The following is a 144179-nucleotide window of genomic DNA, read 5'->3' on the forward strand; positions in this document are numbered from 1 at the left end:
TAACATCCCAGCGAACTTAAGTTTTAAGTCTAATCTCTTTTTTTATCATTTGTTTCACAAAACTGTTGAAAGATGAGATTATTTTTGGCATGGGTTTGTATTTTATTTACAATTTTATTTAATTAGATTCAAATAGAAATGAAATTGCAGGCTTAACTTTTTTGTGTATTATAACTTACTAGGTGAATAGTGTGAATAGGTCTGTTCTTTATTCTATATTACTATGAAGTCATTGTTGCGTTCAACCACTGATGGTTTCCTATATGTGGTCATTTATAATCTACATAACTAGACAATTTTAAAATAATATTTCATCACTAACAGATCAGATGTATAACATATGTTTTAAAAAAAATTTTTTTGTTTTAATCAATTTTCAAACAGTATCATAAGACTTTTAAAAAAGCTATACTATGCATTTTTCTAAGAGGCTACCAAAACATATCCAGCTTTGCCATTTTATGTTTTTAATGTTGTTTTAATAGTAGATCTTTATAATTGTTCATGAATATTCTTTTAAAAATTATATTTTATATTGCTATATGTTCGTGAAGCCGACTTGGTTTCATAACCTCATCTGAAAATGCCGTCATTCAAAGTAGAACATACTTTTTATGTAGTGGCAATTCACTAAAACTCTTAGTACGGCTGATATGCCGATAGCGTCCCCATCGGAGACCACTGGTGACTGATCTGGAGGCTGGGGCAGATTCATTAATGGTTTGTTGGTTTTAATGTGCATAGGCTATTTAATTTAAAGCTATTTTAATAATTCTATGGAATTGTAAGCTAATGTCCTGAATGTGAAATACTAGAATCTAGAATTCTAGATCTACTACTAGACTAGTCACTAGACCTATATTTGCCCAATTTTTAAAGCTACAATGTACCTAGTCAGTTAAATTTAGCCTTTTTTTTTAGGTCGATAAATAAAATACTAATACTTAGACTCTTAGTACTTACTTGTACTACTTGTAGCTTTTTCACAAGAAACAGACACAAGACTATCAACTATAATTGAGACAGACGTCAATTCAACCTACACAACTATAGTCTCCAACATCTTACAAGCAGCAAAAAAATACATCCCTCGAGGCCAAGTTAAGAAATACAAACCTTTATGGACACCTGAATTAGATAAATTAGTAAAAGAAAGAAACAATGGCCAGGAAGACTATAGAAAAAAATCCTACTAGAGAGAACAAGACAACGTACAACAAATTGACAGGGCTTATAAGATACAAAATTAAAACAGAAAAAAAGAAAAAGTGGACCACAACATGCGAACAACTAGATCTAAACAAGGATGGTCGAAAGGCGTGGACCCTTCTGCACCGGCTAGCAGGAAAGAAACAAATAACAAACCCCCAACCTATAAAAGGCACTGACAACATAATAACAGAAAACCTTAAAAAGGCTGAAACCTTCAATAAATATTTTGCCAGCATTAACAAGTTAAAGCCAAGAAAACAACTGGACCAGGCCTTCAGTAATATCTTAAAGAAAGAAGAAAAAGCTCCAACAGTCAACTGTCAGATCTTTGACACTCCCTTCACTCTACATGAGCTCAATACTGCCCTAAAAAGCCTCAAGTCAAGAAAATCCCCTGGACCCGATAAAATAACAAATGAAATGATTCAGGGACTAGGACCACAGGCCCAAAACTGTATACTTAACTTTATCAACCATACATGGAAAACTAGAGACATACCACAGGAATGGAGAACTGCAAACATAATACCCATTTTAAAGAAAAAATAAACCACCTGGAGACCCAAAAAGTTATAGACCAATATCTCTAACATCCAACATTGGCAAAATGGCAGAAAAAATGATCAATAACCGACTTTATTGGTGGCTAGAAAGTACTTGCTCACTCCACAATGCACAAGCTGGCTTCAGGAAAGCAAGTAGAGCAGAAGACCACCTCTTTCGTTTTATCCAGGAAACAGTAGAAGGGTTTCATGAAAACAAGCACACTACAGCAGTATTTATAGATTTGCAGCAAGCCTATGATAGAGTGTGGAGAAAAGGTCTATTTTTGAAGATGAAAAAAATGGGCATCCATGGAAAAATGTACAGCTGGATCAGGGCATTCTTAAAAAACAGAACCATCCAAACCTGATTCGAAGGTGCCATCTCTAGTAAAAAAAGTTTGGAAGAAGGACTACCACAAGGTTCAGCCCTTAGCTGCACTCTCTTTCTAATCTTCATGAATGACCTCCCGGACCTCATTTCGGCCAATAAGGCACTTTATGCAGACAACCTTTTAATTTGGACTACAGAGAAATATCCAGTGCTGACTAGATCCAAACTAAATAGAGCCCTCACAACTATCTCCACATATTCAAAATTATGGAAAATGGAAATAAACAAAGAAAAGTCAGTTTATTCAATCTTTAGCCACAGCAACAAAACAGCAAAAAGAAACTACATCCTAAAAATAGACTCTCAGCCAATAAATAAAGAAGAAAATCCAACATATCTTGGTGTAAAACTAGACCAAAGACTGTCTCTAAAACACTTTATGGCAGATTTAAAAGAAAAGGCATCACAAAGATTAAACATAATAAAACACCTAGCAGGAACATCCTGGGGAGCTGAAAAGAAAACCTTAAGACAGTTATACACTGGATATGTCAGATCTGTAATGGATAACTGTCTCTCCATACAAGTAGCTGCCAACAAAACCTATCAATCATCATTAGATACAATCCAAAACCAAGCCTTGCGGTTAATTAGTGGAGGTATGAGAACTACTCCCACAGCAGCCTGTGAAATAGACTCCAATATTGAACCTCTTAAGTTAAGGCGCAACAGAGCAGCATTAGAAGCTATTGAGAGATACAGAAGGTTGGAGGACGATCATCCAAATAAATTACTAACACAGAGAAATAGGAAAAACAACCAGAAAAAGCAAAGGACTCTGATCCAACTTACTGACGAACTAGCCCTAAAACACCACCTACCCAATAACAGAGAAAAAATTACCAGGTTTTCAAACATTACACCCGGACTAAACTACAAACAACCAACCATCAAAACACATTTACTAAATAACACCTTAACAAAAGAATCAAATCCACTGGAGCTCAAAGTAGGCACGCTTGAAACAATCGAAAGCTATCAAAAAACAGCTATCCATATTTATACAGACGGATCGGCTTTCAAAGCTACCATCAATGCTGGTCTTGGTGCCTTCCTGGTCTTCCCTAAAATTAACACTTTGAGAAAAGCGCACCCTGTGGTGATTACTGCTCAAACTTCCAAGCCGAAATTGAGGCAATTACCATAGCACTGTGGAAAACAAATTATATGAAGGAGTGCAACCACCATCAGATATTGTTGTCTTTACAGACTCCCAATCTACTCTGCAAGCACTTAACAGCAGCACCTCAAACAGCCCAAGAGAGTTGACAACACTCATTGTGATAATCCACCAGATGATATCAAAATTAAATATCAATATTACACTACAGTGGATCCCTGGACACATTAGCATCATGGGAAATGAAAAGGCAGATAAGCTATCAAAGGCAGGTTCAACTATGGAACAACCAGATAAACCTTTTAACTACCTCACCCTAAGGTCAATGTTAGTCAACAATCACAAAGAGGAGTGGCTCAACCAATGGGCATCAGGAAACACAAGCAGAGCCATGTACAGAGAAATGACTACGCCTAACAAACTGGACAGTATTAACTTCCTCCCCCAAAGAACAATCTACAATCTTCCAACTAAGAACAGGACACACACCACTATTAAATTACCACCTGAACAAAATAAACTCCACACAACTACCCCTTTGCAGACATTGTGCCCACCCCTTTGAAACCGTAAACCATATCCTCCTTGAATGCCCCTCCCTAATCCACCTTAGGCAGACTCTACTTCCACTACAGCCCAACATAACCAACACCCTGTACGGCAGTGCTGAACAGCTGAAGAAAACAGCACACTTTTTTTCCTTGGCACAGTCTGCAAAAGAGCTCACAGCTCAGCAGCAATAAAGCTGGCTAGAAGAAGAAGAAGTACTACTTGTAGTAATACTAAAACTAAAAGAATTTAATAAATAGATCTAGATTCTAGATTCAAAATTTCAATCTAGATAATAAGATATACTTTGTGAGGTTGGAGTTAGATTCATATAATATATAAATATATACTCATACGGCATAGTCATACTCATGATACTCAGGATACTGGTAGTGGTAACTGGTTCTACTTTTCTAGATTAGATCTATATAATATATATATATATATATAAATATTGATACCAAATATAGACTCTCTCTAGTTCTATTAGTAGATCTAGTAATTCTAGTAGTTAGTATAGTAGTAGTAGTAGACCTATCTATCATAATCTATGGCCATAAAAAAAATAGCCTATATACTAGTAAATACTACTATTAGTAGCAATTACTTATTACTAGGACTAGAGACAGAGACACTAGACTTAGCTGAGACTAGACTAGATCTAATCAAATCTAATCTAGATCTATATAAAAGTATAGATCTAGATATAATAATAATAGTATAGTAACAGTATAGTTACTAGATCTAGGTAACTAGTAGATCTAGTATACTATAAGTATAGATTATAATAATTAAAGTCATTATAATTAATACTAATAGATCATGACATCATCATGTAGTCAATAATAAATATAGATAAAAATTAATTAAGTCTAGATGTAGTACTAGTACATACCATTAGATAACAAGTCTAGGAATAAGCTGACACATTGAAAGGTACTCCACTTTGTTGGCATCAGCAAGATCTAGATATTCTAGGTCTAATTAGTAATAATTAGTCTAGATGTCTAGTTCAGTAGTTGAAATCTTCGCGCATCAGCGCGAGAAAAGAAAAAGTTAAATATCGTGGTAAGATTAATCCATTTCCGGCATGGATGCACTGATCTATATAGTTCTATATGATTAAAACAACTTTTTGTTTTTGGTTTTGTTCTTTTTGTTTTTGTTAGTTTGTTGTTGTTGTTGTTGTTGTTTTTTTTGTATTAATTTTTTTTTATAAATTTTTATAAAAATTTTTAAAACTTTTTTTTTGCTTTCGCGGGAGGAATGCGTATTTCCTTTTCAGATGTTAAACCGTACTCGCGTGTCCATTTGCGTACAAAAATACGCAAGATACTTGTAGGCATCTCAGTGAAGATATAATTTTTTTTTTCAATTTTGTATACCAAAAATTAGGTGATGCTTTCATTATCTGCTGGTGTGTGAGCATTTTAAATTACACAGACTAAGATTTATAAAAAAAAAATTAAAATCTAATTCTTAATCAGTAAAAAACAAAATACAAAAGAAAACTTCGGTGTATTCATAAAGTTGTTTCTGCCTTTTTTCAGAAGCTAAATCCTACTATAGAATTTTATAGGGCCTATTGATATTTTAATATATAACTATTAAATTTTTGACATCATTATTCTCATATTGTGTGTTGCTATGTCTCGCCTAGATTGTAATTTGGTTCTAGATGACAATTTCACTTTTTGTGAATCGTGTGAAATTGGGAGGGGAGGGGGGAGATTCATTACTAGTAGAAGAGGAAAAGAAACTAATTATTCAAACAATGTAAACTTATCGCGAATACCGAATAATTGTAAACAGCTGTATATGGGACGGGAGGCGAAGGAGGTGGAACTACACATTAATTCGGTGACGGGTGCAGATTTAGCCAAGCTATGGTAGGCCATTTAAAACAGAAAACTATGCCAAAAAGAAGAACTAGAATCTATTCAAGTTCTAAGATGATACAGGGTGAGTAGGGGAAGGGGGAGGGGTAGACCTACAGAATAAATATGTAAGGCTTTCAAACTTTCAACTTTCAACGGAAAAGTCAGGAAATACACGATATAACAAAAGTATGATCTGTGAAGTAGTCATGTAATTAATGTAGTGATGTAATGGAATTAGCAATGTAATGGAAGTAGTCATGTAATGAATGTAGTGATGTAATGAAAATGATGATGTAATGGATGTAGTTTTACAATAATATTAGTTATGTAATGGAAGTAGTTATGTAATGGAGGTAGTGATGTAATAGGAGTAGTGATGTCAGTGACGTAATTATGTAATGGGAGTACTTATGTAATGGAAGTACTTATGTAATGGGAGTACTTATGTAATGGAAGTACTTATGTAATGGAAGTAGTTATGTAATGGAGGTAGTGATGTAATAGGAGTAGTGATGTCAGTGACGTAATTATGTAATGGGAGTACTAATGTAATGGAAGTACTTATGTAATGGAAGTACTTATGTGATGGAAGTACTTATGTAATGGAAGTACTTATGTAATGGAAGTACTTATGTAATGGAAGTACTTATGTAATGGAAGTACTTATGTAATGGAAGTATTGTTGTAATGCAAGTATTTAGAAAATGATGTTCGTTAAATAATGAGAATGAGGATAAAATTAAAAAGTCGTCTACTGAGAGTTTAGGCACCTGTTGTGCTCCTACACTTTTTCAAAAGCTTTTTTAAAAAAATACTTAGTACAAATAATAATGTTTATATCTAAAAGCATGCCATTTTTTACATGAAAGAAATAGAGAACTAGCAAATTTTTTGCCATTTTCCTTCTTTAAAAAAATAAATATACAAATATTCGTAAAAAAAATAAAATATTTTTGAGTTTATGGAGGGTAAGGCCCTGGGTTGACGCACTGCTGTAAATATGGAGCTGCATTTTTATATTACGAACACGCTACAAGCGGACACTTCTTAACCACGTCAGAATTGCCAACCGTAAGATTTAAAGTAGGCCTATAGTCGTACTAATCCGAACAAAAAATATGAAAGAAATGTTAACAACTTAAAGTTTCTGACCCGTCGAAATTGATATGTTTGAATCTCTATTGTGGGGGTCCCTTTTGCTCTTGCGGAGTCCCCGGGTCAGTAGCCCCGCCTGCCATCTCTGAAATCCGCCAATGTGCATTGGAGAGCTTATATCCTTGCCACTTCCGGTCATAACAACTTTACAGAATCGGTAGGAGGAGTTCGTTAGTCTTGTCTGGCTAGGTAAAAGAAAATTGAACCTTTGCGGCTATATCCAAACATGGGAAAGGATTTGTGAGTCAACCCTAAAAAAAAAAATAGGAGCTGATTACCCTTAGGCAGCATGCAGCATACAGTTCAACATTCTGGCAGAATGCGCGACGCCCCTTATCCCATATTGTATCGGCACTTGATGTTATTAGACACGTCAGCTACGTGGAGAGGGGGGGCTGATATGTGGGCGACATCGCTCCGAGTATAGCCAATGCCCAGGCTTTCATTTTATTATTTCTGACAGATGATCCACAGTCACTTTGCGACTGAAGGAGGCTATAATGTTTAGAGTACTGTATTAATATGTTATTGGGAAAAAAAAGATACAAGAAAAAAAAACAGCAAGAAAATGAATGATAGGGGCCTATCAAATCATTTGTATAATATTTTTTAGTTGAAAGCAGGTCTCTAAGCTTATTGACTTGGCGAGCTACACAAAATGTTAGAATCTCAAGGCGCGGGCCGCACAAAATTCCGTACACAATCTGAAATAATGAGGTTATTATGTAGAGCCTCCCCTTTATCACTCAGCGTATAAGACAATGTATTATGTAGGCCTATACAAGTAGGATAGTATATGTATGCATTTGAGATTTTTAAATATAGTACTCTGTTTTCTTATATTAATCAGACTGTCTTTTTAGTGATTATTCTAAAATAAAACACATTAAAATTGAAGTTAGCCTACATATATTTTTAAACAGTAGTTTGATTTTTTCTTTTTTTTTTCGGGGGGCGTGGGGGGGGGGGGGGAGTCAGGCGTGACCTCCGTGACTGTCGAAGGCGCCTGGTCGGGAGTCAGCTGACCCGTGACGACTATTAATGGGTCGCAAAATTTGGTTATTAGGAGAATTGCGTTTTAAGACGTTTGACGAATAATTGCCTATATTGCATATTGCTGTATATTGTCTGTCCACTTGCTACGGTTGCAGAAGGGAAAATACAGTATGTATTAGACCAGTGATGCCCAAAGTACGGCCCGCGGGCCAGAACCGGCCCGCGACGTAGTTTCATCCGGCCCGCCGAAACGTCGGCACAAAAGTAGAAAATCAAATCCTCACCCCTTCAAAACTGTTAGGGCCTCCACTTTTTCTCTGAAGGATTGGTACCATGAGCTTTAACGATTGTGCGTTTATGAATTTATGAAATGGGAATCTACCGAGAAAAGTGAATGGATCTTTTTTTGTGGAACATGATAATTAGCCAGCATATTTGTTTTGTAAAGAAAGTCTGGCTGTTTCAAAAACAAGAACATATACAGCGGCATTATAAAACAAATATGAAGGCCTTTTTGGTTTGAGCCGCGTATAAAAGATTGGTCAAACTACGCCTAGAGATTGGAGGGTCGATGGGAATATTAACCAAAAAGAGACAAGAAAATAAGTTGGTGGTAAAGGTAGCTACAATGTCGCTCACATTTTAAGTAGAGAAATGATCCCATTTTTAGACGCTTAAAAAATGATGACTTTAAATATCCCATTAATTAATACTAGATCCAATATTTTCAAATAGTTTTTGGAGAATTTGGATTTCATTATTTTACCTTTTATTGATGTGGCCCGCGACACGCGTGTCGAAAGTTAAAATGGCCCGCAGGTCGAATTCGGTTGAGCATCACTGTATTAGACCATAGCCAGTGGCAGTCTGTCATGGAAAAATAAATGTATGAAGTCATTATGAACATTAGTCCGTCTATCTCTGTCAGTTTTTCCTATGTTCGTGTGTAAAAAAAAAAGAGGTAATCGCGGAATAGAAGGAAATAAAACTTGGGTGTAACTGTGTATGGAAATTAATGGGAAAATAATGGTAATAATTGTTTCGATAACTTGAATACCGCATATGAAATATTATATGCAAGGTTAAGACATTCTTGTTTTGTTCCCAGACCATGGAGCCTATCATCTATAACTCTAAAAATTTGATTGACCGAGCATTGTCTGGGAGAGATGCCATTCTTGTGAAGTTCAACAAGTGTGCAGAGAAAGATGGCCAGACTTATTTGTCAGAAGCAAAGAATGTGTTTGAGAAAATGCAGGTTGGACATTTGAAATACCTTGTTTACTTTCCGTATATGTGCATTGTTTATTGTGTTTATTTTTGTTGTTGATTAATATATGGATGTGTTTTTATACTTGGGAACTTTTACTTTACTTGGTTCGCCCATTTTCTAGTGTAATTGTTATGATTCTGAATGCAAACAAATGAATGCTTTCCCCCCAACAGAATCCAATGCTCCTAGATCCTAAAGCAGATCGGGAAGAAGTCCGGCAATATTTGAATGACCTCTTAGAGCAAATGGAATCTGTGCAACAAAAGTCTAAGGCATTAAAAGATCGTCAAAAGGAGTTGAAGGTTCGTCTGAAGTTCTTTAAATGAGTGCAAAGTAGGTCATTTGTAAAGTAGTTCATGATGGTCGTAACAAGAGATGCGTGGATATCAGATTTCTAGTGTGCACCCTCCCCTCAAGAACTAGGTCATGACACCATTGCACAATCAAATGCGTCTTTTGGGGATGGCAACATCCAATGTTCCTTTTTTTTGTTTGTTTTGTCAATTTCGCTCTTCATTTTTTAAAATTTCCATCCCGCCTCTTTGCTTGCACGCAAAAACTTAACAATCGTCTGCTAAAACTTCATTGATCGTGATGGCCAACATTTTTTTTTCTCTCCATTACTATATAATTTGTTTGTCCAGTAATTCGTTGTTCGTTTGCAGTCCATCAGTCTCTTCATTTATTTAATTAACCCACATAGCTAAAAAGATCATTTACGGTTTAGGTGGAGGTGATTAAACTGGACTATCTACATGAAGTCCAAACCGAACTTAAAATGAGAGATGTGATGTGGACATGTATCGATCAATGGGACAACATCGTACAAAGATGGACAGAGGTCAGAAAATTAAATATTTGTAGAAGATAAATACTCGTTTCGATGTTCACAAGTTTTGTTTTATTACAAAGATAGACCAACCTGTATGGTATGGCAGCAACCAGGGTTAGGCCTATAACTCGGATCTATAGTGATGACTTTCCGAAGCGCTAATCATACGACTATTAGTCAGCTATCCCAACCAGGCAGTTAATTAATGCTGCTCTAAATTTGAAAAACGATTATATTATTATTATTATAGCTTTTATAAAGTGCTACTTATGCTTATAGCATGCTTATATACGCTATGGTCCAATCCCATTTGTGGACCAGTGGGGAGAGGGGGCATCTGTAGATGGTTTTCCGTGCTGTCGTTAGGCGCTCAGTAAACACAACTCTGCTCGAGTCAAGTGTCGAACCTCGAGCCCCCCCCCCCCCCCCCCCATAAATTAAAACAACAATTAATAAATAGTTTTTCATATTATCGGGTGAACTGCAGTGATGCATAACAGCCACTAGACACTCCAACTAAAGGATAATATTTTTTTTTAAGGAAATGTTTTGTTTTTTTAAGAATAAGAGATTGACCCTTTACAAAACAATTACATCAATTATATATATATAACTATATATATATATAGTTCGTCCATCGTGGTTCGATGATAACCACTTTTGTCTTCCAGGGGGCTGAGGGCTTTGCACTGGGGTTTTGTGCCTCCTCATGTGGCTTGTGAGACCTATGTGAGCCTGGAATGTTCGGTTGTACACTGGGCAGGTTATTCCAGCTGGAGCTAGTGTCATTGGCCTTGCTTTTCTTCTCTGGCGTTTTTCTTCTGCCAGCGTTGTTCTGTTTTCCTCAGCAACCTGTGCGTCAGTTTTCATAGCGCGACGCCTTGATGCTCTGTCATGTGCCTCTATCTCCCATGTGGCTGGGTCTATGCTGAACGCCTTCAGAGAAGCTTTGAGGGTGTCCCTGTTCTTGGGAGCGCTTTCCTTCCCTTAATTGGCCATACAGTAGTCGTTTAGGAATGTGGCGGTCTTCCATTCTGCAGACGTGTCCTGACCATCCCAGCTGGGACTGCATCAGGATTGTGTGGATGCTTTGGTGAGCCGCTCTTCGAAGGACTTCAGTCAGTATCTGGCATCTTGTCTTTCCATTTGACATTCAGTATTTTTCGATAATGAAATCGACCTGCGCATTGCCAAGGCCAGACGGTCTAAAAATGTCTGGAACAGACGATGTATCACAACAAAGACAAGCTAGGGAGCTAGGGATCTATGGAGCTATCATCCTCACTACATTGCTTTATGCCTCAGAAACGTGGACAGTGTACAGAAAACATGCTAATAAGAAACTGAACCACTTCTACATGACATGTCTAAGAAAAATACTGATATGTCTAAGAGCAATTAGATATTCATTATCAGTTCACAGCTAACTTCACATGTGCATCCACTTTCACCTATCCATTGGTCTACTGGGGCACCACACAAGATCTGTCAACCTTCTTTCTCCATTTTTCTTTGTCATTTGTCTTTGATAGAATTTCATTCTGATGTTCTTTCTGAAAATATTGAAACCTGCCTTTTTACCTGCCTGGGTGGACCACTTCGGGTGTCGATTTTGTGTTTCCACACAAACTGTCTTTGTAACCTTGTTTTAAAAAGTTGCCATGATAATGTTCTCTCATTCAGTATTTGATCATTTTAATAGATGTAGCTCTAGCGACTAGCCGCGCTAGGTCTAGAACAAAAACAAAACCTTTACTTATGTGATACTCGATTTTATTTTTAATGTTGTAATAAATAATATTTGGCCTGCATCACAATCCGGCCATATTTATTCTTCCTTGAAGTCTAATCTATATATATCTAGATCTATATATAGAATCTGTCACAGATCGTAATACAAACAAGCATGGCGTCTGCTACACATGTTCAACATTTGTGCAGTTCTAGCTACGTTATCATTGAATGTGAGTGGCGATAGCAATATTTATAAAAACAACACCGAAAGTCTTAGTAAAAAAATTACACCCTCACAAGACTAGATCGATCATTACCATCATCTAGAGTACTAGCTACATCTACTACTAGATATAGATATAGATCTAGACTCTAGATCTAGATCTAACTACTAGACTAGACTAAGACTCCCGACTCCTAGAAGTCCTAGACTCTACTGTCTAAGTGACGTCTACTTCTACTCTCTAGACTAGAGTAGAGTAGTCTTAGGTCTAGGTCTAGAATACTCTAGAATCTAGATATAGTCAATCTAGACCTAGAGGACTAGTCTAATGATCTAATCAGACTAAATTGACTAATCTAATCTGATCTTGTCTAGTGTTAGACACCTTATTTATATAGGTTAGTTATTTAGCGACGCACCATAGATGACGCATATTGAACGGGACTAGTGACGTTTGGGATATGTTGGGTTAGAGACCGAAAAATCGGTTAGCGATAGAACATTCCAGGGTAACGACGTGTTTAGTGACAGAGACTTCTACTGTGGCCTTTTATCAGAATAAATCTATGTGAACTTGTTCATCAGAGTTGACTACATCTCTTCACTTGTTAAAATAGATGTTGTATAGTCCTTGTTTGGATTGTCGTTCAACTGCACGTAATACACCCGAACAATTACACCCAAACGATTGCAGAGTAATTGGTTGACTTCAAGACAGCTTGAACTAGCAACATCACACTAGTCAGTCTAGTGACTCTATTCTAGAGTCTAGATCTACATCTAGTCTCTAGTCTAGCCAGTCGATTGGCCAATTCCCTGCTTAGGCTAGACCTAGGCTGGCTAGACCTAGAGATCTATTACACTATGACTATGACTATTATATTACCATTATTGTATTATACTAGAATCTAGTTATCTAGTATTGCCTATTTGGTAATTAGATCTACTATTTTAGTATTTATTAATTATTAGTCTAGATTACAGAAATACATTTCAATGAATTTCGTTGTTACTGACTCAACACTGATTGTAACATTTTGATGCAGTCAATCTAATGACTAATCATATGATCTATAATAACCTAGAATAGAACTTTAGATGTAGTACAACTAGTACTATATCTACTACAAGACAATCTAACTAATAAACTAGCCCTTTCATGGCTCCTGGCCTATCAAACTTATACAGTTTTATACAGCCCTATCATAACTCCAGGCACATCTAATACAGCCCTATCATGGCTCGCATTACGGCCAATCTAACTGTATTAGTGTTATTTAATTAATACAGCTCTATTTTCACTCCAGGCCTGTTTAACTAATACAGCACTTTTCATGGGCTTATTTATATAATAATTTGACTCCAGGCCTATCTACCTAATACAACACTATTTCAGCTACACGCCTACTCCAGGTTTATCTGCTGGTCATATTTAAATCTCAAATAAGTTAAATATGGGAGAGCAATGGAATGGAGTAGCACAGTTATTTCTCTCTCTCTCTATATATATATATATATCTTCCCTATAACATGCACATACGCCTACACAATAAACTGACTTTTGACCAGACTTTAGAAAACATTTTAAGTTCATTGATAACATGTGGAGCAGCTGTTCAACTATTCAAAGTCACAAGGATAGATATTAACGAGTGGCAGATGCATTTTCTTTTTGGTTCTAATAAGAAGGTCGCTGCAGTGTCTTTCATTTATCAGATGTCTTTGTAAAGATAATTCTGTTTCAAATGAAAATTAGGAAAGCTGTGTAAAAACAAAACCATTGTATTGTTAAATAAAAAGATTTACTGCTACATATAGGAAACCCTTAATGTGAAAAGGGTAATCTATAAAATGAATGTCTGCATATGACTGTTAAGAATCTAAGCACTTCACTGTTAGGTGCACTGTCCCAATGTTTCCCTTGTTTATTTAAATAATAATAATAATTGTAAGCCCTAATATTTTTTACATTAAGTTTTTAAGTTTTATATATTTCTAGGTTTAGCACCAAGTCATTGCTTGCATTTATTGAAATCATTATATTAGACATGCATATTGCAAATATTGCTGTAGTTTATAAGATTTTTAACACAAAAAAAAAACAAGATTAAATAAAAAAATATATATATATTTGCAATAAAACAATAAAAAAACTTTTAGAATTGTGTATTAATTATTCCTTTGGTTGTGTGTGCTACCAGGTTCCATTCATGAACTTGGAACCAGAGGAGGTGACCTCCACCACTATGAAATACCTGAAGACGGTTCAGATGCTAGAGAAAGGTCTACCACCCAATGATGTGGTCAGCATGTTGAAGAAGAAAGTTGAAGTTATGAAACAGAGAGTAGGTGTTTGTTTTCTGTTTATTAGAGGCGTAATTCCTCAATTAGGTCTGCTTCATTTAGATTTTTTAATTAACACATAAAATATTTTTGTCATGATACATTTAGATTTGAAGTTTTTAGCTCTGTTACACTAGGTTTCGGGTATACTTTTGGATGTTTCCTTTGTTGTTACCACAATAAAAATTGTTTTAGAGTGTGTCTCAGTAGCATTTCAGTAGGAAGTTAGGTTATTGTTGACAGCTTGAGATTTTCAATGGTTTCATTGTCATAGCATGTTATTGGGTTTGGTAGGCCTTGGTGGCACCCATCTCTTCTCCCAAAACCAATTATTTCTTGAGGCTTTCTCCAGACAATTGAAAGTATTACATGACTAATCCACTCATCCCTTGTTTAAGGTTGATGCTGCTTTTGATCTTCCCTTGGTATTTGATTTTCCTTTAGCCTGCCATATCTGGGGGGCATTCTTCTACTAGAAAAAAATTTCAGTAATGCCATATGAAGTTCGTAAATAGTTCAGAATACTTACACAATTCGGGAAAAGAGAGGTGCAGGAGGAAGCGTCTTAATATCTATTGCAGACATAATTAAATAATTACATTCTACCCATACCCATGTGTCAATCTAGTCATGTAGATCAATACCCATGTGTCAATCTAGTCATGTAGACCAATACCCATGTGTCAATCTAGTCATGTAGACCAATACCCATGTGTCAATCTAGTCATGTAGACCAATACCCATGTGTCAATCTAGTCATGTAGACCAATACCCATGTGTCAATCTAGTCATGTAGACCAATACCCATGTGTCAATCTAGTCATGTAGACCAATACCCATGTGTCAATCTAGTCATGTAGACCAATACCCATGTGTCAATCTAGTCATGTAGACCAATGCCCATGTGTCAATCTAGTCATGTAGACCAATACCCATGTGTCAATCTAGTCATGTAGACCAATGCCCATGTGTCAATCTAGTCATGTAGACCAATACCCATGTGTCAATCTAGTCATGTAGACCAAATCTGACCAATACCCATGTGTCAATCTAGTCATGTAGACCAATACCCATGTGTCAATCTAGTCATGTAGACCAATACCCATGTGTCAATCTAGTCATGTAGACCAATGCCCATGTGTCAATCTAGTCATGTAGACCAATACCCATGTGTCAATCTAGTCATGTAGACCTACATTTAGGAAGTTGTAGGACACATTCAAGCAGTCTTATAAATTTCACACATATTTGAGTTATTTAATTGGTCTATTAAAATTAAACATTGAAAATATAAAGTAAACAGTTGACTAAATGTGAATAGTTTAATATTAAGAAAGGGCGGAAGTTGATAGAACATATAGAATCAGAGAGTGATTGCAGGCTAGTGTAAGGTACAAAACAATAAAGTTCAATGAAATTTAAATGCAAATTTCTTTTTGATAAGACTTCCAAAATTTGAACAGCACAATTAAAATTTAAAGTTTTTTTTTCTTCTCATTACAAAAGTGGTGTGTTAACTAGACTGTTGGTAAATTGTACAATTCTTGAATTCATTTTATTCTTACTCTTGACAAATGGTCGAGCAAAAACTTTTGTTATTGCATGTACTCACAGCATCAGGTAGTAACTGACATGAGAAACCCACATCTTAAAAAACTTTTGTTATTGCATGTACTCACAGCTTCAGGTAGTAACTGACATGAGAAACCCACATCTTATAAAAGTTTTTGTTATTGCATGTACTCACAGCTTCAGGTAATAACTGACATGAGAAACCCACATCTTAAAAAAAGGCACTGGGACTTGATCCAGGAAGCATTGAATTATAAATTTATCAAAGATGAGCCTCTAACACTTGGCCTGTTGATTGAGATTGATGCATTTGACAAGTCTGAAGAAATGATGGAGATAGCTGGCATGGCGTCCTCACAGGCAGCTCTGGAAGCCATTCTAAAAAAAGTAATTTAACACTAGTATTATAGATCTACCATTGTTTTGCATTTTTTTAGACAATTCATTATTAAGATGAAAATTATCTTAGATTTGTAAGAGTTTTACATTTAGTCCAAATTCTAATCATGATTGTTGACTACTTCATAATTCTTATAGTAGGCTAATGAATGCATCATGATACTATTTTTAAAGCACCTTTGACAACCTTATTTTAACCACCCTTATTGACTTTTTTAAAAACCAACTTTGGTGACTTCATACACACCTTTTGGAGACCTTACTTTAACAAACACACTCTATTTTAAAGTTAGTGACTATGGTATTGATTAGTGTCACATCATTGTTTTATAGCTATTGTGACATGCACTAGTCAGGAATCACTAATTAAATATGATTTATAGTGTTTATTATTTTTCACGTCTGAAACAAGGGTCCACAGTTGAATGGTGGGTAATAAGTCTCGTTCTGAGAGTTGACCACATGGTCAGAAATCATTAGACGCCATGGACTAGGAAAGAAGATAGATGTTATAAGTATTCGAGGAATTCTATTGGACTACATTATCAGTTTATGTGAAGTATTACATGTGATTTCTTGATGGCTGAAATTGCCAGTATATTATGAACTGTTGTTTTATTTTAATAAATGTATATCTGTTAAGTCGACTTGAATCAGTGAATTTTAATACATGTTGTGTTGTGCTAATGTAAGTAGATATACCTGACGACATGTAGAATAATACATTGAAAAAGATAAATTTACAATTAGTAATTCATTGTTTTGGTAAACTCCACTTAAAACAATAGGAAACTTATGTCTCAATATCTTGCTCAGGTGGTGGATGCCTGGAAGCATGTGGAGTTCCCTGTACTGCCTTACAAATATCAGAAAGATGTCTATATAATTGGGAGCACCGATGAGATTCAACAACTGTTAGATGATAGTAACATTAACATCCAGACCATTCAGTCATCAAGACATGTAGGTCCCATTAAAACCAAAGTGGAAGAATGGGCAGCTAGTCTCAGTTTATTTAATAAGACTTTGCTAAGTAGTTAGAAGTTAATTCGTAATGAAGTATTAAAAGTTTAGAAAGTCTTACAGTTTGTTGTTTCTCCCAAGGGTTCCTCCATCAAATGTTAAATATATATTTTATTAAGTTTCCTGACCATGTTTGTTGCCTCTGTATATTTTTGGTTTTCCAGTTGATATTCAGAGGCCATGGTGACTGATTGGTAAAACACTTGGCTTCTAAATCAAGAGGTCTCTGGTTCATATCTTGGTGAAGACTGAGACTTTGAATTTGATTTGTGTATGAAGCTCCAGAGTCCACCCAACTCTAACTCATTCGTTGAGAAATGTAAAGACAGCTGTTTGTTGTGCTGGTGACATGACACCCTCATTAAGTACTGAACAGAGAAACTGATGAACTTTATATCATCTGCTCTATAGATTGCAAGATCTGAAAGATCAATGTGTACACTTCCGTTAATCTAACTCAATGTTTTCCAAACTTTTTCATAAATGGACACTTTTACATTCTGAGTATTTAGAGGAACACTTTGCTTATTTTTTAAGAGAGGTTAGAGTTAGGCCTACTAGTTAATTATTCCAGTAGTTCATGGACCACCTATTCAGACCTCGTAGAACACAGTTGGGAAACACTGATATAACTCTTCAATCCCGTCCTTTTTTTTTTGAATTGCTTTCCAACTATGTTATTGTTATTTTTATACCTTCTTACATACAATTTATATCCTGTTTATTTTCTTTAAAATATTAAGGTCCTATTTTTTTTCAATTGCTTTTCGTCTATTTCAACACCTCTTATCTCCATTAGATGGGCAGCCCAGCACTCGCAAATTTACCGCCCAGGCTTTCCCCCAGCTATGGAGAGGTCACTCCATCTCTGACAGTAATGTCTTTGAAAAATCAAGGATTGGCCTCTTTAGTCACACAAGAAGTTGCAAATGGAAAAGATCATTTCTCGAGACGTAAAATGCCACAGACCTCCATTACAGTTTAAATCCATTTATCTGACTTTTATTCTATCAAACTTTTTGCTACCCCATTTTATCCTAATTCATTATACTACTATCCTAGATCCTTGTTCCATGGATTGCAGTTTCTTTCCCCTGTCTTTAATTGTGCCATCTCATTATGAAATAGATTTATTTTCCAGGAATCATGGATCAACTGTCAGAGGACATGGCTATATTTAGAATCAATTTTTAGTGCCCCTGATATTCAGAGGCAGCTTCCAGTGGAGGCCAAACTGTTTGTTGAAGTTGACAGATCTTACAAGGAAATTATGAGGAGAGTAAAGAAAACTCCTCTAGCTATACGTAATGGAACACAGCCAGGTTTGTTTTCAGTTCAATTTTTACTTCTTAGCCCTACACAATAAATATTTATTTCATTGATATAATCAAAGCTATGGTAATATTTACATTGTATATATATATATTACTGATTATGATTATGGCTCTTAATCTTCAAGTTCATTAGTGTAGTGCAACCATTTAAATTGTAGAGCAAGTATCAAAATGTAGGAACAGGGTTTGAGAAATCTGTTGTCTGATTCTATTGAAGGTGTCAAAATGTCATTACATTTATTTTTTTTTTTTCTATTTCAGTAACTTTAGGAAGTATTTGAACAAAACATAAACAAATATTTAAATGAAACATTTCTGCATTAAAAGTAATGAAATCTTTACAGGTCTCTGGGAAACATTTGAATATAACAATGAATTATTGGATACAATTCTGAAATGTCTTGAAGCCTACCTGGAAACAAAGCGTGTTACATTTCCAAGGCAAGATTTAAGCTTAGCTATAGACAGAAATTATTGTTAAGCTTTAGGTTAGATTACATGCACTAATAGAATCAATGACTTGGTTAATGCTCTAATTAACATAACCTAACACTACATGAATGATTAAGTTAACACATAGGTACATACAACTGTACACTAAAATCTTTATTTAAAGAAATGTCTCTTCTTTATGTCAAGAAATTTTCTTCAAAAAACAATTACTTAGCTTAAGATTTATTTTAGAGTATTCACAAGCAATTTAAATTTTGAATCTTTTTTACCAAATAGAATGCTTCCTTTGTTTTATAATTTAAATAATTTTTTGGTCCAATTTTCTCATTTAAACAAAATTTAGAAAATGCAGAATATTAAAAAAACAACACCTTTGGGAGCTTTGAGTTACCTATAGATGTAATAGCTAAGAAAGTGAGCTAGTGTTTTTTTTAGAAGAGATTAGATTGTATTTTTGTCCATATAATATTTGTAGACGGCATAAATTTCTGTCTCTTCTAAGGTTCTACTTTCTCTCCAATGATGAACTACTTGAGATACTTGCACAGACTCGAAACCCATTGGCTGTGCAACCACATTTACGTAAATGTTTTGATGCTATACACAGACTAGAGTTTGCTGTGGTTGAGGGACTTCCACCTGGTATATTTATAGTAGCTTAATAGTGTCTTCATATTTTCCAACTTGAAAAAGCTTGAAAAAAATACAAGTAAGTTATTAAATTTATTTTTTAATTGCAGAGGAGGAGATTCAATTTACAAATGACATATTAAGCATGATATCACCAGAAGGAGAGAAAATTGGATTGGGCAAAGTGAGTAGCTTCTTTTTTTTTTTGTTTAGGATTTTATGGCTTAGGAATTACACATACTTTTTATTAAAACATAGATCTGTTACAGAAACTGATTAGCTTTATATTTAATAATGTGGCCAAAGACAGGTGCAGAAGACAAAAAGAAAACTTAAATAAACCCAGGCTTTGTCTGCATTAGATTTGGCAAAATATGCAGGTCAATATTGTGTTTGCAAAGTCATGAGAAAAACTGTGTTCACCCTGAATCTTCAGAATCAAAGACATTGCCATTAAATACATTTTATTATGGACTCTGTAAAGAACTACTTAACAAAAAATTGAGAGTTATGTTTTGTCATTGTAAAATGTAATGTGATTGTGACCTTAAACATTATATTTTCTTTCCACTAAATGCAACTATAAGCCTACTAATATTGGTATTAGGGACAATAACAATGAGAATAAATTGAGGTTGTGGCTTCAAAATCAAACTTTGTCAATGACTCAACAAAGCAGAGTCTAACGAAAAGAAGAAATGTTTACCCCAAATTATGGAAATAGTCTACATCAGTGATGCCCAAACTACGGCCCGCGGGCCAGATCCGGCCCGCGACGTGGTTCCATCTGGCCCGCCTAAACATCGGCACAAAAGGAAGAAAATTTTTTTAAATGTTGAAAAATGTATATTCCCAACGTTAGGAATTTTTTCTTTGATGAATTTCATTCCAATCCATGTTATTCTAATTTTCATATTATTATTTTTTTTTTAATGAACACGACTTATATTTGTTTCGGTGACAAGTGTTGACAGTTGCTTTAGGTTTTTGGATCATTCCGCTGCTGCCTTGAGCTAGACGTGTTCTTAATATCTTGTGTGTAACACAGGGGCATCAATTCTGCATCAGTTTTGGTAACATTCTTTTTATATCAAAGAGAATGGTAGTACCATTGAATATTTGTTGATTAATGAAATGCTAGAGACGTAAAAACGAAAAATAGATTCTGAATGTAGAAACTTCTGGGAAATGTGGACACATCTTAGCTTTTGTGGAACATGATAATAAATAAGCCAATATAATTTGTACAGAAAATGAGGCTGTTTATTTTTTAAATATAGCAAAGTCATTTTTAAAGCAAATATATGAAAGCACTGTTGGTTTGAGCCGCAAAGAAAAAGATCGCTAAGTTATGCCTAGCTAAGTGAGTTGAGCAATTGACGAGAAAAAAAAAGAGAACAAAATGAGTTCATCGTAAGGGCAAGCTACAGACTTGCTCAAATTATGAGAAATGTGCTTTCTAGCCGTGATGAAAGAATTTATCCTTTGGGAAAAAATCTGTTAAAGCAAAACGAGTGGACAATATGAGTTCAACATTTCCATTCAAAACTCAATGACATAGCAGCAGATTTTGAAATTTGTTCTATTGCCACTGAGGATGGCTCCGACAGATCTGTAACTGGAACTGATTGACTTACAAAGCCAGACATCCAAAACTGAGAAATTTAGAGCGATGCAAACAATTGATTTCTTGGCCGTGTTGTATGAAGAAACTTTTCGAATTTCCAAAATGACGTGTTAAGGACGATCACAATGTTTACAAGCACTTCATTGAGTCTTTCATCATCATTGGCCTCCTTCAGTCGTAGAACGACTATGGTTCATCTCAGAGCACACTTACTCGTGTGGCTGTGGAGCCCTATTTTGGAGAGAGCTATGTCTTCCCAAATGTCAGTATTGATGTTCACTGATTAGACCTATCTAATTACATTTGTACGTAGGCCAACTAGTGCTACGGGTTTCTATTAAAACTATTTAAAATGGTTTATTCTCTATTTCATTTTTTATCTATTCGATGATGTGGCCCGCGACACGAGTTTCGGAAATTAAAATGGCCCGCCGGCCGAAAAAGGTTGGACATCACTGGTCTACATTATGGAACAAATCTTTTTTTTTTTACCTACAATTCATTTTTTTTTTATAGGGCTTGAAGGCAAGAGGTAATGTCGAAGATTGGCTTGGAAAAGTGGAAGAAGCCATGTTTGCCAGCATACGACGATTGTGCAAAAAGTCAATCAAAGACTATGAGACAATGTCATTTCTTTCTTGGATTATGTCTTATGCTTCACAAGTAAGTAAATAACTTTTGTATGTCATTTTATTTGGTGTTAGCTTGAGAAAAGTATTAGAATTTCTCCATTCAATTAGTTTGAATGCAGAAATGATGGGTACTATTACTATTCTTTTGAAAACAATTTTTTTTATTATGTCTATATAATAGAATGCCCTTTTTTTAATCTATGCTATAAAATAAGATATTTTTTAGGTTTCACAGCTTTGTCTAGTTTATCAAGAGAAGTTAAACATTTTTTAACTTGACAGTTAGTTACACTACCATTAAAGACACCTTTGTTCTGTCTCTGCCATGCTGCAGGAATTTAAGTTTAGGCTTTAACTAATAATCTTCATTTTGGAAAAAATGTCTGATACATTTAAAACAAATCAAAAGCAGTTGGACAAAATTGGTGTGATGTTTGGCTGAGAGGCCAAAACCACTGAGCTATGGCTTGGTCACCAATCAATGGGGACTCAAGTTTGAATCTGGACTTAAGCAGAGCTATGTTTGCTGAGTGCATAAAAGCAGGAGGAAACTTGTTTCTATGCCCCCCCTCTCCACCTGTCCACAAAAGAGATTGGACCATAGTACATTGAGCATGCAATAAACATGAAAGCAATAACAAAAAGTATTGATTCTCAGAAAAATCTTTGACATAAAGGACAAATTATAAACTAGGAGGGCTAATTATAAATTAATAGGACACTAGATGTTGGTACATTAAATAATAGAGTACAAAGACACATAATTAACTATTTGGACAAATAATCGACTGTTAGAACAAATTTAATTTGTGAAATTATAAACAAGTAGAAGAATATAGGTACTAGCAATTCAAATTATAGAAAAGCAGAATAAATGTTTCATTATTTGGACAAGCTATTAGGTGACTGGGCTAAGTTATAAGTTATTAGGACAAGCTATTAGGTGACTGGGCTAAGTTATAAGTTATTAGGACAAGCTATTAGATGACTGGGCTAAGTTATAAGTTATTAGGACGAGCTATTAGGTGACTGTGCTAAGTTATAAGTTATTAGGACAAGCTATTAGGCGACTGGGCTAAGTTATAAGACTGTCAAGAAAAGAACAAACAAAGACAAGTAAGATAATTAATCTCATATTGACCTCAGACTTTTGTATATAACAGAGCTAACCCATTTTAGTATTGCTCTTAATTGAATATCAAATTTGTATTTAGGTTGTTCTAACTATATGTCAAATGATGTGGACCCGTGATGTCACAGCTATTCTTAGAGACTCTCGAACAGTTATCAGGGGAATAATGACTTTGAACAAAGAAGCTTTACAGTAAAAAATTTTTATTTGATTTTATATTTCACAAAACTTATCTTTTCTACCATTATGTATCAGCACTTAAAATGTATCAGTAATTTCAAAGTGACTTTCTATCAATCTATCAACAGGAGTTAAATCTTCTAGCTTGGGCAGTGAGAGGAGAACTTCCTAAACTGGCACGAGCTACACTCTGCGCTCTTATTACAATCAATGTTCATGCACGGGACATAATTTCAGAAATGGTGAAAAAACAGGTCAGACATTTTAGACAGTAAACTTTTTAATCTTCCTAATATAATTAAATTCCATTTGATGGCTTAATCACATTGTTTGACATCATTCATAAATGCATATTGCTTCATTCAACAAAGACCAAGAACTATTCTTAAAAGATGACTGGTGAAATGTGCATTAATGGGCTGCTTCACATGCAGCCCTGAGATTACCAAAAGCTTTAAAATCTTGTTAAAAATAGTATGCCTGTGAATAAATCAAAGCTTTACAAATTTAATCAGTCAAATGGAATTTTGAAATGGTAATCCATTGTAAAAATGACAAAATCATGAATGTCCCAAATGTGGTTAATTATAATAATAATAATAATAATCTTTATTATCCGTATGGAAATTTGTCTTACAATTTGTGCATTACACCAAACAAAAAACATTATAACTATAAGAAACCAAAATGTACATTCACACCAGACTCACTCAAAATTTACATGTGACAAAGTTTATACCAGATTGTTCTTATTTAATGATTTGATTGCCAGCACTCAAGACTTAATAGTAAAAAAAAACAACATCATTTAAATAAATACAAGATCTTCTTTTTAAAAAGATAGAAAAGAAAAATCACAAGTTACAGTTTCATTCTTTCTCTTTTACAAACTGTGTTTTGGGGACAAAAAATTGTTTTTAAAAAGAAAGAATAGTTTTGGTTATGGTGTAACTATAGGACTCATTTTAGTCATTTTAGGTCCATGTCATTATCATTTGAATGTAAATAAAAAATCTTTCTGGGTTCAGTATAATGCTAGGAACAAAAAACAAAAATATTTTTCTCTCTGTATGTGAATAGAAACATTGCTTGTGCATTGGAAACATTTACAACCTACAGGAGATATATCTTATAAATATGTCTAGTTGTAAGTTGTAGCTGCTGGCAGTTTTAAAATCTCTTTAGCCAAGTTTTTTTGGTGTGGCATTTCTTTTGATCTACTAAGTCTTTGCGAATTCAGTCTTCGTCTTATTCCATTTCAATCTCATTGGGATTCTTTCATTTGTTTGTTAAATGAAGAAACAACAAAACTTGTGTTAACAGGTATCAGAACTTTTAAGTTTTGAATGGCAAAAACAACTCAGATATTATTGGAATATGGAAGTGGACAACTGTGTTGTCTGCATGTCAATAGCTGTCTACACCTATGGCTATGAGTACCTTGGAGCCTGTCCTAGATTAGTGATTACACCTCTGACTGTAAGTTTATTGATATGGCTTTATTCGGGAAGTGGGGCTATCTACGAAGATCTGATTTATGAACATGCACTGTTTACATTAGATTTTTACCAAATATTTAAATTTTTACTACCTTTACTATTTTAACTGTGAATAGACCTTGATTTTAATGATATGACTGTATAGAATCTGGCCCTTGTTGTTCAGAGAGAGAGAGTAGTCCTTAAGGGACTGCAGGCACGACATGGCCTAAATTGTGCCGATGTACCTCAAATCAAAAATCAAATCAAATCGTTGGACTATTTATATTTTTCCAAGTGACAGGCATATTTGTTTGATCAATTGATAGGATAAAACATTTGAATTAATGTCAGGATAAAACATTTGAATAATATGACATGACCTGACTAATTTTCAGAACATGCCTAGCTGACTATTTTAGGATTCAAGTGGATATTTCTATTGAATTAAAAAGATAAAATAATTGAATAACTAAGTTGACATATCCATTTCATCAATGATTATTAACTGGGCAAACACGTTTAACAAATTTACTGAACACAACAGAATTAATTGCTAATAAATTCTTTAGTTTGAAATAAACTTAATAGCAATGCTTTTAGTTTTAAAAAATACAGCTACCACTTTTGTGTAGATCCCTACTTTTGAATTGTCAATTCTCAGTACTAGCCTGAAGATTTGATGATGAACATATTAGTAGCTTATTCGTTAGTAATCTAGTAGAATGGGAGCTCAAAGTCTGTAAGTGATGCCAGATGTTACTTTTTGACAAATAGTCAATCAAAGCACAATCATAGAGACATTGACAAAATTCTTTCTTCCTCCTAGAAGGATAAGTTTCATCTTTCTGGTTTATGCATTAAAACAGCAACCATCTTTATCTTTAGTTTTCTATACATGCCACATTGCTCATTCATAGGACAGATGCTATCTCTGCCTTATGGGAGCCCTACAACTTGATCTAGGTGGAGCATCTGCAGGTCCAGCTGGTACTGGAAAGACTGAAACAACTAAAGATTTGGCTAAAGCTTTGGCTATATGGTGTGTAGTGTTTAATTGTTCAGACAGCTTGGATTATAAGGTGATTAGGACCTTAAATATAATTATGTTTCTTTTATAAAGACTTTATTTGAATTAGTGAAAATTGAATATTTAGTTCAAATTGTTCATTGACTTAAAAGAGACACCATGGCTGAGGGGCAGACAAACCATAGCTAAATGGTATAGAGAGGCTTACTTTCATTGAAAAAAACCATGGCTAATGGCTTACATATAGACATGTTGTGACTGATGAGACTGGGTGACATAAACACTACAGAACTGAATGACATAAGACTCCACAAGGCTCAGTGACTTAGATAATTATATTAACACAATATATTTTAAGATTCTATACCAGAAATAAATTAATCCTCTCTTGATTTATATTTTTTTTTTTTTTTTTTTTTTTTTTGTGTGTTTCTATTGGCGATGCTCTAGTGTTCTAAACTTCATGTAATCCATAATATGCTATTGGAAGGGAAGACTGCTTCCATTTTCATTAGACTAGGCTCACAAGTCTGATAAAACTAAAACTCACCCCAAAAAGATGCAAGTCTACAATACATGCATTCTGAGTACAAAACATGGTCAATGTATGTGAAACAAGCCCCCACCTCTGCCAAGTGGATGTGATCAAAAGGAAAAAAAAAAACAACCTTTGTGGTGATCAATATTTTTAAATAGAAAATAGTTGCTTTACTATCTTGATGATAAATGTGTGATCATCATTTACAAATGAAGCTTTCAGAATGCATCGAATCATATGAATAGAAGAGCATATAAATGCTTGGGAAGACATGGACATAGATCTAGACTTCACCATGTGTAGAGAAGTGGTAGAGAGACACTCTATAAACAGCCATGTAGCAGCAATGATCTTGCAATTATCTCAGCTGACCAAACAAGCTAAATGGAAAAGACTGGAACTACCAGAATGAATGGGAAAATGCCTATCAAAAATAGGGCTCTATAGCCCCAACAAGGAAGGCTCTATGTGATAGCCATAGTCATCTTAGGACAGAGATCTATCAGTGATGATAATAATTATTCTATGGTTTGACTCCTTCAGCTATATTAATGTTAATTACATTTTTATTGAGCAATTATTAGATGTTAAAATTTTATGTTATTTTAACATAACTGATAGTTTCAATTTCCATTGTATTCTTCCAGATGATGGGAGAATTCTTCTCTGGACTAGCACAGTCAGGGGCCTGGTGCTGTTTTGATGAGTTCAACCGAATCAATATTGAAGTTTTATCTGTTATTGCTCAACAACTTATTACTATCAGAAATGCCAAAGTAGCTAAGGTAGGATTCAAAAGTAGCTAAGGCAGGATTCAAAAGTAACATAGGCATGAAGCTAAAGCAGCAAATATGAAGCATGTCTTACCACCAATGAAAGTGTCGATTAAAAAGTGTAGCCTGAAAATAAATAAAATAATGACTAATCAAGATAAAGTGACTTTTATCAAAATGTAATTACTTTAATATGGTTATCATAATATAGGATAAACTGTTATAAAAACAAAAATAATTATTTGCAAAAGAATCTAATGAGAAAATAATATTTTCATATTGAACATTGTGCATGAAAGTAAATACTTGAATTCTAGGTTTCTGAATGAAGATTTCTTGTGTTTTTATTAGGTCTAACGACCCAGATGAAAGTTTACGTTTATTAGATTATACTTCGGCATGAAACTCAAGACATACATGTTTTTTTGTTGTTTGTTTTTGGCGTAAAACTCAAGGACTACATGTTTTGTTTGTTCTTCCTTATAAATATTTTTATGAAATAAAGTCAGACTTATTTCACATTTTGGGATGTTATAAATGTAAAAAAAACAAATTTATCTTGGATTGTACTAAATCTTGCTCTTCCTTTTTGACCATTGCACAAATCTATCCTTTTCAGTGAGACTCTTCTCAGCCCTTTAATCTTTCTCTATTTTTTTTATCCTTAAAGTAATGTTCTTTTGCTTGACTTTGACATGACTATATATTATTGGTTTAGAATAGGGGTGCACCGGATAGTCCCTCCGGCTCCGGCTTCTGCCGAATATCCGGCATATTTTACTATCCGGTGCTATTCGGCTCCGGTCGGATATTACTACCGGATAGTAAACCGGATAGTAAAAAATACACCTATTTAATTTGCTAACAAAGGATATTACACTGTCAATAAATATTAACGTTAAAGAATTTTTCTAACGTGTTAACTTGAATATTACTCCTGCAGTGAAGTGTCTTGATTTGATAACAATATTCTTAATAATTTGTGACAGTCAATTAACTCCTTGTTATTATTTTTTTTTTTTACTTAAGATGCGTACTTAGCCACTGTGTAAAAATGTTTGTAAAATGTTTTACATGTTTCGGATGTTCCTTCAGAGTTGAAGATAGTTTACTTCCTAGTCCAAACCTCCCGCAGGACGACGGGAGATGGGAGCGGGCAGGGTTTGAACCCTCGACGGTCGCTAAATCCGAACGACAGTCCAGCGCACAAACCGCAAGACCAGGCAGCCATCCTGTATCAGGTTAGGACGACTTTTACACACCTGACATTCATAGGCCTACTATCGTTCCCTATTGTAACAGTTACTGAAACCACGAATAAAATAATTAATAAGCATTAATTAAGAAAGATGTTTCAAACATACGATCTTTGCATTTAATGTTTCTTACGTACGTTCTTTGCACAATAAAATAAAACAAAGAAAGAAAGCTAATTTCATTATTTAATTCTTTTGACTTAATAAATAACGGAAAACCTTACAGTAAATTTTTAAATCGCATAAAATAAATTGAATAATAGTACCGCAGTTAGATCTAGCAAACAAAGAAACAATATGCTGGAGCGTAAAAAAAACAAACCCTTGACCTCTAACTAGTGGACGGGTATAATTTATCTACATGCTTGACTGACCATGCCAATGTGTTATCTTTTTTGACTGACACCCAACTCTATTGCGTGCGTATGCTCAAGGAAAAAACAATGCTTGATGGTTAACACAAACAACTATACACACTACTCTAGGACTACATGTGTAGACTCACTAGGTATATCTGACCAGGTTGTTTCTCTGAAATGCATGAACACATACATCCGACCACTATACAAGGCAGATTGCACTTTACTTATGAGAGATTTACATTAGTAATTAGTTAAATATATACTAACATTATTTACATTGACCTTCCTACACACATCCTTTACAGTTGGTGGTATCGTACATACACACAGACACACTCATGCTATACATATTTTTAGAAATACTGTTAAGCTTGAATAAATCAATCAGTAACAGAGTTTAAAACAATAAAGTATATAAAAGGCAAAAAAAAAAATAAAACCAACCAATATAGGTATGTTATTTAACAGTTTTGTAAAATGTTCAGCAACACAAGCTATTAACAAGACACTTAGGTATCCGGCCCCGGCCGAATATCAAATTTTACTTTCCGGTCATATCCGGCCCCGGCCGGATATCAAAAAGTACTATCCGGTGCACCCCTAGTTTAGAATAAGTTATTAGATTTGTCAAATGAGGTTAGTTAAAAATAGCTAAGTTGTAGTAGAGCTGATGGCTGTAAACATAGTGAGCTAAATCTGGATATAACTGAAGTTTGATCTTTCTATCTAAGTTATGACTGTCACTAAATGGTTCATCTCCTTGGTTCTGGATGCACTGATATATATTGCTGGTGGCTAATTCTTAATGCTTATCCTAATTAAGTGCTACTAGTTCTATAGTGCAGTTGCAGGTCACAGTTGAGACTGTGAAGCCATGAAAAATTTTGTACTCCTCATTAATCTTTGGACTCAAAGAAAAGCCTTACTATTATTATAGTGCAGTTGTATTAAAAAGTGATAGTTCAAATGGTGTCATTATAAGTGTCCACAGACATCAATTAGTTTTATAGACATATTTTAAAGCTAGGATTATCTTTAGTCATAATAAGAGTAATATATTTGTCACACAGACATCTTATAATGCAAGCACAAATCAGGATCAACAAAAGAATACTAACATATTAGTTTAGGCTGTAGAAAATGTTAATAACTTTACTCATGTTGGTTTATTTATTATGCTTCTGATGCATATTTTTCTTGTAGTAATATTAAGACTGCTCGTGAGAGAGTAGCTAATGGACTTTCCAAACTGTTTTCAACCAATAATTTGGTTGACAATATGAAGAAAGAACTTGTTGCTTTAGAGCCTGAACTTAAACAGAAGTCTGCTGACACTGCTGCCTTGATGGAAAGACTTAAAATAGATCAAGAGAAAGCTAATGTTGTAAGTTGACATTTGGACAATAGGACGTTTCTATTTATAACATAATGCATTATTTTTGTGCATTCATCATTCTTAACTATTTAATTTTTGAAGTTGGGACAAGTAATGTTGTATGAGTTCAAGTTTCATTGAATGATGGAATTAAATAAATGATCATCAGGGGTATGATAGTATTGGTAATTATTAAGAAAGTATAGGATGATTGCTGTCAAATTCTTATTTAGCTTTAGAAAAAAAAATATATGTATATATGTTCAAAGAGAGACAGAAATGAACTTTATATTATCACTATATTTCAAATAGGATTACAAAACTTGAATAAAGAACTCAGAATGTTCATAAAGTTTACTTTAAAGAAACAATCATGTCAAAATATACCTTTACCTTATCCCTTAGTCTGTTGGACAGTTGGGGCACCAAGCAAGATTTGTCGACCGTCTTTCTCCATTCCTCCCTTTTTTTGCCTTGATTAGAACCTCTCTCAATGGCAGGCCTGTCCATTCTTTAATGTTGTCCTCCCATCGCTTTTTCTGTCTGCCTCTTCTTCTTTACCCTGGCACTGTTCCCTGAAGGAAGGTCTTTGCGAGCCCTGTAGATCTTGTAATGTGGCCAAAGGTTTTCGTTTTTTCACAATAGTTAGCAGGTCGTCATGGGCTCCGATCGCTACAGTAACCCTGTCTCTGATTTCTTGGTTTGTGATGCGGTCTTTGAATGTGATGCCTAGGATCCTTCTGGAGCATCTCAATTCCATTGCTAGGATCAAAATATAATTTGTACTTTAAACTTACTGATTTTTAGTAGTAATATAGTATTTTTAAATGTGGTGGCTAAGAAAATAAAATTGTACATAGGTTATCGTTTACTAATTGTACTTTTTAATGATACATTTTAAGATTTGATGAACTAAGGGCTGTTTTTGGCAATTAGTATTTAAAAAAAGAAAGGACAAGCTATGGCTGAATAGTCCCTAACACAACAAAATGCAAATGTACCTGATTCAATTAATAGATATAAAAGGGGTGACACTATTATGTAGATAAATTATAGTTGAGGTCTGAAGCCCTATGACTTTGTTTGGGACTATTTATTGTTTGATTTGTAGGAAATAAGAAGAAAACAAATCTCTGCTTTTTTGTATATTATATTGAAATTCAAGGGCTATTAAAATTACTGTTCTTGTTTCAAATACCTGAAAAGTCAGCACCTCTAGACCATGAAAACATCACCTTGACTTATCCCTTAGCCTGTTCAACTGTTGGGACACTACACATGATCTGTAGACCATTTTCCTTTGTCTTTTGCCTTAAGTAGAAACTCTTCCAGTGACGGGCTTGTCCACTCTTTGATGTTGTCTTCCATTCACTTTCTTTGCCTTTTCTTCTTTTTCCTGGTATTGTTCCCTGAACAATTGCAGTGTAATAAAATTCACTGATAATAACAATTAAAAGTTGAGTAATTATTAAAGTTAATATCTGATGTAGAAACCAGTCAACATTTAAGAACATAAGACCTCCATCAGTATTTCAATGCACTAATGAGATTCTAGGCTGCTTTTGATCTATCTATTACTTTGTTCTGATTAGGCTCAGAAATTGCTGCTGTGTATTGTTTCAAACCTCTAATCAATATGAAATATTTAATATGTATGGGTAACATTTTCTTTCAATTTATCAATCAGGTTCAGAAACAGGTGGCTATCGATGAAGCCAAAGGGAAAACAACTGCTGAAGAAACTCAGGCTATAGCAGATGATGCTCAGCGAGACTTGAACGAGGCGCTACCTGCGTTGGAAGTTGCAGAGAAAGTAAAACATTTTTTATAAATTACAGACACTCTTTCTAAACAGAAGAGAGTTATAGATTAAGCATATACATTTGTTAATCTAGTCATGTAAGTTAATAACAGACTTAAATTCACCTAAGTCTTGATTGTCCTGGATGATTCAGGCAACATGTTCCTTGCTGCAATAGCAATAGGGAAGAAACACTTGTACCAATTGTCCTACCAGATGGAATAAGAAATGTTACTTGTTACTTTATCTTTGTGTCTTTTGGAGTATTTCATTAGGTTGTGCTTTTGTATTTTTAAGTTATGGTTGAGTGTTTTATGTATTATTATTCCATCCCATCCCAGTGGCGCTACAGCTCTGGCCTACTTCAACACATCCTTCCATTCAGATCTCTCCTGGGCCTTTCGTCTCCACGCTCTAACCCCAAATTGTTGCAAATCTGCTTCCACATCATCAATCCATCGCATTCGGGGTCTGCCTTAGGGTCGCCTGCCTTTTGTTTTTTGCCTGTATACAATTTTCGCTCCTCTGTTATCTGACATTCTTTCAAGGTGACCTGCCCAACGTAGTCTTTTCTTTTTATTTTGGTCACTATTGGTGGGTCTTCATACAATTGATATATCTCATGGTTAGTGCGTGTCATCCACCCTGTTTCATCCTGTATGGCACCATAGATTTTCCTAAGAATTTTTGTTCCCAAGTATTAAGTAAATGTTCAGATTTCTTAGTCTGTGTCCAGGTCTCACTTCCATGCATTGCTGCTGGTCTTATTATGGTTTTGTATATTATTTTCTTGGTTTTCCTTGAACTATGTATTATTATTACTTGACTTTTGTATCTTCTGTCTTTCACAAAGTGTCATTACATGACAAGGTAGTTGTTCCTTCTCTGTCATTGAACAAGGATCTCATTTTCTTTTAACTCAAAGACTGCTATGGAAGATTATCTTCATTTTGAAAAACAAGCCGCACACATGGCATGAAAAGGTTGGGTATCTTGAGAGTTGCCCACTTTGATAAAAAAAAATTTTTGTAAGAATGTTCTTTACTGATGACCATAATCTCCTTGTCTTCAATCTCATAAAGCTGCCATACACGACTTCATGCCATGAGGTGCAATAATAAATAGCATTTCACAGTCATGAATGTCAATTTCATTATCTTTGTGTCTTTCTGAGTATTTTATTAGATTTAGTTTTTGTATTTGAAGATTCTGGTTCAATGTTTTATGTATAATTGCTACCTTACTTTTGAATCTTCTATCCTGAAGGCTTTCTAAATTTAGTGATTTTACTAAAGGTGTTACTCTAGTCAAATGTGAATATTCATTTGTTATGAATCTCACTGATCTATTTTGTGTCTGTTCCAGTTTCTTAATGTTTTCTTGAGTTGAGGGGTCCCAAACAGAGGATGCATATTCTATTATTGGCCTAACAAACATTTTAGTTATGCTTAATGCTTTGTTTGATTTTTTGTTAGTTTAATCAATATGGGGATTCCATGGCAGTTTTTCATTTATCATAGCGTCCTGAGACATGACGTTAAACTGCGCTCCTCTTTCCTTATCACTTTTGGAGCTCAAAAGTGCCCTACTTCTTTACTATCATTGTGTCTGCCTCCTCTTTTCCTAAGTCTGCCTTCATTGATCATCACACTGTCTCCTTAACTTTAAATTCTCACTACGTCCTAGACCAGTCCGTTTGCCGTGGACTGCGACGGGTAAGGGGGGATAAAGAGATCCTGGTGTTTGAGTGGTGGCTATCTGAGGATAAACCACAACAACACAATACTTTGGCTCCAAGTTCCCCTAGACCTGAGACCCAGATGGCCCGCTCTGGGTCAACCGGCTGGTCATGCCGAGCTACCAGCATAGGTCGTCGACCTATGCTGGAGGGCGGTGGCTGGAGGGTCAATCAGGGAGCTGCTGTATCGGACACATGTCCGATGTAGCAGCTGACTGAGTATAGCACCTGTGTAGCCCTGGCGGGCTCATTCTGGACATCCGAATGGCCCGTCCCCTTGTTGGACTCGATGGCGGGTGGGGAGCACAGGTGCCGAATAAACCAAAATATATATGGACAAAAAAACACACACAAAACTACTTGCCCCAGACCTATGTCTGGGCAAGAAACGCCGAATCGACGATAAAAAAGAGGAGGTCCCAAAAAGCTGTGCCACCTGGCCATCATTTCTGGTGGTTAGATGCACAGAGGAGGGAAAAAGCCTGACCAAGTTGAGCCCTTTTATTATCTATAAGGGACTCAAGTCAGTAGTGGGAGAGCCCAAGAGTGTGTCTAAGCTACACAAAACAATGGAACTCCTTGTAGAAGTAGACAGCAAGACACACTCTGATGGGCTTTTAAGATGCAGAAGACTCTGTGATCTCCAAGTGGAAGTCATGCCACACAAGAGTCTGAACACCAGCAGAGGTGTAATCAGCTCTAGGGACCTACTGGAATGTTCCGAGAAGGAAATAGTGGAGGGCATTGAAGGAGTCACCCATGCCCGGCGCATTACCAGGCGCAGGGAGGGTGAGGAGGTCAAAACCGCCACTATTATCCTCACATTCGGAACTAGGACACCGCCAGAGTATGTGAAGGCAGGATACCTACGAGTTCCAGTGAGGCCCTACATACCTAACCCCATGAGGTGCTTCAAGTGCCAGGGTTATGGACACGGCGCGGCAGTCTGCAAGAGGAACACTGTGTGTGCCAGATGTGCTGGAGAGGGTCATGAGGACAAGGGCTGCACAGCTCAGTTCAAATGCCCAAACTGTCAAGCTGGCCACTCAGCCTACTCCAAGGACTGCCCTGTGTGGAAACAGGAGGTTGCTGTGCAGGAGTACAAGGCAAGAAACGGATGTACCTTTAGCCAGGCGAAATCGGCTGTACTGGCCCTACCCAAGGGCCAATTCGGCTTGACAAAGACCTACGCCCAGGCTGTTGCTAAGAAAGGAAGATCCATAGCCACACAGACTGACACATTGACCCCACCACCCCCTCCTCCTCCCCCAACTCAGAAGAAAACACCGCCAAAGAACACACCTCTGAAGAAACAAGAAAGCCCTGTTGTCATGCTAAAGAACAGGTTCTCTGTGCTCGCTGATGAGAGCATGGAGACTGAGCAGCATGTCAAAACCAATACTCCGGGAGAACCCGGAGACATCATGTCTGACACAGGTTCTCCTCAGAGAACCCAGCCAGACACCCCAACCTCTACCGAGTTAGAGGTTGACCAACTCCCTAAGGGGAGAAATCAAAGCGGAGAGGATGCCCGAGGTGAGAGAGGAGGAAATAACTTCCGCTCTAACCAGAGGGATCTCCCCTCTCCAGAGAGAAAGACTTCCCCCAAAAGGGGGTTGTCCTCCTCTCCATCCAAACCCAAGAATAAAAATACCAAGGTCACTGGAATAAAGGGAAACCCCTCCGGGGGCCTCCCAAGGCCAAATAGCTCCAAGTAGGTCATCTAGAATAAGCCATGGATTCCAGAATTGTACAGTGGAATTGTAGAGGCCTCAAGGCCAATTACGAGGAAATGCAGCTACTGATGGACTCTGAGACTCCTGTAGCTGTCTGCTTACAGGAAACATTTCTGAAAGATTGCATCAGCTTCCGAAGCTACCGTGCTTACACCAAGAATGTTGAGGATGCAGAGAGAGCATCAGGTGGAGTCTGTATCCTTGTGAAGGATAGCATCCCCCATGAGAGGGTAGAACTACAGACCACACTACAGGCCGTAGCAGCTAGGATAACCCTTCACAAGGTTATCACTTGCTGCAGCCTGTATCTACCACCAGGCGCTCCATTAAACCGAACAGACATGGAGGACCTATTGAAACAACTCCCCCGGCCTTATTTAATCCTTGGGGATTTCAATGCCCATAACACCATGTGGGGATCCAACAATACCGACACAAGAGGTCGTATGCTGGAGGATATCTTCCTCCAACATGATTTATGCATACTTAATGATGCATCACCGACCTACTTGCACCCAGGAACTGGATCATTCACATGCATTGACCTCACCGTATGCGTCCCCGGACTTCTGGACGATTTTAAATGGTCAGTTAGCAATGATCTACGGGGAAGTGATCACTTCCCAATCATCATTACTAACAATCTCCCTTCATTGGGACAACGTCAGCGGTGGAAACTGAATAAGGCCGATTGGGAACAATTCCAAAAAAGATGCTCTGAGGATATCACAGAAAATATCCTCCATGAACAGAACCCAGCTGATACCTTTGCTAGCAAGCTACTAAGTATAGCCAGGAAAGTTGTACCCCTAACCTCTGCAAATCCAAAACGGCCTAGCAAACCATGGTTTGATACAGCTTGCAAAAGTGCTATTAGTGATAGGAAAAAACGACTGGCTGCATTTATAAAGAATCCTTCCCAGGAAAACCTAAAACTATTCAGGATAGCTAGAGCAAAGGCTAGACAAACCATACGGTCAGCCAAAAGGAATTCCTGGAGAAGTTTTGTCGGCAGTCTGGATGCCAAAACTTCTGCTAGAGCGGTTTGGAAGGCAGTAAGGCGAATTAAAGGGAAAGAATCAAATGCAATAGGGCATTTGAAAAACCAAGGACGAACTGTCACGTCCCCCAGAGAAATAGCTGACTGCCTTGCATCCTCAATAGCAGAAAAATCATCCACTGCACACTACACGCCAGAGTTCCAAAAAGTCAAAACCAGGGAGGAAAGACACCCCATTGATTTCAGGTCAGAGAACAATGAAGACTACAACAAACCGTTCTCGCTTGAGGAACTGAGGGAATCGCTGGACAAGTCACATGACACAGCGCCTGGAGAAGACGAAATCCATTACCAGTTCCTCAAGCACCTTCCCGAACCCTCATTGGCAGTCCTACTAGGGGTCTATAACTGTGTGTGGCAAACAGGCGCTTTCCCAAACAGCTGGAGGAAAGCCACAGTTATACCGATACCTAAACCGGGAAGAGACGGCTCTGACCCAGCTAACTATTGACCAATAGCACTAACAAGCTGCATCTGCAAAACCATGGAAAGAATGATTAACAGTAGGCTGGTCTGGTACCTGGAAAGGAATAAAGTGATCTCAAACTACCAGTGCGGATTCCGGCAGGGGCGAACAACAACTGACCACCTGGTAAGGCTGGAAGCTTATATTAGAAATGCATTACTCAGAAGAACATCTAGTAGCTGTATTCTTCGATATAGAAAAGGCCTATGACACAACCTGGAAACATGGCATTCTACGTGACCTGGCGCTTATGGGGCTTAAGGGACACCTCCCCCGCTTTGTGGAGGAATTCCTGAAAGATCGAAAATTCCAGGTCCGAGTGGGCAACTCCGCTTCTGACACTCATGACCAGGAAATGGGTGTACCCCAGGGCAGCATTCTGTCAGTCACCCTGTTCAACATTAAAATAAATAGCATCATAAATGCGCTGTCCCCTGGCATAGAGTGCTCTTTGTATGTCGATGACTTTGTCATTCTTACTTATGGGAAAAACATGAACACCTTAGAAAGGAAATTACAGTTATGTTTAAACAAAATTCAGGGTTGGGCAAACTATAATGGTTTCAAATTCTCAGACTCCAAAACAGTTAGTATGCATTTTTGTAATCTAAGGGGACTCCACCCAGACCCTGAACTATTTATACACAAAAAGAAGATCCCTGTCGTGAAAACTACAAAATTTTTAGGCCTCACCTTAGATTCCAAATTTAATTTTCTCCCCCACATTAAGGAACTTAGGAAGAAATGCCAAAAGTCATTAAACATACTAAGAGTACTCAGCCATACGGACTGGGGAGCTGACAGAGATACCTTGCTGCTGCTCTATCGGAGTCTAATTCGATCCAAGCTAGACTACGGATCCATAATATATGGAGCAGCAAGGAAGTCGTACCTAAAAATACTGGAACCAATACAAAATGCTGCCCTGCGTCTCTGTCTCGGCGCGTTTCGTACATCACCTATCCCAAGTCTCCATGTGGAGGCTGGAGAACTCCCCATGGATATAAGAATGAAAAAGCTTGCAATGCAGTATATAGTCAAGCTAAAATCCAACCCCACGAACCCTGCTTTTGACTCCATATTTAACCCCACAGAGGTAGAATTATACAATCGAAGGCCTAACGTCATACAGCCGTTGGGCCTTCGAATGAGAGAACCCATCCAAAATTTAACCCCACCCATTGACCAAATCTCTAAAATAGAAACCCCTCAGAATCCTCCTTGGCTAATGAATAAACCCAAATTAAATTTATCCCTCCTTAATTTCAAAAAAGAAAATACAGACCCAAGCATACTACAAGTCCACTTTAGGAAACTGCAGGAGAGCTACGGAGATTGTGGCACCATCTACACAGACGGATCCAAAATGGAGGGAAAGGTCGCGTGTGCCTGCTCCTTTCGGAACAAAACAATCTCCCGTAGACTCCCCGATGGCTGCTCCATCTTTACGGCCGAATTGCACGCAATATTGCTTGCACTTATGGCCGTAAAAGCATCAGAAAGGAGTAAATTTATAATCTGCTCCGACTCCAAATCTGCATTGCAAGCTTTGGGGCGGATGAAGACTGACATCCCATTGGTACATAAGAGCCTGAAGCTGTTGGACCTAATAACAGCCGACCGTAGGGATGTCACCTTCATCTGGGTCCCCTCCCATGTTGGCATTGAGGGAAACGAAGCAGCAGACAGAGAAGCAAAGAGAGCCCTAAATCATGCGGTGTCAGGAACCCAAATTCCCTACTCGGACCTGAGACAAAGTATTGCCTATCGAGAGTGGCAGAACCGATGGGAGGCTGAGACTCACAGTAAACTCAGGCAGATTGTGGCGGATGTCAGGTGGCGGCCCACATCTAAGGGTCTGACAAGGCGTGGTAGCACAACCATGTCCAGACTTAGGATTGGCCACACCTACATCACGCACTCTTTTGTACTGAAGAGAGAGGAGCCCCCACTTTGCGAGTACTGTGACTCTCGCCTCACCGTGGAACATATCCTCGTTGATTGCCCCAGATACCAGGATGTCAGGGCGAAATATTTTAGAGCCACTAATCTAAAAACACTATTTAATAATGTCGACCCTGGGAAGGTACTGGGCTTTATTCGGGAAGTGGGGCTATCTACGAAGATCTGATTTCTGAATTTGTGAACATGCACTATTTACATTAGATTTTTACCAAATATTTAAATTTTTACTACCTTTACTATTTTAACTGTGAATAGACCTTGATTTTAATTATATGACTGTATAGAATCTGGCCCTTGTTGTTTAGAGAGAGAGTAGTCCTTAAGGGACTGCAGGCACGACATGGCCTAAATTGTGCCGATGTGCCAATCAACAAATCATTTATCATAAAACCTAAGTATTTTGCGTTTTTAGTCTGTGTTACTGGTTAACCATGAATAAGATAAGTGGAATTTATTTGTTTTAGTTTTTATAATAAGGCTCAAAAGTAAAGTAGCAATCATACATAAAACACTGAACCATAATCTTCAAATACAAAAACAAAATTTAATAAAATACTCTGAAAGACACAAAGATAAAGGCACATTCCTCGTCCCATATGCTAGGACAAATTTGTACAAACACTCCTTCTTCCCTAGTGCTATTAGAGCATGGAATGGGTTGCCTGAGCTAGCCAGGAAAACCAGTGACTTGGCAGAATTTAAGTCATTGGTTAATATGCATGACTAAATGCATGATGCGTAGGACGTAATCATCTTCTTTTTTGAAGTAATGTCTGTATTATATAAGATTAAGATTAATAAGAATGACTATGATCTGTTATGACTCTGTGCTTTCAGGCTTTGTTATCACTAGACAAAAATGACATTGCTGAGATACGAGTATTTACCAAACCTCCAGAACTTGTTCAGACAGTTCTAGAAGCTGTTGCCATTCTCTTAGGCAACAAGTAAGTGGAATAAACAAACGAAACATTAATGTTTTATACTTGGTGAACGTCTAATGACCGTGACCTTCAGTAATTCATTGCACTAAAATGTTGATTGCTTATGCAATAATGTCTTTCAGGACAGACTGGGCGAGTTGTAAAGCCATGCTGGCAGACACAAACTTCTTTAAAAAAATTTATGAATATGACAAAGAAAATGTCCCAGCTGCCAAGCTGGCTAAAGTCAGGAAATATACATCCATGCCAAGTTTTGTACCTGACGTTGCAGCCAAAGTTTCAAAGGTAACTTATTTTATTGTCAGAGGAATCATTAAATTATTTCAAAAAACTCATTAGACTGAGTCCCAAAAAGCCTGTGGAGTCTGGGAGCACATGAGGCGCCCTGACTGCACTCCCCGTGGTGGAGGCTGTCCAGGCCTGAGCAAGCTATTATAGCACAGTGCCAGACAGGCCACTGTCCTGTTGGCTCATATTTCTCGCGGCTATGGCCAAATTTTGATTCACTGTGCCCCCGCTGCGGGGAAGAAGAGGAAACCCTGCCTCATATTCTGTTTACCTGCCCCAGATTTGCTGATCTCCGTCTCGACAGGTCTGGGTAACCCAAAATTCTCTACCTGTATGGCGACATTTATGCACTACGCTAGACAGCAGGGTTTTTGTCCAGGGCTTTTGCAAGAGAGGATTTGAGCCTCTCAAGCCCTCACTCTAATGGAGTTTGATGATTATGATTAGACTGAATAATGAAAAAGTAAAAAGCTGGCAACACATGCATTCAATGGACAAAAAAAAATGGAGGATCTAGATTTCACAGAGGATATCTGCCTCCAAAAACTACAACATGCTCATTTAAAATGAAACAAGATCATTATAGAAGTGGAGAAAACTGATTTAAAAATCATAGAAGCACAACTACAACTTCAAGGAGAAAACCTAGTAGAAAGAGATGATACTGTCTATATTGAAAGCATCATAAGCAAAGAGGGATGATTAACATAGATGTTTAAAATTAGATCAACTAGGCTAGTCATGTGTTTAATATTCTACAGAAGATCTGGTGTTAAAAAAAAAACACAACAAAATGTGAATGTGAAATCATTTCTTTTATTTGGATCAGAGACTTGAAGAGTAACACAGTCTAACATTCACCCACAAATGTTGTACTAATAAATAAGCCCACAGTATGTCTAAACAACTCCACTTTTCATTGAATGTTGTTTTGTTTTGTTTGTTTTTTTTTCTTCTTTTTTATTTGCCAACCAGCAATCTTCTAAGCTGAAAAACAATTTCTGTATTTGGTGTGAAAAAAAAATGTCTATAGATGCATTATTGTTTTTTTTATTTAGTAGACATTATATTTTGTAATTACATTGTTTATGGAAAAGTTTCATAGTGAATGTAAATCTTAAATCATTAACTACTTATCTGAAAATATTTGTGATATAATGTTTTGAAGATTCTTATGACCACCGAGTAATGATGGAATGTTGTTTGATAAATCTATTCTTTGTCTAGGCTTGTAAATTTTTAGTCCTATGGGTTCGAGCAATTGATGTTTACTCTGCTGTAGCTAAACAAGTTTAGCCAAAGAAACAAGCGTAAGTAATTGGAAGTCAAAGGATTAAATAATTAGCTGACAAAGCATTAAATAATTAGCAGTCAAAGCATTAAATAATTAGCAGTCAAAGCGTTGCTATTTTATAAATCATTCTAGGTATAAGTAAAAAAATATTCAATTATATTTGTTTTCTTAGACTTATTTTAATATAACTTTAGTGGTCATTACTTAGTAAACTTTGTACTAAATCATAATGATGTCACTTTGAACATTCGATTTATATAGTTTTATTACAGAAGTATATGTATAGTTGGTATATTATTATTACAAGATGTATTATCTCTTCCTTGTCAGACTGGCTGAGGCTCAAGACGTTCTCAATGAGGTTTTAAGTGTCCTCAAAGCTAAACAAGACCAACTGGCTGAAGTGGAGAAACAAATTAAAAATCTTCAGGCTGTCTTTGACAAGAGTATGGCTGAAAAAAAAAAGTTTGGAAAGAAACATGGCTGTGACTGCCGCCAGATTGAAACGCTCTTCCAAACTGACAACAGCCTTAGCTGATGAACAAGTAGGTTATTTTAAAATCTATGAGAACTATTATATCATTAAAATATGATTCTTAGTCAGACTTGGCCTACTGGGCGTAGTTTTTATAATATTAAAGATAAATTGAAATGATCAAACAAAAATATCACCTTGAGGAATAAATTAACGATTTGAAAATATGTGCATTCATTCACTAAAACCATATTTCCATATTGGAGATGAGACATGCATGACACACAATCTTGGAAAGAATTGTGAGACTACAATGATTTTGTCACTTTCTTGGTGTGATTTTTTTTCATATTTCTACTTTAAAAAATATACATTTCAGTAGCTCAACTATCTTTGAATCCCAAAACAACATCTCAATCTCATGATTTCATGTTGAAATAAGAAATGGGACATTACTAAAAACTCATTTATTTCTCATCTTTATCATTGAACTATTTATTCTCTGCTCCTTGAAATATTTATTCTCTGCTCCTTGAAATATTTATTCTCTGCTCCTTGAAATATTTATTCTCTGCTCCTTGAAATATTTATTCTCTGCTCCTTGAAATATTTATTCTCTACTCTTTGAAATATTTATTCTCTACTCCTTGAAATATTTATTCTCTGTTCTGCAAGGTTGTTAAAAGTGGTAATGGATATAAGCACTCCACTACCTAAAAAATACTTTCAATGGCTTTCAGATAGCCTCTGACAAACAGCCTCTACCTGTTAGATGTTGGATATGGGAGAATTGTTATCACTAACTGGGGAAAATGTGTAACCAGTGCCTAAACCAGTAAGCTTCAGGCAGGAGGGGCTCATTAGCCTTGGTTGACTACCCACCTAGGAGAAGGAAAACTGAATTCAAACCTCTGCTGCCTTGCGGCTATACCCAAATATGTGAAAGGCTTTGGGAGTCTATCTTGAGGAAAAATAAGGAGCAGACAAGGCAGTTTGCAGAGCCTGCGCCACCACATTTCGCATTCTGTATCAGCAGTTGCTGTTCCTTTGGATTCATCAGCTGTGCAGAGAAATTGGAAAATAGCTGTTTGGGTTACATTGTTCCAACCATAACTAATGCCCAGGCATTCATCTCATTTCTCATTTCCATAGTTATTTTGCAACTGAAGGAGGCCATTGTATTTATTCCCTTTCTACATCATGTTTCTTATAGGTTCGCTGGGAGGAAAGTGTTGCCAACTTTGATGTACAGTTGAAAAATGTAGTAGGAGATGTTTTTATAGCAGCAGCTTGTGTAGCTTACTATGGAGCCTTTACTTCTACTTACAGGCAAAAACTTGTAAAAGGTAAGTCTAAACATCAAAAACAATGTACTTTTAAAATGTTTAGATACAGACACCCTTGAAAACTAGTACCATTAAGAGAGCAAACTGGTCATGTGGTATGCCTTTAGAACTGTCATCAGTTTGAACCCTTCCCACTGCTGTCTGCTTTGGTTCTCAAGAAGTTTAGATTGGTACATGATAATCTTAATTTCTGAATGAATGTCCAAAACTTAAAAAACGAAACCTTTATTAATGCAATGTCTGCTTATACCATATTAACTGATTGTTTTTTGACTAGCTTAAGTCTTGTGTTGGATACATAAATACATTTTTTAGACCTTTGTAGCAGCTTTTGATTCATTTCAGTTGTAAGTTTTCCTAATCGCCCATTAATCTTGATACATGACAACTAATCATCCTCAATAAGAAAATATGAATAGTACAAAATGAATTAGGTTTTGAAAATGGTGAAGGCTGTTTCTAAAAAATGTTTATAAAATGTTTTGCATGTTACGGATGTTCCTTCAAAGATAAGGATAATCTACTTTCTAGTCCAAACCTCCTGCTTTCTGCTTTTGAATTGATCATTTGAGACTGTATACCTTCCTGGCCAAACATCAAATTATACAAACTTCTTGTTCTCATAACTCTTGAAAATATTACTAGGTCTAGCTTGATTTTTCATTATTTAGTTATACTTTACTCTCAGATATATGATTTAGTAGTTAGAAACAAAATATTTTACATCAATTATTATTAACTTAGGAGGCGCGGTGGCTGAGCGGTAAAGCGCTTGACTTCCGAACCGGTGTCCGGGGTTTGAATCCTAGTGAAGACTGGGATATTTAATTTCAGGATCCTTGGGCCCCTCTGAGTCCACCCAGCTCTAATGGGTACCTGACATTAGTTGGGGAAAAGTAAAGGCGGTTGGTCATTGAGCTGGCCACATGACACCCTCGTTAACTGTAGGCCACAGAATCAGATGACCTTTACATCATCTGCCCTATAGACCACAAGGTCTGAAAGGGGAGCTTTACTTTACTATTATTAACTTAACTCTATCTTGTATTTCTCACATTTAATTATTTGTTAAAAACTTTTAGAAATATTTATATTAAGAAAGAACATTTTTACGAAAGTAGCATAACATAACCTAAATATTACTGCAACGACCAATTGACATGACTGAAATACTCTGATGTATCTAGCATGAATACTTAGATTCATTATAAGACATTTGAATGTATTTAATAATTTGGATACAAAAACTTTTCTACAGGTTGGACTAAACGATTGATTGAGCTTCAAATACCTGCAACAGAAAATATGACTCTTGTGTCAGTCTTGGCAGATATATATGAAATTCGACAATGGAATGCTGACGGTCTGCCAAGAGATGCTGTGTCAATTGAAAATGCTGTTCTTGTAACTAAAGGTCGCAGGTGGCCTTTGATGATTGACCCACAAGAACAGGTAAAGTTTCTAAGTAAAAAAATAATGTTTCTAGTATGTACTTGTATTGATTAAAGCTGAGTATTATTGTTGACACTTCTTTCAGGCCAACAGATGGATCAGAAATAGAGAGGCTCTAAATAAGCTTAAAATTATTAAATTATCCAATTCCAACTTTCTGAGAACACTGGAGGCTTGCATAAGAGCAGGTTTACCTGTTTTGATGGAGGATGTTGGTGAAGCTTTGGATCCAGCACTAGAACCTGTCTTGTTAAAACAAACATTTATACAGGTAACATTTTTCTACTACAACTAAACATTTAAACACTTTACTGTATACCAAAAATTTTCTCTGTGTGTGTAAAAGCTGTGTTTGTAAAAGCAAAAAGGTTTAATGATGGAGTTATGTCTCCTGACTTGTTACAACTTCACATAGTCTACCCTTGGACTCCAATATGTTTTGAGGGTTTGGTCAGTGCAACATTCAACTCATTTCTCCATCTATAACTAAAGGGCTTTACATTACAAGTAACATATCAAGCTTTAAACTCCTTTAGGTAATTGAACCTTTTATGTAACCTTATTGACTTTTTCAGTTATATATTTATAAGTAAGGTCACTTTTATCAAATTTGAGAGGCAGAATTATACAATCGAAGGCCTAACGTCATACGGCCGTTGGGCCTTCGAATGAGAGAACCCATCCAAAATTTAACCCCACCCATTGACCAAATCTCTAAAATAGAAACCCCTCAGAATCCTCCTTGGCTAATGAATAAACCCAAATTAAATTTATCCCTCCTTAATTTCAAAAAAGAAAATACAGACCCAAGCATACTACAAGTCCACTTTAGGGAACTGCAGGAGAGCTACGGAGATTGTGGCACCATCTACACAGACGGATCCAAAATGGATGGAAAGGTCGCATGTGCCTGCTCCTTTCGGAACAAAACAATCTCCCGTAGACTCCTCGATGGCTGCTCCATTTTTACGGCCGAATTGCATGCAATATCGCTTGCACTTATGGCCGTTAAAGCATCAGAAAGGAGGAAATTTATAATCTGCTCCGTCTCCAAATCTGCATTGCAAGCTTTGGGGCGGATGAAGACTGACATCCCATTGGTACATAAGAGCCTGAAGCTGTTGGACCATATAACAGCCGACCGTGGGGATGTTGGCATTGAGGGAAACGAAGCCGCAGACAGAGAAGCAAAGAGAGCCCTAAATCATGCGGTGTCAGGAACCCAAATTCCCTGCTCGGACCTGAGACAAAGTATTGCCTCTACCACCTATCGAGAGTGGCAGAACCGATGGGAGGCTGAGACTCACAGTAAACTCAGGCAGATTGTGGCGGATGTCAGGTGGCGGCCCACATCTAAGGGTCTGACAAGGCGTGGTAGCACGACCATGTCCAGACTTAGGATTGGCCACACCTACATCACGCACTCTTTTGTACTGAAGAGAGAGGAGCCCCCACTTTGTGAATACTGTGACTCTCGCCTCACCGTGGAACATATCCTCGTTGATTGCCCCAGATACCAGGATGTCAGGAGAAATATTTTAGAGTCACTAATTTAAATACACTATTTGATAATGTCGACCATGGGAAGGTACTGGGCTTTATCCGGGAAGTGGAGCTATCTACGAAGATCTGATTTATGAATTTGTGAACATGCACTATTTACATTAGTTTTTTACCAAATATTTAAATTTTTACTACCTTTACTATTTTAACTGTGAATAGACCTTGATTTAAATGATATGACTGTATAGAATCTGGCCCTTGTTGTTTAGAGAGAGAGGGATCTTTAGGGGACTGCAGTCACGACATGGCCTAAATTGTGCTGATGTGCCTCAAATCAAAAATCAAATCAAATCATCAAATTTGACACTATGAAAATGCTTCATTTCTAAGGACTTAACATGTTTCTTTATAAGAGTAGATTAAAAAATTTTGACTTTTTTGGCTGCCTAATTAGGTATATGTGAAGTAAAGCTATTGCTTGCTTTAATCCCAGGATTCTCAAAGAGATGCACAGAACAGAGTTAATGCAGAGTGTTCAGATGCAAATGTATTGTTGAACAGAGAGGAAAAAAATGTTACTGTAATCTTTTAGAACACCAGTCTTGGTTGCTGAAGTTATCAAAATATATTTTGTACACAAATAAATAGTATAGTGTTGTAGGTAACTGTGAATGAAAAAATGCGAGGCTAAAATGATAATACATAAAAGGTTAAGGATGACTTTTTTGGAATGCCTCCCCCCCCCTCCCCATTTGCCAATGCTTTCAATGAATTTCTTAGTGTTGTATCTGGTCTCCTTAGTGGTTTTCTTGGAATGTTCTTGGTTTTAATTGAATAGAGTATATGTAGTCATAACGTATGTCCAATTAGAAAATTATTTTCTGGTCAGAGCCTACTTGTTATATTATATCAGATAACAGATAATCTTATCTTATCTTGTCTGCTTACCATATTCCTTTGTAGATTGAAATCTAGATAATGATATTTTAAACATTCTCGAATATCATTCTCATTAAAACTATGTTATGGGCTGATTTATGAGAATTTTTCTTTCCTTTTCTAAGGATGAACTAAGTTTTAAGTTTAGGCTCACAATAGATTTATAGGAAATATAAGAAAATATAAGATGGAGTTCATTTGCCCCTGAGTCCACCCAATTCTAATGGGTACCTGACTTTAGTTGTGGAATGTAAAGGCGGTTGGTCCTTGTACTGGCCACATAACACCCTGCTTGTTAACTGTTGGCCATAGAAACAGATGACCTTAACACAATGTTTCTCAAACTGTGTGCCGCGGCACATTAGTGTGCCGCCGAAGATTTGCAGGTGTGCCGCGGGAGTTTTTAGAACGCCACACGTGCAGCGTTACACAGGTCTGCCTACTATTAAATTTTGATTTTACGTTGCGATGACATCTCCACTTGCAATGACCAGTAGTAGTAGTGGATCTTTCCATTATGACGGAAAGGGGTGTTAGCTATTCAGGCTATGGAATTTCCACTATACATATATTATTATAATGAATAAAATGTTGGCCGCCTTAGCAGACGCACAGCAGTTCTCGAATTGGTAACGATAATAATAAACGATGTGTTTCAAGTAAATTGGTTAGGTGTATGCTAATAATAACAAATTAATAATAAGCCTTATTCATTGTTATCCATGGAGAAATACGTTAGCAAGAATGAAACTGCGAAAGCGTTAAATGAAAAGCAAGGAACCAAACGAAGGTACAAAGAAGATTACACCAGATATGGTTTCATATCTTCTGAACCATTGCCATTCTGTCTGATCTGCAATGCAACTCTGTCGAATGAGACGCTTGTTTCTAGCAAATTGAAGAGACACTTGGAAACTAAATATCCAGCTGTAAAAGCGCAACCGAAGAAATACTTTTGAAAACATCAGGGCTCAACAAAATAAACAAGCTAAGACACTTACGAACTACCTAAAGCTGCCAGAAAAGGGATTGATTTCAAGTTGGATTTTCTATTCATGACGAGATCTGGTGGTTAATGTGACGTTTCTCTCTGATTTATTTGACAAATTAAATTCAAGGACCATCGGAAACCATCATCACTGCATCCTCAAACTGAATCATTTGGTGAAAAATTGTCTTTGTGGCAAAGTAAGATCTCGAAAGGAGTCTTCAACTCCTTTCCTACTTACAATGAATGTGCTTCAACTAAAGAAATCACCCCCATTGTGGCATTAATTTTCAACACTTGGAAGTAATGAATATGGATTGGATGGGTCAGTTATCCATTTGGAAACAATGAAGCTACAAATTTGACAACTGAAGAAGCAGAGAAGCTCATTGATTTAAAGCAACGATGCCGTTCTTAAGTCAAGTTTTGCCGAGAAAAGCCTGGATGTGTTTTAGATTTCAATCAACAAGTTATATCCTGCAATCAGTTTAAAAGCAATCAAAATAATTCTTCCATTTGCATCTTCATGGTTTTGTGAGTTTGGATTTTGAGCACTGACTGAAATCAAGTCTAAGAAAAGAGAGAGACTTCTTACAATAGACGATAAAATGTGAGTTTGTTTGTCGACTCTGGAGCCTCGATTAGATCACATTTGCTCTCAAAAACAGGCACACCCTTAACATTAAATATATTACTTAAAAACAGGTAATATATTTTTTTTCTTTTTATTATAAAACATCTGTTGCTCTTCGTGGTGTGCCGCGAAACTTTTGTAGTTCTTTTTACTGTGCCGCCAGACAAAAAAGTTTGAGAAACACTGCCTTAACATCATCTGCCCCATAGATAGCAAGGTCTGAAAGGGGAGCTTTACTTTTACTTTTACTTAGCTCGTGTCTCATGTTTACAGGAAGTATTCAATGAACAGCGTTTTGGATGTAATCTTTAAAATTAAAACAAAAGTTAGTTTATCTTGTAATATTTCTAAAAGTAATGATGTCTATTCACATGTAAATATTTCACATGTTCCTTCAGATTTGATGGTAATTTCATCCTAACCAAACCTCTCGCTGAACTGTAGGTTACGAATCTGGTACCATTGAGACCATCCGAACAACAGTCCAGCCAGCATATCACACTACCTGACTCCCATCAATTAAATAATAAGGACAAATTTTAGCATGAATAATATTATAATAAATGAAATGACCATAAATAGAATCATGATGAATCAACTAGTAATGAATGAGATTATTATAAATAAAATCAACATGAGTGAAATTATAATTGAATTTGTCATGAATGAGCTTAAAAGGAATTGGAAGGATAGAACTTGCAGTTAAAAACTAAATTTTCAAAGTGATACCCAATGTATAGAGTTTTAGGCCAACATTCTGATTTAATAAAAATTACTTTTTAATCTTTTTTTTCGTTGTTTTTTTCAGGGTGGGCGTGTGTTGATTCGCTTGGGGGATAGTGATATAGACTATGATCGAAACTTTCGCTTCTATATGACCACCAAACTGTCTAATCCACATTACTTGCCAGAAGTCTGCATCAAAGTAACAGTTATCAATTTCACAGTCACCAAGAAAGGCCTTGAAGATCAACTTCTTAGGTTGAAAATTTCTTTCACATCTATTTTTTTTTTCTTGTTACATACATTTTATTTTAGCTCTGGCTTAACATCCAAAGCATTCTTTCAAGACTAAATTAACCAGTCGAATTGTTAAAAAGATTTTTAAAAAAAAAATAAGATTGGTTAAACTAAATACATTACAATTTTTATTACTACTATAAAATCTACTTTTATGTAAATGTTGTTTTATTGTTTTGATTATGAAAATATATAATTTTTTTGGGAATACAATCTGTTTTTAAATAGACTAATTTTTAACTAGGAGCAGTAAAAATTTCAACTAGTTACATTTAATAGGTCAGACATGAAAAGGTTGTTTTTCTTTCTATTGGTTGTAGTGATGTTGTCAGTTTAGAGAGACCAGACTTGGAAGAACAAAGAAATGAACTCATCATGAGAATCAATGCTGATAAGAACCAGCTGAAATCTATTGAAGATAAAATTCTGAAGTTACTTTTTGAATCGGAAGGAAATATATTGGACAATGAAGAACTTATCAATACATTGAATGATTCTAAGGCAAGTATCACATAGGCCTTGAAGTGTGTGAGTTTCACGTGTGTGAGTTTCACTTGTTTCCATTGGTAATGTGGGTGTTTATAACCATTAAAGCATCAATCAAATGTCCCAAGCACATCCTGAGGATCTCTCATTCCTTATATCTCTCTGCAGAAGTAACAGCACTAAAATATTTTTTTTTATAATTCCAGAGGCAGAGTTTAATATATAATAATGATCATATAATTATAATGTGATTTAGAAAACAAAGATGTAGAAGACTAAAAATCAAATAGAAAAAATACCATTATGTTTTGTTAGACTTGGTTCAAGAAAAAACAATGTGCATAAGGTTAAACAAAATTCTAATAAGATTAAAATGGGTCTGACAATATTACCAGAAAATTATATCATGAGGGTGTCCTCCAATAAATTTTACAGCTATTGGGACGAGGGACAGCCCTTCAGGAACACTCTACTTGAAAATAGGTTGTGATGTGGTCATGTGATTTGTCTAAAAAAGGTCTGGGGACATTCTGTCATTTCCTAGTCGGCCTTCAGGGGACCTTTATAAAGAGAAGAGGTGGCAGAGTCAAGATAGTCTGGTAGAGTCCAAGTTCAGTTCTGGACAAAACAGATAGTCTAGTATGATTCTATTAAGTAGAGCAGTACCTTTTTGTAAGGTTCTCTACAGTGAAGTGACTGTGCAGTCTTTCTAACTTCCAATTCAACAGTATTTGACATAGTTTATTAGAGTTGATAAAGTACCTGGCAATCTGAGTCCAGTGTTTCCAGGCAGCCAGATAGATAATCATAACAATTAAAAACAGATAATTTACTCATGTTTAAGCACATGTGTTTTTTTCTCATATTCTTTGACAATCAGTATATGTCTTATCCAAAATATCCATTATTTACAGTTAAAGTTTGATATACAGTGTCATTATTAACTAATTTAGAAAATTCATTATAAAATGTTTAGCTTCTTTGTGTATTGTGTTGCTGATGAGCAGAACCACTTTAAACATTACCCCTGTAAACCGATTATAATAATAATCTTTATTATCCATGAATGCTTTGCTAGATGGTATATAAGATGACAATGACGGTATATTAGATGATAATGACGCCAACCTGCAACAAATTTTAGCACTGCAGCTATGGTTCTTGACAAGGCTAGATGGGATTCTTCTGTAAAATCCATATTGTTTCTTTGTGATTAAAAGAATGAATTACAAGGTGTCAACATTTTTGTCATCTGTGCTTCTGTAATAAATTGGTAGGGTTCGAAAACAGGACTAGGCAGTAGTCAAAAGGACCGAGGAGCCATCTGTATGAGTATGAAGTAGAAATTAGTTTGGTGTATTTTTTAGAAAATCTGAAACAAATTTGAAAAATGAAATAATGCTAGAAAAGATTAGTTTTCTCCCCTACACCCACATTACTAATTAAATTAAAAAAAAAAAAAATCTCCCTCCCCATCATCTGATTGTCTGAAAGGAAAATTGGTCCAGTCCAAAGTTAGGCAATCATGTCTGAGTTTAATTTGAATTTTAGCCTTTATTTTTCCAATGTTTCAAATGCTTAGGATTTAGTCAGAAACATCTTAACCATTTTATTATTTTAAAATTTCATTCAGCTATTTAACAATACAATCTCAACCAGTGAGAAGTCTGATGACCTTCAAACACGACTGGACATTTGCTTAGAAGAGACTACAGTATGTATTTACAAGAATGTTTCTAGGTAATTCTTGTATTGTCACCTGCATTGTGTCTCATGGTTTCAGTAATATTGACATTACTGGAATTGGTGTAATGCAAAAAAAAGCACTCCACTGCCTATAAAATGCTTCCAAAGGCATGCGTCTCAACTAGCCTCTGACAACTAGTCCAACTCAGATATTGGATCTGGCTTGAACTGTTATCTGTAAAGAAGAGCACTGGTGCTTTAACAAGTAATCTTCAGGCAGGAAGGGGCTCCTTAGCTTGCTGGCTACCCACCTAGGAGAAGGAAAACTCTAATTCAAATCTCTACTCATTGCAGCTATATCCAAACATGGGGAAAGTTTTCAGGAGTCAACCCTGAAGAAAAATCAAGAGCCAGTGACCCTTGGGCAGCTTACAGTGCTACACTCTGGCAGAGTCTGGGATGCCGATAAAATTTACTCCTTAACTTTATTGGCATTAACCTTCATTTGGATAGATCAGCTGGTTGCAAGAGGAGGGGGGGGAGGACTGCTGCGTGTGTGACATGGTTCCAATCATAGCCTATGTATTCATCTCAATTACATGAGACCAGTAGTTGTTTCATGACTGAAGGAGGCCATAAATTAATTAAATATATCTCATAGTGCCTCTAGTATATCTTGTTTTGTGGGTCATGCTTTATTTTGTAGTATGCTTGGTCCCCTTTCACATCCTTCAGATGCAGATGATGCAAAGGTCATCTGTTTCTATTACTGATGGATAACAAGGGTGTTATGAAACTAGCCTTTTCTTAGCTAATGTCAAGTACCCATTATTTATATTGTAAATCTTAAAGAATTCATTAACTAAATTAACTTTGATCTTACTTACAAATTAATGTGACATGTGAAATGAGTTATTCCTCTAGTGATTGCTTTGATTTTCTTTCAGAGGTCTCTTTGAAAAACACAAGCTTGTATTTTCATTTTTGCTTTGCTCAGAGATTATGAAAACTGAAGGGGAAATAACTCCCTTGGAGTGGAATTTTTTTCTCCGTGGACCTATTGGAGTTATAGAGAAGGTACTAGACATTTTGATTATTATTTGTCTTCTTCTCTTATTTCAACTTCATTTATTTTAGGAAATGCCTTCACAGAAATGAAATGACTTTCTAGAGATCCTAGAGATATATAAATATGTTATCATTTTATTATATACATTAGGAATAAAAAGTTTTAAATAATAGTACACTTGTATGGAATAGTGATTTTCTGTGACCGTGGCTGTGTATCAATGATTAGCCTCTTTATGCAGAAGAGAAGTTAAAAAGGGAAGATTGTAAATTTCAAGAGATTAAAATGCTGAATGCCACAGAATTTTCTGTACATCTTAAAGATTGTAGCTTATTCAAATCAATTAGATTTGAGAGTTTAAATTTATATAACCATTGAGAATCAACACACTTTGTCACCACTGACAACTTGACATATTTATGGATTATTTAGAATCTCATTGAAAGAGGAAGGTTAAACAATTATAGAACACACAACTTCTATCAAAATAAAAACTTTTTTTCTTTTATTGTAATTAAAAGCCATTACATTTTCTATAGCAAAATGTCCCCAAACCAGAAAACACAACATGGCTTCCATTAAATGTTTGGAAAATGGCCTGCGAGATGAGTGACACATTTGAAGACTTCCGTTACATCCATTATGATTTGGATAAAACACCTGTATGGATAAGACTGGATGAAGGCCCTGAGGTAATGATAATGATAACAAAATGCATTACCCATATAAAAAAATATTAAAACAATCAGTCAATCAAACTGAAGGCTACATATCTTAATAATTAGGACATATCTTCAAAAAAGATCATTTCATTCTTTGAAATCTGTCTCTTTAATCTATTTGTACATAATAATGAGAGACTTAACTCTGCAAAGGCATTGTTTTTCTGGCTGATTTAGGCAACCCATTTCAGGCGTAGGAAATAAATAGCACTTTTTAGAATTTGTCCTAGCATTTGGAATGAGAAATATGCCTTAATCACTTGTCTTATATTAAATTGTTTTATTGTGGTTTTAAATTATACAAAATATTTTACAGTTTGTGGCATAGTAACCATGGCACAAATGGGTTCCGTGAGCCCAGGCTCATTACCAATCTCTTATAAAAAAAATGTGTTTTAATGTTTTGAATTATTACATTATTTTATTTCCCATTAATTCTGTGATTATAATTTTTAAATTGTCTGCAGTATATTGCCATTTGATAAAGAAACTGATGGGGCCTCCATACAGTTTTGTCATTCTAGATTCATTGTTTTAACCCTGTGCCCAAGAGTCTCTTGCTACCCCTTCTGTTTACTCTGTAATGCTAGCCAAACACATTTTCTGTAATAGTATATAGCCTGGTGAGCCAATACACATAAAGCAATGAACAATCAAAATAAGCACTATATTTCTTATGGCCCTAAAGAATTCACATTAGTCTGAACACATTTGGATGAATCTATAATAAAAATCTGTCGTTGAAATCATTAATGTATACTGTGTACAGCTCTCTGTATTTTAGTTCACGTGTTACTGAGTTAGACTCAGATGGCGAGTCCAGTCACATTTATTGGGTTGGTCAGTTCTTGGCTTCATATCAGGATTTCCTGACTACAAACTCACTCACGAAGCTCTATTGCTATCTTAAAAAGCTGAACACATGGACCAAATGAAGATCATAAAATAAAGAGCAGATAGTTGCTATCTTTGCACCTAAAAAGCAACAGCTTTTGTTGAACCCTATGATGATAATATTCATGAGGTCGAAATGCATTTTATTGATTAAGCCAGTTACCTGATGAAAAAACAACCACAAAAGTGCAAACATAAAAAAAAAAAAAAAAAGCAGAAGATGCAGATTTAGGAGACGCCCACAAAAATTCAGACTTAAGAAACAACCAGCAAACTTGCAGACAAAAGAAACAAGCATGAAGATTAAGACAAGAAGCAATTAGCAGAAAATGCAGACATAAGAAAAACACCTTGAAGATACAGACATGAGGAACAACAGGCAGAAGATGCAGACATAAACCTTTAAATTCAAGAGTGTAAATTTGAGCCTCCAACTAGGAGCAATTAAGTGACTTGGCATCTTTCACACAAAAATTGTAGTGCTTGTGACAATAACAAAACAATAGTGCCTTGTGACAAAAATAAAGTTTTTTTTATTTCACTTTCTCTAGTGGGTATTCCCATTTTACATAGTGATTTATCAATCTATCTAAGCAATGGACATAAAGTTTATACAATAACTGTTGGAAATAAAGAAAATGAACAAGATAACAATTATTTTGGTGTATGATTAGTTTAGTTCTTTCCTTGTAAATCCTAGGCACAATTTGAACCGAAGGGGGTATGGGGTGAATGTTATGAAAATGATTTACTGTATCAGTTGTCGTTGTTATGTTAACGTGTGCTTGTAACTCTCCATAAGAATGTGTTCAGCAAATATTAGAGATGTGTGTTGTGTAGTCATTCAGTGTATTTCGACTCTATTGTACTATTATGTTCCTAACAGGAGGCAAGAGAAAAAAAGTGTTTTTCTTTACAATAACTGTTACAGAATTTTAAAAAGGCTCATTTTATTAACAAGGATGTATATTATATTCAGCTTGACTTGGGCCTCTAGGTCTAGGTTTTACAATGTTATGAATGCAAGAAGCTTGTGAAAGTTTCTGCGTTTTAGATAGAGTTAATGGAAATTGGAATGATCGCCTGACAGCTTTTCAAAAATTAATGTTTGTTAAAGTTTTCCATGAGGAAAGGGTGAGTTTTCAATTAAAAGTTTTGTTGTGTGCCCAAATGAAAGAGCATCACACTCACGTCTTACAAACCAGTACATAGACCTACTATTCTAATTGTGAAACTGGCAAAGGGGATCAAAGGATCTTGTGCCATAGCCTTAAGTTTTCTTACCATGGTCATAGTTTAAATATTAGATCTATGTTCTGCGGCACAGGTTCTCTGTAAAATCACATCACATCTTAGATCCCTGGGTTAGGGCTGTCAAATGGATAATCTAGATCTATGGCCTGCTAACCAAACTCCTTCCCAGTTAAAGGCTCATTCTGGCTTTTTACAATATGATGAATTAAAAACATTGCTTACACTCACAATGTTCAAATGTTTAAAAGGAGTTGATATTCTCTGTAACATGAATTAATTTAATGTTGAGGTAGAAAGACTAATTGAATAGATCTAGATCTAGATTAATCTAAATTGATACCAGGGTTATCCTTCAATGCTAATAGATATCTTGGGGCTTTTGAGATTGTTGATCCATTGAAAATGATAGAAAAAAGTAGCAGTTAGGATCAAAATAATCTTCTAACTATAAAGCACTGTGTGTAAAATTTTTTCAACGAAGATATTTTTCTTGGGTTTTATGTGAATAAAAATTAATTATATCCTTTTTGGATTTATTGTTAACTTTTATATTATGTCAATTCTGTTTTTATCCTAGACAACATTTGCAGTGACAGAGTTTGTTTCTGAATGTTTAGGGAAACAATTTGTTGAAAGTCTTCCTGTCACATTGCCAGAACTCTATGAAAGTATGTCTAAGACTACTCCACTGGTCTTCGTTCTTTCTCCAGGATCAGATCCAATGACATCATTTCTACGTTTTGCTAAAGATATGGGAGTTCATGAAAAGTAAATACAGACATTTTTTCAATAAATATATTCATTAAATTAGTTTTCTACCATAATATAAATACCATAAATACCATAATATCTTGTACCTGGTCTGAAATTTCCCCAATGAGGTCTATATCGTCTTCAAACCTGAGATGGACAAAGGCTGCCCATATGGTCAAGTAGGAGTAAATCCTTCTTGAGTTTCCATCATAATATGCTTCAGAAATATGTTAATAAGAGCTGGAGAGAGAATGCATCCTTACCTCACTCCAATGGATGTCCTAAAACTTTCTCCAACTTTGTTGTTCAGAAGTATTGAGCTGTTTGCCTTAGGGTGTAGGGCTTTGATATTATTGATAATGTTTTTATCCAAGCTGATCTCCCTCATCCCTTGCCACATACCATGATGCCAAAACCAGTCAAACGTTTTTTTTTTTTTAAATCTGTGAAGTCGTGTACCAGTTTATTTAGCTGTTTAAGACATTTTCTCCTTTAACAGTCTAATGTTAAATATATTTTTAAGAATGCTTCTACCTTTGCAAAGGACCTCCTCAACTTTTGAGTCTGTTGAAATTATTTTTAGCATTATTCTGCTTGGATAACTATTAGACTTTATCGTTCTATAGTTTGTTTGTTTTTTTTATTGTCTCAAGTTTTCTTTCTGGAGCAGTGGAATAAAAAAAAAATTTGGTTCTATTCTTGTGGCAATGTTTTTTTTAATCCCATATTTTCTGGCAGATAGTCCTAAAAATTTTGTTATATTTGAGCCATTGTATTTTATAAGTTCTGATGGTATGTTATCCCTCTGATGATACGATAAAATACCATCAGAAGGATAGAAGTGTTACTTATTTGAAACCTATCAATTTTTTATTTGTTTTATCTTTATACAGTTTAATTATATATTTAATAAATTCTTCTTTGTATAACTTTTAATTTGGAGCAAGCTGGCTGAGGGAAATTTCTGTGGCATTTTACGTCAGGAGAGACGATCTTTTCCCTTTGCAACATCTTGTGTGACTAAAGAGGCCAATCCTTGATACACAGATGTGATTGCAGGTTGGGCACATGTGATCACCAGGTGCCATTGCATTATCACCCTTCTTTCTGCTTCTGTAGTGTATGGCATCTGCAATCCGAGACCCTTCCTTTATGCTCTCTCTTCTTGTAGATCTATCCAGTGCTACTTTTTCCCAGCTGCTTGTGTCGATTTTGAAGAGCTTCATGTCACGTTTGCATACATCCATATAACGTAAAACTGGGTGACCAGCGGCTCTCCTGCCTTCTATTAGATCACCATATAGAATATCTTGTGGAAGTCGATCTACTGGCATTCTATGAACGTGGCCAAGCCAGCCAAGGCATCTGCTGCTGATAACAGAGTGCATGTCCTGGCATCCTGCTCTTTGTAGCACTTCCTTATTGGTTATCTTATCTTGCTACCTTATTTTAAAGATCCGCCTTAGGCATCGGAGGTGGAAGACATTCAGCTTTTTTTCTGCCATGAGTAAGTTGACCAAGTTTCACTTCCGTATAGCAAGGTGCTCAACACACAGGTCTGGTAGACTAGGGCTTTAGTATTGTTAGTCAGCAATATGTTGTCCCACACTCTTTTCTGCAACTGTGACATGGTGGCCATTGCTTTGGCTATCCTGTTGTTAATGTCTTTATCCAGTAGAGTATTGTTGGATATGATGGAGCAGAGATAGCAAAAGTGATCCACAATTTCTAGTGGTTGGCCATTAATGTTTACTTGAGGTGCAGTATTTGTGTTCTGGACTAGTATCTTAGTCTTGCTTTGACTAATGTTTAAGCCTAACTTCTGGCTAGCAGCAGATAGTTTGTCAACTAGGAATTGAAGCTGAATATCAGAATCAGCAACAATAGCTGCATCATCAACATACAGGAGTTCCCTGATAAGTAGCTTCCTAACCTTGGTTTTTGCCCGCAGCCTTGATACATTAAATAGTTTTCCAGAGGATCTTGTATGGAGAAACACACCTTCCTTGATGTCGTTGTACACATGATGCAGTAGACAGGAGAAGAATATGCCAAACAGAGTAGGTGCGAGCACACATCCCTGCTTGACACCACTGCTAACCTCAAAAGGTGCTGATTGGGCTCCATTAAATTTGACAGTACATTTCATTTCCTCATGAAAGCACTCAATGAACTTCAGTAGTTTGGGAGGGCAACCTATTTTCCTTAGGAGTTTGAAAAGGCCACTTCTGCTGACCATATCAAAGGCTTTAGTAAGATCAACGAAAACGATGTAAACGGGTCTGTCTCTCTCTCTGAATTTCTCCTGAGGGAAATTTAATTATTATGTTATTATTAGAGCTAACTAAAGACATGACATTTGCTAAATTTTATTTATGTATGATTAGTTATTGCTTAATTACATTGTGGTTGTTTTTATTAACTCCTCATCACATTTAGAAAGTAATTTGTAGGTTTGATTCCTTATTTTAACTATTCACTTATAGTGTGAAATCAATTTCACTTGGCCAAGGTCAAGGTCCAGTGGCAGATAAAATGATCAAGAATGCAACCAAATTTGGTGAATGGGTTTTTTTTACAGGTAAGGAACAGAAGCTAGCATTTTGTTTTTTTCTTAGACCTTTCCAATTGTCATTTTCAAAAAGTAAATAGGTAACTGTTATATTATAATCTCTCCTAGCCATTGACTAAACAGAAATCAATGTTTATTATTTTTGAATAAACATAGATTTTTTTTTCCCAGATTTATAAATATATTAATTAAAAATTTGATTGTATTATTTTTAAAAGACTTAACATTTTTTGCGTTAAAAAGTTATTTAAACCAAAACATTTAGTTTAAATTTAACTTATTAAATTCTTTTTAGAATTGCCATTTAGCCGCTTCATGGATGAATGCCATGGAAGACATTATTAAAAATATCCAGGAGACCAGTTCACTTTTACACAGCAACTTTAGACTCTGTCTTCAATGCCTGCCAAACATTTCCCTGTCAGTGTTCTTCAGAATAGTGTCAAAGTCACTAATGAGCCAACAAGGGCATTAGAGCCAATCTAAGAAGGGCATTCATAGATATGTCAACTTCATTTTTTGAAGACCACCATAAGACTTTTTTGTTTTTGTTAGAAAATTGTTTAATAATTAACAATAAATTCCAACACTATGATAGTATTGAGAGTTGATAATGTAGTCCTCTGTGTTAATAGTAATAATGTTATTTACACTATGTATTGTGTATGGATTATTATAGTGTTGGTTTAATCCTGTGCACTCCCAGGGGAGCATAGGGCCGCAGCCACACCTCTCCACTGAACTCGGTTCTGAGCAGCTTTCTTAATCTGCTGCCATGTCATTCCAGTACCCTCAGCTTCACTGATGACTGACCTCTTCCAGGTTTGCTTGGGTCTGCCCACTTTCCTCTTTCCTTGTGGGTTCCAGTCAAGTGCCTGCCTTGCAACATTGGTAGCTGGTTTTCACAGGGTGTGTCCTATCCAGCTCCATTTTCGTTTTGTGATGTCTTGGGCTATGGGCTTTTGTCTAGTTCATTAGTAGTTATCTTTTCTGGCCACATTATTCCTAATATGCGGCGTAGGCATCTGTTAACAAAGGTCTGGAGCTTTTCCATATTTGTTATATTTGTTATTATAGTGTAGGTTGATTGATTTTTTAATTTAAAAATGACAAAAAAAAGACATTTTAAAGATTAGTAATAATAATGACTGACTTAACTTGTGTTATTGTTTCTATATAAATTTTAAAAAATTTTTATAACAGCTCTGGGAATGGACTGGAGGAAGATCATTTTTGGCATTTGTTTTTTTCATGCTGTTATTCTTGAGAGGAAAAAATTTGGACCATTAGGCTGGAATATTACAGTAAGAGTCATGTTAAGACTGTAGAACTGGGATATTACAGTTAGAGTGTAGAACCATAATATTACAGTAAGAGTAATGTTAAGAACTGGAATATTATCTATTAGTGTAAGGACCCATTCAATTTTTTTTGTTTTTTAGATACTATTAAAGCTATTACATAACAGACATAAACTCAAGTGTTAAAATGACCCATTAATCTAAAAAAAAAGTTTTGAACAGATAGGTCTGAATGTTGTTCTTGAATGTAGTAGTGAAGCAAGCTGTTTGTCTGAGATCAATGGGGAGTGAGTTCGAAACCTTTAGACAAGCACTGAAAAGGCCCACAAACTGTAACTTTTTAGTGAGAAACATGTCACATTGAGTCCTTGGACTGCAGGGCTCTCTCTCTAACATATGGAGTGATCAGTTCACTAAAGTAAAAGGACATTCTTAGTTTTGTAGTCAATTCTTGCATTCAATGGAGTGTACACAAGAGAGCAGTAGCAGAATCACTTCTTGTTTTTCATAGGACCATTCATGCAGCATTGTTCTGAATTTGCTCTAGCTCAGCGGTTCTCAACCTTTTAAGGTCGGCGACCCCTTTTAGAATCCCCCACTCTAACGCGACCCCCCCCCCAACACACACACACAGCAATAGAAGAATAGAAAAAAACAATCTATATTTTCGATGGTCTTAGGCGACCCCTGGCAAATTGTCAATCGACCCCCAAGGGGGGTCGCAACCCACAGGTTGAGAACCCCTGCTCTAGCTGAATGATGTTGTTGTCCTGTATACCTACCTGCTAGCACGGGATTGCAGTAGTCAAGGCAGGAGAGTATGAATATCACAGCTAACTTTTTTTTGTTGACTCTGTTGTCAAATATGGTCAGATCTGGTCTAATCTGCCCAGCTGCAGATAGAGATCTTTGCAGAGCTAACTTATGTGTGGGTCAGAAGAGAAGAGTTGAGGCAGAGAAAACTCATATTAGCTTAATTTAAAGAACTAAGCCACGAGCTAGCACCAGTGCTCAAAATACTTGTTCAGGCAACACTTAATCAGGGTAGGGTACCTAAGATTGCAAACTAAGTGGATAAAAGAAACCTGGCAGTTCATGATGAGTAGGGAATCTATACTCTCTACATTTGTCATGTAGTTTTCTTAATTGCTTTTGTCCTATCTTTATTCATATTATTGCCATTACCACCTCCAGCAAAGAAAACCTTACAATCTGAACAATGAAAAGGAATAGAAAAGCAATCTCAGCAACATGTGTCATGAAGTTATCTAAAAAATCAAAAGTTATTTATGTTAAAAAATAGCTGGAAAAAAAAACAGTGAGGCTATAAAGAAAAAGCTTAGGAATTATGTTGTTGTTTTTTCAGTGTTTCTATTGTTATTATTAGAACTTAATGTTTGTTTTTATTCCAAAAGAATCAACTTGTTTATTAAGGCTTGTCCCATTAAATTAATTATGACATGAAGCTGATATAAAATAATAAATTGACGAGAGTTGGCCTTAATTAATGCTAATTAGGCATGGAGCATCTGACTGTGTTAAGATTATTAAATTTCATTTAGTGCTGGATATTCGAAACTAAAAACTTTTCTCTAGGTTACTAGGACAACATTTTGTTAAACATTTATAATTGTCTAACAACCTTTTTTTTTCGAGAAAATTCATCTACCTGGTATATTGAAAATACATTTTTTGACCTTTCCTTATAACAATTGTGAAAGACTATACCAGTATAGAGTCAGAAGTAATTGAAGCTGGGTGATTACTTATATAATATTGTTATTAAATCTTATTTGGAAAAAAGATTCCTGTCAGACATTAATCAACTGGTAAAGGAAGTTATGTATTAGAAAAATGTATTCTCTGTGCTGTGTAGAAAAAAAAGAGATAAAGAGATAATCAATGTTTGAAAGTAATAAGAGGCTGTATTATGAGAGCAGCTACTGTGATATATTGTAGACTAGATTTGTTCAATTTAAAATAGAAAATGCAATTAGGGAAGAAAAAATGTGTTTTTGTTCAGTGCAGACCATCCTGGCAATGCAAGCTCTAAAATGAATTGGTGGCTCATGAATAAAAAAAAAAAAAGATAATGCTCAACACACACACGAATATAATAAACACACATATAAAGTATAAATATTTCTTTTATTTTTTAAAAAAGAAAATGTTCAGCATCAAAACATGCAGCAATATGGACCTGTTAATTAAACATTTAATAAATCATAATGAACCTAACACAGTTAACAATAATGATATTGTTGTGTCTCTCTCCTTTGTTTCTTGATTGAAATCATAACAGCTACCACCAATTGCAAGAATGTGGCAACTCAGATTCCAAATAGGCTGATACTTTATTGAGTCTAATGTATTACATGCCAAATAGTGTACTATTGGCAACACAAAATTTCTAATTGAATAACTGTTGTACTGTTCTGATCTTGTACTGGACTCCACTGTGCTAGACTGTCTTGACTCTGCAACTCTCTCTCTCTCTCTTTATATAGGGTTTATGAATGTCACTAATCCTCTCTGGATGATCATTTCTTCACTTTCCTAAAGTAATTCATTTCAAAATATTATCTTTTTAGAAAAAAAAATGTATGTATACAGTTTTTCTTATAAATAAGTCATATCTATTTTTATTTTAGTACGCTTTTAGTGATAGTGACAGAGTGTGCATTGCTCAACATGGAAATGTTTTGTAAAGATGGTTACATCCCTTGGGAGACACTGATCTATATAACAGGAGAGGTAGAGTATTGTGTGTATTGTCATTTGCGCAGCATGAGATATAAATATTTTAGTTTCTTTCTAAAACACTAAGCCAAAAATATTTATCTCTTGACTTTTCATGGCTTTGTTATAAACGTGTAATTATAAAGAAAAATTTTAAAGGAAATCATTGTAATAGTTTGAGACAACTTAATTAATAATTTTGTAATTGACCAGACTTGGATGCCCACCTAGGTTCTTATCCGTTTTAAGCAGCTTCATGTGGAGCAAAAATGACAAAACAGTGCACATTATATCAAAAATAGTTGTAGACTTTCTATATGGATTTAGCTCAGCAGCTAGACATGCAATATCAGGATGGATCAATGGAGTAGCAGAAGTGGGCACATCTTTCTAATGATGCCTTAACTAAATTGAGTCAAGAAAGAAAAGTATCATTTTGTCATAAGACCAAATTATTGCATTTCTTAAAATGCAATTGCGCAAACAAATTTTAACATTTTTAAATAAAATACCACTACAATTTTCAAACTACATACATCCATAAAAGACTTCATATATTTATCTATATTCATTAATTTCCAAATTTTAGGTTAACATTTATGAATGATTATTTTTTTGTACAGTATAATACACAATTAGTTGAATGATTAAAAACTTCTTTTATCACCACAGATTACCTATGGTGGTCGAGTCACAGATGCCCAAGATCAAAGATGTCTAAGGACAATTTTAAAGTTTTTTTTCAGACCTGAAACCTTAAAACCAAAATATAAATACTCGGAATCAGGTAATTGTAATGTATATTCAATATAAGGTACATTATAAGGGAAGTCCTATTAATTTATTTGCGGCAGATGTTGATGTTTATTAGCAGGTTTCAAACTAGGACTTCTTTATGGAGACAGCTTGCCGCCCAATGCGCCAAACGGCGCAGGAGGACCTAAGTATAAGTCTAAGCTAGAACTAAACTAAATTGAGGATCTGTTTCCTTTTTTCATCATCTGTGACTTTCTGTGATCCAACCTCAAAAGTAGCATTTTAGTCTTTGTGCAAGTATTACTTCAGTCAGTACACACACACATACACACATTGTCCTTAACACAGATCAACATATTTTAATGTAAAATACAAATATTCCAAATTGATTTCTCTCATCTGTAAGTTTGTATAATGTTCTACTAATAATTTGTAAAAGGATTTAACTAGGTTAAGGTATGGCATATCAACATTATTTGGATCTCCATTGATTGTAGAGAAGCTGCAGGGTTTAGAAGCGTTGACAACTGATCAAAAACTTGAAAACTCTGGTTTGACCATTATAATTTTTCAAAATATAAATTTCTTACAATTAAATTTGGTCTGGAGGTCCAGATAATCTATATGTTGAATACACATACATAAGCAAGTATTCCTGAATGTATTTCATCAAAGAGTTCAATAAATACATAAACTTTTTCAAGAACATTTTACATCTTTGAAACTTTTATTACTTGTATTAATATCTAGATCCAGTATTCTAGTCTAGGCTACCCTTTTTTTAAATATTGCCATGTCTGCATCTGTATCACCAAGCTAGAATTTTATATATTCTGACTAGATTTATACATGCCCTTAACCTTGATTTATTTCAGGTATGGGGGAGAGGGAATTGTTCTTTTGTTAAAAATGTAGTATTCATTAGTAATTAATAGCAAAGTAATTGCTTACAAAAAGTCATCAGCCTCATAAGAAAGAATGTCTTTGAAAAAAAAAGTTATGTTGTTTTGTATTAAATACAATGGGCCATGGAAGGTAATTTTTTTAATTTAATCTATTTTTGAAGGTATTTACTATCCACCTCTTGTCAAGACATTGGCTACTGTCAAGGCTTACATAGAATCTCTACCACTTATAGATGAGCCAGAAATCTTTGGGCTCCATGAGAATGCAAACATAGCCTTTCAGTTGAATGAAACCAATGCTTTACTTGGTAAGTCTGTGTTTGTTTTGGTAAAGGTTGTATAGAAACAAAAACAGTCGCAATTGACTGCTATATACACTTACACTGGTTTTGTTTTGAAATACTTTAGTTAAGAATATGATTCATTGTCATATAATAAATTGTCATATAATCTTTTTTACACTGCTTTATTATGGCTTACAACATTGTAGCCATCAGTGAGTCTTATGCTCTATGGACAGACTCCTTTGTCACTTTTCTCCCTAAAAAGATACAGATTGTGGGTCGTTTAGAACTTGCTTTTTGTTGATCTCAGGAGAACCACATTTGATAATGTTCAAGAAGAACATTCAAACCAGTTAGAAACTCTTGCTTTATATATCTGTTTTGTTCACCTATTACCTTGAGCCTACTGTTTTGTTAGCAGCACTAATAAATCAATTGATTCTTCTTATTCAAATAAATCAACAAAAAAAGGTGAGATGTTTGGAATTTAAGACAAAAATTTTTGTTCATGCAGAACTAAAGGAGTAAAACACATTTTTATCTAGCTACAATACTTGATGTTCAACCGAGAATCGTAGCAGCTGATGGTGGGATGTCTAATGATGATATTACTTATGAACTTGCTGAGGCTGTCCTGGATCGATTGATTGACAAACTGGATATTGAAAGAGCGAATCCCAATATGTTTACAGTACGTACCAATATTATTAGTTCCAAGTAAAAATGGTAGTTTTTAAATCTTAGTACTTACTTTACTTAGAGTCCATCACCCCTATTGAAGTATGGGCCACCAGCAATGGATTTCCATATTCCTTTATCCTGGGCCATCCTTTTAATTCTTAGTACTTACTTTACTTACAGTCCATCACCCCTATTGAAGTATGGGCCACCAACAATGGATTTCCATATTCCTTTATCCTGGGCCATCCTTTTAATTCTTAGTACTTACTTTACTTACAGTCCATCACCCCTATTGAAGTATGGGCCACCAACAATGGATTTCCATATTCCTTTATCCTGGGCCATTCTTTTAATTCTTAGTACTTACTTTACTTACAGTCCATCACCCCTATTGAAGTTTGGGCCACCAGCAATGGATTTCCATATTCCCATTTATTGGGCCATCCTTTTAATTCTTAGTAGGCCTTTCTGTTTCTAATATTGTTAGTGATCCTATCATTCCATAGTTCCTAGTATTACATGATAGTCTTTTAGTTCTTGTGATGCTTTAGTGTCTAGCTTTATATAGTAGTGTCTTAGTTTTTATCATGCATTACCTAACATAATAGATTGCTCTCTTGGCATGCAATAATACCTGACAGTAGATTGCTCTCTTAGCATGCAATAATACCTAACAGTAGATTGCTCTCTTAGCATGCAATAATACCTAACAGTAGATTGCTCTCTTAGCATGCAATAATACCTAACAGTAGATTGCTCTCTTAGCATGCAATAATACCTAACAGTAGATTGCTCTCTTAGCATGCAATAATACCTAACAGTAGATTGCTCTCTTAGCATGCAATAATACCTAACAGTAGATTGCTCTCTTAGCATGCAATAATACCTAACAGTAGATTGCTCTCTTAGCATGCAATAATACCTAACATAATCGATTGCTCTCTTTGTTCTTAATATAAGTTCCAAGTCTAACATTTATTGTCATAGTTCTGAACTTTGCTTAGTTTCTAGATTGCTGTTGTACGAGTGAGATTGTTTTGATGTAGCACTTCTGTACAACTTGTGGATATGAGTCTCTGGTATACTGGAATATTGACAATGACTAGACAAAAAAAAAGAAGCATCATTACTCAAAAAAGAAAAAAGAAACTAAGACCTTATTTACATTTGTAGAAATATGTGTTGCATGTGTTATCTGCCCTATATGGCTGCCTGGTCGTGCGGTTTGCACGCTGGACTGTCGTTCGGACTTATTGATGGTCCCGGGTTCAAACCCTGCCCGCTCCCATCTCCCGTCATCCAGCGGGAGGTTTGGACTAGGAAGTAATTATCTTCAACTCTGAAGGAACATCCGAAATAAGTAAAACATATATAAGGACAATTATTAAAATGTACAAGTTTTAATAGACAAGCTAACCAGTAGAATCATCATTCCAACCTGAATTCATCCTGTTACCCACTGGCTCATGTGAAACCTTACCTTTACCTTTTACCTTTACCTATCCCTTAGTCTGTTGGACCGTTGGGGCACCAGGCAAGATTTGTCGACCGTCTTTCTCCATTCCTCCCTTTTTTTGTCTTGTTTAGAACCTCTCTCAATGGCAGGCCCGTCCATTCTTTAATGTTGTCCTCCCATCGCTTTTTCTGTCTGCCTCTTCTTCTTCTCCCTGGCACTGTTCCCTGAAGGAAGGTCTTTGCGAGTCCCGTAGATCTTGTAATGTGGCCAAAGGTTTTAAGCTTTCGTCTTTTTACAATAGTTAGCAGGTCGTCATGGGCTCCAATCGCTACAGTAACCCTGTCTCTGATTTCTTGGTTTGTGATGCAGTCTTTGAATGTGATGCCTAGGATCTTTCTGTAGCATCTCAATTCCATTGCTAGGATCCTCCTCTCAAGCTCTGCATTCAACGTCCACGACTCGCAAGCATATAAAAATGTGGCCATGACCAGAGAGCACATCAGTCTGATTTTGGTGCCGAGGGCTAAGCCCTTATCTTTCCATATTGTTTTAAGTTTTGAAAGGGCTGCTGTGGACTGTGCTATTCGGGCCAATAGTTTGGGTTTTGTTCCCTCATCTGAGACAATAGCTCCGAGGTATTTGCAGCTTCAAATACCTCATGTGAAAAAGAGCTTAAAATTCTTTTTTAACTCATTGTTTTTCTTTTCCTTCCTTCCTTTTCATTCTCAAATTGTTCTTGGAAATAAAGATTATTTATATTAATTTGTTCTAGCATATGGAATAAGAAATGTGTCTTTAGCCTTGTGTCTCTGAGTATTTATTATATTAGGTAATGTTATTGTACTTGCAAACTACAATTTAGTGTTTTAGGTATTACTACTACCTGTAGTTTCTTTTCTAGTGTTTTGTCTTGGAATTCCTCTAAATGTTTAGTGTCCTAAGGTGCTAATTTAGTTTAATGTAAGTATCCATTTGTGATATTCCTCATAGCTCTATATGACATCTTTTAGATTCTTTATCTATCACATGTTGAAGGATCCCCCAAATTAAGATGCAATTTTGCATAGTGGTTTAAGGTGAAATAGAATTTTGTTGTGATATTACTGTCTGATTTGCAAACATTTATGATAAACTATAGTCTTTTTTGTTTGATTTCTTTATTATGTCAATATGGGAATTCCAAGATACTGGTAGCTTTTCATTTATTTAGGTATTTTGAGTTTCTAGTCCTCACTCTTCATTCAATGTATCATAAGATTAAACATTCATCAAGTCAATATATATGAATTGTTGTAGTGGTGTTTCTTGTTTGACATAATTGATTAACTGTGTCAGGGGGCCAGGACAGATAAGGCAAGGCTTTAAAATACAACCTGACACATGTATGGATCAACTTTCCATTCATTATGTTTTTTCTAACAAAATCATTGTTGTGTAAATTATATGACTTACTCAACTTCAATAGATTTTTAATTTGGTTAGGGTTATTTCTTTCTGTTTGTAAAGCACAAGTTTCTTGCTTTATAGCAAGTTTCTTGAATTATAGTCCAATTCCTTTTGTGGATCAGGGGGAGACAATGGGTTGCCTTCAGGCACTCAGCAAACACATTTGGAATAAAAATCAGCCCCCCCCCCTCCTCTCGATCAGGGGGAGACAATGGGTTGCCTTCAGGCACTCAGCAAACACGTTTGGAATAAAACTCAGCCCCCCCCCCTTTCCTCTCCATGGGTTGCCACGGAATTCTTGTTACTCAGCCACACATCTCACATATTATAACAAAAAAGAAAAATAGAACTTCAATGAAAATAAATTATTAGAACTTCAATGAAAATAAATTATGGAATATCTTAAATCAACTGTGCTTACTAATGGTTTAAACTTATCCAGAGTTTTCCAAATCACTGTGTTTTATGTAACAGTAATAATCAAATAGTTTTAACGATATGTTTAGAAGCACTTTAGTATATTTGATACACATTTTGATACACATTTTCAGGTCCCAGAATTATGGGCCAGAAACGCTTATCCTTCGTTAAAGTCTTTAGCATCTTGGGTTAAAGACCTGATAATGAGGTGTTGTTTTATTGACAATTGGATCAATAATGGACCTCCTAAGTCTTTTTGGTTGTCTGGCTTCTTCTTTCCACAAGGTTTGTAATTTTGTTGGGAAGTTGTAGATCTAAATGTCAGATACTTACAATATCTTTTCACAAAGTTTTATGTGTCCTATAAACATCATGAAAATGTGTTTGAAAATAAATTACTGTGCTACCTGTTTTTTCGGAGTATTATGTTTCTTAAGCTGTAACGTAACATGATTGGGTATGACTTTATTGCCCTATATTAAAGGATGAGTTTTGATCTTCCCATTTATGATCACCTTGTTTTAAGGCAACTGCAGGTGATTGCTGTTAAAGCTAAAGTGTCAAAACCATGTCAGGAACAAGTGAAATATAAAAAGTACTTTTAAAAACAAATAGCATTACTTATTTTGAATCAATAATCTAATTAATTTTTAACAGAGCTAGACTAATAATAATAAACTTGTGCAATTGGAAATACTTTAATTAGTTGTTTTTGTTTATTGCCACTTTAATGCTAATAGCTTGCTCAGTGCACTATGGTCCAATAAGTTTCTGTTGGGGAAGGGGTTGAATCTGGGAGAAAGTTTTGGTGCTGCCCTTTCAAAACCAATTTTTTTTTTTTTAAAACTAAGAAAGTTGCTTGATTCTGTATTTGAAATGGAGGTCTCAAGTATCTAGGATGGAAGGCTAATGTACTAGTCACTGAGCTGTTCAAGTACTGATAAAAAAAATAGAAGGTTTTACAGTCTTAAAAAAAATGTGTCACCTTATTCTCTACACAAGGCGTATCTCACTTTGCTTAGTACATTTAGGACTAATAATGAGAAGGCTTGTATTTGAGTCTCAAGGAGGAGTGCAGCATTTCACTTGGCTAGGCTGTCCTAGCTGTGACACACCCAATGCAGACATAATTGTTGTAGACATTGCTGTGATCCGTTTAGGTTCTCTTTCAGTAGTCTACGTCTGTCCTCTGTAGATTTCCTTTAGATCTCAAATTATGTATCCTTCTGCCTTTGTAACAGACCTACTGCTGTCTTGTTCACAATAAGCCTGCTGTCTGGTAATTAACTATTTGCTTAATTTTGTGATTGATTCATGTGTTGTCATCAGCAATCAATAACTGTGCTCATTTTCAATTTGGTTTAAGAATGGGAAGTGGAAGAAAAAATGTGTAAAAGATTCCACTTGTACTTAGTTGGCAAGCATTTTTTTTTAAAACAGTAAAAAAAAAAAACTTACTTATTGAAGACTATATCTTCTATTTATTTACAAGTTTCTTGACTGGAACTCTTCAAAATTTTGCTAGAAAGTACAACCAGCCTATTGATCATCTCTCATTCAAGTTCATTCTCCTGCCATATTCTAGAGAAGAAGCACTAGTTATGGAGCAGCTGCGTACAGTTAAAAAGGGCGAAACAATACCTATGGATCAAAATGTAAACTCTTAGTTAAAATCAAATTATTTCTCTAATAAATCAATATTTATTTTTAAAACAATGGTTAAATCAGTTTACGAAATCAAAATATAGAACTTCAAAATTAAAAACACTAACAAATGATCAGACTTGATATGGAAATATAGGAAGTATAAAAAGAATTTCACTTCATTCAATGAAATTATTTCCCACAGGGGTGCCACCCATGAGACCAAGTAAACCCTGAAACCCGAATTTCCAAATTTTACAAACCCTGAAATCATAAACCCCAAACTTTACCAACCCTGAAACGTACCGCGTATACAATTTAAGCACCAAAATTTTACGAAAGAAGAACAGTATTAAATTACTACCTAGATCTAGATCTATATCATAATATGCTCCCCATGTTTGAAATATGTAATTAGTAAGCCTATCATTATAATAAATAGAGTTTGTGTGTATTTATTGATAAAGTTTGTAATACAAGTTAAGAGGATTTAGTACAATTTTATATTAACAATGTTTGTACACCCCCCCCCCCCCCCCAAACACACAGTTATTTTAAATGATGTTTCTCTCTTTTAACATTTTTCCCCTCATTATTCATTTGAAGCAGCCTACTTTAATCAACATTGATAAAACTGATTCGATCAATGTACATGCATGGACCTGTAAATCTATTGCAACAAGATAAAATTGATTTTGAGATTTAGTCCAGATCTACTCCAAAATGAACATTTAGATTTAGTTTCTAATATTTAAATGTAGACCTAGATGGCTAGAATGTGCTGGACTGCTTATACATAATTATAATTTATTTGTATAAATCTATTGACCAATCGATCTATTTTTTCTAGCCTCTAAGTCTTCAGGCGAACGCAAACTTACTAATTTAATTCTTCAATCATTGATTCTAGTTCTGATCTAAAAAATATGTAAATATCCTAAATCTAGATCCTACTTCTAGAATACTCTAGACCAATATATATAGCTCTAGACTAGTCTAGACATAGGCTAAGGCTCTATGTCTATATGGAACATATACAAATATTAAAATATAAAACACAGAAAGAAAAAAAAAAAAATTCTCACTCGTGAATTTTTTTTTCTTTCTATTTCTAGATCTAGGACTAGCCGCTAGGTACGCGAGTAGATCTAGACTATATCTATACTAATTACAAGACTTTACAGTCTAGATCAGATCTAGATTGATCATAGAAATAGATCTGACTCCAAATCGAGCCGATTTGAGGCGCGTTCCGTAGATCTAAAAATTCTCTATAGATCGAGAATGTTTACACTTTTTTGTCACTTAAAAAAAAATACTGTACCGGTAAATAAAGCTTAGTGCGCATGCAAAGTGAAAGTCTCGCGAATCGCGAGATATGAGACTGGTAGAATTTGTTTAAAAATGGCGGCTCGCGCGATCGGAACTAGAAAACTAAAATTAACGGGGGAAAATGACCAGAAATTTCGAAAAAATCTAAATCAACTAAAACCCTGGATTTTAACAAAATTGTAGAAGGCAAACCCGGAGGGGGGAAAATCGGACCCCTCAAAACCCGGATTTCCGGGTTATTCCGGAAAAGTGGCACCCCTGATTTCCCATTAATTAAAAAAAATTAGAGAAATTTGATTAAACTTTTGTTGTTTTCTCCTCCTCGTCCTCTGTCAGATTTTAATTTTATCATAACATAATGAGGAACCTAAATGCTTCCCAGGGGGTGTGGTGGTCAAATGGTTAAGGGCTTGGCATCCAAACCTGAAGGCCAGAGTTCGAATGTCAGTGAAGGCTGGGATCTTGAATTTCAGGATTTTTAGGGCGCCCCTGGGTACACCCAACTCTGGGGAAAGTAAAGGCCGTTGGTTGTTGTGCTGGCCACATAACACCCTGCTCGTTAACCGTTGGCTTAGAAACAGATGACCTTAACATCGTCTGCCAGTGTAGAAAACATGGTCGGAAAGGGGGAAATTTTTACTTTACTTAAATGTTTCCCAAATATCTACTTTTTCATTGTATTCAATATTTAACTGTAACTCTTTCCTCCTTTCTACTGTCTGAATAGAAGCCATCTGTCTTCTACTGACTGAATAGAAGCCATCTGTCTTCTACTGACTGAATAGAAGTCATAAGTCTTCTACTGACTGAATAGAAGTCATAAGTCTTCTACTGACTGAATAGAAGTCATCTGTCTTCTACTGACTGAATAGAAGCCATCTGTCTTCTACTGACTGAATACAAGCCATCTAACTTCTACTGACTGAATAGGAGGCATCTGTCTTCTACCGTAAAATGTTTTACATATTTCGAATTTTCCTTCTGAGTTGAAGATAGTTTTCCTCCTTTCTACTGTCTGAATAGAAGCCATCTGTCTTCTACTGACTGAATAGAAGCCATCTGTCTTCTACTGACTGAATAGAAGTCATAAGTCTTCTACTGACTGAATAGAAGTCATCTGTCTTCTACTGACTGAATAGGAGCCATCTGTCTTCTACTGACTGAATAGGAGCCATCTGTCTTTTACTGACTGAATAGGAGGCATCTGTCTTCTACTGTAAAATGTTTTACATATTTCGAATTTTCCTTCTGAGTTGAAGATAGTTTACTTTCTAGTCCAAACCTCCCGCAGGACGATGGGGGATGGGAGCTGGCAGGGTTTGAACCCTCGACCGTCGATAAATCCGAACGACAGTCCAGCGCGCAAACTGCACGACCAGGCAGCCATCTACTGACTGAATAGAAGCCATCTAACTTCTACTGACTGAATAGAAGCCATCTGTCTTCTACTGACTGAATAGAAGTCAACTTACTTCTACTGATTGAATAGAAGCCATCTAACTTCTACTGACTGAATAGAAGCCATCTGTTTTCTACTGACTGAAGTCATCTTACTTCTACTGACTGAATAGAAGCCATCTGTCTTCTATTAACTGAATATAAGTCATCTTACTTCTACTGACTGAATAGAAGCCATCTAACTTCTACTGACTGAATAGAAGCCATCTGTCTTCTACTGACTGAATAGAAGCCATCTAACTTCTACTGACTGAATAAAGCCATCTAACTTTTACTGACTGAATAGAAGTCATCTGTCTTCTACTGACTGAATAGAAGCCATCTGTCTTCTACTGACTGAATAGAATTTGTCTGTCTTCTACTGACTGAATAGAAGCCATCTGTCTTCTACTGACTGAAGTAAAGTCATCTCTCAGTGCTCGTTGAAGTTCAAAAAGCAAGTTTGAAAACATGTTTCAACTATAAAAAAAATGACTGACAAAATGGAAGATCCAAAATAATGCAAACAAATATTGTTAGACTTAGAGAAAGTGATGACAGAAATGAAACCAAGAGTGTCCTAGTCTCATCACAATTTATGTGAACATGACTCTTATACACACTACAGAAAATTCAGCCTGAAGAAAAAAAAAAAATTAACTCAACTACATAGGACAATGTAATTTAGAAATGCATTCCCTGGAAGATGAAAATCTGAACCAGCGACACAGACCCAAGTAGAATAGTTCTAAAAAATCAGATCTGTGCTTTCTTCATAAGACACTAGCCTCAAGCTAACCTTAATAAAAGTGTAAAAAGAACTATGCAGTTTGAAACATGTAGGACTATTTATGACCTCCATCAATCGACCATAATATAAAAAAAAAGAAACAACTTTCTGTTTTGATAGTCATATTGAGGGGAACAAATCAGAAAAAAAAAATTACTGCTTTCATTATTTCTATACAAATTGAGTCATCTTTAATTCTTTGTTTCTAAATGATATCCAGTTTGCCTGTCATGCACATGGATCCTCGCCTAGACTATGAACCAGATTTATCTCTCTATCCAGCGCCACTCTACAAAACAGCTGCAAGAGCTGGCACACTTTCCACTACAGGTAACAAGTTACAAATTTCTTTACAGCTGGGATCAATGTTCTCACAAAACACTTTCTATCTTTTGTTAACTCCTACCATAGCTTTCATGGGCATGTCTGGTTAAGTCTTGCTACAGCTCTCACAGGTTTATTTTCTCCAAGACCTAACTTGTTTATTTTAAGATCTAGCTCTCACTTGTTCTTTGTACATCTCTCACTGATTTACTCTGTATATAGATATACAACATTTTTTTCTGTTCATAACAAGATTGGTTAAATGTCAAGATAGATTTTTGTGTTCAATCGTTTCTGTAGCTAGTACAATTAGTCTTTCTGTGAATATGAAGAGGATTCCTGAATGTCTCAATCATTTTTGTGTTGAGAACATCCTCATTTCCACAGCTATTCATTCAAAAATTCATTTAGGAAATTGACTAAAGTCATGCCTACTACATACCCAGCCCAGCAGAGTTTTGGACTTTTTTTTAAAAGTATGGACACTGTTTATTTGAGATGTATAGGATCTTACTATTACATGTGAAATTTTTCTTAGGCGGCAAAGATCAAAAAAGAGTTCAGCTATTGAATGTGTCAAGACTATAGAGACCATGGCTTATAAAAGTGAGGGAAGAACTGTGGACTTTCAGCTTTGTTAATGCTGAGTCCTCGCCTTGGTCCTCCTTGTTCTTGAAGTCTACCAAATGCTGCACTAGCATGTGTAACACAAGTTTGTTTAATCATCTATATTAGCATATATTGTTACAGTGCTCCCCAACTGGACAAATTATCACATGTTGACTCTTTGTTTTATACATTTTGGATGTTCCTTTAGAAATGAAGATTAGTACCTCTTGGCTCATTCCTCCTGCATAACGTCTAGCTGGCAGGCTTTGAACTCAGGACTAGGTTGATGACAATCCAAAGTGCATACTGCTCAACCTATCAATCAATGACCTGACATCAGGCAGTTTATGGTCATAGCATTTCTGGTTCCATGCCTACTGTGTTTGTGAAAATGTGTACAGGGATAAAATCTGCTTCATTTGAGGCATTCAGGGTGCAAGCATCAGTCCATAGCAAATCTCTAATGCAGAAATATTTTAGTCTTCAGTCTCTGTGTGTTGAATAGACCTGCATCAGAGAGATATAAGATGTCATAGTATTACTATAAGGCTTCTAGCCGTCTTGTTTGTGTTTCAGGAACTCTCAGATTTATTCATTGGTTTCATCAAATCAATAATTGTGTTTGCATTTTGGCTGTGCTAGTCACAGTATATAGAGTGCATGTGATCTTTCTAGTGGTTTTCCAGTGTAAAGATTGTATTTGAGGTTTTTGATAAGTTCCTGTTTGCTTTCTGTTGTTTTTTTTTAGCTTTAGTACATCCATTGGTTTAACATGATTGGTTTCCTGAAGCTGTCCATTTTCTTTACAGCTTAGTTTTAATATATGTCCAGATCTCAGCTCAGTACATAGTTTTTGTGATTGCCTGACAATAGTTAGGTATAGATCTATTTGATGCCACTGCTTGGGATACATTCAAGGAAACTGAAAAAGTGTATATGTTATGATTATAAAGTAAGGTAAAGTTCATCTTTCAGACCTTGTGGTCTATAGGGCAGATAATGTAAAGGTCATCTGTTTCTGTGGCCTATGGGTGTCATGTGGCCAGCACAACAACCAACCGCCTTTACTTTTCCCCAACAAATGTCAGGTACCCATTAGAGCTGGGTGGACTAGAGGCACCAGAAGATCCCAAAAAATTAAAATCTGTCTTCACCAGGTTTCGAACCCTGGACCCCAGTCATCCACCGTGCCTCCTATGTTATGATTATGAGCTGAGCGTATTTCTAATAGCAATATGCCATTACTTCTATACAATGGCCGATGACATGTTTGCCCAGAAAATGACTTCAGGTTGTCCAATCAGATTATGTATTTCAATACTGGTATAGTAGGCTTATCTGGTTTCTTTGTTTGTTTAAGTTTGAGTAGAAGCTTTCTTTGATGTAGTATGGGTTGGACCAACTGTACTTTATAGAAAGCTAGACATGTTTCCTATTCTTTCCTATATGTTGACTGAAACAAGAGATGTACTATTTTGAGAAATGATGTTAACAAAATGCTAAAAATAAGAAACTTAAAAAAAAAATCAACCATTTAGTAGTAGAAATTACTGAATTTAAAATTATGATCAGGCTTCAGTGCCTGCTTTGAGCATTTATTTTTTAATTGCTTGCTTTTAATGTCTATTTTTTTATGTTCTTATTTCATCATAATTAATTTTATTTTACACTTTTTTTTTCTGATTTTAAATAATAAGCATAAAGTTATATTTATATATTATAATAGAAGGCTAAAATAGGCAATAATTTATTAGGGTTAATGATGAAATGTGTTCACAATGACATTTCTAAGATTACCTTTGACCATTCAATAGATTGGTTTTTAATATTAAGTAGATTTAAAAAGTGTTTTATTTGTGTAAGATTGCAGCATACAAAACAGATTGGCTGACATCTAGGGGTGTTTTTGTGTTTTAGAATATTGTTATTATTGATTCTTTTGGGGTAATTGTGTGTGCAATCAGCTGACACTGATAGCACAGGCCAGAACTAGGTAAGTGGTCTACTGTGATGAGGGATGACACTTCAGGAATGATCTGTATTCTGAATACTACATATGCAATTGATGATGATAGTCTTATGATCATCAATCACTTTCTAGAACAGGGGTCCCAAACTCATTTCAGCATGTGGGCCACAGTGGAAAGTAACAACCATTCAGCGGGCCGCACCACTAAAAGGGAATGTTTTTTCATTAAATTTTACGAACACTACTGTCACTGCAGTTAAATGCTAAAATAAAGTTTTTATAATTATTAATTACATTTAGTGTAGTTTATTACTTGCACAGGCAGTTTAGTTTGCTGAAATAAGTTGACGTTGACTCTGTCACTAATTAAAAAGCAGAAACTGTAGTTTCCCCCCCCCCCCCCCCCAAAAAAAAAAAAAAACAAAAAAAAAAACCTACTGCAGATGGCTCGTCACTCATGTTTCTGTCCACTCAGCTGAGAGCGTTTGGCAGAGACCAGACCAACGACGTTATGCCTGAAGTCGCGTGTAGATCCTGCTTGCAACTGTGTTCGCAGACAAACTTATGCCTTCGAAGAGTTTCTTTTTCTCGGGGCAGATAATTTCACACGCCTGTAGCATACACTCTTTTTACAATCTGGCTTTCAGTGAATGGTCGTGATGCCTTTGCTATCATCTCGCTAACAACAAAGCTTGTCTTCACAGAATCTTCGCTTGCAGTGGGCGGACACTTCATTTACTGATTTGTGCAGTTGTAAATCATTTCACGGCTTATATGTGGTCATTGTAAATTTTATCTAATTTTTTTTTAATTCGCGGACGTGGCCGCGGGCCACACAAAATTGTTTCGCGGGCCACATGGCCACCTGTTTGAGACCCCTGTTCTAGAAGGTCTTTGAGAACCCTATATTAAGAACAAAGGTGTCAATCTAGATGATTCATGATTGAGTGTCTCACGATTCATTGTGAAGGCAATAGGAAACAGTTAAATCCAGGATGAGGTGGAAAGGCCTGTAGAGTTTGGTACAGCTGTCGTTATAATATTATATATCCTTTTTTTTTTTGTCATTCCTTTGGAATTAGCAGCTGCCAGGTGAGGGGCTTCTTTGTGGATGACAAGATCTCCTAACCAAGACCATAGCTTCAGGCTTTGATTTAATAACCCTATAGATGTAGTTTTATAATAATAGGCAGTAACATTCTTTATGCAATGATGTTAGGAGCCTCTGCCCTGGTCTATTATATTCACATTTTAGAGATAATTAAAAAATAAAAGTTTTTTTTAGCTGCTGCACCCTAGGTGTATAGTATGATCTATAAATATTTGAACTCCACTGTTTTAACTTTGCTTTCCTTGTTTATTTGGCAGGACATTCTACTAACTTTGTTGTAACTGTCCACCTTCCTTCAAGCAACACACAAGATTACTGGATAGCCAAAGGTGCAGCACTCTTATGTCAAATTTCTGATTAATTTTGCTTACAGATAAGTTGTAAAGCATTTAACAATAAAAACAATGTCCATTTCAAATGGTTCTCTAGTTATTACTTTGTGTTTGTTCTCCTGTTTGTTTGTTTGTAGGCTCACACAATGTTAGATATGTTAGTGAGCAACTTTCTTCTCTGATCACTATCTAGAACATCTTGTGTTCATATCACTAAAATAAAGTCTTTAACTACTTTAAGATAATTATATTTTTTACCACTATAAAAATGAAGTAAAAAATACTTTATAAAAATTTCTATTTAGTCATAATAAAATACAATTTTTATACATTGAGCTTCTCTTGACACATGAAAGAAAATAATATGAGACTATGTATCTATACAGTTGAAATTATATGATCCAGGCATTCAAATCCACTCTCATTCAGTCAGAATCACATTGCATAGTTAAGCAATAAATTATTCTCAAGGTCCGCAAAGTTGTAATTGTTGGAAGTGGTAATGGATATAAGCAATCCACTACCTATATCTGCTTCCTAATGGCATACATCTCAAATAGCCTTTGACAACCAGTCTAATTCATGTGTGGCTCATATATTTGAGTCCGGTGGAAGTCGGTTTGGTTCTTAGTGGGGTATCATACCATGCCCTCAACTGTAGAAAATCAACTGTGCAAGAATTATGGGTGTGATACTAAATGTATAGCGCAATGAGTACTGGTCATTTAAAGTATAAATATTTATTATACTCGGGTCATTTAAAGTATTGTTACGATCTTCTCTACCAGGCCTTCTGCAAACACAACTACAAAACACAGCACATCTAACTCAAGAACTTGACAACAAGAGCTTCTAGTAACAAAGTGGCGGTTTAATGACAATTACATCAACAGCCAATTCAACACAATTGGCTACATCAAATTCAAATGCTTTAACACAATAGAACTGCCTAACTTAACAAGTCTCTCTAGCTCGTACAGCTACATTTTCGAATGTACCAAAGGTAGCACAGTCCTTATGCCTTGCTGTTCTGGACTCATCTGTCTCTTGTTACACACCGTGTCTCTCGGCCGTGAAGGCTCTTGATCACATGACCACAACACAGGTCATACTTGCGTGAACTAGCAGTACTGTCCCTTGTCTATCGACACCCGTTGACCTGTGTGATTGACCTGAGTCGTGTGTATCAGTAGGCCGCACACACATTAACCCTTTCGGTCCGCCACTGGAGTTACTACAGTATAATAAATAAATATTTATATCTATTAATATTCAACTTGATGGAGATGACACAGAAGTCGACTCACTGATAATATTATTATAGACCGCACAAACTAGTAAGCATCAGGGAGATGGGGCTCGTTAGCCTTGGTGAACAGGATACTGTATAGAGACTTGAATTGATGCATTCATGACTCATAACTTATTGTATTTAAAGGCTGGTATACTATAAATATAATAGAAATATGGAGTGTCCCGGCTTGGCCTCCGGTCTTTGCATAAAAGAAGGTGTAATCATGGTTCCAGTTTAAAATCTTACCTTTCCTAATTTTTATATTGAGGATTAACAAAACTCCCACGGATGCCAGGAAAGGTTTGAACCCGGGATTTTCGAGACCACATATCACTAGACAATATCCCACGACCAGGCAGCCATCCGTAGTTTCATAGCTCACACTATGCACAATAATAAATGTGATATTTATTGCATATATATGTTTGTGTTTCACATATGTTGGCTTGAGCATGTTTGTTTATTAAGTGGAACATTTTTTAAATGGTTAATTTAATTTCATTAATTTATGGACTATCCAGCTATATATAGGCCTGCTACATTCAGTGAGGTCTTGTCTTCAGTTGTTTGCCTTTATCGGTGCCAATAGAAAATCCTGTTACCAATATCATCCTTACCCAAAATAATTTTTTCAATTAAATCTACCTTTTAAAAGTTTCTTAGCTTTTACAGACATTTTAGCCTAAAAGTCTATTGGAAATAGAAATCAATGGATCTAATTTAATGCGCTTGGCAGAGCTCGAAAATAATATAGGGGGGGGGGGGAGTGAAGCTTGATCCTAATAAAATGACCATATGTCCATGCGACCAAAATAAAAATTAATGCTACATTACCAATACCAGGCAAGGTTGACTCATCCAGCTGCACAGTCATACAATAGGTCAGCGTGTGTGTGTGTGTGTGTACTATATCGTTATGAACTGTTTTGTCATTCGTATGTAAAAATTATAGTGTTCTAAATAAGGTTATTACAATCATGTTATTCCACTGCAAAGTCTATGTCAGTGATGATAAAAATGTAAAAAAAAAAAAAGGAACACGAAAGGTCATCTGACGTCATCGAGACGTACATAGAAGTCTAACTTATAGAGCGCTGGTTGTAAGTATGTATGTGTTCCGTGTGTGAATCTTGTTCGTATTTGCATCTATATTGTTATTGTTACAGTAGTTACTTGAGGTGGTCAGTTCTAGACAAACAATTTTCATTTGATTGGGTCGATAAAAATTATCTTGTCTGAAAACAGAACAGAATAAAATACTCAGAAAGACAGATGGGTAAAGCACATTACTTGTTCCATATGCTAGGACAAATGTGTACTAGTGCTCCTTTTCAATAGTGTTACTAGAGCATGGAATGGGTTGTCTGAATCAGCCAGGAAAAGCTATGACTTAGCAAATACTAAATCACTAATTAACTAGCATAACTGTATTCTCACAGGCCGTAATTATATTTTCTTTTGAAGTAACGTCTGTAATTCATCAGATAAGACAGGCGCAGTCGACGCAAAAAAAAAAAAAAAGAACTTAGACCCCAGAGAACCTGCTTTTTTGTGGCAAAATATGCAGTTCGCAACTGGGTCTACTTGGCCACTTTAAGGGCAGGAGAAACACTCAAAAATGATAGTTTTGGGGAAAAAAATCGATTTTTAGTTTTTACATGTTTCAAATAGTTCAACATGTTTTGTACGTATTTTACTTAATGATAACATTGAAAAAAAAAATTAATATGTAAAAAATACATTTAATAATGGTCATCTTTTCATAATAAGAGCTGAAAATTACCAAAATACTGCTATAACCCTAGTGGCGGACTGAAAGGGTTAATGTTTGTGCGGCCTACTGACACACATGATTCAGGCCAATCACACAGGTCAAGGGCTGGTGAACAAGGGACATTAGTACTAATGCACGCAATATGACCAATGTTATGGTCATGTGACCACAAAGCCTTTACAGACGAGAGACAGTGTGTTAGAAAGGACAGTAGAGTCCAGGACAGCAAGCAGAAAGGACTGTGTGCTACGAAGTGAGTCCTCGAAAATGTAGCTGTACGAGCTAGAGAGACTTGTGATTAGTTAGGCAGTTCTGTAGTGTAGCAAAGCATTTGAAGTTACCGTAGCCAATTGTGTTTATTGGCTGTTGTTGATGTAATTGTAAATAAACCACCACTTTGTTTATTGAAGCTCTTGTTGTCAAGTTGATGTTTTAGATGTGTTGTGCTGTTGGGCAGTGTTTGCAGAAGGCCTGATAGAGAAGATCGTAACACTGGTGTCTTGAAGTGGGATTTCTTATGGCTTCTGTGAAACTGCTTGCTGAACTTGATCTAAAAGAATTGAAACAAGAGCTTCGATGTCGTGGACTGAAATGCTTTGAAAGAAACCATGAAACTCTTAAAGAACGCCTTCGACAAGCCTTGCTGGACGATGGTGAAGATCCGGGCACCTACCTGTTCGAGTTAGAACCCGATGTTGTAGAGCTCTTGATCACCTTTCAAGAACAGATGTTGGCTGGCTTCCAGAAGGTGATCAACGGTGACATTCAGAAAGAGACCTGTGCCAAAGTAGACCAGATAGGTACCAGTACATCGCTGAACAAGACTGATGAAACGTTTGATACCGTGATGAACAAGACTGACGACCAGATGGCTACCATGTCTAGAGGTATAAACAATCCGTTACTCAACGGAGAAGCTGTTGATGGTAGCGCTGTCTATGACTGTGATAGCGAGCCGTGCAAGCTTGGCTCCTACGACAAGAATCCTGACATTTGTTGTGACAGCGCTGAGCACAGATCTGCTCAAGTCAACGTGATTCCTGCCTGTACCCAGGCGTTCAGCAAGTACTGTACTGACAGGGCCGCCTGGCAGGGAGAGTACGAGCACCGGAAGTCTTGCCAACAAAGTCTTGACCAAACCGACGTTTGTCCTGATACCAGTATCAGCAAGAGAAGCGCTGATGGTGGTGCAGCAGATGGACTTTTACACACAGTACGTTACCCACGTGCCCCACAGACATGTCTTCCAGACACGCTTGAAGATTTTGCCGTGTCTGACAACCGGGCCTCCTGGGGGCCTACGGCGCATCGAGAAAGCCTGCTGAAGCAACGTGTAAGACCAACGGTCTTGATGCCCACTGCCATGACATCAAGTGCTCCGCTACTAGCCACGAGGCTCCGATCAGCGGCGACTGACGGAAAGACCAGGCAACGTGCACGACGTCCTCTCAACCAAAGTAAGACCAACTGGTGCAGGAGAAAAAGACATACACAGGCAGCAATGCAGATGACCCCATTGAGATGGCAATACAGGCCCACTGCCATTCCCACTGATAGACCCCCACCTGCGTCGATAAACCTCCAACGCCCATGTCGTGAGGTAGATTTTGTCCGGGACGGACAAATCTGAGAAGGGGGCAATGCTATAACCCTAGTGGCGGACTGAAAGGGTTAATGTTTGTGCGGCCTACTGACACACATGATTCAGGCCAATCACACAGGTCAAGGGCTGGTGAACAAGGGACATTAGTACTAATGCACGCAATATGACCAATGTTATGGTCATGTGACCACAAAGCCTTTACAGACGAGAGACAGTGTGTTAGAAAGGACAGTAGAGTCCAGGACAGCAAGCAGAAAGGACTGTGTGCTACGAAGTGAGTCCTCGAAAATGTAGCTGTACGAGCTAGAGAGACTTGTGATTAGTTAGGCAGTTCTGTAGTGTAGCAAAGCATTTGAAGTTACCGTAGCCAATTGTGTTTATTGGCTGTTGTTGATGTAATTGTAAATAAACCACCACTTTGTTTATTGAAGCTCTTGTTGTCAAGTTGATGTTTTAGATGTGTTGTGCTGTTGGGCAGTGTTTGCAGAAGGCCTGATAGAGAAGATCGTAACAATACCAATTATTTTTACTTGATTTTCGTTAACAATAATTAAAGGGAGCCCGCCATGTTTGGCCTCATTTAAAATAAACATTCTGTCATCGAGAATTCATAGAAGTCTATTTATAAAGCGCTGGTTATGAGTGTGTATGTGTTTTTCGTGTGCGAATGTTGTTCGTATGTGTATCTATATCGTGCATCTATATTGTTATTGTTACAGTAGTTACTTGAGATGGTCAGTTCTAGACAAACAATTTTCATTTGATTGGGTCGATAAAAATTATCTTACATATTACAAACGTTACTTCGAAAAGGAAGATAATTACGTCATATCACGTGTCAATCTAGTACCAAGTGTCTGCAGTCAAACCCGCAACGTGTTATACAGCCCAAAAGTATCTCCGTGCTTCTACACAGCCATCGCGTGTGTCCATTAGCGCACGAGTTTCTCGTCAAAATAGTGTCAACATTGGCAAGACTGCACTGGGTCGGAAATAATAATAATAATAATAATTTTATTTATAAAGCGCTGTTAACAAACAAAATGTAGGCCGTGAACTGAAAAAGCACGCAGACCGTAGCTTTTGAGGGAGAAACGTGGCACTACTAAAAGCGTTGAGTCCATTGAGCGCAGAGCTCTCTGGGGGACATATGGAGTAATCAGTTCGCTAAGGTACAAGGGCATCTCATTGTTATATATACACTGATGACAAAGTGTGGCGACCTTGTAATCGATTCTCGCTTTCACGGGAAGCCAATGGAGCGCGCGCAAGAGCGTAGGAAAGTAATTCAAGATATTATAATAGGTTAATGAAGGCCTGCTGACCACTGTTAAAAAATATATTATGGCAATACCATTATGTCCTCAGTACTTGCAAAGTCCTTCATTCAGAGAACAATACCAGGAAAAAGAAGAGGCAGACAGAGAAAGCGATTAGAAAATAAATATAAAAGAATGGGAGGGGCTTGTCTCTGAAAGGATAGTCAGGGATGGAGGAAGACGGTTGAGCGATCGTGAGTGGTGCCCCAACGGGCTAACAAACCAAGGGATAGGTTGAGGTCAATAAAGGCGCCACGACAAATGGTGCAGAGACAGCTGGTTCAATGACACCGAGTTAATTCCAGATCACCCTGGCCTTAAGGTGGCGCCTAGGTAGAAATGTTAGTGGAAGCGGATAGGCGAACATCGGGTAGTGAGCCTCGCTTCTGTCCGTTTTTTTTTTGTTTTGTTTTTTAGTTGTTGTTTTTTTAAATGTCTTTTGTAACATTGTTGTTTTTTTTTTTTTTTTTTTTTTGGTGCTTTTTAAAAATGTTATTTTTATGTTTTTGTTATGTTTTTTTTTTTTCAATGTTTTCCAGTGCCTAAAGAGAGAAAGAGAGAATCTTTAGTCACCTTCAGCCCATTGTACAAATATTCGTGCCCCTAATGCTATCATCAATTTTTTTTTAAATACAGTTTTGTAGAAACAAAGGGAGGATACTAGAATCAAAGCATACCAAACGACGAGAGAGAGAGGAAGAGAAACACAAAGAGAGAAAGAAAAAATTAGAGATGTTGACATTGTGTTGATGTGTATGTGTTTGTGTGTAGAGTTATTCCCCTTGGTAAGAAAGCTCCTATTGTTGTGCGTGTTATGTAAGAGTGTGTTATTAAACTGTAAAGAAAGGACAGTTGAGTACAGGACAGCAAGAGAAAAACTGTGCAGTACCTTGAGAGTCCTCGAAGATGTAGCTGTACGAGCTAGAGAGACTTGTAGGGATTAGTTTGGCAGTTCTGTTGTGAAGAAAAGCATTTCAGTTAGTGTAGCCAATTGTGTTCATTGGCTGTTGTTGATGTAATTTGTCATTAAACCGCCACTTTGTTTATTGAAGCTCTTGTAGTCAAGTTGTTTTAGATGTGTTGTGTTGTTGGCAGTGTTTGCAAAAGGCCTGATAGAGAAGATCGTAACAATATAAACACACACATACACAATCCATATTAAGGCCACCAAGTGAAAAACAAATAAGCGAAAAGTTTCGCTAAATACTCAGAACGTGCGAAGTGTTTGGGAAACACTGCACTAGAGACACAATAGCGCTGACTTTGATCTAGGTTTTTCTTCAGTGGACAGTGACTTAAAATTCCCATCTTAAAAATTAATATATGAACAAGAACACATAAAAAAATACTTTTTGAACAAAAAAACTACAAAACTTTTTGACCAAACAGACAGAGTTGATATAAGCTTTGTACAAAAAAATGTGGGGGGGGGGGGGGGAGTATTTGAAAATCCCCACGCCCCCCCCCCATTTGAGAAAGCACCCAAATTAGTGTGTTTTTTACATAAAAAAAATATTACGCAAAATACAGAGGCCTCAAAAGAGGTCAAGCCCAACGATGGAAAATTCCTAGCTACGCCCCTGGTGGCCGCCTGTTCGAGTGATATGCACTTCAATGCTCGTCGTCAATGACGTCATCCCCCCGACGTCACGCATGAGGTTTGGCCTGGAATGAATGATCTTCATTTCAAAAGAAGTGTCCGAAACTTAAAAAAAAACCACATCACTTACACAATAGACCTGTTTTTTACAAAGCGTATACCAAATCTTGTCTGTAAAAAGTTTGAACATGTCATTTCACCCATTCTCATTATTGGATCAAGTTGAGTGAAACTTTTGCACAATTATTCCTTGGCGAAGAAAATACATGAATCAATAACAACAAAATTAACAAATTTGTACTGGGGCGTGGTGGCTGATTGGCTAAGCGCTTGGCTTCCAAACCTTGGGTCCTGGATCCGAATCTTGGTGAAGACTGGGATTTTGAATTTCGGTCCACCCAAATCTAATGGTGACCTGACTTAATTTGGGAAAGTAAAGGCGGTTGGTCATTGTGCTGGCCTCATGACACCCTGCTCGTTAAGTGTTGGCCATAGAAACAGATGACCTTAACATCATCTGCCCCATAGATCGCAAGGTCTGAAAGGGAAACTTTCCTTTTACAATATTGAAATTTATAGTTGCGAAATGTGGAGTTCTTCCCCATACCATTGAAAAGCTTTTTAAAAAGTATTTTCATATTTTGCCTTTTTTATGTTCCTATTCTTGTCCAGATAGTGTATCCAGTACTTCTGAAAGACCTTTTTGTTCCAGGTAATTTGCATTGCTGACGAGGAGCAAGATCACTCAAAGTAATCTATGTGCGTATTCTGAAAACCAATATGTTCATTACAAACTTAAATTCCTGTATCTAAATGTATCTATCACAATGACTTTTTCAATGAAAAAACATTTTTAAACGAATCATCTGAACATGTTAAAATGTGGGTAAGTTAATAGCGTACACAAATTCTACGTTCAAACTATGTCAGCATAGTCTAGGGCCTGGCCTAGACTATTGATCAATATTTGTTTTATTAGTATTCCTTCTTACTTAGATCGATCTCAAATTACATAATTCGAGATAATTTAAAATTTAGAGCATTTAAAGCGAAGACCAGAATTACAAAAAAGATTACTTCTGCAAGAAGTTTATCTTATTGACGTCTGAAACACAAACATGGCAAGCTATAGAGTCAATATTTAACCATTTGACAACTAGAGTTGCCGGGAGTGGCCGCTACTGGTAGTCAACTAGCCGGAGGAAATTCCAGCTACACGTCGCCTCAGCGTGGCCCTCCGGAGGAAACGTCTAGTGATGGAAACTAGATAGTCTAAGTAGCTTACGTGTAGCAAACCAGGCCCGGTCGGGCTTCCCTGGGTGAGCTTTTGTTTTGTTTTTTTCTCTCACTCGGGGGTTGGGATGGAAAAAACGCCCGGAACCCAGTCCAAAAAGTCCGTCAAGCCGTTCCACAAGGGGGCCGTCATCAGTGTCCCGTTAGCTGGAGCGGCGGTCCTTGTACGGAACAGTGGCGGTTACAGTATTAGTATAGGAATATGAGACAAGCTCCCCTCAGTTAGCATTGCTCTCGGCCACTTGTAGCGAGTGGGGCCCAGGAACGGGGACGGTGCGCTGTGTAGCCTACACGTCACGGTCCGGCCCAGTCAATCGATATGGCCGTCTACCATTGGGAGCCCTCAGACAAGACAGGGGTGAAGAGCCCTACGTCCAGGCCTGGTAGTTAGAAAAAAGCCTTTTTAACCACCAATGGGATAATGGCGCCTACGGCGCCGACGCCCTTCTGGACAACTAGAGCGTGACCTCACGGTCGAAGGCGCCGACTAGAGTCGCCGATTTTGGGTTGTTTCGTTTACGCACGCACTGCTAGTTTTTAAATAATAACTATTTATACCTTTACTAACTCTGACCTAGAAGAGCGATAGTGAAGCTATCTTTAGATGTTTATCTATATCTCTACAGCATGGATTTTAAAGATTTTTTGAAAATTACTTTTTTTTGCTAGCCTTTAAAATGGAACATATTTAGGCTTATGTGTAGGCTTTAATAGAATAAGATTCTAATGGGAATATTAATGTTTATATGGATATAAATAATGATTGGGGTAAGTAATTTACTTAATTTAGAATTTCAATTGAATTTTTTAGAGTTTTACTAAACTTAAAACTAAGTTTTACTGTTTTAATTTTATAGGTCTCGACTACTTTAACTTCAACTTCTTTAACTTTAGTATTGACTTAGGACTAGGCTAGGTCTACTCAGGGTCTAGACTAGATCTAGATTCTAGATCTAGACTAATCTAGAGTTTCTAGAGCCATTTGTATAACTTTGTTGAATTTGTCTCATTTGACAAATTTGAGTTCAGAACGATTTTTTTTAGTAGTGAAAATGAATAAAAAAATTGATGCTAGGCAGCTAGATTAGATTTAGACTATAATTTAGAGATGAGTAGATTAGATACTAGATCCAGTATTGAATATGTTAGATCAAGTGAAAGTGAAATGGGAGATTGGAAGGCAACTAGATCTAGATCTCAATATGACATGATATTTTAATGTTTTTGAGCTCTGCAGACCTATTTATGGCTTAAAACATGATCATTCATGATGAAAGAATCAGTGAATGATCATCATAATAATTAATATCATTCAATGATGCTGAATGTGAACCCTAGGTCTATTGTATTTTTTTCTATTATAAAATTAAAAAGAATGTTTTTGACATTTTTGTTAGGTTTTATTAGATCTAATTAGATCTAGTTTTTTCCTGTGAAATTAGTCATAAAATTGATTTTTTAAAATAACTGATACATCAGAGTTATAGTTATATATCCCTTCTCTAAGCCTGCCTTCGGTGATAGATAGTTTCTGACAACTGTTTAGTGGTGAAAGGGTTAATATAGACTAGATCTAAAATATAATAATATATAGATTATAGATCTCTAGAGATAGATTAGATTGATTAGATCTAGATCTATAGAAATCAATACTAAACTGACTAAATGGTATAATACTATTATAATGTGTATAAGTAGATCTACTGACTAGATGACTACATTGTCTAGATCTATAACTAGTTAGTAGTTTAACTATAATTTAATACTATAATAATTTAATAAAGTATAGACTCTATAAGTACTATATATAATATAAAAATATAGTATAAATAATATTAATGGACCTCATTCACCAATCGTAAATAAACACATTTAGCCACGGCATTATATTGTAATATTGATAAAACAATAAAAAAATATGTATCACGTGACAGCCACTATGGATGGCATACTTTGTATAGTAATAGAGGATATAGATAATCACGTGGCTAAATGTTGTTTGTTTACAATTAGTGAATAAGGTCCATTAACTATATTATAATTTTATTTAGTATGAAAAAATATAGTATAAAATAGTAGTATTTTAATTAAGTATAGTCTAGTGACTATAGTGATGGTATAGTCAGACAAATAGTATAGACAGATACTCAGATAGTGTGAGATAGTCATACTATTTTAGTATTATAATTAAGTAGTCTAGTGACTAGTCTATAGTGACTATACTCAGACTAATAGTATAGACAGATAGTGTGAGATAGTCATAGTATAATTCAGAATAGTTGTTAACATTGACATCCTCAAGGGCTTTGAGTCTTAGATAATTAAAATCTTTCGTGTCGAAGCGACAATAGAAATCATTTAACTCGTTGGCCAATGTTTTTTCGTCTCTTGTAGCAAGATTATTTTTAATTTTGACTTGTGCTCCTGCCATTTTGTTCATGATGCCTCACGCCTGTCATGCCACTTGTATTAATTGAGTCTTCCAGCTTGGTGCGGTAGTTTCTCCTCCCTTCCTCAAGAACGACGTTGAGATTTCGTTGAGCAATTTTCCTTGTCTGTCCATCGCCACTCATAAATGCTCTTTTCTTTTTTATTATTTCCCATTTTATTTTTGCAGTGACCCATGGTTTATTGTTGGGGTATATCTTGATGCTCTTAGTGCTGACATACATGTTTTCGCAGAATTTGATGTAATTTGTCACTGCGTCGACCCATTCTTCCAGATTGGAAGTGGTCTCTTTAAACAAATTCCAGTCAGTGCAGTCTAGACATCCCTGTAGTTTGAGAATATTGTCTTGAGTCCATTCTTGTACGGTTTTTTTGAATGATTTTTCCTTCTTTAAGTTTTGTAGAGGTAAGTAGGCAGCAGTTGTATTGTTTTGTGGTCCGATGATCCTAGTGGTGGCTTTTCACGAGATGTGAATGCTCCTTTGATGTTACAATAACATAAGTCCAGAGTTCTGTTCTCTCTTGTCGGACATGAATTGTGTTGATAGAAGGTGGGTAGGTCACCCTTCAAGGTGCATTTATTAAAATCACCCAGTATAACTACTGGTGCGTCAGGTGTCCTCGTTTAATGTTAGCGAAAAGGCCTTGGCTATGTTTTATCACGCTCACATCTGCAATATTTTAAGTTTCAATATCACTGCCTGGTATAGCAATCTGAGCATTAAAAATAGGAATAAACTTTATAGAATCCTAAATGCTGCTGGTAAAATCATTGGCAAAAAACAAACCCCATTTGGGCAGTTGTTTGAGACAAACATCTATAAAAAAGCCATCTATAAAAGATCCTCGAAATAAAGAATCACCCTTTGTGTCAGGATTTTGTGATTTTACCATCACAAAAGAGATACAAGACACCGATAGCAAAGACTAACAGACACAAACTCTCTTTTGTTCCCCTGGCAATCAAATCATTAAATAAGAACAATCTGGTATAAACTTTGTCACATGTAAATTATGAGTGAGTCTGGTGTGTATGTACACTTTGGTTTCTTATAGTTATAATGTTTTTTGTTTGGTGTAATGCACAAATTGTAAGACAAATTTCCTTATGGATAATAAAGATTATTATTATTATTATTATGATAATAATGACTATTGTGATTGTCTAGATCTGAAGTAATATATTTTATATAAATAATAATAAATTATAATAGATCTTTTATAAACTAGATCTAGAGTAGTTTATGCTATTTGGACACCTATAGGCCAAAATTTCAAAGTTTGACTTTGACAGCGCATTATTTGACAATGGTTCGACATAGAAAAGAAATAAGTATCAAAATCTTCTTTAGTTTAAGTTTAAGGAGAATAAGGATGACTACTTATATTTGTACCCCTAACCTATATTTGTTATTATATTTAAGGGCAAAGAGGGCGTGTGTTTTCATTTAATGCAGACAAATTTGACCCACATTATTTTATTCCAGAGACCATTTAATTTATTTCAGACAGTCTCTATATTTAGGCATCAATAAACTCTGATTTTAATTCTATATTAACATTAACTAAATTTTTGTTTTTTGTTTATTAAATTAATTTAATAAATTTCTAATACAGATGATCTTTTGTAGTATAGTACAGGTTAGGATAGCCATTCTTGCCTAAATAGCTGAATCCTCTATATTCTCTCTCTATAAATCTATCTAGTAGGTCTAGATCTAGGCATTTAACTACATTCAATGTACCAAGCTCACTACAAACATTTGCCCATTTATTCTCTATGAAAAAAACAAACAAACAAATATAATATCATTAACATTGATGTCCAAAGCTGGCTGTCTGAAATAAATTTTGGTAAAGAAAATCGTAATTTAATTCAAACACCCTATTATTTTTGTTGTATAAAATCAAACAACTTGGCTTATGAATCAAATAAAACAGCTCCAAAAAACAGAATAAGTATTGCCGGGCTCATTAGCATAGACTAACCCAAAAAATATTCTCTTAATCCTAGGAAGAGGTAAAGTCCTCCGGGTAACATAGGGAAAAACAAAAACCTGATGTAGACATTTGAAATTCTTTTTTCTTACATAAAAAGACAGCTAAATGGAAGGAAATTGGGTCAGAATCATTGGAAATGGACATGCTAGTTTCATATTAAATATCAAAAGAAAGATTTAATGACCACAAAAACAGCTAGTGTCCGAATTCATGTAAATAAATAAACTACTCTCTATATAATTATATTAGATCTATATTACATTATTAGTATATATAGATTCTAGTTTCTAGATCTATCTCTCTCTATATATATTTATATCTCTAGATGTAGTATTTGTGGATGGCTGCCTGGTCGTGCGGTTTGTGCACTGGACTGTCGTTTGAATTTATCGATGGTCATGGGTTCAAACCATGCCCACTACCATCCCCCGTCCTCCTGCGGGAGGTCTTCATGTCTGACCGAAACTATGATATCTAGATCTATATGGTGACTATGACTATGAGTAAACTAAGTGACAGTCTACTAGAGTCTAGATCTGAATCTAGATCAAGTATTACAGTTAGACTACGGTATTAGTGACAGTAAGAAAGCCAAAGTGCTGCCTGTAATCCTGTATTGTTGCATGATGTAGAATCTTAGTGCATCTAGAAATCCAGTCCATTCCTGTATGATTTATGTATATGATGATCAAGTCATGTATATTTATCACATATGATGTCAAGATGATGAGATTTATCACTACATCTAGATCTTATTTAGCCTATTTAATACAAAATAGTTATTTTGAAAGAAATACTTAAGACATTGTAAAATATGAATAGAGCAAATTTTTTGTTTTGTTTTAATGTCATTATTTTTCAGTCATTTTGCAGGAAACACTTTCCATCCATCCATCCCAATGGCACTACAGCCCATGGAGGGCTTTAGCTGGCTTCAACACATCCCTCCATTCAGATCTCTCCTTAGCCTTTTATCTCCGTCACTATCTGTGGGTCTTCATACAATTGATATATCTCATGGTTAGTACATGTCCTCCACCCTGTTTCATCTTGTATAGCACCATAGATTTTCCTAAGAATTTTTCGTTCCCAAGTATTTAGTATATTTTCAGTTGTCTTTGTCAGTGTTCAGGTCTCACTTGCATACACTGCAGCTGGTCTTATGGTTTTGTATATTATTTTCTTATTTTTTCATATTTTTTTGTTCTTAAGTAAATGATGGGTGCTATAAAATGCTCTGTTGCCTCCTGCTTTTCTTTCCTTTATTTCTGTTTAGTAGGTCATTTTTTAAATCAATTGTACTTCCTAGATATTTGAATGCTTTGACATTTTCAAATTTGTGATTTATGATTTTAATATATGGTCCTATCTTTTTGATTGTCTCTTGTCATTGCGATGTACTTGGGTTTACTGTCATTGACCTCAAGTCCTGCTGGTCGAGATGCTTCTAGTTGTGTGAAAAAACTAGTAATGTCAGAGGTTTCTTTACCCAATAAGGCAATTCATCTGCATAAGCAAGGTATTGTAGAGGTTAGCTGTATATCGTCCCTGTTGGTTGTGGAACCATATTTTCTCTCCTGAAGTATTTAAAAAGTTAGTAATATTTCCCCTCAAGTTTATGTGTTTATTTCTTATAACTCTCCAGTGTCAAATTGAAAAGCATGCAAGTAAGTGAGTCACCTTGTCTTAATCCTCTTTTAATTTTAAATTCCAGTGAGTGTTCTCCTTCTATCATGACTTTACTTTTTGAGTTATTTAAAGTCATATGTATAAGTCTTGTCAGTTTGTTAGGTATTCAAAAATTTTGTAGAGTGTCATATAGATATTTCCATTTGATACTGTCATAGGCCATTTTATAATCTAAATAGAGTTGGTGGATAGGTATGCTGTATTCAAGGCATTTTTCTAGTATACATCTTAGTGTGAAGATGTGATCAGTTGTGGATCTATCTGATCTGAAATCAGATTAGTAGTCACCTAAGATTTCTTCTGAGTATTTTCCAAGCCTCTTAGTTATAAGCCTAGACAGGATCTTATAAGTCACATTTAGTAGAGAGATTCCTCTGTAATTGCAGCACTTTAGCTTGGATCCTTTTTTGTGTATTGGGATTATAAGAGCTGTTTCCCATTCTGTTGGTATTACTTCTTCTTCCCAAATTCTGGATATTAGTCTGTGTATTTGGTAATCTAAGTCTTTTCCTCCATATTTAATTAGTTCTGCTGTAATTTGGTCCTCTCCTGGTGCTTTGTGATTCTTCGTGGTCCTAATTATTTCTGATGTTTCAATGAGTGTTGGTTCTCTAAGGGATCTGGTCCTCCAATGTGACAGTTCATATACTTCATTGTCCCCTCAAAGTATTCAGCCCATTCCACAATCAAAGAATTTAAATAATTCAACCGTTTTACTAGAAATAGTTTTACCTTGAATTTCAGCAAAGGAAAATGTCAAAATCTGTTTTCACTTGCTTGCCTGGAAAAATGGGAAAGTTTTGTTTGAAAAGATTTAGCATTCACATACATTTCATGTGCATTACCTCCGAAGAAAAAAAAGTTTGAGTCTTCCACTCTTCATTAGAAATATTAGTAGCAAGTCATAGTCAATGTCCTTCAAGGAACATAACAATTTCTTCCTTGAAATCCTATATTCTTCTCAATATCTTGTCCATGCTAAGCCAGCGGACACTACTGTGGTACCGAACATTGGAATGTTTTATTTCCAAATCTTCAAGTACTTCTCTGAGTTTGAATCTTTAACTGGATCTTTAAAATATTGCAAATAAGAATTTATGCTACGTTTAGTTTAGGCTTTTTAGAATGATGTGTAGAGACTATTTCTTTCACCTCTTCATCCTAACTGATAAGAATCAGAAATTTCAATAATTTATATAGATATTTAAAATTAGTTATTTTTTATATATTTGCATTCTTTATATGTATAATCTATGAGCTCACCTAATTTCTGTAGGTATGCGCGGGTCGCATAAAACAGTTAGGTGGGCCTCATGTGGCCTGTGGGCCGTAATTTGCACACCTCTGATCTAGTATATCCGATCCATGTCTCTTATCTATGAGTATATGATCTATTTGATTCTGGGTGTTAAATAGAGTGAGATCCAGGTTACCTTGTGAATACTCTCATGTTAAAATTTAGTGTTGCAGATAGACATTCCTTTTCCTGATGCAAAATTCACTAATCTTATGCCATTATTGTTGGACTATTCATGTAAGCTTTCTTTGCCAATTGTTGGTCTGTATGCTGGTTCTTTGCCAATTGTTGGTCTGTATGCTGGTTCTTTGTCAATTGTTGGTCTGTATGCTGGTTCTTTGCCAATTGTTGGTCTGCATGCTATAAGCATGAAAGTAGCGCTATATAAAAGCTATTAAAATATTAATTATAATATGTATATTCCAAAGAACAATAATAAATAAATCTGTGTGTGTCTATGTGCTATGTAGCCTAGACTAGATATAGTGCTGTGTAAAATGTAATATAGCCTAATTTTTTTTTTATCAGAATCTAAAATATAGCCTCTAGAAATTGTGTTGTAGAGTTAGTTTTTGACAGAGTGTGAGTTAAATTGAATAAATAATTAGTTATAATTAAGTGACCATGTATTCTCTGACCCAGTTTCTTGAGTTAATAGCTTGCCTTATTTTTTTGTCAGTAATAAACATAAATATACATAGGTTTACATGAGTTAACTTAAGTTTTCTTTTTGATTTCCTTCCTTCAAGTATCTGCACTATTCAACACATTCAGAGAGGAAGCAGCAGCTCAAACTTCAACATTTTTGAGTCTTTCAATTTTGCTGTTGTCACGTTCTCCACTGTTGGCTATGGAGATGTTTCCTCTGACATTTGGCTGGGCTGACTCTTAATGATTCTAACCATTTCCCTGGCATTTGTTTTTATACCTAGCCAGGTAATCATACTCAAGTCTCATAATCTAGTCTAAGTATTTTTAGGATTAGTTCATAATCTAGCTAAGTATTTTTACAGTTATTTCATAATTTTGCTATGTTATTTTATAGTTCCCCTTTCAGACCTTGTGATCTATTGGGAAGATCATGTAAATGTCATCTGTTTCTGTAGCCCATAGTTAATGAGGGTGATATGTGGCCAGCATAATGACCTACCGATTTTACTTTTCCACAACTAATGTCAGGTACCCATTAGAACTGGATGGAATCATAAGTGCCATATGATCCCAAAATAAAAATCCCAGTCTTCACCAGGATTTGAACCCAGAACTTCCCCTGGTTCGGAAGCCACTCAGCCACCATGTCTCAATGTAATGTTATATAGTTAGGCATTATCAAATAAATAATCTTAATGTATTTCATAATCTTATTAATCAATCATATACATATTTCATTATGAAGCTAAGTTAATAATATTTTGTAATGTCTCTTAGTTATACCTTGTTCTTAAACTATACACAAATAAGAAAGGTACACATGGGCATGTATTTGACTTGGCCATTTGACATTTATAAATATTTATTTTCATCAGTATTTAAAACTAATCTTTGCCTTTAGATGTGGGATCTAGAGGCTAAGTACTGAGATTGGCAGCATGGAAAACCTTCTCCCAGATAACTACTCCGTATTGGTCCACAAATGAGATTGAGCCAAAGCGCTCTGAGCATGCTATATGCATGAAAGTTGCACTATATAAAAGCAATAAATTAATTAATTAATTAGTTGAAAATTTTGATTTTAGTTATCAAAAAAAGTGTTTCTTTTAAAGTTTTTTTTTATGTTCCTTGAAAAATGAAGTTTATGTAGTAATCCAAACCTCCTCTAGGGTGGTGGGGATCCCAGAGTGCATAACATATGACCAGGGAACCATGTAATAAAAATTAGTTACAAACATACCTGGGAGCATGGGTGCTGAGTCGTAAAATGCTTGGCTTCCAAACTGAGGGATCTTGAGTTCAAATACAGGTGAAGACTGTGTTTTGAACTTCTGGAATCAAGGATGCCTTAGAGTCCACTAAACTCTAATGCCTACCTCATATGGGTTGCCTGAATCAGCAAGGGAAACCAATGACTTAGCAGAGTAATTCACTGATTGACTTGCACGACTAGATTGACATAAGAATTGCAAAGTAATTATCTTGTCTTTTGATGGAACATATATATATATATAAGCCCTTCGAAGTATCAAACGGGGTAAAACAAGGCTGTGTCCTATCACCTATTTTGTTCAGTATCATGTTCTCCGCTATGCTGACAGATGCAATAGAGAAAACAACGGGATAAATATATCATACAGATTTGATGGTGGCCTATTCAACCCGAGGCGGCTTAAAGCAAAATCAAAAACAAATGCAGCAGTAATCAGAGACTTGCTATTTGCTGACGACTGTGCCCTAAATGCCTGCTCTGAAAACGATCTGCAGAGCATCGTCAGTGACTTCTCAAGAGCATGCTCAGACTTTGGCCTTACCATCAATACAAACAAGACTGAAGTCTTATATCTACCTGCTCCTGGGAAAGCCTACATGGATCCAAGCATTACTATAAATGGACAGGATATAAACGCAGTGGACAAATTCACATATCTTGGCAGCACACTCTCCAGGAATGGAAAAATCGATAGTGAAATCGATCTGCGTATCGCCAAGGCCAGTGCATCCTATGGCAGACTGTCTAAAACTGTCTGGAACAGACGTGGTATCACCACAAACACAAAGCTAGGGGTCTATAGAGCTGTCATCCTCCCTACATTGCTCTATGCCTCAGAAACATGGACAGTGTACAGTAAACATGCAAAGAAACTGAACCACTTCCACATGACATGTCTGAGAAAAATACTAAATGTCAAATAGCAAGACAAAATACCAGATACAGAAGTTCTTCAAAGAGTGTGTCTGCAAAGCATCCACACAATCCTGATGCAGTCCCAGCTGCGATGGGCAGGTCACATCTACAGAATGGAAGACCACCGCATCCCTAAACGACTCTTGAATGGCCAACTAAGCGAAGGAAAGCGCTTGCAAGGTGGTCAAAGAAAGCACTTCAGGGACACCCTCAAAGCTTCTCTGAAGGCGTTCAGCATAGACCCAGGCACCTGGGAGACAGAGGCACATGACAGAGCATCATGGTGTCGCGCTGTGAAAACTGGCGCACAGGTTGCTTAGAAAAAAAGAACAACGCTGGCAGAAGAAAAACGCCAGAAAAGAAAAGCAAGGCAAACGACACTAGCTCCAGCTGGAATAACCTGCCCAGTGTGCGTCCGAATATTCCGGGCTCACATAGGTCTCACCAGCCACATGAGGGTGCATAAAACCCCAGTGCAAAGCCCTCAGCCCCCTGGATGACAAAGTGGTCATCATCGAACCACGATGGACGAACTATATGTTATATATATATATTTATATATATAATATGAGTGTTTCTCCAGTACTGGTGACAAAAAGTGTCACTTTAGGCCAAAAATTAAAGTGGAAGATTTTGGTTTTATTTTAAGTGTATTCACTTCTTTACTCATTGTACTTTAAGAATTTATCAATAAAAAATGAATAGGAATACATACATTTCCTCAGCAGTGCTGGCAAAAGGGGGTATCCACCTAATTCTAATGGGTACCTGAAATAAGTTGGTCATTTTGCTGGCCACATGACACCCTTGTTAACCATTACCACATAAACAGAAGAGCTTTATATCATCTCTCATAGATTGCAAGTACCTATCTCCTAAACTTCACTTTTGAGATCTGAGTTTAAAGCAATAAGAAACAGTTGTAATAAATATAGTTTGTTAAGATGTTGACCATTTGTCTATATTTCAAAAGAAATTAGACTGAAAACTTGATTAGTTGTAAAGAAAAAATTTAACCCAAGAAACTTAAAAATGTTCAATTCAGCTATCAGAATGCTTAACCTTATATATCTTTTTTTTTTTTTTCAAGAATAGAGATGTAATTCTGCTGTGTTCCCGTGAGTTGGAAACCAGTAAGCAAGTCTTCTAATAGAGGTCTGATAGAGTCATGTACATCAAGGGATCAGCACTAAAAGATGTGGACCTGATGTGGTTTCAAGCTAATGAAGCTTTTGCTTGCTTCTTTTGGCTGTTCGTTTAACACAAGACAAAGTACAGACTGTAAGATTTTTTTCCATTTTATGTTAGATTTTTGTTTTAAATTTCTTTTTAAGATTAACTTCATGTTTCTTCACTTAACCTCATGTAAGTAAGACTGTCTAAAAATTTGATTCCATGAGTGGTACTCAGACATTGGTCTTCTTTGAATGAAGCTTGCAATAATCTCCTGGTTAACTGAAAACACAAATTGCAGTCTCACTTCGAAACTGAATGATGCATACATATTACATATATAAAAACTGTTTCTGGGGTTACTGGTTATTGCCCTGCTTGTTACAGTCCCTTATTGTGTTTATATAATTCACTAATTTCTCTTATAAAAATGTGGACCCTAGTGCTTCACATATGCTATATGTATGCATTGTTCATTGTTTCAGCATTTAGCATCACGTTGAAACTGGCAACAAAAAAATAACAAACAAAAAATTAAAGAAGCAAATTTGTTCAAGCTATTACCCCATAATATTTTTCTTTCTCTCTTTCTTCCACTTCTATTAAACATGCCAAATATAAAAAAAACCCAACTCTTTGGTGCTTAAAACAAGAAACACTGTTTTTGTGACTGTTCTAAAGCCTGAGCTGGATTATGTACATTAAATAAAAATAAAATTCATCAAGATTTTCTAGTTTGTATGAGACTTCATTGAGTTTCTGAAATTGTTTCAATTTTATGCTCCAGACTTGTAGCAAGAACACTAAATTATTTATGTAACTACACTTGAACCACTGAGACATGATCTGACACCATTCTCTCTTTTTACTTAGAAATTTAATAAACACAATAGTGAATTAATAAAGGAAATTTCACAGAAGTTAATTCATCGCAGACAGAACCAATTACCACAAAATAACCAAGACTGTATGGCAGTGTAGAAGAGCTAAAAAGTAAACAGCACATTTTTTTCTATGGGACAGGTTGTGGTGACTAAGTGGTAAAGCACTTGGCTTTCAAACTGAGGGGTCTTGAGTTTGAATCCGAGTGATGACTGGGTTTTTAATTTCAGGATTTTAAGGGCGCTCCTGAGTCCACAAAACTGTAATGGGTACCTGGAAATAGTTGGGGAAATGTAAAGGCCATTGGTCATTGTGCTGGCCACATGATACCCTCATTAACTGTGGGCCACATAAACAGATGACCTATACATCATCCGTCTTATAGATCACAATGTCTAAATGAGGAAAAGTGGGCAGCTAAAGAGCCTAAAAGTCAGCAACAAAAATGTGGCTTGAAGAAGAATGAATTAAAGCTCTCATTTTATAAGGTTACATCTTGACAATTTGATTTTATAAAGAAACAATGTTGTAATACAGAATTATAAGATCACAATATAGTTTCTCAATACATTGAGCCTCTAATATGAAAGAAATGTAACAAGCAAAATAAAAAATAAACAAAGCTTATAAAATAGCTGCACATTTACAGGCACATATCTCAATACTGTTAATTCTATTTCACTTTTCACATTCTTCTTCTTCTTCTAGCCAGCTTTATTGCTGCTGAGCTGTGAGCTCTTTTGCAGACTGTGCCAAGGAAAAAAAGTGTGCTGTTTTCTTCAGTTGTTCAGCACTGCCGTACAGGGTGTTGGTTATGTTGGGCTGTAGTGGTAGTAGGGTCTGCCTAAGGTGGATTAGGGAGGGGCATTCATAGAGGATATGGTTTACGGTATCAAAGGGGTGGGCGCAGTGTCTGCAAAGGGGTAGTTGTATGGAGTTTATTTTGTTCAGGTGGTAATTTAATAGTGGTGTGTGTCCTGTTCTTAGTTGGAAGATTGTAGATTGTTCTTTGTGGGGGAGGAAGTTAATACTGTCCAGTTTGTTAGACGTAGTCATTTCTCTGTACATGGCTCTGCCTGTGTTTCCTGATGCCCATTGGTTGTGCCACTCCTCTTTGTGATTGTTGACTAACATTGACCTTAGGGTGAGGTAGTTAACAGGTCTATCTGGTTGTTCCATAGATGAACCTGCCTTTGATAGCTTATCTGCCTTTTCATTTCCCATAATGCCAATGTGTCCAGGGATCCACTGTAGTGTGATATTGATATTTAATTTTGATATCATCTGGTGGATTATCACACTGAGTGTTGTCAACTCTCTTGGGCTGTTTGAGGTGCTGCTGTTAAGTGCTTGCAGAGTAGATTGGGAGTCTGTAAAGACAACAATATCTGATGGTGGTTGCACTCCTTCATATAATTTGTTTTCCACTGTCTGGAGTGCTATGGTAATTGCCTCAATTTCGGCTTGGAAGTTTGAGCAGTAATCACCACAGGGTGCGCTTATCTCAAAGTGTTTATTTTTAGGGAAGACCAGGAAGGCACCAAGACCAGCATTGATGGTAGCTTTGAAAGCTCATCCGTCTGTATAAATATGGATAGCTGTTTTTTGATAGCTTTCGATTGTTTCAAGCGTGCCTACTTTGAGCTCCAGTGGATTTGATTCTTTTGTTAAGGTGTTATTTAGTAAATGTGTTTTGATGGTTGGTTGTTTGTAGTTTAGTCCGGGTGTAATGTTTGAAAACCTGGTAATTTTTTCTCTGTTATTGGGTAGGTGGTGTTTTAGGGCTAGTTCGTCAGCAAGTTGGATCAGAGTCCTTGCTTTTTTTTATTGTTTTTCCTATTTCTCTGTGTTAGTAATTTATTTGGATGATCGTCCTCCAACCTTCTGTATCTCTCAATAGCTTCTAATGCTGCTCTGATGCGCCTTAACTTAAGAGGTTCAATATTGGAGTCTATTTCACAGGCTGCTGTGGGAGTAGTTCTCATACCTCCACTAATTAACCGCAAGGCTTGGTTTTGGATTGTATCTAATGATGATTGATAGGTTTTGTTGGCAGCTACTTGTATGGAGAGACAGTTATCCATTACAGATCTGACATATCCAGTGTATAACTGTCTTAAGGTTTTCTTTTCAGCTCCCCAGGATGTTCCTGCTAGGTGTTTTATTATGTTTAATCTTTGTGATGCCTTTTCTTTTAAATCTGCCATAAAGTGTTTTAGAGACAGTCTTTGGTCTAGTTTTACACCAAGATATGTTGGATTTTCTTCTTTATTTATTGGCTGAGAGTCTATTTTTAGGATGTAGTTTCTTTTTGCTGTTTTGTTGCTGTGGCTAAAGATTGAATAAACTGACTTTTCTTTGTTTATTTCCATTTTCCATAATTTTGAATATGTGGAGATAGTTGTGAGGGCTCTATTTAGTTTGGATCTAGTCAGCACTGGATATTTCTCTGTAGTCCAAATTAAAAGGTCAGAAAGAGAGTGCAGCTAAGGGCTGAACCTTGTGGTAGTCCTTCTTCCAAACTTTTTTTACTAGAGATGACACCTTCGAATCTGGTTTGGATGGTTCTGTTTTTTAAGAATGCCCTGATCCAGCTGTACATTTTTCCATGGATGCCCATTTTTTTCATCTTCAAAAATAGACCTTTTCTCTACACTCTATCATAGGCTTGCTGCAAATCTATAAATACTGCTGTAGTGTGCTTGTTTTCATGAAACCCTTCTACTGTGTCCTGGATAAAACGAAAGAGGTGGTCTTCTGTTCTACTTGCTTTCCTGAAGCCAGCTTGTGCATTGTGGAGTGAGCAAGTACTTTCTAGCCACCAATAAAGTCGGTTATTGATCATTTTTTCTGCCATTTTGCCAATGTTGGATGTTAGAGATATTGGTCTATAACTTTTTGAGTCTCCAGGTGGTTTATTTTTCTTTAAAATGGGTATTATGTTTGCAGTTCTCCATTCCTGTGGTATGTCTCCAGTTTTCCATGTATGGTTGATAAAGTTAAGTATACAGTTTTGGGCCTGTGGTCCTAGTCCCCGAATCATTTCATTTGTTATTTTATCGGGTCCAGGGGATTTTCTTGACTTGAGGCTTTTTAGGGCAGTATTGAGCTCATGTAGAGTGAAGGGAGTGTCAAAGATCTGACAGTTGACTGTTGGAGCTTTTTCTTCTTTCTTTAAGATATTACTGAAGGCCTGGTCCAGTTGTTTTCTTGGCTTTGACTTGTTAATGCTGGCAAAATATTTATTGAAGGTTTCAGCCTTTTTAAGGTTTTCTGTTATTATGTCGTCAGTGCCTTTTATAGGTTGGGGGTTTGTTATTTGTTTCTTTCCTGCTAGCCGGTGCAGAAGGGTCCAGGCCTTTTGACCATCCTTGTTTAGATCTAGTTGTTCGCATGTTGTGATCCACTTTTTCTTTTTTTCTGTTTTAATTTTGTATCTTATAAGCCCTGTCAATTTGTTGTAGGTTGTCTTGTTCTCTCTAGTAGGTTTTTTTTCTATAGTCTTCCTGGCCATGTTTCTTTCTTTTACTAATTTATCTAAATCAGGTGTCCAAAAAGGTTTGTATTTTTAACTTGGCCTTGAGGGATGTGTTTTTTTGCTGCTTGTAAGATGTTGGAGACTATAGTTGTGTAGGTTGATTTGACGTCTGTGTCAATTATGCTTGATAGTCTTGTGTCTGTTTCTTGTGAAAAAGCTGCCCAGTTAGCTTTTTTATAGTTCCATCTAGTTGTTTTGTTGGATTGGTATCTACCTGGCATTCCAATATTGAGGAGTATAGGCTTGTGGTCACTACCTATGTCTTCAAGTACTTTTATTTTAGAAGAGTCGGTAATGTCTGTAGAGATAAAAGTTAGGTCAGGTCTGCTAGTTGTGTTGTGTGCTCTGTGGAGGAAAGTTGGAGGTGAAGTTTTGTTTTGCAGAAGTTGTAGGTTAGAGGCATTTGTTACATCCTATATTTCTTTGCCATGCTTGTTGTAGTGTGGATAGCCTAGGGAAGGTGTGTGTGCATTGACGTCGCCAGCTATTATTGTCCTTGTGTAGTGTGGTAGTTGTATGTCTATTTCTGCTGTTGATGATGGTGGGCAATAGTAGTTTTTGATGGTGTACTTTGTTCCTCCTCTCCTTAGAAGTATTTCCTGCATGTCAATATCTGTAGTGTTCTGTATTTGTTTTACTGTGGCTTGTGTGTCGTTTCTTATGAGGGTCATAATTCCCTGGCATTTGGTGCAAAGGCATCTGTACTGTGTGTAGCCTGTGATGTTTATTTTTTTCTTGGGCAGTAGTGTTTCTTGCAATAGCGCTATGTGTATATCATGCTTCTTGAGTATGTGTTGGAGTTCTGTTGTCTTGTTTTGTAGGCCTAAGATGTTGAGTTGCAAAAGGTTTAGGTGTTTGCTGCTAGTCTGTTTTTTATTTCCAGTAGCTGACTTATCACAGGCACACGCTAGTCATCAACATTTAGTTTGTTCTATTCTGCTAGACATAGACCACTGTCTTTTAGGTCTTGTTGCTTAGTTTAGCTTGAATTTTCCATTGTCCTCACTCTATGTCTCTCTTGTTTTTTCCTTCTGTCCCTCTTTCTTTCACTATTCTTGTCTAGGTCAGTTTATTGTTCTCATTCTAAGTATGCAAGTAACATAAAAAAAAGTTTAAAAAAAAAAAAGACAATTCCTCCTTTATGAAGCTTTTTTGTAAGAATGATTACTTTGCTCGTAACTCTTAATAACTAATTCTTCTTCTTCTTCTTCATCGTTCTCATTGTTATGTTGGAGTGTTCATATGACTAGACCAATACATGAGATGAACTGCGCAGTGGTTTCCAAATCAGGGAGCTCTCCATATAGTTTTCTTTCTATTGGGGTGATTTGGGGCCAATGTCTTATATGGGCCTCTTGGTAAAGAGAGCAGTTTTGGAGGACGTGGTTGGCATTCTCTGGTGATACTCCACATGGGCAGATTTCACTGGCTCCAATTTTGAGCTTCCGGTGCATGTGTTGTCGCATTCTGTTGTGTCCGGTCCTGAGAAAGATTAGACGTTGGTCTTGTCGGGATCGCTTATAGTAAGCTTCATCTTTCTTGTGATTTGGATGAGAGCTCGTCCATTTCTCATTTATTTTGTTTACAATTAATTTCTTCATTTCTTCTGGATAAAGTGCAGAGTTTATTTGAGAGTTAGTTCTCCCACTCTTGGCGAGTGTGTCAGCCTTCTCATTTCCTTCTAGTTGTATATGGGCTGGTATCCATTGAATAACAGTTTTTTTGCTGTTGTTGTTGAGCTTTGTAAGTGCTGTTCTGAGGTTTTTAATATAAGAGGAATCAGAGTTTTGCAAGCTTTGGAGGGTTGTTTTTGCATCGGTTAGCAAGACAATCTGACTGTGAGGGGAACTTGGATGATTTGCTAGCATGGTAGCAGCTAGTGCTTCCCTTTCTGCTCTGTGACTGTCAGAGAGCTTTCCAGTTGCAATGGAATTTTCTAGTTTTCCTCCATCTGGCCATTCGATAAGTATTCCAGCTCCTCCATTTGTGGTGGCTTTATTAGATGAGCCATCCGTGTAAACTCTGATCCACTGATTGCTAGGGTAATTGGTATGTAGAAAACAGTTCTTTATTTCCTCTGTTGGCCTGTAATCAGATTTTCTATTTATGTTTTCAATATGGTCCCTTATAGTAGGAAGAGGGCTTTCGTCCCAGGGTGGAGATTCATTATAGTGTATCCAGGATTCCAGAGTAATTTTTTCAAGTTGGTGTTTCTTTTTTAGGTTTAGAGATTCCTGTATGAAATTGTTCCTTTTGAGACGTTTTTTTGTGCCAGTTTTATGTATTTTTGTTCTGAGTGGGTGCCTCTCCAAGGTTTCCAATTTAGTGAATTGGGAAAGGATTTTTATTTCTCTTCTTTCATCCAGAGAGATCAGGTCAGCGGTTTCCTCCATAGCTCTTATGGGTGTTGTTTTGATTGCTCCTGTCATTATCCTTTGACCAATATTTTGAACCTTGTCTATTTTTCTTAGGTTGGTTTGGGCTGCTGAGCCCCATGCTGTGGCACCATATTCTAGTACATGTCTTACATAACTGGTATAAGTCTTTTTCAGGATGTTGTGATTAGCTCCCCAATCTGTGCCAGCTAATTTTTTCAAGAGGGATAGTCTCCGGATGCCTTTACTCTGTGTTTTATCTATTTGGTTTTTCTAGGTTAGTCTCGGGTCATAGGTGACTGCAAGATATGTAGGGCTGTCATTTTTTTCTAAAGCTTCCTTATCTAATGTTAATTTTATTGTTTGTTGTTTTGTTGACAGTGAGAATATGGTATATGTTGTCTTTTTTGTGTTAATGGACATGCCCCAGTCTTTGGACCAATTATTGAGTTTATCGAGAGCATCCTGTAATCGAATTTTCGATGTTCCTACATATTCCTCTGTGCTAATTAAGGCAAGGTCATCTGCATACATGCTGCTTTTAACTTTTCTTGGTAGGTTTTGATTTAGATCGTTTATGAATATTAGGAACAGTGTTGGGGATAGGACTCCTTCTTGGGGGATGCCATTTTTTATACCCACTGTGTGGCTTCTTTGTCCTTGCATGCAAACTAAGACTTTTCTATTATTTAGATATTCCTTTATCCAGTTGTACATTCTGTGGGATATGTGATGCTGGATTAGCTTGAGCAAGAGACCTTGTTCCCAGACTTTGTCAAATGCTTTTTCTAAGTCAACCCACACAATTGTTGTTGGTTTCTTTTCTTGAAAGCCGTCTTCTATTTCTTGTGTGATGAAGGCGATTTGATCTTCTGTTGATCTGCCTTTTCTAAAGCCAGCCTGGGCTTCAGTGAGTAGGTTATTTGACTCAAGGATCCATGTCAGCCTTCTATTTATCACTCTTTCCATCAGTTTGCAAGTACAGCTAGTGAGGCTGATGGGACAGTAGCTATCCAGTTTATTTCTTGGTTTGCCGTGCTTTAGTATAGGTATCATAATGGCTTTTTTCCAGATGTTTGGAATTCTGCCAGATTTCCAGCTAGCATTGAATATTTGTAGCAGTTTTCTTTTGGCTTGAGGACCCAAGTTAAGAAGCATGTCATTAGATATTTTGTCTGGGCTCGGGGCTTGTTTTGGTTTGAGGACTTTTAGGGATTCATCTAGTTCCCTCATTTTAAGATTAGTGGTCATTCCCAAGGAGTAAGCTGGATTGTTTTCTTTAATTTTATCTTGTATTTCTGAGCTTACATCTTTATTTCTACTTTCATTAATTTGTATTTGTCCTACGCTTTGGAAAAACTTAATGAATTCATTTGCTGCTTCTTGGCCTTTCAGGGGTTTGTTGTCCTTTTCTTTTACTATAGGAGTTGTTCTGTTTTCTTCCTGGTTGAGACATTTGGCTATATGCCAGAGTTTGTGACCATCTCTATCTACGTTTAGTTGTTCTGTTTTTTCAAGCCAACTTTTCCTCATGGCGGAAAGGTAATTTTTCCTGAAAACTGCGTTAGCTGCTTTTAGATTTATGTTATTTTCTATACAAGGGTTATTTTCTACTGTGTTTCTGGCTTCAATAGTGGCAGTGTGGAGTTGTTGAAGGTGATCAGACCAGTTGGGGATATAATCTTTTCTTGCTCCTCTAGGAATTGATTCCTTAGCTGCTAGGAGAAAGCTGAGAATGACTTATTAACCTGATTTGATTTGCAGTTTATTGAAGTTGTGTATAGGTCTGTGAGCTTTGAGAATAGGTGCCAGTTGGCTTTTTTGTAGTTGCATCTGGGGATGGTGGAGTTTTCTGATATTTTGAAAGAGGTATCGATACTGATCAATATGGGTCTGTGGTCACTGGTGGCTAGCTGGTCTGCAACTTCTCTGGTGCACTTTTTGGATAAGTTGTCAGTTGCAAAGGCTAGATCTGGAGTGGTTGATGTTAGCCAGGCTCTTGAGAAAAAGGTTGGTTTATCCTCAGGTTTATTAAGCAAGATAAGTCTGTTCTCTGCTTGCCATTCTTCAATTTCTTCTCCCCTGGCATTTAGGTCTGGGTATCCCAAGCTCTGAGAGTGACTATTCATATCTCCTAAGATTAGACAGTCTTCTTGGTCAGGTATTTGTATGTGGTCAATCTCGATTTCCTTGTCTGGTGGGAAGTAGCAGTTAAATAGATAAATATTTCCATCTGGGAGAATTAGCTTAGTTCCCATTATTTCTGATTCTGAGGAATTGGGCATAGTTATGTCTGTGGTAGGAATATCATTTTTAATGAGGGTGGGGATTCCTCCTTTGGGTCTGATTTCTCTATCTTGTCTGATGCAGGTGTAGCCTCTAATGGAGAAACGAAGATTACTGTTCAAATGAGTTTCTTGGATGCAAGCTACATCAATTTCTTTCTCATGCAGAAATATTTTTAGAGCTTCTTTTTTCTTTTGGATGCCCTCTGCGTTCCATTGTAAGATTTTTAGACTTTTGGTCTTGGAGTGTTGGCCAGTAGTATTTACTTTCTTGTCCCTGCTCCTGGCTCCACAGGCAGAGATAGAAGAACCACCAGCTCGCTTGTGTGGGCTCCTTCGAGGGGGAGAGCCCGGCCCCCTACCTGCGCGGCGGGATTCCACAGGCAGGACGCCACATCTATTAGAATCGTTACTGAACTCCAACATAGATGAAGTTGCGTGTCAATGTGTTATGCGCCAGGAGGCCCATTGACTCTGACTTCAGCCTGCTTTTCTTTCTGGGTGTGCTCCCATAGCCTTTGATCATCCAAGATCATCTGCAAGGTAGCAGGTGTTTATTTTCTGAGTTTTCTCTCCTAAATGAACTGCTATCCCTAGCTAACGGGTTTCATCTACCCGGGTTTAGAGTTAGAGCGCCCTATACTCGCTTATTGCTATCATTTCCCTGGATTTCTCAGATGTTTTTAGTAAATATTCTAACCACTGGAATACTTCACCTCATCCTCCATGACTGCAAACCAGTTGGTCCTCAGCTGTTTATTTGCTATTCACAGCTAACCCTTATATCTAAGGGTCTTTCCCCTATCTGCCACCTGGGGATGCGCTTGGTAGAAGGTGGTAGCTCCCCCTAGAGAAAATGAGTATTTTTGAAGCTTTTTTATATTCTAAAGGTATTAAAAGTATATATTTTTTTAAACTAGACATATTGTTCTATTTTTTAAAGTTGTTTGTTTATTTAGTATTAGATCTTAAGTTTGATTACTTTTTCAAAATATTTATTTTTTAGGATTCAGGGTTATCCCTCTTTGCTTAGGGCCTTGAAAGGTTTTTTTTTCTAACTGGAAATAGAAGCTATTGGGTTAAAATATGAAAAAAAAAAATGACTACATGATTTTGGGTTCTTGAAGTGCATATCTTATTTAAATCAGGCCCAGTATTGGTAAGTTCAATGCTAAAAATGAATTTTGAACCCAACAAGATTGATTTAAAGTTATATAAAATAATTTTGGATCATTTTCAGCTCTTCATTCTTTTTTTTTTTTTTGAGACTATCTCTTGTTACTTATGCATGATGTTGATATTTTCTGTATGATTATTTTGTATCATGGCAAACATTCAATTTTAATCATGAAATATTTTTTTTATCAGACGAGAACAACAACTGACTTTGTACAATAAACATAGAAAGAGTACCGTTCGACCAATCATAAAAGCTCAAGAAAAGTTAGATCAACTTGGTAAAAAATGTACACGTAGGTCAGGGTCTGAAGTCACGGACATAAGTAAATTTTCTTGTTGTCTGAGTGTATCTTTATATCCACAATCTATAGCTCACACTCCACTATCATACTGCAAGGAATCCTTGGCCATGTAGACATAAAGCATAAAGAGAAATGAAAAGATAGAATTTAGGTATAGAATGAAATAAAGAGACAGACTTATAGGCAAAAAGGGAAATGACAAGGCACAGTCTTACAGAGGGAAATGACAAGGTAGACATAATGTCAAAGTCAGGGTCATTAATTGAGGAACTGGAAAGACTTGTAATCTATAACACTGTTAAGTAAATATTAACTAGCAATCATATAGAATATCTTCACCAAATGGTATTTAGAAAAAGAAAAAAAGATATTAATTTTAGAATATATATGTGGTTTTTAAAAGATGAATAACAAGAGATGGAGATGAGATAATAAAAATAAAGACTTTTTATTTCTCTTCTGACTTTAGGCCAGACTCTATGAAAAACACAGAAGGGAGCATGACAACTAGCTCTGAGCTGGTACCACCGTCTCCTACGAAATTGCTCACCAGGAAGTCTCGTCATTGTCGGAATAACAGCAGACGGTCTATGAAAGACATTACCTCTGCTGAAATCTCAATCTACATATGAAGCATCACTGGACACCCAAACATCAGACAAACTTAACCCTGCAGGGCTTCATCCTACTGACCATGCACCCTATCCTGGGACATTTAAATTTTTGGGACCTGCCACTGCAATCGGGGAGTATCGAAGTGAAGATGAAGCTGATGGCCAAGAGACAAGGTTAACTCATATGGAAAACAACATGAAGAAACGTCAGGAGTGTTGTAGCAGAAACTCATCCACTTCTGCCACCAGGCACTTGCCAATCTCAAAACACTCACCTGTAAGTAAACACCAGCATCAAAACAGAACTCTTAATCCTATCAAGACAATAACATTAATGATGTCTGCTTTGGCTGTGATGGTGGTGATGCTACTTGTAGCAGAAATGCTCATCCCAGTCAGTGCAGATGTGACCTATCCCCTCTGTCCAGCCCAAAACAGAACTTTGAAACTATGAGTGAAAAATCCTCTCCGGATATTGACCTCTCATCCCGACCTGAAACTGGGTCAGGTTCATGTTCTTGTTCACCGGTTACCTCTCCTGCTGACATACTGGAGGATCAATCAAATCCGGTGCGAGAAAAAGACTCATATGAAAATTTAAATTACTAATCAATAGCTCAGCCACTGAAAGTTGTCATTTAACATCTGGTCAACTTAAGGAATCTCTCCAAGACAGTCCTACTACCAACTCTAACAACACACAGTCTGTGCAACAATACAACTTTCAACAATCAACTTCTGGCTGTCAACTCTGGCTTTAAACGTGTACATAGCAGTCAGGATATGAGGGGACAGAAGAATAGAAGCCCCTCCAGAAGGATTCTTGAATCTGATTTGATGAAGAAAGGAGTTATGAAAACATTAGAGGATACAATACGCTAGGAAATTTAGAGACCAACTGTTTCCAAAGTGGAATAGAAAAAAGAAATGAGTCACCAGAGAAGACCAATGCTCCGAAGAAGTTTAGAAATACAAAGGTTAGTATAATAATAATAATAATAATAATCTTTATTATCCGTAAGGAAATTTGTCTTACAATTTGTGCATTACACCAAACAAAAAACATTATAACTATAAGAAACCAAAGTGTACATTCACACCAGACTCACTCATAATTTACATGTGACAAAGTTTAACAACACAATTATACAATGCCTAAAAAAAAGTTTTAATTGTGAATGATCTTTTCCAAAAAAGAGAGGGATGAAATAACCAGTCACCGTGTAATTGGACCAGCCAGTTATTAGCACCAAAATGATCATTCCTGGTGTGGTCAGATTAAACAGACTCAAGTCTGTAAGGTTATACAGCCTCGTATGAATTTTTATCTTCAGCCTATATGGTTTGTTAGTGGGATACTTATAAAATCACAGATGATAGATTTGTATGTTTGTATCATTTTTCTTATTTCATCTGGTTTTTAAAAAACAACAACACTTGAAATAAAAAAAAAACTGAAGGTGAAAATGCTCCTCATGAGTTATGAAAATATGAAATCAAGATTAATTTGTTAAATATTAAATCCATTGCCATGTCTTTTCAATTGTAGCTGGGATATCAAGGCAAATTATTGCAAATGTATGTAGGCTTTGCCCCTCACCACCCAACAAACAAGAGGAGAACCAGTCTTTATAAGACATGTATCTAGAAACTTTCATTTGAACATGACAAATCTAAAGGATTACATACTTCCTTTGAATAATTATTGTATTTGCAATGTATGCAAATTTACTTTCTTCCTCTATGGGGGACATTGCCTGCCAAACTCCAGTTGGTGCCTTCTGGTAACTTGAGGGAGTTTACCCTCTTGAATGTTTTGAAAAGAGCTAACATTGTGAAACATCTTACAGTCGCTGGCCTCTGCAGGCTAACTGGTGATATGCTAGTGGTTGTTTGGGGAAAGCAATGAGCTGTGGATTACATAGTTCTTGCATGCTTGTCTGGTTTAAGGGCTGTGATTGTCAGAATTTAGAGCTACTGCTGGAATTGATCTGATGCCTATTCTGAAGACTTTTGAAGGGTCGAGCCTTTCTCATATGTGTAGGTTCCAAACTGGTGGTATAAAAAGGATCTCTTGCCCCCCTTCACTTTTGTGGATTAAACCCTAAAGATGATTCTTCCTTCCACCTCACAATTATTTGGCTATGTGAGAAAAATTGTCAGAAATGAAACATTCTATATTTTCTTGCCAAATGTTTTAGTGTTCAAAGTACAGTAGATATGAAATAATAATAATAATAATCTTTGTTATCTGTAAAGACACTTGTCTTACAATTTGTGCATTACTTCAAACAAAACATTATAACTATAGAAAACCAAAATGTACATTCACACCAGACTCACTCATAATTTACCTGTGAAAAGTTTATATCAGATAGTCTCTGTAAAGTAAGATTTCATTCACATAATACTTTGTTCTAGTTATCATCATTCATTATTTTTATAAGCTCTAGCTTGGGATTGCACTAGACAAATTGTTAACAATCTGGGCCAACTTAGGAAATGTTTTGACCACTTTCTGAGCCAGGAAATTATTTGATGAAATATTTTTAAAATCTTTCACATAATTTAGATAAATTATAAGTCTTGGGTTAGTTTTGTTTTATATATTATATATTTTCTTCAGAAATTTAGCATATTACCTCCTAGTTCAAACATCCTGCAGGATGACAGGTTTGAACCCAGGGCCATTGTAATGACAATCAAAGCACAGACCACACTGCTAAGAAGCCATACTTACTTAGTAGTCAGTTCTTCCATCCATCCATCCCAGTGGCGCTACAGCCCATGGAGGGCTCTGGCCTGCTTTAACACATCCTTCCATTCAGATCTCTCCTGGGCCTTTCGTCTCCACGCCCTAACCACAAGCTGCTTCAGATCTGCTTCCACGTCATCTATCCATCGCATTCAGGGTCTGCCTTTGGGTCGCCTGCCTTTTGGTTTCTGCCTGTATACGATTTTCGCCCCTCTGTTATCTGACATTCTTTCAAGGTGACATGCCCAACGTAGTCTGTTCTTTTTTATTTCGTTCACTATTGGTGGGTCTTCATACAATTGATATAACTCATGGTTAGTGCGTGTCCTCCACCCTGTTTCATCCTGTATGGCACCATAGATTTTCCTAAGAATTTTTCTTTCCCAAGTGTTAAGTAAATTTTCAGATGTCTTTGTCAGTGTCCAGGTCTCACTTCCATACATTGCTGCTGGTCTTATTATGGTTTTGTATATTATTTTCTTGGTTTTCCTTGAAATCGTTTTGCTCTTAAGTAAATGGTGGGTGCAATAAAATGCCCTGTTGCCTGCTGCTATTCTTTCCTTTATTTCTGTTAGTAGGTCATTTTTTAAATTAATAGTACTTCCTAGATATTTGAAAGTTTGGACGTTTTCAAATTCGTGGTCTTTGATTTTGATATTTTGTCCCTCTGTTTGATTGTCTCTTGTCATTGTGATGTACTTGGTTTTACTGTCATTGACCTCAAGTCCTGCTGGTCGAGATGCTTCTTTTAGTTGTATGAAGGCTCTAGCGATGTCAGAGGTTTCTTTACCCAATAAGGCAATGTCATCGGCATAAGCAAGGTATTGTTGAGGTTGGCTGTATATCGTCCCTGTTGGTTGTGGACCCATGTTTTCTCTCCTGAAGTAGTTAGTAATAGTTCCCCTTGTGTTTATGTGTATATTTCTTATAACTTTCTCCAGTGTTAAATTGAAAAGCATGCAGGAAAGTGCGTCTCCTTGTCTTAATCCTCGTTTAATCCTAAATTCCTGTGAGTGTTCTCCTTGTATTATGACTTTGCTTTTTGAGTTGTTTAATGTCATATGTATAAGTCTTGTCAGCTTGTTGGGTATTCCAAAATCCTGTAGAGTGTCATATAGGTATTTCCTTCTGATACTGTCATAAGCCATTTTATAGTCTATAAAGAGTTGGTGGATTGGTATGTTGTATTCATGGCATTTTTCTAGTATACATCTTAGTGTGAAGATGTTGTCGGTTGTGGATTTGTTGGGTCTGAAACCACATTGGTAGTCACCTAAGATTTCTTCTGAATATTTTCCAAGTCTCTTAGTTATAAGCCTAGACAGTATCTTATAAGTCACATTTAGTAGAGAAATTCCTCTGTAATTACAGCACTTTAACTTGGATCCTTTTTTGTGTATTGGGGTTATAAGAGCCGTTTCCCATTCTGTTGGTATTACTTCTTCCCAAATTCTTGATATTAGTCTGTGTATTTGGGAATGTAAGTCTTTCCCTCCATATTTAATTAGTTCTGCTGTGATTTGGTCCTCTCCTGGTGCTTTGTGATTCTTCATGGTCCTAATTATTTCTGATGTTTCAATGAGTGTTGGAGGGTTCACTAAGGGATCTGGTCCCCCATGCGGCAGTTCATATTCTCCATTGTCTCCATCTTCAGTGGTATTTAGGATCTCCTCAAAGTATTCAGCCCATCTCTCAATGACCCTGCTGTTTTCTGTAATAAGCTGACCATCTTTGTTCTCACACATGTGTGATCTAGCTTGAAATCCTTTCTTTTCATCTTTAATTTTCATATACATTCCTCTCATGTCTCCCTCCTTTGCTAGTTCCTCTGTTTGAGTAATCTTGGACTTTTCCCATTCCCGTTTTTTCTTTCTTACAACTTTTGTGGCCCTTCTTCTTGCTTCATTGTATTGCTGTCTAGTGTTCCTGGTTTCTCTCTGTAGCATTATCATTCGGGCATTGTTCTTCTCTTCTATAGTTTGTCTGCATTCATCATCATACCCCCCCCCCATTTTCTCGTTCTTTTGTTTAAGTCTAACTACCTCTTCTGCTGTTCTTTTGATAGCATGCTTTATTATTTCCCAATGCTCATTTATGTTATTTTCGCAGTCCTTTTCTAATGTTGTCAGTTACGTTTGGAGTGCCATTCTATAAGTTTCTGCAACAAGTGGATCCTTTGTGAGTTTTTGACTATCATATTGCTGTGCTCTCTTTCTTTGGTAATTGTGTATGGTACTTATTCTTTGTCTAAGTTTAGCTTTTACTAGTAGGTGGTCTGAGTCAGCTTTAGCTCCTCTGAAACTTCTTACATCTAGTATGTCTGATCCATGTCTCTTATCTATGAGTATATGATCTATTTGATTCTGGGTGTTGCCATCAGGTGAGATCCAGGTTACCTTGTGAATGTTCTTATGTTGGAATTTTGTGCTGCTGATAGACATTCCTTTTCCTGATGCAAAATCCACTAATCTTATGCCATTATTGTTGGTCTCTTGATGTAAGCTTTCTTTGCCAATTATTGGTCTGAATGCTGGTTCCTTTCCAATTTTTGCATTGAAATCTCCTAGGACTATTTTGATGTCATGCTTTCGTGCTTCATCATAAATTCTTTCCAGTCCATCATAGAAGGCTTCTTTTGTGTTATCATCTGCATCTTCAGTAGGGGCATGAACATTGATAAATGATATGTTGACGAATTTCCTTTCAAACGCAGTGAGCAGAGTCTATCACTTACAGGTTTAAATCCAATGACATTACCTACCATTTCCTTTTTAACAGCAAAACCTGTACCTAAGTTGTTAGTGCTTCCACCACTATAAAATATAGTATACTCCTTGGTTCTGAGAATGTCCGAGTCTTTCCACCTGATTTCCTGTGGGCTACAAGGGGTATCCTATATTTCTTTAACACTTCAGTAAGTTGGGCTAGCGCACCTGCTCTATAAAGGCTTAGCACGTTCCATGTCGCAAAACAAAAATCATGTCCTTTTCCAGGCCTAGGTCATTTTCTGTTGAGATCTGTCCGGGTTTTCTTGTGTGTATAAGCATTCGTAACAGTATTTTTTATATGACAGAGTTGTTAGCCCTGTGCATAACCATCTGGGGGGCTGCCCCTTTCAGCTCTCTGGATAGCTGCCTTTATTTTCGGGTAAGGTGCCCTAGCCTTTGTGGATCCCTCCACTTCCTGCAAGGCAGCAGGTTTGATTTTGGTCCACCCCGGGTATTTTATTTCCCCGGTACCCACCATATCTGTAGGGCATTCCCCTATCCGCCACCTGGGGAGGCACTCGATGGGAGATCAAAATCTCCACACGAGAGTCAGTTCTTCTCTTTAGATAAAATCTGTGAAGAAAACTGATGAGATTTTAGGTTTAAAGACAAATTTAGATTAGGTTTAAAGACAAATGTTAAAAAAATAAGTTCATCCACAGTAATTATAACTTCAAACTAAATGACAACTGTATGTTTTAATCACACCATTTTGAACTGTCCCCACAGCACTCTGAAGATTCATGCTCAGAAGAAGTAGGAGACGTTAGTGAGGTTGATGAATCAAGTAGCCACCCTCCCTGTCGTCAGTCTCTCTCAACTCTCAGTTCTGAAGGTGTGTTGTCTGAGGAGGACATGACTAGCGATCGCTCTGGTCATCAAGATGGCAGTGGCGATAATGGCTTTTTGTCTACGGGTAGTGCAGAAAATTTACAAGCAGAGTTGACAAAGTTTACAAATATACCTGATGGGTTGTCGACAGGCAGAAGACTGTCAGGAAGATGAAGAATAAAGTCAACTCCCCTGACAGAATATTTGAAGTAAGTAGGAACTATTAGTTTTGTTTGTTTCAGATGTACCTTCAGATTTGAAGATTATTTTCCAAACCTCCTGCAGGATGATGGGGTATGGCACCGGTCAAAGTTTGAACCAGGGATTATTGGAATAACAGTCCAGGGCGCATACCACATGACTAGGCAGCCCTGCTTTCCATTCCAACTAGTTGTCGATAAATAAATTTGAAAAACTAAATAAAATAGAAAGAGGCATTATCTCTGAACATCAAGAGGCTACACTGAAATGGCCTGGAACATATACTGCATATTTTTCCTCAAGTAAAAGCACATGTTAAAATGTGAAAGGTTGGGGTATACTAACTTGTGCCATCTCTACTTCTCTTTCATGAAAACTTTCCTTAAAGAGATGTACAGCTATGTCTGTTGTAGCGTACTGCTCAAAAGAAAATAGAAGAAATGTGGGGAAAAAAGAAGGAAAACATTCATGCAGCTAATTAGAGAGTTTAAAAGCAAACACTGCCTCAGGTTATAGAAAAGAAAATTAAGAGGGCTAAAGTATAGATGGGGGGTGGGGGCATGGTGGCAGAGTGAGTGTTTGGCTTCTAAACAGAAGACAGTTGGTCATTGTGCTGGCCACTTAACACACTTGTTAACCATCTGTCATAGAAACAAGGCAACCTTTATATCATCTGCCCCAGCATGGTTCAAAGTGTGGGTGACTGCCAAGGGCCTTGTGGTTTTAGGGGCCTCACACCTCCAAGGTTTATCTATTGCATGAAAGACGCGCATCTAGTAGAACAAAATCATTTTTTTTTTAAAATCTTCAATTTCTATAGCGCTGCTAACACACATAATGTAGGCTCAAGGTGTTGTGATAACATGGCTTAAAGAAAAAAGTTAAAATGACAACCAATTTTTTAAAAGGTTTGAGCAGACAAGTCAAAATTTTCTTTTTGAGTGTAATGAAGCATGTTGCTTGTCTAAGGTCAATGCTTGCATGCACTGAAAAAAAACAACTCAACTTTTGAGGAAGAAACTTGGCAAAACTAGAAGTGTTTAGCCCAAAGCAAGGCTTTTAGAGGGTCACATGGAGTGATCAGTTCACTAAGGTACAGGAGCATATCTTTGTTCTAAATGCAAAAATGACAAAGTATGGCCACCCTGTAGTTGATCTTGTACTCACAGAAAACCAATCAAGTGTATGCTAGAGTGTACAGAATCTCATGTTGTTTTGTTTCTGAATTCACTGCAGCTTATCAGTTTTACATGCTTGCATTGCATTTTATTAGTTAAGCCAGAAAAGTATGAATGCCAAAGCAAGCTTTTTTGTTGACACACTTGTCAAATATGGTAGAATCTTGCCCAATATGTGCAGCTGCAGACAGAGATGCTTACAGAACTGAATTATGTGTGGGTCAAAAGATACAGTTGATTCAAGAAAACTCTGAGATTGCGAACTACATGTTATGCAGATTCAAGAGTGGATATTTAATCACATCTGTCTCTTCTGCCAGTCAATTCAAGTGTAGTTTTTTTTTTCATTATCTGCCCCATCAGCAGCGGGGTGGGGGCGGTCTATAATGTATGAGCTGCTGTCTCTGTAAACTTGGAAAAATTTAAGTAATTCAGCAGTCAAATAGCTGTATATAAAAAGTATGAATAATTTCAAAAAAATTTTATTATTCACTATAAGCTCTAAGTAACTCTAATTCTGCTTCACTTACTAACTATATTTTTATTTCATTTTAGAAATGTGATACAGAAACTAGTTCAAGTTCTGATGAATGCTCTGACATGACTGTCTCATCAACTATACACAAAACCAGATCTCTAGAAACTTGTACACACTGGCAGTAGTTTTTCTCTTAGTTCTATTTCCTCCAGACAGAAGTCATCAGTTCTATCACTTACAATTAGTGTGTTCAATGAACTGTGCTAGATAAACATCATTCGGACATTGATACAGATGGTTAGACAACCATTTACAATGTTTTGTTTGGACATCCATCAAGTTGGATAGACTACCATTTACGCTGTTTTGCCATTTGTTTAAATCAAGCAGTAAACTAGTCCTGTGACGTCATGGATTCAAAATTTCACTATAACAAAAACATCTTAAAACACAAAGACAGCATCTTTGAATTGCATTACTTGGAGGATGTAACAGTGCATCAAACCAATGTTTTCACTGCTCTTGGTCTGAGACCACCATCAATTGCACATAAACGGATTCATTTATCATTGTGCACCATCTTTAGAAATGAGGACCTTCATGGAATGCATTCAGTTTAAATCTGAATTGAAGTCATGTAACAATCTCAATTTAAAAAAAACTTAACATTGACATGTCGCCACTACAGCAAGTCAGGAGAAACATGTCTTAATTTTATATCTTTACACTTAAATAAATAAATAAATTATTGCTTTAATATAGTGCTACTTTCATGCCTATAGCATGCTTATAATGCTATGGTCCAATCTCATTCATGGACCAGTGAGGGGGTATCTGTGAGAAGGTTTTCCGTGCTGCCTTTAGGCGCTCAGTAAACACAACTATGCCTGAGTCAAGTGTCGAACCTCGAGCCCCCTTCATAGGTAGCCAAGCCAAGTTCAAGCGTACTTAGCCTCTGGACCACGCTTCCCACTTAGAATAAACTTTAATTGTATATTTTTACACTTAGAATAAGCTATTTAGTTAGTTTGGCTACCATACACAAACTGTCTGTCATTGCCACTGATACATCAAGACTAAAGAGTTTTGATTTTCCCTACTTATGCTCATCTTCTTTGCATTGATGTGAATATGTAATTTTTTTTTTTGTGGCATGATTCTAATTATCTTATACTAATAGTAAAACTTTAAATGTTTATGTAAGCATCACCTCACCATATCCTGATTGTATTATGCTTGTCACATATAGAAAAAGTAAAATGATTGCTATTAGGGAAAATCATATTAAAATGATGGCAAATTTGTGCATTTTCTGCCAATAGAAACTTGATCTAAACTAAATAAAAGCATGCACTAAATCAATGAATGAAAAATTGTCATTTTATATCAGATTTGTCAATGGTTTATACAAGTCTAGAATAACTTTTCAAAGCTAACCCTGGGCCATTGATGTATTGTCTGGAGGAGGATGAGCAGTATTTTTTTAATTTTTGTTGTTTTATGTCCATTCTAACAGTTTTGTGAACTCATCCTGTCTAAAACTACCAGCTGTTTCAATTGAACTAACTGCTTACTGGTTAATAGATTTTTTAAAAAAATTTTGATCTAAATGAGATTTGATCAAAGGACATTAGTACCTTTAGATTCTAATTTTGAAATGTATTTAGTTAAATTCTGTTCCAAATATTAGTGATTTTCACACATTTTTCCATTTCTCTGATTTTTGCTTCTTAGATAATGTACACTGATGACATAGACCTATTTTTCTGTTTCTAGTATAAATAATCAATTTGAACAAGTCTATGTGAATCTTGTGCATATGAAATTTACCTTCCAAAATCCTCTCTCAACCCCCTCCCTTTTTTTTAGTTTTATCAGGGGAGTCAATAATAAAAAACTTCAATGAGTTACCAAAATCATTGTAGATCAGTTTTATAATTAGTACTGGATCCACTACATCTGTGGGGATATGATCATTTTGAATGGTGGCACTTCATATGGGGATAGAGCCAATGATAGAATCATCAGATGTTTGTGGGAAATAAAACTAAGTGGGCCTGTGAAGAAGGGCTTCTAAGTGTATGATGCTCATTTCCTTGCTATATATTTTAATTTATTTTTAAAGTGAACTAACTTTAGCACTAATGATTTATTTCCTTATGCTAAACCCAGTCTAGCTTCAATTCATTGTGATTGACTTATCTATAAGTAGGCCATCTCTATAGTCACTTTCTCCACTATGTAGTTTTATTACTTCTTTCATCTTAGGGAATCCTATTCAATATGTCATTTATTAAATGGCTTCACTTCTGAAATAATTTCTTGATATGTCTGGTAATTATTAATACCAAATCTTCAGAGATCAGCTCCAACAGCAGAAATAGATTATACCATCAACAACATTTTAATACTAGTCATTTTGTTTAAAAAATAACACAAATTGTTAGTTGTATCAAGTCTTACAACATTGGCAAGATGTCACAAATTATACATTCAACATTGGTGTGCCTGGCTGTCTGAAATTGCATGAGTGTTTTTGTCTCTCATTGCACTTTGTTTTAAAAGTTTTTGTACCAGACTCTCCAATGAGACCAATTTTTTTTTATACACTAACTTCCTTCTATTGTCTAAAGGCATTGACTGATACTTCTAAACAAAGATATTTATTTTCTCTCTTTGTTCACTTTTTTTTCTCTTTCTTTACTTTTGGATTATCTTCCTTTTCTTGTTTACATTTAAGCTATGGAATGTTATATTTTCCTTTGATTTAGAATCATCTATTTCTGACATCAGCACAAATTTTAGGACATTCTCCCCTTATGAGTATTTTATTGCTAAGCTCTTTGTTGTGTCTTAACATTTAGTGCTGAATTCACTACTTCTATAGTGATATGTCAAAGGAATTTGTTAGGCTTCACTTGTTTACAATATCAAATTAGGCAGATAAAAGTTTAGTTTTTTTCTTGTTTTGTGTATTTTGAGTAAGTTTTATATAATGACAATAATGTCATAGTAAAAACAAAAGAGTTCGATATGAAATGAAAACAGTTCATAATGCTAGTGTCTTTGGAGACAGTCAAGTTTTGTTTATCAAGAAGTTTTGGACTTAATTATTTGGTTAGTGACAGACAGATTCCCTTCATTATTAGATTAAATGTTTGAACCGCCTACACACTTGATTGTCTCATTATATTGTTGGCATTGCCTCTGTGTTCATTTGGTTAGTTGAAATTAGTTGTTAGAATACTCAAGACACAGCGAAGAAGTTACCATCCACATGTACATCTAGGCCTGACCACAGTATGAAATGCTAAGAAGATTATCAAAAACTAATAGTCAAATTGTATGAAATAATTGCTTCTTGGTAGAATGAGATGTTAGCCAATCTTGTAGGATGTTAGTAAAATCTTGATTTTTTTTATAAAAAAAAAAAGACAATTATACATACTTTTATCTATCAGTATTAAACTTAATTCAAAAATGTGCATCAAATTTTCCTTGGAGAAATAAAAGCCATTTGTTGTAGCTTCAGGTTCTTGAGTGAATTCAAAAGTTTCTGCTTCTAGCTGCTATGTCCCTTCAGATGTCAAGTAGCCATTGGACTTGAACGAGTGTCAACAAAGTATCACTGAAGCCTAACCTTTATTGATTAGACTTGAGAGAGTTCTTTACTTACTTACTTAGACTTAGGTCCTCCCGCGCCGTTCGGCGCATTGGGCGGAAAGCTGTCTCCATAAAGATCTGTCACTGGCAATGTCTGAAGCCTCCTCCCACCTGGTGTCCACTGTTCTGAGGTCCTCCATGAAGGTATGTCGCCAAGTAATACGAGGACGTCCCTTTTTGCGCTTTCCTCGTTTTGGCTTCCATGTTATCGCAACTCTTGGTGTGCGTAATTCATTTTGACGTAGAACATGCCCCGCAAACCTCATGCGACGCTCAGTCACAACCTCACTAAGTGTTTGACTCCCAGTTCGGCATAGGATTTCCTTGTTTGAGACCCAATCTGTGTAACTGACTCCCAAAATCCGTCTCAGCCATCTCTGATGAGCCACATTTAGTCTTTTCTCAATTTTGACATATGACTTCCACATGCATATGTAGCAGTTGGAATGACCTTTATTTCAATGCTGACATAACAAACAGGCAGTTTGTTATTATTGTATTTGAAAAACATAAATGTCTATCAAAATTGAGGCCTACTTTCTCAAACTCTTTACAAAGGTAACCTGTTAATCATAAATACTGTATGTTAAAAGATGAAGTTAGTGATAGGCTTCTTAAAGTTGGTTACAAGTTTCAATTGTGATTATAGAGCTGCTTGTTTTTTTTTTTTTTTGTTGTTTTTTTTTTATGGTTGTTTTCTTTTTATTGAAAATAGTCAACTTTGTGTGTGTGTGTGTGTTTGATCTCAAAACACACAATAAAAATTAAGCTGAGTGAATTCATCAGTATGAATTTTAACCAGGTGCAGTAGTTTGTATTTCAAATATCTAATAAGTCCACTTGGGCTTTGTTTGCTTATTGGGAGCTCTGTTTGATTAGCCAGCCACTAGGAACTTTTGTCTCTTTAAAAAAAAAATGAGCATTCCTTTAATTTCCTTTGAACTTTAAGATGACTCATTTTCAAAACCTGATTGCATTCAAGGTTTGCGTGGCCGATTGCTGCACTTAGTGTAGCTATATTGGCTTAGCCAATGTACAAGGAACTATTGCATATTGGTAATAAGCTAAAGCACAGGAAAATAGTATTTATTGATGACTATTGCTAACAGCCAATATGAAAGGGATTTTCAGCCAGTGCATGTTTTCAAGAGGGGAAAAGTCCTCTTAAATAACTACAATGATTTCATTGGCAGTTTTCTTTGCTTCTTTTCTCCTCATTTTCATCTTTGCTTATGTTACATTTATTTGTTTAGCTCAAGTTTATTTATTTAATGACAATATTTTATCAAATCTTTAAAATATCAAAAATAATTTAAAATTAACCTATCACGTTTTTAAAAAAGTTGTTTTTTTTATGTATCTTATAACATGGTAACCACTATTGTCATTCCGAGACAAGAATAAAAATAAATGCACATTTTTTCAAGTCTATTTTTGCATTCCTAAAAGCATGTATGCATCCAAAATAGTGATACCCAGCATAGGGCCTGCAGGCCATATCTGGCCCATGGTGCAGTGCTGTTTGGCTTTTTTTTGAAGCTTCTGCTCATAGTGCATAATCAAACTGCAGAGGCAAATTTCATTTTGTTTTTAAATGTGGCCCATGACCTGTAATAGAAATTCAGCCTTCAGGCTGGAAAAGGTTGGGCAGCGCTGATCTAAATCATTCCTTGTGAGTTTTGTCCACATCTTTCTTAAGCAATGCATGATTTTATTTCCTGTCCAACTTTTCATAGGCCAAAAAAAAAACGTGTAGGCTTTTTAAAATGTTGATAGAACAGAAAGAAAAAAATAGATTTAAGTTTTCTTTTCAGGGGGGGGGGGGGGGGCCTCTAGTTATTAGAAATACAGCATTCGGTCCTACAAAAAAAATATTCTAAATTGAATTATTCTCAATCTGAAAAAAAAAAATTTGTCATAGAAACATTTATTACTACATAACCTGAAAAAAAAAAGTTAAATATTGTATATTAAATATCTTATTGATTTTTACTAATGAATTTTTCATGTCAGTTTTTCTGTGTCTTATGACTCTTCTTTCATACATTTGTAAGTGTTTATTTCTTTGTATAGATCCTTTTATTTATTTTAACACACACATTGCTTTGTTTGTCTGGGACTGGTCTTAAGGTTTACCAGTGACTTTTGTATTACATGTCCAGATTATAATTGTTTAATTTGGCCACATAGTTTTGTCACTATTCCATTCATTAGACAAACTCAAGTTTTGCTGGATAAAACTTGCGCTTCATCAAAACATTGGTTTCGCTGGCAGGACTATCACCTTGATTTTACCTCTTATTGAAAAGAGTTCATGTTATTTATGCTTTTGTTTGACTTTTGCACTCTCAAATATACAAAACATTAATCATAGGAAAATCATGAAACAATTGTTGTTTTTTTTGCCATGTCTACTACTGTTGTTAAAATTTTAGGGGAAAGGGGGGGGGGGACAAAAATGTCCTCTGTAGACCTCAAATTATTTTTTTTTTAATGTTTGCTTTTTGGTTTGTTTTATTTACATTAGTTTGTCTTGCTTCTCATTTTATAAGTCAGAAGAAACCAAACAAGCTGAGTGAACATCTGCTTAATACTTATTTTTTACAAATTATATTTGGTAGCACTCTTTGGCTTTTTTTGTTTTTTTTTGCTAAAGCCTTTCTTGTTGACTAAGTTTTAAAGTTGCTGTGTGATTAGTACATTAAAGCAAAAAAAACAAACAGTTTTGTATATGATATTATATTACATTATTATTCATAATTGTTACTTATCCATTTTTGTTTTACATTCAAACACTTGTACATTGACAGTAGAACTCTTTTGTGTTCTCCTGATTCCTACAATCATTCTAGTGGCAGACATTTTATTTCTTGTTATTTGTAGGACTATGATTCAGCTGTTATTGTTGTCAATTAGTGTTGCAAATGGTTATTACGTATTGCGTGTATATGGTTTTAAAATCTTTTATGATTATTCTAAAGACAATCTGAATAATGCTTCCCATTAATAAATGATGGGTTTCTAGGTATTGAACTTGACTTGTTATAAACTAATAGGCCTGTAAGCTAATAAACTAGAAATGATTGAATTTAGTTGTGATGTCTTTTTTTCGTTTCATTTAAGAAATGTGCATTCTAAAAATAAAATAGACCCCATGTTTTAGGAAGTAATTCAAAGACATTTAGGTGGGGTAGCATTAAAGAAGCTACATGTCGCCCATAAATAAGCTAAATACAAATGTGAAGGTAACTGCTGAACCAATGCATTAAAGAAGTTGATAACCGTCTTGCAAGTACCTCTTTCACTCATGCTGCCTACAAATAAATGACGTCTACCAAGCAGTGGTTGTCACCACTATTTTGAATAGTTCTTCAATCAAAGGGGCCTCCGTTCTTAAATAGGCTTACTTCGAAAGGACCACCTTACAAATATAACTGTACCAGTGACTGTCATATAGTTATGGACTAGGCCGTGTCAAAGCTAAACAGACACCGTAAGAGTGAAGCAATAAAAAATGATATCTCCTCATGAACTCAATGACCTCTTTGGCGCACCACAACAAACACATCACCATCACATCTCTGAGATCCAGACTGCGGCCCGTCTCCTCCTTCCTGGTGAGTTGGCCAAGCACGCTGTCAGTGTGGTAGCCAAGACCATCACCAAGCACGCCAACAGCAAAAAAAGTTTTATAACAATAAGTCAAACAAAAGCCCTTTTCATTTAACACATGCCATTTTTATCGCCTTTTCTTGTTCCCAATTAGATAATTCCCTATCCGATCGAGTCTCTTTTTATTTATCTACGTCATACTCTGTTAACAAAATTTAAGAAACTTGGTTCGAACTCTACAAATAGAACTTTCCCCAAATGAAAATTATAGATCTATTGTATTATTATATTATATTTGTCGAATGTCATAGACACACAAAAGGCCTTCTTAAATGCTGATAGATATTTTCTCAAACATATATTTAGTAAATTTATTTGAAAAAAAAATGTATAGCCACTTCGATGTCTTTGTTAATAGATGGAAGGTCAACTCTTTTTTTTTAAAGATTATATCAACTCACTCTGTCTGCCTGGTAAAAAGCCTGCACACGTTAATTCTCACATATATTTCTAATCGCTTAGAATTATTATTATTATTAGTCTAGAAAAATCTAGATCTATTACATGACTAATACAAAACAATTGATACAATTATTCTAAATATAAGCTTTATTTTTTTTTAAGTGATTTTTTCTCTTTTTTCTTGTTATGTGATACTTTCCCATCCCAACACGAATTAGGTCAATGTCATCATCTTCCCTATTTCCCTCGTTTAGCACAGTGTAATAAAAGTTAAATCACGTGACAATAACGTGTGTAGTCTACAGGGTATTAGGTCAACGACTTCTCCCTACACCCTTACACTTTTTGAAATGGTCATACACATTCCTAACACATTCCTTAATGTTTCATCTAGACTCGGCTAGCAAAATGTCTCTTCTAACACAGTTTTTCCAAAGTGTGTTAGCCTACGCGAATCCCAAGGGATGCAGAAAGAGTTTGAACAGAGTGCGCGTTGCATTGCATTAATAATGATGTTTTAAAATACTTATTTATTTTGTTCAGTCATGGTTCAGTTAATACTGTTGTAACCCTGCCTTGCACCAGTGCTGAGTGCTGTCCTGTGTGATACTAGGAAACTGTTTGGGAGACCTGGAACGACACTGGGAAGTGTGTCGGTGGTCTGTTCTGTGTTCTGGTATAAAGTAGGACTCTTAGAACTTAGACATATTACTCCCTGTGACTTTATAGCAGAAGTGCAAGTCTAACTAGTTACTATTACCCGTACCATTTGTCGATGCTTCATTTGCATTTATCATAAATAAATACATCGTTTACTCTGGTCGACCTGTCTTTCGTTGAGTGCCTGCCTTAGAGAGATACAACAATACATTGAATTAAAAGTTAATAACTTTTCAATCACATTTTATTACATGTATTAAAAACTAAAACATCGAATGTAGAGTGAAGACTAGAAAGCAAAGATAAGAATGTAGAGATGAAAAAATGGAGATAAGAATGTTAATATGAGAATGTCAATATAAGAATAGACAAAGGCATAGCCCTCAACAAAAAAAAAATTCAGACCGACACGCTCCTTGGTCACTGCCACATTCTTATGTGTGTGAATCTTGGACGCTGACTGCGGAACTAGAGAGGAAGATCATAGCAATGAAATTGAGATGGTAAATATTGAATATACAAGGATCCTAGGCATCTCATACAAAGACAGCATCACAAAAGAACCGATAAGAATTAGGATCACAACGGCGATTGGACTCCAAGACAACTTGCTAACAACTGTAAAACAAAAAACTCTAAACTTTATGGCCATATCACAAAGTCCCATTTCTTGCAAAGACCTTCCTTTATTAAACAGTACCAGAAAAAAAGAAAAAGGCAGATAGAGAAAGCGATGGGACTCTGGGAAGACAACGAAAATGAATGGACGGGCCTGTAATTGAAAGAGATTCTAGCCAAGGCAAAAGATAGAGAGGAATGGAGAAAGATGGTCGACAAATCATGTGTGGTATCCCAGCGGTCCAACAGTCTAGGGCACATGTAGGCTGCTTGGTCTCTTCAATTATCAATTTTGTTCTGCCTCTCTTAGTTCATCATAGAACCAAAACATGATTTTGTTCATAAGAAATAATTTCATTTGTTCGTATCTGTGTGTGTGTGTATTTGTGTTTATGCGCATGTGTGTGATGATCCTATACGGTCAAATGTTTCAAGTCGCCATGTCGACACGTGTATTTTGGGTCGTGTTTTTATTATCATGTGCTATAGGCTAGGATTTTAGTGCACGAGTTTCGCTCGCGTGGCTAGCCTTTAGAAACTAGCTGTGTTGCTGTACATTAAACTTGAAAAAAGGTGACTAGTCAAGCACTGTTATTTCACATTGCACTTAACTCAGTGTTTTTCATACTGTATCCCGGGATCTCAAGGTTCCACGTGACGAAGGAAGTTCCACACAAAGATGAAAACTATACAATTAAAATAAATTCTTCTCTAAAAGCCAGTTTATACAATAGGATAACTTCAAAAATAATCGACTCGTCCCTCACTACTGTTTAATATGTCTATTACTATTCTATAAAGACCTTCACAAAAAATTTTGCATTGCGCGTTTTTAATGTTATAACATGTTTAGTGCACTAGGGTCCAATCTCATTTATAGAATAATGGAATGGGCAAAGGGAATACATGTGTATGAGAATGTTTCCAAACTAACTTAGGGCGCTCAGTTAAAGGAATGGACCTTATTCGCCAATCGTAAGCAAACAATATTTAGCCACGTGATTCTCTATCTCTTCTATACAAATTACGTAATACACACAGGCTGACAGTTTTTTCAATATTTTATCAATATTATCACGTGGCTAAATGTTGTTTGTTTACGATTGGTAAGTGAGGTCCATTCTATTCAACTCAAATTTTAAATCCTTCGAAAAAACAATTTCCTGATGCATATTAAGAATGACCTCGAGCTGCTGAACTAAGCGGTGTGTATGACTACTTCTATGTCACACAGTCTACAATAGAAATACACGTCTTCTTATTTTATTGTGATCTCTACTGGCAAGCTGTTCAGTTTATAACCGATGTAAACGAACTGAAAACAACTTAACTATAAAATAAACGTAATTTTACTATCAATATTTCAAGAACTAGACTAATTTAACATTGCTACTTTCTCTTTACAGACCATTGGATGACAGCCAGAATTTCTCGAAAATTTGACTTAACATAAAATTATTTACTTAAAAATTGTATTTATATTTTATTTATATATCACTGGAAACATTAAAATATAAGGGTTACTTGTTAAATGCTCCAATTTAACGGTCCAAATATTACTTTGTAATTAAATCTGTGATTTCACTTTAATTTATATTTCCTCAAAAGATTATGTTTATGGTTTCTTATGTATACAACTCTTGAATACTTGCGGTAATTTCCCACGACATGTATTAAAAATAAAACTTCAAAAGCAATGTTTAATTGTAAGATTATTATATTTTTAAAAATTATAACGGTCCAACCAGAGTTTTCATTGTCCACACACACACACCCATTAAAGGGACATTTCCCCTGGCCATGTTAATCGTTAGTGTTACGTTAGCCCTGTTCATGTGTAACTCCAGGGGATAACACCTACATTACCTTGCTACTAGACCTCTACAGAAGAGATAGTGACTCAATGTGTAATTTTAGTTTAAAAAAAAATATATACATATTTGTGAGTTTGTGTAGCACAGCCGTAAATTCGGAGCTCGCGATAGGGGGTGCGAGCTCTTGAATAAATGGGGGAGGTGGAGCAAGTCATTTTCTTTTTCAAGTGAAGAAAAAAAAACGTAATATTTTTGTATAGTTATCAATCCATGCCAGATCCACTCGCATGCCAGATGGAAAAATCCCTAAAGACATCCTGTACGCTGAGCTAGCAGAGGGAGCCAGACCCAAGGGCCGCCCAAGACTAACTTACAGAGATGTCTGCAAGCGAGACATGAGAGCCATGGTCATCGACCAAAGTATGTGGGAAGAGATAGCCCAAGACTAACTTACAGAGATGTCTGCAAGCGAGACATGAGAGCCATGGGCATCGACCAAAGTATGTGGGAAGAGATAGCCCAAGACTAACTTACAGAGATGTCTGCAAGCGAGACATGAGAGCCACGGGCATCGACCAAAGTATGTGGGAGGAGATAGCCCAAGACTAACTTACAAAGATGTCTGCAAGCGAGACATGAGAGCCACGGGCATCGACCAAAGTATGTGGGAAGAGATAGCCCAAGACTAACTTACAGAGATGTCTGCAAGCGAGACATGAGAGCCATGGGCATCGACTAAAGTATGTGGGAAGAGATAGCCCAAGACTAACTTACAGAGATGTCTGCAAGCGAGACATGAGAGCCATGGGCATCGACCAAAGTATGTGGGAAGAGATAGCCCAAGACTAACTTACAGAGATGTCTGCAAGCGAGACATGAGAGCCATGGGCATCGACCAAAGTATGTGGGAAGAGATAGCCCAAGACTAACTTACAGAGATGTCTGCAAGCGAGACATGAGAGCCACGGGCATCGACCAAAGTATGTGGGAGGAGATAGCCCAAGACTAACTTACAGAGATGTCTGCAAGCGAGACATGAGAGCCACGGGCATCGACCAAAGTATGTGGGAGGAGATAGCCCAAGACTAACTTACAAAGATGTCTGCAAGCGAGACATGAGAGCCATGGGCATCGACCAAAGTATGTGGGAAGAGATAGCCCAAGACTAACTTACAGAGATGTCTGCAAGCGAGACATGAGAGCCATGGGCATCGACCAAAGTATGTGGGAAGAGATAGCCCAAGACTAACTTACAGAGATGTCTGCAAGCGAGACATGAGAGCCACGGGCATCGACCAAAGTATGTGGGAGGAGACAGCCCAAGAATAACTTACAGAGATGTCTGCAAGCGAGACATGAGAGCCACGGGCATCGACCAAGGTATGTGGGAGGAGATAGCCCAAGACTAACTTACAAAGATGTCTGCAAGCGAGACATGAGAGCCATGGGCATCGACCAAAGTATGTGGGAAGAGATAGCCCAAGACTAACTTACAGAGATGTCTGCAAGCGAGACATGAGAGCCATGGGCATCGACCAAAGTATGTGGGAAGAGACAGCCCAAGACTAACTTACAGAGATGTCTGCAAGCGAGACATGAGAGCCATGGGCATCGACCAAAGTATGTGGGAAGAGATAGCCCAAGACTAACTTACAGAGATGTCTGCAAGCGAGACATGAGAGCCATGGGCATCGACTAAAGTATGTGGGAAGAGATAGCCCAAGACTAACTTACAGAGATGTCTGCAAGCGAGACATGAGAGCCATGGGCATCGACCAAAGTATGTGGGAAGAGATAGCCCAAGACTAACTTACAGAGATGTCTGCAAGCGAGACATGAGAGCCATGGGCATCGACCAAAGCATGTGGGAAGAGATAGCCCAAGACCGGACAGCATGGAAACAGAGTGTACGTGCTGGTACGAACTTTGCTGAATGCACAAGAAATGAAGCTGCATCGGTCAAGAGAAAGAAAAAGAAAGATGCCAGTGAGCCCTAGGACAGATGAATATAAATGCTCGAACTGTGGCAAACTCTGCCGATCCAGAATTGGCTTGATCAGCCACTCCAGATTCTGCCACGTCTCAAGACGTAACCAAAGCCAGTGACTCATCTGGGCGCATCCATTGTCTTACGAGACAGAAGGAGCCATGTATATCAATCCATGTTTTGTTATTAACCAAGCCAAATGACATTTCATGTATTACAAATGTTTTTATTTTAACTTCGTTTCATCTTTTAAAAAGAAAGAGCAATTCGGGTGCTGGTCCTTAAAGCGTGTGTAAAGATGCGGATGGGCTGAGTGTATTGTGTAGACAAATGGCTTTGTGTGGGTGAATGCAACAACACACTGGATAAAGAGTAGGATTCTGATAGCGGTTAGTACATATAAATGTGAAAGAGATGGTACATGGGTTGACCATTCTAGATTGCTTGAATGTGAACGACGACTATATCAACACTCCCCAATGGAGTACAAACTTAGATTTAGTTACGGATCAGCCGATTCACATATACAAGTAGGCCTATCTCATTAAAACCGATAACAAAATAGTAAATACACCCATACACATATATTACTCGGGCGCCTAGGCTAATATTGCAATTTATGTAATAATATTTTAAAGTATAACAATTTGTCAACAGACCTAATCATTACCAGTAACAAGAACCAAACTAAATAAAAGAGAAAAAATAATATCCCTTTCATACTCTATAACAGAGGTTCTCAAACTTTTTTGATCCGGGGACTCCTTTGAATAGTCAAAATTTGCCCTCGAATCTCAAAGTGACAAAGCTACAGAACTACATAGTAGATAATTTTTAAAATGTAGAAAAAAAAGTAAAGGGGAAGGATTGATTTATGAAATTGTAACTTTAGTAGTGTATTTGTGTCCGGGTCAATGTTTTTATAAATAGCAACCGCAAATTTCAAGTCCTTTTTTTTTTTTTTAATGTCATGAGATTCTTGGCGGCAATGTATCCAAATAAAAGACGGGAAATCAGCCAACAACTTTGTACAATGATCCATAATGCAGGGTATAAAATTGGAATTATTTTTGAAACCAGAATCTTTCATATCATTGTTCAAACATTGGTTGTAAGTTCCTCTTTTTGTGTGTGTGTTTTTATTGTGTGTGTGTGTTGATATCTCAATTAGCTGCTCCTGCATTAGTATGGATTGATCTGTGTAATGAAATGATAACGACTAGAATACCAATACCATGGCTTTATTCGACAAAATTAGACTACAATAAACAGTGAATGACACCAGCACGTCTAGCATACCACTGATACAGTCTATACACACATACACAATGGCCATGACCTTCAGACACGCTGGACGCACGCAGAAAATCAACTCAGTTACACTACAATCTGTTATTGGGATCTAGAGTTTGTCTACGCGCTAAAGAGTTCAGTAGAGTCCAATAGGGCATATCAGGTGAAGAGTGTCTTCAAATCTGTTGCCTAGGTCGTCATAAAATAGTTCGTAAAAGACAATAAACAATAGAGATGGGCGAGTCGATTATTATTCGAATTATCCGATCGAATTAACTGGCTATCAGCGAAGAAATTATTTTAATTGTAAACTATTTTCTTTTTTTTTTTTCGGACCTCCCCACGGTCGTATGCGGACCACAGTTTGAGAACCACTTCTTTATAAACAAACAGAATCCCGCTCCTAACAAAAAAAAAACCCAGTTTGAGAACCACTTCTTTATAAACAAACAGAATCCCGCTCCTAACAATGACCAGCTTAGCACTCGAACTTCTGGCCCAACACACATAGTCTCCCCTGAATAAAAAAAATGTTAACACAATTCTCATGTCTCACTCACAATAATAAACAACTTGCACACAGTCTCACATCTTACACCCCTCTCTCCTGACATACTGTACTAGTGGAGAGGCTTTTACCAAACTTATATTGACTCTGTCCGTCTGGAAAAAAATCTGAACACGTTATTACTCCAGCACCTATTTTCTGATCAAGTTGAAACTTCACCACTGGAGTTCTGTCTCCCCGCACCTTCGATATGGAGACACGGAGGTCACGGTCTCACGCGTGACGGCTGGGGGATTGGTGGTCTCAGGATTCGAGACCAAGATCGTCTAGACCAGGGGTTCTCAACCTGTGGATCGCGACCCCTTTGGGGGTCGATTGACGACTTGCCAGGGGTCGCCTAAGACCATCGAAAATATGGATTGTTATTGTCTACTCTTCTATTGCTGTGTGTGTGTAAGGGGGGAGGGGTCGCGGCAAAGTGAGGAATTGTAAAAAGGGGTCATCGAGCTTAAAAGGTTGAGAACCGCTAGTCTAGACGACAGTGTGGAGCGCATAGAACATGACCGAGCAGCCATCTATCTTGTGTGTAATAATAAATCTAACCAATCTAGTTAATTAAAACTAGTTTACATTGATAATTAGCGATGTTTATTTTAATGTCTATCAATTAATATTAGATCAATCTAACATTTATTTACTTTTTTTTCTTTTGGTCTTCTAATGAAATAATTCAGAAACCAGTGAATCTATTTCTAAACGTTTGCTGTTTTTCGCTTGTGCTAATATGTTTATATTACGTCAATGTTTGTTGTGAATGTTTTTGTGAGAAAGTACTGGAAAGGATATTACGAAATAAAAAAAAAAGGAAAGTCTTCTATGTCTACTTGTATAAACACAAAGTCTCTGTTAGTATTATTGTTATAATTAATGTCTACAGTATTTTATTTATTTATCTGTGACAACAGAACATCGCTCATGGATAGAACAGCAAGTGAAGTCAACCTGCTCTGTGTCCTAGAACTTGTTATATACTTTTTTACTTCTCTCAACTTCGAGAATGACCGAGGCCATTCGTTATAAAAAGCCTCAACACTGACCTGCAACGTCACAACCTGTGGACAGTGCAGATCAATAGCTAGTTGTCACGTCGGAATGACCACTCTTCTGAACAAACGGTAACAGGCTTTGACAGTGTTTGGAAAACACAAAATGCGTATATATGGTATATAAGTAGTATAGTCTATAGACCATGTTTGGGGAACAACTGAAGCATCAACAAAAAAAAAATTACAGATCTTCATCAACAGATGTCTGAGAAATATCTTAAAAATATACCTGTACGACAAAATTAAAAAAAAACACCTGTGTGAGATTGGTTGACAGAGAAATTAAGATATGCAGATCTTAGAAATAAAGTGGAGATGGATTGGTCACACCCTTACAAAAGATACCAACAACAGAGCTAGACAGGCTTTAAGAGTGGAACCCCCAGGGCATAAGACGTAGAGGGAGACCAAAAAAGACGTGGCGACGCAGTGTACTAGATGAAGCCGAGAGGACCGGGAAGAGCTGGGAAGCCATTAAAAAACTAGCAAGAGACCGTGGATGTGGTGTGCTTTTACTGAGGCCCTAGGTTCCATGAGGAACGCAAAGGAAAGATGATAATGATGATAGACCATAGTATCACTTATGATCTAATGGGGTGTTTCTTCCTAGTCACGTCGTGGTTGTGTTTACATCTCACCCCGTACTTAGTTTTTGTTTGTTTATAGTGGGAATATGAAGCGTTTTATGACAATATTTAGTGGTTTTAATTTTTAATTAATTAATTAGCGCCAAACTATAATTTGTTAATATTTTAATAATAGGAAAATCTAAGATATACATCTTTTTATAATTTCACTTAAAAAGATAGTTAAACAATTGACAGATGGTTCGGAAGCGTTGGTCTATAGGTCATATAGGTCATACACTGACATTACTAAAGCTATATTGGCTATATGCTCAGAGCATTCAGGTGATCAAACCTAGAAAAAAAAACAGTAACACTTTCACCCACACCCATCCCTTTCTGCCTTAAAATAAACAGGCTAGATCGCTAAACGGTGGAGAGTTGACCATTAGTTTGTGTTGGATTGGTCAGATAGGCCTAGTCTATCGTGTAGTCGGTGTCTCGATATGTCGACTAGTTGCTGTAATGATGAAAAGACTGCCGTCTCCTTGTGCATAATAGGGTTGATTGTCTAGCGAATAAATAGCACATCTGAAGGTCAAGGATAATTATAGATCGACTACAACACAGGCCAAATTTGTCTTACCCCATCCTTTCATTGTTACTTGCCAAGTAGGCCTACAATGTCTTTAGATCTATTTCCTCTACGCATTTTTTAAACTTTGCTGTAACATTTCGTATAAAGTAACTTACTGAATTTCTTAAAAAAAAAACACATAATAGGGCCTAATACATGTAGGCCTATACAACACACATTTTAATAATTCTTATTATGTCATTGATATGCATAATATATGAGGAACTATCGGTATGAGAAATACATAAGTTGAACTAATAGCTGAAGTTTATAAAAAAAAAAGGGTATAGGACCGGAAAAACACACACACACGCGCGAATATATATATATATATGTGTGTGTGTGTTTTGTGTGTGTGTGTAGCTTACAACCAGCCTTTTTTTTTATCTTGCAAGATCGTTTGTAAACATCGTATTTCTGGATTTATTGGATATAAAAAGATTTCACAAAAAATATAAAATACATAAAATAAAAAAAAAAAAAAGAACTTCCATTCAAATAGATTAACTGGGTTTAGACCAAATATGCTATCGTTTGTTGCATCAGTAGGCCTACTTTTGACAGAGGCTAGTTGGCTTATACTGCCTACATCTCAATGGTAAAGTGACATTGAGATATACCAAAAAAAAAAAACTAATTGTAGGAACAGTTGTTCCTTCTTTAATACGCTTAAAATAATTGAACTATTCATACATTTATTCAGTTGACTTTAGCATGTTATATATTATGATATTAGCAGTTGAAAAGTAATGGAAATAACAAGGCCTAGCCTCTGTAAACACGCCACAGAGTGACTTTTTGAAAAGTAGATCGAGATTCGGAACAACCCCATTACAACCAAAAATGTTTAAGATACAATTCCATTTTATTATTAACATGAACAAGAAGAGGAAAAAAAAACTAACAGAAGATTGCCAACACACTAATAACACGTGAACACACTGAACATTTGAACAAAGGAGACTACAAGAACCCCCCCCTCCCCCCAATTGCGGTAATACCATCAATTATTTTATCAAAATGCAGGGGAGGGGGAAGTCATACCGACGCACGTGTGCAGTGTGATTAGGGCTAGCCACTATTACGAAAAACCTGATTGAAACATTTCCTCACACCAAAGAAGTCCAAACCACTGGTAGGCCTATACAGCTTGGGATCAACATTAAGAGGTTTGATATAGTGTAGCGCTGTGTGCTACAAACTGCCTAATGGTCGCCTACGCCGTCTCCTTATTTTTCCACAGGGTGACCCACAAAACCTTTCCCACGTTTGGGTATAGCTGCAAGGCAGCAAAGGTTTGAGTTCTGTTTTCCGTCTGCTAGGTGGGTAGCAAACCAAGGTTAATGAAAACAGTTCCGCAGATTCAATATTTGTGCCACACGTGAAAATCAAGAAATACATAAGAAACTGCTCTTTGCGAAACCTTTTACAATGATATTTCAAGAAAATTAACTAATTAATATTTAATGTTGGAAGGACTACTTCATAGAACAACAAATTCCTATATGAAACATTATATTCATAGCAACGGAGGATAAGCCTTAAAAAAAATAATTTCCAGTGTGTTTAGTGATTCCAGCAATACATATAAATTGTTTTTTTAATTGGTTTAAATTTCAATATAAATGTTTGGTTTATATGTTTCGGATGTTTCTTGAGAGTTGAAGATAATTACTTCCTAGTCCAAACCTACCGCAGGAAGACGGGGGATGGGAGTGGCAGGGTTTGAACCCTGGACCATCGATAAATCTTGAACGACAGTCCAGCGCGCAAACCGCACGACCAGGCAGCCAGCAATAGTTCTATATGACTTCATATGTAGTTTTAAAACTTTCACTCTTCAACTAACAACATTTAGAAATTATTTTTAAAAAATGTTTATGAATTTGCAAAAAATTTGCAAGTTAAGCAATGGATCTACCGAAAACCAGAAAAAAATGGCAAGGGGTCTACGAGACAAAAAAAGTTTGGGAACCACTGCTTTATATCTTCTGCTTTAATCACATAAACTCACTCTCAAATGATGAATTGAATGGGAGATAGGTGTGAAATATAATCATGTGTGTGACCAGAACTACACAAATCATTTAGAGAACAGAAAAATTGCATTCTACGTGGATTCCTAGGACGCCCCTGCTGAGTCCAACCAACTCTAATGGGTGCTTAACATTAGTTGGGGAAGGTAAAGGCGGTTGACCGTTGTATTGGTCATATAAAACCCTCGTTGAAACAGTCGGCCATTGAAATAGATGAGCTTTAACATCATCTACACCTCCCTATCAATAGCAAGGTCTGAAATGGGTAGGCTACCTATTAGTTGTTTTGCAATTTAAGATTGAATGACACGTTTCATTAACTAAGTTGCAAAACTTTTTTTTTTTAAGTTTTATTTTCATTGTCCTCCTTTTGAAGGCTTTGTCCTTCTTTCTGTGCTCCTTGGGCTTGCATGTATAAAGTGACCCTAATCTAGCCGGACATCTTATAAAAAAGGACCAAAGTCTTACTATAATGAATTGGGTTGCTATAAGAATACTTCTTATTTTATCTTATGAATTACAGACGTTCCTCAAAAATATAATTACGTCCTTATCAAATACATGTGTTAATCTAGTTACGCATGTTAATTAGGGACAACCGCTAAACTCTTCCCACCGTCACCATATTGTAGTAACTTTAGTGGCGGACTGAAAGGGTTAATGTGTGTGCGGCCTACTGACATACATTACTCAAGCCAATCACACAGGTCAAGGGCTAGTGCACGCAAGTATGACCTGTGCTGAGGTCATGTGACAGATAGCCTTTACGGGGGAGAGACTCGTGTGTAAAGAAAGACAGTTGAGTCCAAGACAGCAAGAGAAAGACTGTGCAGTACCTTGAGAGTCCTCTAAGATGTAGCTGTGCGAGCTAGAGAGACTTGTAGGGATTAGTTAGGCAGTTCTGTTGTGAAGAAAAGCATTTCAGTTAGTGTAGCCAATTGTGTTTATTGGCTGTTGTTGATGTAATTTGTCATTAAACCGCCACTTTGTTTATTGAAGCTTTTGTAGTCAAGTTGTTTTAGATGTGTTGTGTTGTTGGCAGTGTTTGCAAAAGGCCTGATAGAGAAGATCGTAACAATATAAACACACACACACATACACAATCCATATTAAGGCTACCAAGTGAAAAAAAAATAAGCGAAAAGTTTCGCTAAATACTCAGAACGTGCGAAGTGTTCCTTTAAGGAAAAAGTTTGGGAAACATTGCACTAGAGACACAATAGCGCTGACTTTTATCTAGGTTTTCTTTCAGTGGACAGTGACTTGAAATTCCCATCGCTTAAAAATTAATATATGAACAAGAAAATTAAAAAAAAAAAATACTTTTAGAAAAAAAAAAATACAAACTTTTTGACCAGACAGACAGAGTTGATATAAGCTTTGTAAAAACAATTGGGGAAGGGGAGGGGGAGTATTTTGAAAATCCCCACGGACCCCCCCCCCCCCCCAATTTGGAGGGCAACCAAATTAGTGTGTTTTTTTATATAAAAAAAAATTTTACGCAAAATGCGGAGGCCTCAAAAGAGGTCAAGCCCTGGGCCCCCCAACGATGAAAAATTCCTAGCTACGCCCCTGGTGGCCCCCTGTTCGAGCGATATGCACTTCAATGCTCGTCGTCAATGACGTCATCCCCCGACGTCACGCATGAGGTTTGGCCTGGAATGAATGATCTTCATTTCGAAAGAAGTGTCCGAAACTTTAAAAAAAATTCCACATCACTTACACAATAGACCTGTTTTTTTACAAAGCGTATACCAAATCTTGTCTGTCTGGTAAAAAGTTTGAACACGTCATTTCTCCCATTCCCATTCTTGGATCAAGTTGAAACTTTAGCACAATTATTCTTTGGCGAAGAAAATACACGAATCAATAACAAAAAAAATTAACAAATTTGTACTGGGGAGGGGGGCGCGGTGGCATATTGGTTAAGCGCTCGGCTTTGTGAAGACTGGGATTTTGAATTTCGGTCCACCCAAATCTAATGGTGACCTGACTTAATTTGGGAAAGTAAAGGCGGTTGGTCGTTGTGCTGGCCACATGACACCCTGCTCGTTAAAAGTTGGCCATAGAAACAGATGACCTTAACATCATCTGCCCCATAGATCGCAAGGTCTGAAAGGGAAACTTTCCTTTTACAATATTGAAATTTATAGTTGCGAATGTCCAAAAAGTCCGTCACGCCGTTCCACAAGGGGGCCGTCATCAGTGTCTCGTCAGCTGGAGTGGCGGTCCTTGCACGGAACAGTGGCGGTTACAGTATAGGAATATGAGACAAGCTCCCCAAGTTAGCACTGTTCTCGGCCACTTGTAGCGAGTGGGGCCCAGGAACGGGGACGGTGCGCTGTGTACACGTCTAGGTCCGGTCTGGCCCAGTCAATCGATATGGCCGTCTACCGTTGGGAGCCCTCAGACCAGTGGCGTAGCTAAAGTGGGGGTAGGAGGGGGGAGCATTTCAAAATCCCCCCGGGTCCCCACTTGAGGGGGGCCCCCTAATGAGTGTTTTTTACATTGAAAGTTTAATATTAAGCAACTGCAGGGGCCCCCAAAGAGGCCAAGCCCCCCGGGCCCCCAATCGATGAAAAATTCCTAGCTACGCCCCTGCCTCAGACAGGACAGAGGTGAAGAGCCCTACGTCCAGGACTAGATAAAAGCCTTTCTAACCACCAATGGGATAATGGCGCCTACGCCCTTCTGGACTTCGATGTAGGTAGACAACTAGAGCGTGACCGCTATGTCGAAGGCGCCGATTAGTCGCCGATTTTGGGTTGTTTCGTTTACGCACGCACTGCTAGTTTTTAAATAACGATTTAAACCTTTACTAACTCTGACCTAGAAGAGCGATAGTGAAGCTATTTTTAGGTGCTTATCATGGCTTATGATTATGATTATCTCATCTCTGCAGCATGTTGGAATGGATTTTTTGAAAGCCTTCAAAATGAAACATATTTAGGCTTATGAATAAGATTCTAATGGGAATATTAATGTTTCAGCTGTAGAATATGGATATAAATAATGATTGGGGTAAGTAATTCTAGTAGTAAGTAGTGAAGTAGTAGACTAGTCACTAGTCTAGTGTCACTATTACTAGTATATTAGTGACTAGATTTAGATCTAGATCTAGATCTAGTACTACTACTAGTCTAGTACTACTAGTACTAGTACTACTAGTAACTAGATCTAGTTAGTAGTAGAGTTATAGAGTAGATCTAGATCTATATAATAAGTATATTACTATATAATAAATAACTCTACGAAATAAATTATAATTATAGACTATACTATAGAGTTAATAGAGATAGACTAGATGAAGATTCAAGATCTAGACCTAGACGACTAGACTATACTAGATCTAGAGTATTCTAGAGTTTCTAGAGACGAGTAATCTAGACAAACTAGAATCTAGATAGTTACAGTAGAGACAGTACTACAGTAGAGTCTAGATCTAGAAAAAATCTAGAACTAGAGTTAACTAGACTAATCTAGGTCTAGAGTCTAGAGTTTCTAGTAGCAATTTGTATAAATTTGTTGAATTTGTCTCATTAACATTTGACAAATTTGAGACCAATTTTTTTTAGTAGTGAAAATGAATAAAAAAATTGATGCTAGATCATGAGTAGATCCAGTATTGAATATATGTTAGAATAGATCTAGTGAAAGGGGAGATTAGAAGGCAACTAGATCTAGATCTAATCTAAAATAATCTAAATTATATGACGTGATATTTGGGTACTTGGGTTTACTCAAGTTTACTGTCATTGACCTCAAGTCCTGCTGGTCGAGATGCTTCTTCTAGTTGTGTGAAAAAACTAGCAATGTCAGACGTTTCTTTACCCAATAAGGCAGTGATGCCCAACCTTATTTGGTCTGTGGGCCACTTTAATTTTCGGCATTCGTGTCGCGGGCCATATCACCAATAAGAAAAAAAATATATACAATAAACTATTTGTAATAGTTTACATAAATTAATGTGATGCATGAAGTTTATCCAAAACCATCTTCTGAATATCTGGCTGCATAGATGAAACACCAAGTCGGAGCACGGAATCTAGATTTTCATCCGTGAGTCGCTTCCTCAGGTATGATGGAGCAGAAGTCAATGGTCTGCATCACTTGTCAAGCAGGGATGTCTGGCTTTGTAAGTCAATCAGTTCCAGTTGTAGATCTGTCGGAGCACTTGACACAAGCAGGGATGTCTGGCTTTGTAAGTCAATCAGTTCCAGTTGTAGATCTGTCGGAGCACTTGACACAAGCAGGGATGTCTGGCTTTGTAAGTCAATGTTCCAGTTGCAGATCTGTCGGAGCACTTGACACATCGGCAGCAAACGGATTTTCAAAAAGACGGATCTCATTTTTTAAATTCTGAAAATCCACTAATTTTTCACTGAAATTATCCATCAAGAGCCTCAGAAGTTTGATCATTCTTTCTTTAGGGAAAGACATATTTAGCTGCTTATCATTTTGTAGAGTGGTACAGGTCTGAAAGTGGACAAGATGCACCTTTTCCGCCTGTTAAATGAAGAGTTCCAATTTTGTTTGGAAAGCACATATGTCTGCATACACATGCGAAATCAATTAGTCTTTCCCATGTAGTTTGGTGTTGAGTTCATTTAGATGTGATGTGATCTCGCATAAAATAGCCAAATCCCACAGCCATGAGGAGTCGTTTATTTGTGGCACTGGTTTTGATTTATCGGTCATAAATATTTGAGCACAATCATGATCTCATGGTCCAAATTCAAAACCTTTCCACAGAGATTTTGTTGGTGAATGATAAAGTGAAGCTGCAGGGGTTCAGTTCCATTTGATTCAACAACTTTTTAAATAACTCTTGCTGTCAGTCCGCTGTGACATCCAACCATATTTCTAGCGCCATTAGTAGTCACTCCAAATAATTATTCCAAGGAAGAGCAAGGTTCTCTATGATGGCTGACACTTCTTTGAACAGATCTTCTCCAGCTGTAGTCCCATGCATGCTCCTCATAGCTGCTAGCTCTTCTGATATATCAAAATTGCTATTTCTTCCGCAAAAAAAAATACCAAGATTTGAGCAGTATCAGTTATGTCAGTGGACTCGTCAGCAGCAGTAGAAAACATTTCGAATTCTGCTGCTCTGTCTTTTAATTGTAAATGAAGATTTACTCCAATATCTTCCACTCGCTTTGTAATTGTCATGCGAGAAAGGCTGACAGCTTCTACTGCATTCTTTTTTTCATGACACATTTCTTCCATCACTGCTAGCAAGCACTTTTTTTTACACATTCGACATCGGAAAAAAAGTCTTCATTGCTCTACTTAAGATGTGAGCAACTCTGGCCCTTGTCTCTTTTTGTTAAATATTCTTGTCAATTCCCCAATCTCTAGTCGTAACTTGGCAATCTTGTCTTCGGGGCTCAAACCAAGAATGCCACCATATGTGTTTATATGTTTGGCTTCATGATGCCTTTTATGTTCTTTAAAAACAGCCACACTTTCTTTACAAATCAAACATGTTGGCTTACTATCATATTCCACAACAAAAGTAAAGATCTGTCCACTTTTCCTGAAAGCTTCTACATTCAGAGTCCACATTTCGTTTCTCTCCCGTTTCATTCAATCATAAACGTGAAACACTGACGGTACCTATCGCTTTGATATGAAAAGAACACGACCCAAAACTATGCATCGATGATGTTCTGTGTTGCACACACAAGGTGTCAAGGACACGGCTAGCTCAAGACAGTAGCGGAATTTTCCAAGAATTAAAAATAGCTGTCAAGTTTTATCGTCATTGAAAAAAACAAAACACTTGTGTTCTTACAATAAAAAAATATTTACTATGAATATTAAAATACCAAACAAAAAGATGGAATTCATCAAAGAATGAGGGAGAATCATAACTTAGTGAGAATATTTTTTTCAACATTATAATTTTTTACCTTTGTTTTTAACATTTTGTTCCAATGCTTTGGCGGGCCGGATAGAAGCACGTCGCGGGCCGGATCTGGCCCGCGGGCCGTAGTTTGGGCATCACTGCAATAAGGCAATGTCATCGGCATAAGCAAGGTATTGTAGAGGTTAGCTGTATATCGTGACATCGTCCCTGTTGGTTGTGGACCCACAGTTGTGGATCTATCTGATCTGAAATCAGATTACTAGTCACCTAAGATTTCTTCTGAGTATTTTCCTAGCCTCTTAGTTATAAGCCTAGACAGGATCTTATAAGTCACATTTAGTAGAGAGATTCCTCTGTAATTGCAGCACTTTAGCTTGGATCCTTTTTTGTGTATTGGGATTATAAGAGCTATTTCCCATTCTGTTGGTATTACTTCTTCTTCCCAAATCCTTGATATTAGTCTGTGTATTTGGGAATCTAAGTGTTCTCCTCCATATTTAATTAGTTGTGCTGTAATTTGGTCCTCTCCTGGTGCTTTGTGATTCTTTGTGGTCCTAATTATTTCTGATGTTTCAATGAGTGTTGGTTCACTAAGGGATCTGGTCCTCCAATGTGGCAGTTCATATTCTCCATTGTCCCCTCAAAGTATTCAGCCCATTCCACAATCAAATAATTCAAATAATTAAACCGTCTTACTAGAAATAGTTTTACCTTTCAGCAAAGGAAAATGTCAAAATCTGTTTTCACTTGCTTGCCTGGAAAAATGGGAAAGTTTTGTTTGAAAAGATTTAGCATGCACATACATTTCATGTGCATTACCTCCGAAGAAAAAAAAAAGTTTGAGTCTTCCACGCTTCATTAGAAATATTAGTAGCAAAGTCATAGTCAATGTCCTTCAAGGAACGTAACAATTTCTTCCTTGAGATCCAATATTCTACTCAATATATTGTCCATGTTAAGC

General features: G+C 36.4%; 2 protein-coding genes, 2 long non-coding RNA genes and 1 pseudogene across 4 annotated transcripts; all 5 read left to right on the forward strand.

Moving 5' to 3' along the window:
- Positions 1–7073: 7073 nt before the first annotated feature.
- Positions 7074–23489, forward strand: LOC129927866 (dynein axonemal heavy chain 6-like). Its single transcript, XM_056039474.1, has 14 exons — positions 7074–7092; positions 8957–9106; positions 9295–9423; positions 9849–9962; positions 14112–14255; positions 16003–16212; positions 17041–17187; positions 18389–18569; positions 18926–19022; positions 19537–19676; positions 19775–19848; positions 21808–21954; positions 23138–23247; positions 23364–23489. Exons 2-14 carry the CDS (start codon positions 8960–8962, stop codon positions 23368–23370), a joined length of 1647 nt encoding a protein of 548 aa, XP_055895449.1. The 5' UTR covers positions 7074–7092; positions 8957–8959; the 3' UTR covers positions 23371–23489.
- Positions 23490–24612: 1123 nt separating this feature from the next.
- LOC129927856 (dynein axonemal heavy chain 6-like) lies at positions 24613–27411 on the forward strand. The gene is made up of 4 exons (XM_056039401.1): positions 24613–24714; positions 25634–25795; positions 26929–27066; positions 27406–27411. The coding sequence occupies exons 1-4, from the start codon at positions 24613–24615 to the stop codon at positions 27409–27411; spliced, it is 408 nt and encodes a 135-aa protein (XP_055895376.1).
- A 1892-nt stretch (positions 27412–29303) lies between these two features.
- Positions 29304–78754, forward strand: LOC129927857 (dynein axonemal heavy chain 6-like; annotated as a pseudogene).
- LOC129927872 (uncharacterized) lies at positions 68990–72042 on the forward strand. The gene is made up of 2 exons (XR_008779526.1): positions 68990–69405; positions 70613–72042. It is a non-coding gene; the product is annotated as an uncharacterized LOC129927872 (long non-coding RNA).
- Positions 78755–87945: 9191 nt separating the features above from the next.
- LOC129927873 (uncharacterized) lies at positions 87946–95289 on the forward strand. Its single transcript, XR_008779527.1, has 2 exons — positions 87946–88319; positions 93428–95289. It is a non-coding gene; the product is annotated as an uncharacterized LOC129927873 (long non-coding RNA).
- Positions 95290–144179: the final 48890 nt, after the last annotated feature.

This window comes from Biomphalaria glabrata, chromosome 8 (genome assembly GCF_947242115.1).
Source record: "Biomphalaria glabrata chromosome 8, xgBioGlab47.1, whole genome shotgun sequence".
NCBI lineage: Eukaryota > Metazoa > Mollusca > Gastropoda > Planorbidae > Biomphalaria > Biomphalaria glabrata.

Bases quoted from the DNA above. Each gene is read 5' to 3' on its own strand.
- LOC129927866 (XM_056039474.1), top strand. From the start codon at position 8,960: ATGGAGCCTATCATCTATAACTCTAAAAATTTGATTGACCGAGCATTG. The intron at 18,570-18,925 runs GTTTGTTTTCAG...AAATCTTTACAG, and splicing joins ACGTAATGGAACACAGCCAG to GTCTCTGGGAAACATTTGAA. The intron at 19,677-19,774 runs GTATATTTATAG...TTTTAATTGCAG, and splicing joins GGTTGAGGGACTTCCACCTG to AGGAGGAGATTCAATTTACA.
- LOC129927856 (XM_056039401.1), top strand. From the start codon at position 24,613: ATGGAAGTGGACAACTGTGTTGTCTGCATGTCAATAGCTGTCTACACC. The intron at 24,715-25,633 runs GTAAGTTTATTG...GCTCATTCATAG, and splicing joins TAGTGATTACACCTCTGACT to GACAGATGCTATCTCTGCCT. The intron at 25,796-26,928 runs GTGATTAGGACC...GTATTCTTCCAG, and splicing joins CAGACAGCTTGGATTATAAG to ATGATGGGAGAATTCTTCTC.